Source organism: Cavia porcellus, unplaced genomic scaffold (genome assembly GCF_034190915.1).
Source record: "Cavia porcellus strain 051 isolate PalLab524CR breed Dunkin Hartley unplaced genomic scaffold, mCavPor4.1 scaffold_17, whole genome shotgun sequence".
NCBI classification, from domain to species: domain Eukaryota; kingdom Metazoa; phylum Chordata; class Mammalia; order Rodentia; family Caviidae; genus Cavia; species Cavia porcellus.
In genome coordinates, this window is record NW_026947500.1 from 50,475,629 (window position 1) to 50,619,807 (window position 144,179).

Sequence of the window (144,179 nt, forward strand, 5' to 3'; positions counted from 1 at the left end):
CACCTCAATAGGGGACCAGAGAGGGGAACCCAGGAGGAGCACAAGACAGGCACAAAAGCCACCTAGAAAGAGTCCTCCCTTGAGAAACTTGCACTCATCAATCTTCAGAGATTTCTCAGCTCAGGACAATCCCAATGGAGAGTCTTAAACTGAGATTTAACCTTTCCAAAAGGACAGATGCTACATTAAACATGGTGGAAAAGATGAAGAAATTGATTTAAGAATCTGCAATCACATGGTATGAACACCACCCAGGAAAATCTCATATTCTGGGGCTGGGGATTTAGCTCAGCGGCATAAGCGCCTGCCTTGCAAGCAGGCAGTCGTGAGTTTGATCTCTGGTACCGATAAAAACGAAAAAGACAAAAAAAAAAAAAAAAGAAAGAAAGAAAAAGAAAATCTCATATTCCCTGTGATTATATTTGTATCCTTTTCTTAGACATCCTATTTCCTCTAAAGTTTCATCTTTCCTTGAAAAATTAATTAATGATAATTTTCCAGCCTTTTCAGTTGGGTATTAAGTAAGGGTGACTGAATTAGAAGTCAGAAACTTAGATTCTAATTTCACCTCATTAACTTTGTACCCTAAAATTAACCTGGCCAGGTTACTTCCAAATTATATACCATAATCTTCACATCTTAAAAATGGGTGTAGTGCATAATATTATTTTTCTATGCATCATAGTGTGATTGTAACAATCAAATGAAGTGAAGCAAGTGGAATGGTTTCATTAGTGGGAAACACCCACTTCAATTCTGATTATTAATTACTGTCCTTACTACTACTATTATTATAAGGGTTTGTTCCATCTTAGACCCACCAAAAACAGGAAAAGAATAGAGAAGAGACACACAAACTACAGGTTGGAAACACACTCCATCATTTTAATGAGGACTTTAGCAACCACTTTAACAATGACAAGGGCACTTTTCCCCAGATGAGACGCTTATGAGTCACAATTGAGAAAATGATTTCTTCTGTTGCAACAAAGAACACCCACGAGTCACTTCAACTGGTCTAAATCCCCAAGGACCAGTGACTAGAACTTAGCCTAAATAAGGAGTAGGAAACCAAAGTTGTGCCTACCAAACTTGCCCGAGGGCCTGACTGGACCACGCCTAGCATTTCAATCCAGGGAGCTGAGGGCATGAGGTGAATTCCAGCATGCTTGTGTTGGCTCTGTGAAAGATTTGGACCATCACTTGCAGTGGTTAGGACCCCACCCAGCATCCTAGACCACCGGAAGAGACAAGGGAGGTCCCTTGGGCCTGACTGGACCATGCTCAGTGACCTCCATCCAGTCTCAGGTGCTGAAGGCACATGAGGTGATTTCCAACATGCCCAGGGGAAGCTTTGGAACATCACTCAAAACCCAGAAATATAGGAAAATGACAAAACAAAAGAACAAAAAGTAATATTAAACATCCAGCCCATCCCAAGAAAGCCTAGGAGCCATGTACACAGGAAATATAAGCCATACACCTGAAATGATATCAACTGATATAAAAAAACAACTCTGGAAAGCTATAAAAGAACTCAAGTCAAAAATAATCTCCCAAGTAAAAGAAGAAATAATAAATGTAATGAGAGATATGCTGAACACATCTAAAAAAGACATAGTTAAAAAATTAGAGGAACAATGCAAAAAGATGGAATCCCTGAATGAACAATATAAGAAACAAACAGAATGCAAGAAGCAGATTCAAAGAGACATACAGGAAGTCAAAAATTCTGTTGAAAGTTGGCAAAACCACCTCAACAAAAGTGAAGATAGAATTTCAGACCTCGAAGACAAGATTGCAGCTAGTGAACAGGAAAGGAAAGATCTTTTAAAAATAACAAGGAATCAGGAAATAACAGTTCAACAGCTGCAAGATGATGCAAAGAAAAATAACATAAGATTGATAGAGATAAATGAAAAAGAAGGGGGCAACACAAATGATATCAAGAGGCTATTTACAGAAGTAATACCTGAAAATTTACCAAACATAAGAATGGAGACTGACATATGGATCAGTGAAGTATATAGAATTCCAAATAGCCATAACCAAAATAAAACTACACCCAGACATATAATAATCCAAGAAATCCAACATAAGAACAGAATATTAAAAACTGTTGGAGACAAAGATGGTGTACTGGTAAGTAGCAGCTCCCTGAGAGAGACAACTCAGATGCCAGAATAAAACATTCTGGAGAGATCTGGACAGAGGGAGATGAATCCTACCAACCCAGGAAGAAACTAAAGGGAAAAGATTCAAGCACACAGTCCTGGGGCTACCATTAGAGCAGCTAAGATTAGTGGCCACAGAGTTCTCACCAGAGCTGCCCTAACTCATGCTGCCGTGACTCGCCATAGCTGCCCATTCTCGCTCTGCTGCAACCCACCAGATATGCGGTCACACTGAAGTTGGAGGTTGGTGAGCCCAAAGGAGAACAGAGCCAATGTGGAGACCTGCATTAACCTGTGGTGAGTGCAGGGCATAAGACCTCTCACAGGACACCCAACTGGATGACATGTTGGATGGGCAGGAACAAAGAATAGCAGTGACTTCAGTCAGTTGCCCCCTTCCCACAGATTGGTGGGATCTATTTGACCTGGGGCACACCCCTGGCTGGGACCCAATAAGTTGTCCCAAACCAATTCCATACGCATGGCACTAATTCAGTGACGGCCCCCCACAAGTTGACTGGCCTGGACGGGAGGGGCTAGCATATGTCAACCCTGCTTACAACTCAGTGACTAACAGCAAACTGAAGAGGGCAGAAATCCCTAGCCAGGACGCTTCAGAAGAACCATAACCAACAAGGAATGGGGCTGGGACCTCCACTATATACCTGTATAGAAGAAACCAAAAACATGACAAGAGAAAGTAATAAGAAAAAGTCCTCAGCCCCCAACTTTGAGACTATTGATCCAGGAGAGATAAATACAAAAGAGATTGAGGGCAGCAAACATGCAATATCAGACACAGCATCAGTGGACATAAAGTGGACCTCATAGATGAGCTCAAAAGTGAAATATTAATTCAAGTAAAGCAGGATATAAGTAGATTAATAAAAGAAATGGTAGAAATGGAGAGAAAGCACCTCTCAGAAGAATGGAGGAGCACAAAAAATTAGAGAAATATTTGATGAAGAATATAAAGAAAATCTAGAATACATGAAGCAAACTCAAAGAGATTACCAGGAAATTAAAAACTCCATTGAAATCTAAAAAAACTGATTGAAAGTAACCAAGGATAGACTATCAAAACTTGAAGGCAGGTTTGCAATGTGTGATCATGAAAGGAAAGATCTCTTAAAAATAATGAGGAAACAAGCAGTAACAATAGAAAGGCTAGAAGACGACAAGAGGACCCATAACTTAAGAATAAAGAATGTGAATTGAGAAGCAGGGGTTTTAAAAAAGGAAATTCAAAGGCTATTCACAGAAATAATTAAGGAAAACCTCCCAAGTATAGGAAAAGGAAATGATATTCAGATGCATGAGGCATACGAAAGTCCAGCCAATTACAACAAAACAAAGCTACACCCAGACACATATTAATCAAGATCCCAGAAATTCAGTATAAGAACAGAGTATTAAAAGGCATCAGAGAAAAGAAACAGATCACCTATAAAGGAAAGCCCATCAAAATCATGACAGACTTCTCAACACAGACCATCAAATCAAGAAGAGCTTGGAGCAAAGTATTCCAAGCCCTGAAAGAAAATAACTTCCAACCCAGATTGATGTGCTCTGAAAAACTGTCTCTAGAAATTAATGGAGAAACAAGATGCTTCCAAGACAAAGAGTTACTTGGAGAATTCACAACCACCAGTCCAACCCTACAGAGAATACTGAAGGACATTCTAAAGAGAAAAGTACCAGGATTTCAGGAACAGTGGCAGAGAGGCCTCAATGAATGGAGCATCAAATGGAATGAAGGAGAAAATCAGACAACTAACGGCAGAAAAATAGCATAGCAGAAATGAGGCAGAGAAGGTTGGCTATAATCTCTAACATAGATGGCCTTGATACACTAAAAAAAGAAAAACAAGAAACACATACAGAGTAAATCAGGAGGTATGGTTCACTGAGATGCTCTGTACAGGAAATATAATTAACCTGACAAAGGATTAATGGACCTAAAATCAAATATGAGAAAAACAATGCTCTCTGTGACAGGGAACCAGAGAGAAATAGGGGCAACTATTTCTCACCTGCAACCAATACCTGCAGATAGTTTGAAAAGAAAGGATACTTATGTACAATAGAGAACTACTTAGCTATAAAGAAGGAAAACTTTGAGGCTTTTATAGATAAAGAAATACAACTTGAGATCAAGTCCAGGAGTGAGAAGGTTTGGAACCACTTAGGTAAATAACAGATTGCTCCCTCAATCTAAAAACTGAGGAGTTGGTAGGACCCAAATGTGCAGTGCACCTGTAGGAGTGAAAAGGGAGAAATAGTCCAAGAAAAGAAGGCAGAGGATTTGTTAATAGTGTACCAGGACTTAAAACCCACATTACTCACACTGCTCTCTTTGGATGGATTATATTCTGTTCCAGTTTGTCTATTTGTACTAGATTTGAGGACACGGACTGCTATCCTGAAAATAGCAGGATATGGTAAAGTAACATCATTAATTTTCTATTAACTTAATCTGAAGCCCTATATAACTTACACTGTTTTAGCATGACTGATCTTAGTTGAATCTGGTTTGTTAGATAGCTGTTTTATATCATCAGATTTTATTCAAATCTGTTATGACTGATAATATCATGTCTGAAAGTATAGGCAACCACACTGAAGATGACAAGATTCACTAGGATACCTACTCTGGTATGATTATTACCTGCTTTTGAAGTTTTACACTGTCTACAATGTTTGGGTTGTATTAATATTGTTGTGTACTGATATATTCAATTATACTATGCCTGATGATATGGAAAATTCTATTGAAGATAAAATAGACAATACAGTAACCATTGTAGATCACCTTGTACTATGGTTTTATATGACTTTTTCATTTCATGTTTTTATAGGAATTTGTTTTGTTTTGTCCTGCTTTGTTTTGTTTTTCCCTCTAATACAGAGGATAGAAATACATGTATAGACTCATGTACACATAGAACCTATAAACAGTTTATTATAACTGATCATATAACTCATGATGAAATGAAGAAAAGGACTTTGAAGAAAAGAAGACACTCCAGTACCCAGTGCTGATTCCATAGTGTCATGATGTGAAATCCAGCAGTACTATTATTCTTTGTTCACAGTGACTTTAGCTTATTTTGTTTTGTTCAATTTCAACATATATGAAGGTATGGACAGATATTTTGAAGAGAATTAAACACACTATGACAGCCATTGTTGACTTCCCTATTATCTGATCTTAAAGTCCTAAAATGCCTGCCTCATCTTGTTCAGAGCAGTTCTAAACTATGTTGCTTCATGTGAATTCTCTGTATGTGAAGATATGGACAACAATTTGGAAGAAAACAAAAGACAATATGATAAACAATGAAGACCTCTGATTGTCTTGCTTTGAAATTTATGTATCTTACATTGCTTTCTTATGTTCTGTTTTACTGTGTTTAATTTTACCATCTTTAAAATAAATTTTTTAAAAAGCTTTTAAAAAGACAGATCTCCTATAAAGGAAAGGCTATCAGAATCACAGCAGACTTCTCAACACAAAAAATGAAGTCAAGAAAAAAATGGAGTGAAATATTTCATATCCTAAAGGAAAATGTCTTCAAATCCAGACTGATTTGAAGTACCAAGACTGAATCCAGTACCCTGCAAAACTGCCCTTCAAAATGGATAGAGAAGTAAGACACTTCCACGACAAAGAACAGAGGAAGAACTTCATGATCAGCAAACCAAACCTGCAAAGAACACTGAAAGACATTCTAGATAGACATAAGAAAAAATCACTAAAGAAGGCAGACAATTAAACAGAGTGGAAAGGGAAAGAAGCAACAGCACAAAGATAACATGTCAATGATAAACCAGTATGACCATAAATCTAATGGTCTCAATTCACCAATTAAAAGAAACAAATTGGCAGAATGGATCAAGAAACAACATCCAACTATATGCTATATTCAGGAAACCCATCTAAACTACCTAATGCTACACCTCAAACATCTAGAAAAAGAAGAGAAAGTCAAGCCCAAAGCCAAAAGAAGAGAGGAAACTATAAAAATCAGAGCAGAAATCAATTCAATAGAGACTAAGAAAACAACCCAAAGGATCAATGAATCAGAATTGGTTCTTGGAAAGAATAAATAAAATTGATAAGCCCCTAGCCAATCTTACTAAAAAAGGAAAGAAAAATCTCAAATTCATGCAATAAGAAATGAAAAGGATGAAATCACTGCAGAGTCTGTGGAAATAAAGATCATCAGCACTTATGTCAAAACCCTCTACTCTAATAAGTTTGATAACACATAAGTAATGAAAAGATTCCTAGAAACATATGAAATACCAAAGCTGGGTCAAGAAGATGTAAAACTGCTGAATAACTCAATTTCTATTAATGAAATTGAAAATGTAATTAAATCTTTATCAATAAAGAAAAGCCCAAACCCAGACAGATTCACTGCAGAATTCTATAAGAAATACAAAGAAGACTTAATGCCAACACTCCTCAAACTCTTTAATGAAATTGAAAGGGAAGCAATCCTTCCTAAATCATTCCTAGAAGCAAATATTACTCTAGTATCAAAACCTGAAAAGGACCCAACTGAAAAAGAGAACTACAGACAAATCTCCCTAATGAACACAGATGCAAAAATCCTCAATAAAATATTGGCAAATAGGATGTAGCAAATCATCAAGATCATACATCATGAATAAGTGGGATTCATCCCAGGAATGCAGGGATGGTTCAACATAAGTAAATCAATAAATGTAATCCACCATATCAATAGAGCCAAAAGTAAGAATCACATGATCATTTCTATCTCTGCAGAAAAAGCTTTTGATAAGATCCAACACTTATTCATGATAACAAAAAACCTTACAGAAAATTGGAATAGATGGTCCTTACCTCAATATGATGAAAGCCATCTATGACAAACTAACAGCCAGCATCATATTAAATGGTCCAGAACTGAAAGCTTTTACATTAAAATCAGGCACAAGACAAGGATGTCCATCATCACCACTCCTATTCAACATAGTATTGGAAATTCTAGCCAGAGCAATTAGACAAGAGAGAGAAATAAAAGGAGTAAGGATAGGAAAGAATAGTCAAATTATCATTCTTTGCAGATGACATGATACTCTACATAGAAGACCCCAAAACTCCATTGAAAGACTCCTAGATATTATAAGTAAATAAATAAATTCAATAATGTAGCGAGATACACAGTCAATTCTCAAAAACCAATAGCATTCCTACACACTAATAACAAAATCACTGAGAGAGAAATAAGAGAAGTCACACTCTTCACAATAGTATCCCCCCAAAAATGAAATACATAGGAATTAATCTCATGAAAGAAGTAAAAGATCTATTCAGGGAAGATTATAATACCCTGAAAAAATAAATCAAACAGGACCTCAGAAAATGGAAAGACATCCTTGTTCATGGATGAGAAGAATAAATATTGTGAAAATGCATTCTCCAAAAATTGTTATACAGATTCAATGTAATTCAAATGAAAATATCACTACCATATCTCATAGATCTAGAGAAAAATTCCTAACATTCATCTGGAACCAGAAAGACCTAAAATAGCAAAGGCAATTCTAAGCAACAAAGGCAAGGCAGGAGGCATCACAATCTCTGACTTGAAGTTATGCTACAAAGCAACTGTAGTAAAATCAACATGGTACTGGGACCAAAACAGAGCCTAAGATCAATGGAATAGATTAGAAGATACAACCACAACTACAAACACACTGAACCACCTTATCTTTGATAAAGGGGTCAAACATGTTCACTGGAAGAACATGTTTGTTCACACATATTCACTGGAAGAACATCTTTTTAATAAATAGTGCTGGAAAAACTGGCTCTTCATATCCTGAAAACCAAAACTAGATCCATGCCTAACACCATGTTTTAAACTAAAGTCTAAATGGATCAAGGATCTGAATATTAAAACAGAAACACTAAATCTGCTGGAAGAAAAAGTAGGTAAAAATCTTGAAGACATTGGAATAGGTAGAGAATTCATGAAAAAGAATCAAACCACACAGGAAATACTTTCCAGAATCAATAACTGGGGTCATGTCTTATTAAAGAGTTTCTGCATGTCAAAAGAAATCTCCAGCATAATGAAAAGAAAACCCACAAATTGGGAAAAAATCTTAGTGAAAGGTCCCTCAGCTAAAGGACTTCTATCTAAAACATATAAAGAGTTTAAGAAAAAATCAGGCCCTGAAATTCAAAGATCCAATCCAAAAATGGGCATCTGAGATGAATACACAGTTCTCAGATGAAGAAATACAAATGGAAAATAAATACATGAAAAAATGTTCATCATCGTTAGTCATTAGAGAAATGCAAATTAAAACCACACTGAGATTCTATCTCACCCCAGAAAGAATGGCCAGGATCAAGAAAACTACCAACAACAAATGCTGGAGAGGCTGTGGGGAAAAGGAACTCTCCTGCACTGTTGGTGGGAGTGCAGACTGGTGCAACCACTGTGGAGGTTAGTCTGTAGATTCCTCAAAAAGCTGGGATTGGAAGTTCCAATTGACCCAGCTATTCCACTTCTGGGCATATTCTCAGAAGAACATGCACATGTTTATAGCAGCACAATTTGTAATAGCAAGATATTGGAAACAACCTATATGCCCTTCAACTGAGGAATGGATAAAAAAAAGATGTGGTATTTTTATACAATGGAGTACTACTCTGCTATAAAGAATGATCACATTGAGACATTTATAAATAAATGGATGTAACTTGAGACCATACTCATAAGTGAAGTAAATCAAACTCACAAGTATAAATAGCATATAGTCTCCCTAGTGTAAGAAATGGCAAGAGTACATAAGATTTTATGGTAATCATGGTTCCCCCATTACATTGCTTTGAAGTCTTATAATATTTTCATTCATTAGTTGGAATGGTTTTATTGTTTTGTTTGATTTTATTATGTGTTATTGTATAAACAGCTATTTTGAAGAAAACAAGAGATTATGGAAGCCTTGCTGATTTAATATCATCTTGCTTTGAAGTCTTACTATGCTTTTGTTCTTGTATTTCCATTGGTTGTATCATTTTGTGTCTTATTGGATTTTAATATGTGTGATAGTATAAACAAATTTTATACAGAAAATGAGATATTATAGTAGCCATTTTTCATTTTCTCTTATTTGGTTCTGAATGCCCTGTAGTACTTTCATTCTCTTGAATGGTTTTATACTATTTTGTTATGTTTGATATTATTGTATGTGAAGATATGCTCAACTATTTCAAAGAAAAGAGACATTATGGCAGCTACTGTTACATTTGATTGTCTTGTTGTGAAGTGTTGTGTTGCTTACATTGTTCCGTCCTGATTTGCTTTGTTTTTCCTTTGTTTTATTCTCTTTAAAATAAAAAAAACTTACATTTAACCAGATGAGCATGCAATTATTTTATTGTAAGACATCTTACCACCTGTGAGTACTGCACATTTGCTGCTAGGTAGATATATCAGCTTTCCTGTTGCTGACACTACACCAGATACCCATAACAAGAAAGAAAGATTTAATTTGGCTCATTTTTCTAGGAGACTCAGTCTATCCTCAGATGGCTCCAAAGCAAGAATAGCATGGCAGAAGGGTGTTAGGGAGCAAAGCTACTTAGTTTGTGGCAGTCAGGGAGCAGAGTAGAACAGTCTCAAAAAGGAAAGGGCCCAAGCCCAGGCACAGACCCCAAGGCCATGCCTCCATGTCCCAGCCCAACACATCTAGAAGAGTGCTCCTCCCATCTCTGCGGTGGGTTCCAAAGCCAACCACATGGAAATTCCAACCTCCATACCAGATGTTTAGCAATCACCTTCTGTCTTACACAATCCAGAAGGCCAGAACGTATAGGAGTTTGGACATAAATTCTGAGAACAGGAAAGCACTTCAGTACTTTCTCTATTACAACAGTGTTTAGGAAAGGTTTTAATAAGCAACACTGAAAGAATTTTTAGTGAACACCTGTGTGGCCATCACTCCATTTCAACATCAACTTTTTGGTAAACATTTTCCCATATGCATTCATCTATGCACCTCTCAGTCTGCCCATTAATTCATTTTATTTTTTAGGCACTTGTAAGTAAATTTCCAGGTTTTTTTTTTTTTAAATAAAGCTCAAGTTGTGTAGACAATAGAATGTGTCAACATGTATTTCTCCTCTTCAATAATGAACTGGTGAAAATTGCTCGGTAGATTTATCTCTAGGGAAATACATCTTACTGAACTTTTCTGCAGAATTGACTGGTGCTGAGTAAACCTTCGTGCACACACCTATGTCTGTCTTCCTTTTTTGTGTTTAGTCATATTCATTTGCATTCGTTGTTCCTTCACTTAGCAATACATGTCCAGCACCTAACATGAGTCAGGTATTGGGCCAGCTGATGTGAGCAAGAGAGACAGAAAGGGTCTAGGAATTTCCTTACAGAAGAAAAGCTATGAAACTACAGAAAGTGTCAGATGGTTGCATATAAAATAAGTGAACAGAGTACGGTGGGAGTTCTGGGTAGCAGGGGACTGGATTAATGTAAGAGGTTAGTGAAAAGCTGATTCTGAAAAAAACACTGAAAGGATCCTTCCATCAGATCCGGACAAGCAGGGTCACCAAGAACAAACAGAAAGGCCTGGAGGCAGGAACAAGCTTTTGTTCAAAGAGCAGAGTGGGAAATCTGTGAGACTAGAGTAGTATCATGCTAGATTCTTTCCTCAACTATGACTTAATCAGCATTTATTCATCAGTGCAGTTTCAACAGCAAATTCAAAACCATCTTATATAACTTGTTCAAACATAGTTTTCTCTGAAACTTCTCCCTGCAGTTAGCTGATGGGTTAATTATGTCTTTCTGGGCTTTTGTGCCCTTTGCTCCTCAGTGATCTCTGGCTACCTCAACACTAGGCTCAAAACTCCAGAAGGGCAGGTATTCGATACACTGTCGTTCACCATTGCAACTCCAGTTCATTGTTAGGCATGCAGAGGGTGTTCCATCAGTGTTCTGATGAATAAGCAGATAGGTAGGGAAATGACAGACAAGTCTGGAAAGCAACATGAGCTGGCACTGAAGAAGAATATGAGGCAAGAAATATTACATAATATGCAAGAGGTATTAGGCAAAAAATATACAATTGATGTAGTAGATGGCATGAATCCACAGGGAGGAATGGGAAAGATTTCGCCGGGAGCTTCATCCAGGCAGAATCATCAGCAGGGAGTGCAAAACACTTTGGAGCTGAGGAGCTGAAATTGAGCTCTAGAATGACATGTCCTGCAGCAGGGAGACTGTGATGCAAGTATGAAATGCAAAGGGATAAAGAGGGACCCATGGGCACCAATACAAGGAACATGGTAAGAATTGAACACTAGAGGAAACTGCAAGAGAACCTGATGTTTGGGTTGTCTGTGGTTCTGTTCAACAAGCAGGGAAAAGTAGGAGATGGAGCACGAGTAAATGGTTGCTTTGAAGCATGTTAAGTTATGAGTGAAGATGTCTAGCAAGTAACTGGAGAAAATGTCCTCTGGAAACTGGAAGGTAAGTAGGGGCAAAAGTCACTGTGAGGCACACCCTTCAAATAAGTCACTAAGAAAAAAAGGTAGAGGAAGAGATTTGATTTGAAACAGAAGCTTGAGGACATTTTCACTGCAGAGGAGCAGGGAGAAAAGAGGTTAACATGGATAAAGAAGACTTGTGAGATCTAGCAGGAGAGGTAAATGTATGATTCCAAAGGTAAAGGAGGAGAAAGGTTAAAAGTGGCTAAAAAACAACAGAATGAAAAATACAGAATGAAGGCATCACAGGTCCATTTAGTTTCATGTCTGACTTTGGCTTGGAAAAGTTCAGCTGAGTTCGTACCAAGAAGCAAACATCCAGGCCACAGACTGTGGGCTGAACTCACTGCCGCCATACCCTAGAAGAACTGTCTGGCTCAGGTTTCTAAGTTTTCCATCATCTTTAAAATCGCAGAAGAGAATATTACGTTTGCATAACTCCAAACTGTTTTCCTGAAATGACACAAAGATTTTTTTAAAAAAACTGTAACCCTTAGATTAAAGGTAAGGTAAGTAGCATGAGATCCTCATTCTGTGAGATAACTGAGCGGGGAACATACCCTGCCTCACTTATCCTAGCTAAACTGAAAGAGAGGAGAATGGGTGTCTCTGCACACCGACAGTCCCAGCACACCGACGGGGAATTTCTACTTTACACATTATCTAGAACGTCCCTGTCTGAATTTCACTGATAACTCTACAAGCATTCAGGACTCCATCTGTATCTGTTGTTGAAATACTGCTACCATCTGAGTTGGTAAACAGCCACTATCCTAAGTCTCACAAGCCCCTCTCCAGAAAAACTTTCCCTTCTGTAGGGAAAAACTTTCCCTTCTGCCCTCTTTGCCCCCATGAGAGGGCCCCAGCTAGGGTGAGTGATAATTTCCCATTCCTTTAAGGTCCTGATCAAAGCACAGCTTGTTTACAAATGTTCTGTCCATAATCAAAAGTACTCTCTAGGTCTTGGGGGATTTGAGTTTTGCCATTTGAAAATGACCCACAAAACTTCCTAATTACGGGCCACAACCAAACCTGCAAAATGTCAAAACATAGCAAGAAAAACAATAAATAATTTTGTGTCATCCAGAAACACTTGGAAAACTGGTAATTGCTGACCAAAATTCAGCCTTGTGTTTGCAGAAATAAACAAATGAACAGGAAAGCCTAAATTAGTGGAGTTTTTCAAGTCTATATGAGTTCCTCTTCTCAGATGATTAAGAAGTGTTTTTACAGAAGTGATCTGGGCCTCATCTTTGGAACAAACCTATACATTGACTCGAACCACGAGAAAATCCAGGTCCCAACACGTGCTTTATGGAGAAGATCTTGCTCTAAGAGACAAGAAAATGGGGCTCCACTTGAGCCTCTGGGGAGGTTATAGACATGAGATGAGGGGACCAGAGACCCACACGTGGATATCTTAGCAGCTACCCTGGTCAATGCTCTGAGCTCACTGCCTGACTGTGAGCGTGCCCTTCAAAGGACACCTCTTCTGTTCATCTGATGAATGGAATACATGCACGATTTTGAGTTTCAAAACTATGGTGTATGTGAAAGGGTCAGACTGCTGCCTGGCTCCTGCATCTCCTTCCTCCTAACTTCTGTGTTTGCTGTCCTCCTCTTCCCTCATCAGCATTACTGAACCTGAGATTGAGTCTGCCTATGTCACCTTAGGTACTTGCACAAGGAGCTCCTTTTCTCGTCCTGATGGCACTTACATCTCAGAGAAATTACCCAACCTAGGTTTCCTTGTTTATCCTCTGTTACACACAATAGAATGCAAATTCGTAAGACTCTGATCTACAAGTTCCTGTTTTCTATTTATATTCCACGCACTTTGCCTACTTGCTAATTATGTCTGTTGCACTACATAAAAAGAAAAGACCGTTGACCTAGCATGGAATATTCTGAGCCACGTGTGGTTCCGCCCTGCTCTGCACTACTTCAGAAGCTGGGCAGAAGGATTACCTGAGCCCAGAAGTTTAAGACAAGTGTGAGATAAACCTGAGTAATGTAGTAAGATGTCACCTCAAGTACATATAGGAGCGTTTAATGTAGAATCACGACACTTTGTTTTTCCTAAAGAATATTGAAAATTTCTCCATTCAGGGCCTTATCAAATTGAAATACTTCCTAGCACTGGTGATGCAGTTCTAAAACTTTGGATTCAAGATGATGTACTTGAATTCTAGCTCCAACACTTAGCATGACCATGGCCAAACCTCAGATTCTTTATCTGTAAAGGGCAGGCACCAGTATAATTGCACAGCAGGGTTCTGTGCCAATTGGAAGGACATCACATATGAATCTGTTCAGCCTACTGTTTCAGAAAGGCAAGCCCTTTAGGAACACTCTTGACATGATTGATGTTGGTTTTGTTGTCCCAGTAGCAATACAAGAGGTGGATTTTTCCATTAGAAACCTTGCGGTTCATGCCCATTCATTCTATGAAGGCTTGAATATATCCCAGGCCCAAACACCTGCAACACAAAAAAATGAATGTATGTTTGCCTTCAAGTACATTATAGCCAAGGAAAACAAGTGACATGTTTTCAATTAGCACGTGGGACCAGGGAGGGATACAGCTGCCTCTTGACCGAGGATAGAAAAGAGAGAGAGATCTATGTCACTAGGGGTGAAGGAGTCACAGGCCCATTTTCCTTAACCAGGAGGTGAGTCTGAATGATCCAAGAGGAAGGAGAGTGGCTGGAGAGCAGGAGGAAGCAGGAGGAAGAGGGTGCTGCAGGAAAGGATGTGGTCTGCACAGAGGCAGCAGTGATGAAACTGGAATAGCTCATTGTCAGGAAACATGCGTCCTCGGTCCTAACCAGGAGTTTAAACACTGCTGAACAAAGAGCTGGGGAGTCGTGGGAGGGATTTTGTCAGGAAAGGTGTGCACCCCCACGTCTGCATTTAGGAATGGTCAGACCTGCGTAAGCAGAAGGCTGGCTAGGAGGTATCCTGGAATCCTGAGCCGAAATAGCTAGGGCCCTAGCTGTGGAGATGGAAGATAGAGAGCAAAGCAAAGACAGAAGGAAGAACTGGGTTTCAGAGAAGAATTTGGGGACCACTTCCAGAGTGTCCGGTGGGAGGGAGCTGTAACTGTAACACTGAGAACTTTCATTTCCCTTTACACATGCTCTAAAACTCCATGAAATAGTGACTGTGAACACACATCACATTTTAACACACTCACACCATATCATACCCTGCAGCCTTTGAAGAGGGGAAATTGTGTGATGAAAGGAACTAGGAAGTAGATTTTGGGAGACAGAGGGAATGGAGAAGGGAACCGGGGAAGGAAGAGGAAAGAGGGGAGTAAAAATTATGTTTAAACTGCAGTCTGTAAATTTGCAATAGTATTGTGTCAAAATATGTAATTCCTTGATTAAAAATACATTATTGCTCAAAATAAAGAAAAGAAAGAAAATTCTGTCATTTGTAACAGCATGGATGAATCTAAAGGATATTAGGCTAAATGAAATAAACCAGACAATGTAAACTATATAATCTCACTTATAAGTGAAATCCAAAAAACTCCAACTGAGGAGTACTGAGTAGAACAATGGTTACCTGAAGATGGTGACAAATGAGGAAAAGGGAGGTGCTGGTCAAAAGTACAAAGTTTAACAAGTTTAACAAAAATTCTAGTTATCTATAACACCCCATGGTGACCAGAGTCAATTACAATTAATTGTATATTCTAAACCCTTAAAAGAATAGATTCAAATAGTTTATCATAAAAGATACAAGTATATGAGGCAACAAGATGTTAAAAACTCTAGTTTAATTATTCCACAATGTAGGCATGCAACTAATACTTTATTGTACTCTCAAAAAATATATTCAATCAGTATTTGTCAACTTCAGAAATAAAATAAATGGGTGGCTCATGATTCATCGAAATAAATTGAAGATAAAGATGCATGAAGGAGGGAGAAAAGAGGAAAAAAGAAAGGAGGGGGGAGGGAAGGAGGGAGGAGAGGGAGAGGAGGGGGGAGGGTTTGAGGAAGAGATGGGGGGAGAGAGGGAAGAGGTTGTCTACAGCGGGATAACAGTCACAAATGGAGCAAGCAGTGCCTAACGGCAGTAACATATGAATAAATTTTCCAGCAGAGATTAGCACATGACCACTGCTTTCCCATCTCAGAGCTGAAGCCTCAGATTCTCAGGGGAAGTGGGCACGGATCCCTCAGGCCCAGCCACAGGCCCCTGAGGGGAGGGACCTGGACCAGACCCTGGAGGCAGTCAGCCTGCAGCCGTTTTGGGGACAGAGTCCGGGGTTCTTCAGTGCGAGGGGGAGCACAGGGAACCCCACTGCCAGCCTCAGCCGCCTGCCCTGGCTGCAGCGCAGGGAGAGGGGGTGAGGGACAGGGCCGGCGCGGCTCCCCCTGGTCTGCTAGGGATTCAGCTCGCTGCTGGTGACAGGATGGATACGCAGGGAGCGGGGAGGGCTGCTGAGAAAAGACACAAGCAAATGACCACCAGCTCACTGACCTGCCAGCGTTGCACGCATTTTTAAGTGGATGCAAATATCCTGGCCCTCCTCTAATTTTTGTCTTTATTTTTATGTTTGTTTGTTTATTTATTTATTTATTTATTTAGTTATTTAGTTATTTAGTTATTTTTGCGGGGAGGAGTGTGTATTTGGGTATTTTTGCTTTTTACTTTGTATTTTGAAGTAGTTCACGTTCATGGTAGATTCCAAAGGCGGAGCAGAGAAGTCCTGCGAACCCTTCCCTCGGTCCTTCCTCAGGGGTTCCATCTGGGACAACCGCACTGGGACCCCAACCCCAGGAACCTTAACGGGGGCCGGGCGTGTGCGCAGCTGCCTGCCGTTCTCCCCTGGTGTATCACCAGGTAGAATATTCAGCGTCACACACCGACTCTGGGCCTGCGCTTCTCTCCCAGGATCCCCTGTGGACAGACTGACCGACCTCCCCCACCGACCGCCTCCCTCCCGAGCCCGCAGTCCCTACACCGCGCCCCGCTCTGCAGTTTCGCCGCTTTCAATGTTGCCAAAATGATCACACCGCCCACGACCTTTAATTTGTTCTTATTTCTTAGCGCCACCGCACGGCAGACAGGCGTCACCGTTTAAACCTGCTCCTGAGGATTTGCTTTGTTTAGAGTTTGGGGCTGTCACAAGTGAAGCTATTATAAAAACACGTTTTGTTTGAGCATAAAGCTTGTGCAAACGTAATTGCTCAAGAGTTACTGGACCGGATGGGACTGGACAGTGATGGAATGTTGACATTTTAAAGAAACTATAAGCTGTTTCCGGAGTGACTGTACCATGTTACACTCATTAAAACCTAAGACCTGAAAGTCTCGTCTTGCCTTATCTTGAAATTTGCAAAGTTGTGTATTTTGCACTTTTTAGTATAAGGGCTGTTCAGAGTTAATTTTATGTAAGATACAAGCCTAGCTGAGTCCTTTTTTCTTGCAGAGTCACCAACTCTGATACCATTAGTTAGAATGTTTTGCACGCCTATGAAGCCAATTGTCCTTGCCTACCTATGCTCACTTCTGGGTCTTCTGCTGTGTTTCAGTTCGGGTCTCCCTCTCCTGTGGCACTGTGGATTGCTACACCTGCATGGTAAACTGCTGTCAGCAGTGGCATGGAAGTCTTGGTATGAAATGTAGTGGAATTCTTTTTCAGTATTTGCTTAGATATTCTAACAATATTTCATTTACATACAAATTTTACAATGACCTTGTCTGTGTCTAAAAAAGTCTTGCAACTATTGATAGGAACTATTTCATACCTGTATTTCTTTTTGTGGATGTTGAAATTTAATTATATCCAGCCTTACAATCCATAAATCTAATATGTTTATTTACTCAGAAATTTGATTTATTTCATCAGTGATTTATAATTCTTTTTTTTTTTTTGTACCAGGTATCGAACTCATAACCATGCACTTGCAAGGCAGATGCTTATGCCACTGAGCTAAATCCCTGGTAGTGATTTATAATTTTAACACGCCAATTCAGTACAGATTTTGTAAGATTTACATTTGAATATTTCATTGTTTTTTCATTGATAGGAGATGCTGCATTTTAAATTTTGCTCTTGAATTCAGTTGCTAGAATAAAAATAGAGCTATGAATAAAAATGTATAAAATGAATAAAAATAGAATGGTTAAAATATTTACTGCAGTAAAAGATGGATTGCCCTGAGTCTCAAAATATTCCCCTCATTTTGAGCTCGTCTGTCCCTGAAGCAGTTCTAGATGTCCTCTGCAATGAGTGTCTTCACTTTCATTACGTGGGTACACAGATGTCCTAAATCCCTTCAAAACACACAGCTTTCTGACTTTGGGGAAGGTTTGGAAGTGACATCACATCAGGTCCAGTGACCAAGGTGTCTGAGAACACACAGGCGTATTTTCACAGTCCTGCCTTTCTGTTGGATGGCACCAGGCAGCAGCATCCACCATGATTTTTATCATATCTCACAAAGACACTCAAGGAAGAGGACTCTGGACATGCTTCAGGAAGGGGGCGTGGTGGAATAACTGTGCTCAAACTAAAGGACGTATGTTAAGGGAGGACTAATGTCAGTGTGTCTTTTTACCATAATGAATGTTTTATTTCAACATTCATTTTTAAAGCGGTGCTCATAATATTGGTATCTTTATGCTCATCTTGAGTTGTCAACTTCACTGAACCCACTGATTGCTTTTAGATTTTGATAGCTCCCACTGGATGATCCATCATATCTTTTGCAAAGAATGAAAATTATACTTCTTTTTTGAAATGTGTCACTTAAATTCCATTTCTTCACTTATCCCACTCTCTTGTTTAGGTTTTTCTCTTTGCTGAGACAAAATACCTAACACTCCAAGTTAAAGAGGAAAGATTTATTTAGCTCACAGTTTGTAGACGTTTCAGTCCACAATCTGCTGGCTCCAAGGCAGGGCGGCATGGCTGAGGGGTAAGGACTGTGATGAACAAAATTGTGAAGCCATATTTGTCTTTTTCCTTAAGAAACAAGCATTCAGTAGCTAATCATTACACATGATTTTTGTAGATGTTTTTAAGTTGAAGAAGTTATTTCTATGGCAAGATTTCTGATATATTTCTTTCAATCATGAATAGGTATTGCATTTTATCAAATATCTTTCTTCAAAAATATATTGTTCTGTTATTTTTATTCTTTAGACCATATGTAGCATGTTTCAATTAGTGACTTTTGCATGCTGAACCAGACTTTTACCACTGCAGTAAACCCTTATTGATCATGGCATAGAATTATGTGTTTATATATCTAAGTTGTGTATGCTAATATATTAATATTTTGTACAATAATCTTTGCTTCTATATTCATGGCAGATTATAAGTAGTGAGTTTCTTTTCTGGAGTATCATTGTCTGGTACTGATGTCAGAATAATACTGGTTTCACAAAGATTCAAGGTGGATTGTATCCAATGTGTTTAATTCTTTGTAAATTTTGATGTATTTGCTAATGATCATTGAGTGTGAAATATATTTATATTTCACAATTCAATTTTTTCATTACTATATGGCTACTCAAATTATCCATTTCATAATAAGGTAGTCACAGTAATTCATACTTTTAAATGGATTTATGCTTTTCTCCTTGGTGGTCAAAACTGTACTAAGACTTGTGCTTCTCTTAATAGACTTTCACTTTACTGGGTGTGAAGTGACGCAGCCTGTTTTGGTCCCAGTTTCATAATTTGCATCTTCTTTGCATCTTTTATTTGTCACGCCCACTAAAACATTGTCAATTGTTTTGTTTCAAAACCAACTTATTTCTTTCAGTGTGATTTTCAAAGGTTTGCTCTGCTAAATGTCACTGATTTCTGCTCTTAGTTTTATTTCCTTTCCATCTCCTTGCATTAGGTTTACTTTTTCCCTAGTTTTATAAAGTAGGAGCTTAGATCATTGATTTTAGGCTTTTTCTGTTTTCCAGTGTAAGCAATCAGTGCTCTGATATTTTACTTGCATCAATAAATGTACAGTAATGCAGTTTGATTTTCGTCTAGTTAAATATTTTATTTCATTTGACACTTGCCCTTCTGCCCCTGTATTATTTAGAAATGATTTGCTTCTTTGCTCAGTTTTCTATTCATTTTTATATTAGCACATATGATTGATAATTTTTAATTACATTCATCTTGAGGAATGGTGCATACAGCATCTTGATCATTTGTGCTCTCCGTTCCCTCCACACTCTCTCATCTTCCTCCCTCCCCAGGTCCCCTCCCATCTCTGAGAGCCACCTGTCTGTTTCCTACCACCTCTTTTCCATTCTCCTTTTTATTTATGCCTGGGTTTCTCATGTGAGAGAAACCATGTGATATTTAACCTTCACTTATTTCACTTAACACTGTGGTCTCGAGGTGTGTTCATTTCCCTATAAGGGACTCAGATTTATCCTTCTTTATGGCACAGTTACATTCCTTTGAGTATAGATATCACATTTTCCTTATCTACAGGCAATTTCCGAGATGCACCTACTGTGATTGTGCTCCTATAAACACAGGTATGCACAAGTCTTTGTAATATGGCATCATTAGCTTTTGGGGGGCCATACCTAGAAGGGGAATAACTGGGTCAAATGGAATTTCTATTTTCAGTGTTTTGTAGCATCTCCACACTGACTTCCACAGTGCTTGTACCAGTCTAGCCTCCCCCAACAAGATAGAAGCGTTCTTCCCTCCCACCAGCTCCCTCGCCAGCATTTGCTGCTTCTTGAGTCTTTTATCTACAGCTTCATTTCAGTGTGTTTAGGAAATAGTCACCGTATGATTTCAATTACTGTAAACTCATACAGGATACAGTATATGCCAAAATATACCTCTTCGTTCTTGAAAAATGTGTGTTCTGCTCAGGCTGTATGGCCCACAGGTGTCCAGTGGATCCTGAGGGTTAATGACGCTGAGTTTCATCTTCTTTCCCATCACCCTTCTAGATGTTCTGCCATCAACTAAGAGAGCACTGAACCCTCTGCCCTGGATCTTGCCCAAAAGCATGAGAAGTGGTAAAGAAAGCTGAATTCTCTGACCAAAACTGTGCTCTTCATTTTTCCTGTCTTGAGTTACATCAGGTTTTTCTTCACTCACACTGCAGTTGTCTAGTTCAGTCCCCACACACTGAGGCATGGATGCTATTTCTTTGTGGAGCATTAAGCATTTTATCATCAAGCAGTGCTGCCTTCTGTTCCTGGCAGTTTTCTTTAACATGAAGTCTGCTTTTTCTGGACACTACACAGCCATCTTCTGACCTTTGGATTCATATTTGCACAGCATGTCTTTTTCTTCCTGATACTTTTGCCCTACAAATGGCATTAGATTCAAAGTGAATTTCTTGTTCACAGCATGTAAGAGCATAATACTTTTTTAAACTGCTCTGCAAGTTCTTTAATTAGCATTAAAGGAAGGCACCTTGAGGAAAGATGAAAGGACAAGGAACAGCAAAAACACAGAAAAATTCAATACACTTTTATCCTCCTCTTGAGTTTGCTGAACTCAAAAAATTCTACTACCCTACTGTGACTCAGTATATGTGGAAGGAATATTTAAGACAAATATGGAATCCTTAAGACAATGGGAGATAGTAAAGGAGAAAAAAAGAAGTAAGATTTCTTTACCACTTCAGTCCATGAAGTGCATCACCAACATTAATGAGTATGATATAAGCCATATGGCTGCCACAAAAACCTACGAACATGTGCAGATGCTGAAAGCACTGTAGATAAACCATTCTGGAATTCTAAAGAATCTCAAGTGACCCACAAAAAAGTAGGAAACAAAAAAGAAACAGGAAACAAAAAAAAAGACAAAACTTAACCTTTAGCATACTAGGACAACACAAAAGGTATAGTCTTCATCTTAAAATGATACAACCCAGAATTCCTAGAATAAACTTGAAAGTCAAACAATAAAATCTAGAAGTTTAAATAGTAAGATTACTTCCCGTCCCAAACCATACACACCTATCAATAGTCGTAACAAAAGCATTGTGTGTGCATCCTGTCTGAACTTGACTCATGAATAAATAGAAATAAAAATGAAATAGACTAAAAGGAAATTTGGTGGTTAAAAGGACTCATGATCTAAATAAACATTATTCTACAACTTGGTTTCTCATTTGACACTGCCACCTAACACCTTCTCATAAAGGCATATGTTTATCACACTCTTTTGCAGTGATCCATGATATAAAGATGCTGTGGCTTATTTAATCACACTTCCTTTTTAATTTTTATTTTAAAGAGATTAAGACAAAAGAGGACATAATAAAGCAGATCAGAACAGAACAATTTGAGCAACACAGTATTTCACCACAAGACAACCCAATATAACAGTAGCTACCATAATGTCTCTTTCCTTGAAATAGTTGAGGGTACCTTCACATACAATAGTATCAAACATAACAAAATAGTATAAAACCATTAAAGAGAATGAAAGTATTAGAGGGCATTCAGATACAAATAACAAAAAAGTGAATACTAGTTACTATATTATTTCATTGTCCATAAAAAATTTGTTTATACTACCATACACGATAAAATCCAATAAGATACTATGTGATAGAACCAATGGAAACAGAAGAACAAAAGTATGGTAGAACTTCAAAACAAGATGATATTAAATGAGTACTGGCTATTATAATGTCTTGTTTTCTTCAAAACAGTTGTTCATACCATCACAGATAATAAAATCAAACAGCCCAGGATAAAGCCATTCCAACTAATGACTGGAAACATTATAAGCCTTCAAAGCAATGTAATGGGGAATCATGATTACCACATACTTTTATGTATTCTCATCATTTCTTACACTAGGGAAACTAGTCTATATTTACACATTTGAGTTTGATTTATTTCACTTATGAGTATGGCCCCAAGCTGTGCCCATTTATTTATAAATATCACAATGTGATATTCTTTATAGCTGAGTAGTACTCCATTGTATAAAAATACCACAATTTTTTATCCAATCCTCAGTTGTTGGACACTTAGATTGTTTCCAAGATGTGGCTATTATGAATTGTGCTGCTATAAGCATGGGTGTACATATATCACTGTGGTATGATATTTTCAGTTCTTCTGGGAATATGCCTCGACACGGGATAGCTGGGTCAAATGGAACTTCCGATCCCAGCCTTTTGAGAAATTTCCAGATTGACCTCCACAGTGGTTACACCAGTCTACACTCCCACCAGCAGTGCAGTTCCTTTTTCCCCACAGCCTCTCCAGCATTTGTTGTTGGTAGTTTGCTTGATCCTGGCCATTCTTTCTGGAGTGAGATGGAATCTCAGTGTGGTTTTAATTTGCATTTCTCTAATGACTAATGATGATGAACATTTTTTCATGTATTTATTTTCCATTTGTATTTCTTCATCTGAGAAATGTGTAATCATCTCAGATGCCCATTTTTGGATTAAGTCTTTGAATTTCGGAGGTCTGATTTTTTAAAATTCTTTGTATGTTTTAGCTAGAAGTCCTTTGTCTGAGGGACAGTTCATTAAGATTTTTTTCCCAGTTTGTGGGTTTTCTTTTTATTGTGCTGGAGATTTCTTTTGACATGAAGAAACTTTTTAATAGACGTGATCCCAGTTATTACTTCTGGGAAGTATTTCCCTTATGGTTTGATTCCTGTTCATGAATTCTCTACTTACCTCTATGTCTTCAAGATTTTTACCCAGTTCATCTTCCTATAGATTTAGTGTTTCTGTTTTAATATTCAGATTTTTAATCCATTTGGATTTTAATTTAGTACATTGTGATAGACAAGGGACTAGTTTTAGTTTCCAGCTTATGGAGAGCCAATTTTTCCAACACCATTTATTAAAGAGACTGTAGTTCTTCCAGTGAATGTGTTTGGTGCCTTTATCAAAGATAAGGTGGTTGAGTATGTTGGTAGTTGTGGTTAGTTGTGGTTATATCTTCTAATCTATTCCACTGATCTTCAGATCTGTTTTGATTCCAGTACCATGTTGATTTTATTATAGCAGCTTTGTAGTATAACTTAAGTCAGGGATTGTAATGTCTCCTGCTTTGCCTTTGCTGCTTAGAATTGTCTTTGCTATTCTAGGTCTCGTCTGGCTCCAGATAAATTTTAGGAGTGATTTCTCTAGACCTGTGAGGTATGTTGGTGGCATTTTCATTAGGAATGCATTGAATCTGTGTAACAGTTTTGGAAGAAAGGTCATTATTCTTCCTATCCATGAACAAGGGATGTCTTTCCATTTTCTGAGATCTTCAATTTCTTTTTTCAGGGTATCATAATTCTCCCTGTACATCTTTCATGAGATTAATTCCTAAGTATTTCATTTTTTTGGATGCTAGTGTGAAGGGCATGGCTTCTCTTATTTCTCTCTCAGTGATTTTGTTGTTAGTGTATAGGAATGCTATTGATTTTTGAGTATTGATTTTGTATCCAGCTACATTGCTGAATTTATTTATTATATCTAGGAGATTTTCAATGAAGTTTTGGGAGTCTTCTATGTAGAAAATCATGTCATCTGTAAATAATGATAATTTTACTTCCTTTTTACCTACCTTTACTATTGTAAACACAAAAATTGAGTTCAGTCACCCAAGTATTATAATTCTCTTTCAAGTCTTTCTCACAATCCAAGAAGTTATATTTGTAATTCCATTAAGATGTTATTGTAATCCCAGCTGGTCAATTCCAATCTAGCATCACCAGTGCAATTCACAGTGAGAGTAAAAACACAAAGGCGTGTGTAGTCCAAGTTAAGGGCAGTTAATGGGTCCTAAATCCATTTCCCGTGAGGACATGTGGACAAAGGCCTCGATCCTAGGCCTCTCCCAGCATTTATTCTCTTGTGTAGAAGGGGGGTTAGATCAGAGATGAGTGACAGTCAGGATGTCATGGAGATTACTGAGTAACTTGAGCTGGCTGGTCAGGTGCAAGAATGGGATCTCTGTAATTTGCAGAGACAAAGATATGCAGAAGGATCAATTTACGTAACCTAATTAAGGTAGCAATGGAACTGTTTTGGGGGGGCTATTGCTTTGGTTTTTGATATGCAAACTCTTGTGCCCTGGGGAGTTATAGCCTCTTATCTTGAGGCTCCTACCCAGTTGACATCCCTTGAGCTATTTGCTCTGTGTCTTGCCAGCTCAATCCTGTAACTTGGAGAGCACCATGCAAGGAAACAGGACTGTCTGATGGCTGGACTTTGCACATTAACTCCTCGGCTAGCCTTATTTGCAATGCTTAGAGCCAATTAAAGAGAGAAGGAAGTATCCTAGCCAGCCTTTCACATATCGGTATAAGGAAATGAGTCCCCAAGTAATCAAAATCACAACACTTGTTTGGGATCAAAAGGGAGTCACTGGAGTTGTCTCTCACATCTGTGATGGCTATAGATTTCTGTACATTGGCACCTTGGCTAGCCTTGTCTGCCATGCTCAGAGTTAATTGAAGAGAAGAAAATACCCTAGCCACCTTTTCACATATCAGTATAAGTAAATGAGTCTCCAAATATTCAAAGTCATAGTAATTGTCTTGGATTCAAAGTGAGACACTGGAGTTGTCTCCCACACTTTACCCCTTTTATTTCTCCCTCTTTTCTAATTGCCCTGGCTAGTATTTCCAGTAACATACTGAATAGGAGCAATGATAAGGCACATCCTTGTCTTGTGCCTGATTTTAAGGTAAAGGCATTCAGTTTTTGGACTGTTACACAGATTCTGAATCTGTTATACAGATTTGAATTTGAATCTGTTATACAGATTTGAATTTGAATCTGTTATACAGATTCAATGTAATCCCAATGCAAATACCATCAACATACCTTACAGATCTAGAGAAATTACTCCTAAAATTCATCTGGATACTAGCTGTTGGTTTGTCATAGAGGACCTTTATCATATTGAGATAAAGACCATCTATTCCAATTTTCTGTAAGGTTCTTACCATGAATGAATGTTGGACCTTATCAAAAGCTTTTTCTGCATCTAGTTACATTTATTGATTTATGTATGTTGAACCATCCCTGCATGCCTGGGATGAATCCCACTTGGTTGTGGTGTATAATATTCTTGATGATTTGCTGCATCTTGTTTGCCAATATTTTATTAAGGATTTTTGCATCTGTGTTCATTAGGGAGATTGGTCTATAGTTCTCTTTTTTAGTTGAGTCTTTCTCAGGTTTTGGTACTAGAGTAATATTTCCTTCCAGGAATGACTTAGGAAGAATTGCTTCCCTTTCAATTTCATTAAAGAGTTTGAGGAGTGTCAGCATTGTCTTCTTTGTATTTCTTGTAGAATTCTGCAATGAATCCATCTGGGCCTGGGATCAGTTTTACATCTTCTTGACTCAGCTTTGGTACTTTACATGTTTCTAGGAATCTGTCCATTTCTTCTGCATTATCAAACCTATGAGAGTAAAGGCTTCTGAAATAGGTGTTGATGATTGTCTGTATTTCCACAGCGTCTGTAGTGATTTCACCTTTTTCATTCATTATTACATGATTTTGAGCTTTTTCTTTCTTTTTTTTAGTAAGGTTGGCTAGGGGCTTATCAATTTTATTTATTCTTTCAAAGAACCAACTTTTTGATTCGTTGATTCTTTGGATTGTTTTCTTAGTCTCCATTGCATTAATTTCTGCTCTGATTTTTACAAGTTTCTCCCTTCTTTTGGCTTTGGGCTTGACATGCTCTTCTTTTTCTAGATGTTTGAGGTGTAGCATCAGGTTATTTATTTGTATTCGTTCTGTTTTCCTGATATGGGGACTCAGTACAATAAATTTTCCTCTGAGGACTGCTTTCATTGCATCCTACAGATTCTGGTAAGTTGTAATTGTATTTTTGTTTGTTTGTAGGTATTGTTTAATTTCTTCTTTAATTTCCCCTGTGACCCACTGATTGCTCAAGAGTGTATTATTCAATTTCCATGTGTTTGTGCAGTTTTTGCAGTTTCTTTTTTCATTAATTTCTAGTTTAATGGTGCTATATGATTGGATAACATGTATGGAATAATTTCAATTGTTTTGCATTTACTTAAGCATGTTCTGTGGGCTAGTATGTGGTCTATTTAAGAGAACATTCCATGTACTGCTGAGAAGAATGTTATTGGTTGGAATGTTTTGCAGGGTACATCAGTCTAGGTTGGAAATCATTTTCCTTTAGGATCTGAGATACTTCACCCCATGCTCTTCTTGACTTCATTGTTTGTGTTGAAAAGTCTGCTGTGATTCTGATAGGTTGTGCTTTATAGATGATCTGTCTCTTCTAACAGCTTTTAATATTCTGTTCTTATGTTGGATTTCTGGGATGTGATCTTTATATGTCTGGGTGTAGTTTTTGTTTTGGTTATAGCTATTTGGGGTTCTATATACTTCACTAATCCATATGTCAGTTCCCATTCTCATGTTTGGGAAATTTTCAGCTATTACTTCTCTAAATATCCTCTTGATATCATTTATGTTTCCCCTTTATTTTTCATTTATACCTATCAATCTTATACTGTTTTTCTTTACATCATCTTCCAGTTGCTATTTCCTGATTCCTTGTTATTTTTAAAAGAACTTTCCTTTCCCGTTCACTAGCTGCAATCTTATCTTTGAGTTCTGAAATTCTCTCTTCACTTTCATTGAGGTGGTTTTAACAACTTTCAATGGAATTTTTGATTTCCTGTATATCTCTTTGAATCTGCTTCATGTATTCTATTTGTTTCTTATATTGTTCATCCAGGGATTCTATCTTTTTGTTTTGTTCCTCTAATTTTTTTTAACTGTGTCTTCTTTAGATGTGTTCAGCATCTCTTTCATTACTTTTATCTTTTCTTCTTTTACCTAGGAGTTTATTTCTAGTTTGAATTCCTTTAAAGCTTCCTGGAGTTGCTTATTTCAGTTGCTATTTTTTCAGGTATTTCAGGTGTATGGCATATATTTTCTTCTATGTGCATACCTTCTAGGCTTTCTTGGGATGGGCTGGATGTTTGAGATTGCATTTTGATCTTTCATTTTGTCATTTTCCTATATTTCTGTGTTTCAAGTGTTGCTCTAAGGCTTTCCCTGGGCATGTTGGAAATCGTCTCCTATGCCCTCGGCTCCTGATACTGAATGGAGGTTTCTGAGTGTGGTCCAGTCAGGCCCACAGGACCTCCCATGCCACCTCCAGTGTTCCACGATGCTGAGCGGGCACCTAACCACTGTGGATGATGGTCCAAAGCTCTCCCCAGGCAAGGACCGATGCACTGAACTCACTTCACATGCTCTCAACTTCCCTGATAAAGAAGGTTGCTTGGTGTAATCTAGTCTGGCTGCAAATCCTCCCAAGGCTAGTCTACTATGGCTGGAAGCTAGGTGGATCCTTGACCACTGGGAGCAATGATCTTAAACTCTCCTAGGGCTTGGGATGATATGCAGGAACTCACCCCCTCCAGCAGCCCAGTTCCCTAGATTGAAAGAAGGCCTCTGGGCATGGCCCAGGCAGGCCTGAAACCTGCAGAGCCCAGTCTAGTGTGGCTGGAAGCTGGGTAGGTCCTTGACCACTGGGAGTGATAATCTTAAATTCTCTCGGGACTGGGGATGGTGAGCAGGAACTCACCCTTGCCAGTATCTCAGTTCCCTCCTCTTAATCACACTTCTAAGCTTTTGTTTCTAGAATATGGTTTCCCTGCACATAATGAACTTACTATGTCCTGTGACCCCACAGAAGCAAAGCAGGAGTCACGTCTTTTGTTTTTATGAGCTCATAGGGGAAAAATTCTGACCCTGGGGTAACTGACTTCTTTTCACTACCCAAAGATGAGTAAATATGAAGCTTCAAATGTGCTGGGACTATGTCTATAGTACGTATATTTCAAATATTCTGGTAGTGGGCCATTTCCTTTGTAGCATTCCTTTAGTTAGGAAATATCCCTGTCAAACATGACACCAAACAATCCATAGTGGACTGCTCCATGCTTGGTGCACAGATTGTGTCTGTGAGGAGGCAGAAGCTTGTTCTTACTTCTTGGGACACCTCTGTAATATCACTTTATTTGAAATCAGAATGGTTAAAGTTGATAGGGTAAATGTCAAGATTCAGTTTACATGGGCCCTAGTTTCCTCTGAAAAGTACTTTTTTCCCTCAAGGTGGAATCACATTACCTACACATGGATCATGGTACCATGACCACACACATGCATGTATGGTTGGAAGCATGTCTTACCCAGAAAAAAAGACATATAGGTTGATGGACATCAAATTATTTTCTGAAAGAACCAGGACCCACAGTACCTACTCCAAATTAAGCACATTTAGCAGTAATAGGAAAATACAGTTAAGTGTAAAGACACTAAATTGGAGAGCTTGAGGACTGATCCTATATGCAAACATTATGTACATATGATGGCAGATGTATTCCTGACTGGCTGTAAGGAAATCAACTCAGAAAGAGAAAAATCAAAGGTGTCTGTGATTTACAGTAAGCTATCATTATATATAAATCAAAGTGTTGCCACATGAGTTTCGTAAAGGTAGGCAATGATTAAAAGGAAAAACTGCAACCTTCTCTTTCTGTTCCATCTACAGTGGTACCCTGGTCAGGAACTTAACTTGCTCCATGATTCTGGGGAAGATGGCTACACCGGCATTTGTGGGGGAAAGATGGCCCAGGTTGTGTTCCTCACCTGACACCTGAGGAGGAACCATTCCAGGTATCTACATTCTCAAGAAATCTTTCTTGCTCTTAATACTTGTCTATTTCAATAGGTGAAGTTAGGGGAATTATTAAAATGATAAGTGGCTGTAGAAAGTATATAATGTGTATAGGATGTTGTAAAGGTGGAAAATCACATGAGAACAGTGTCTCACGCAAACTAGATAACTCTATACTATTAAGGAAAAGTACACGGTCTCTGCATTTTGGAAGCATGAATTAAAGTTATTTTTCTTCTGTGAAATGGTCTTCACTTCATAAAGCACTCACAAGTTTAAAACACTATTTATATGGTGGATTCCTGCCTAGAAACACTATTTGAAAAGCAGTGAACCGATTTGGTCATGAGCATCAAACGCAAAACAGGGACACTCAAAGTAACAATGTATAATTTCAAGAAGTCACAAATATTTCTTTATGTCTTGACCATTATTTGTTTCTTTCTCTCCAGACTCTTGATAGCCATGAGATAAAGATATGGCACTGAAGTGACTGAATTCTATCTTCTGGGACTTGGAATGCAGCACCAGTTCAGTGTGTTCTTTTTGCTGTATTTCTTATGAATTATATGACATCTGTGGTGGTTAATACTGGGATGAACCTGCTTGTCAGACACCCATGTACTTCATCCTGCAGTCTCTGGCTTTGCTTGACATCTTCTACTCATCTGCTATCACTCCTAAGATGCTGTAGTACTTTTAGTAGAAAAATAAATAACATTTGAGGGCTGTCTACTGTAATTATTGGTATATGAAATATTTGCAACCAACAGTGTTTCCTTCTTTGATCAAGCTATTACAATGGATCATTATGCAGCCATCCATAAGTCACTTTGCTGTCCTGTAATCATATCCTGAATGGTCTTCATCTAGTTAGTAGCTGACTCATATCTTGTAGGATCAATAACTGCTTCTGCACACACAGGATTTACAGTTTCCCTGACCTTCTGTAGATCCAATATCAACCATTTTTCCCATGATGTTCGTCCAGTGGTCAGCCTTTCATGCGCCAACACTGACATTAGTATCATGATAATTTTGGGTTTTAGACACTTTAATTACATTCACTGTGCTGATGATTTTTTTCTCCTTCATGTACAAACTGCCGGCCACTCTTCTGCTGTGAATAAGAAGAAGGCCTTCTCCACCTGTGCCTCCCACCACACAGCTGTCACCATCTTCTATGGGACCCTCTCCTTCATGTACTGTCAGCCTTCTTCTGAGCACTCCCAGGAGGACATGAAAGTGGCTTCTCTGTATTTTGTGCCATCATCATTCCCATGTTGAACCCTCTGATCTACAGCTTGAGAAACAAGGAGGTCAAAGAAACCATAAAAGTGACAGGGGTAAGTTCTTTCAATTGGACCCACTTCACATCTTAGCATTGTGCAAACAGGGAAGCAAAGAATCTTCACTCTCTACCACTGCAAGGTGGGTTTTTACGAGTCAGTGGTTTTCAGCTGATGTCCAATCAAGAGCTGACTCTTCCTGCCTTAGACAGATATATGAAAAAGACTCGATTTGAGTCTCTGTTAGGAGATTCATCACTGCATTCCTATCATCTGCTAATTTTCAGGAGTCATTTGAGAACTTGTTAATATCACTTTTGAATAAGTGACCAAAGTAGATGTGACACAGAAGCAAGAATGTGTCTCCTAACTAGGAAAATACGCCAACTCTTTCCAGTACAACAAGCTGATTTTATGTCTGTCCATAAGTCATAAAAACTTCCTGCCCCAGGATCTATTTATGAACAGTACCATGATGATTTCAGACTTCAGTCAGAATTGGAAATCAGTCTTGAGCAAACATGGCCAAGTTTATAAAAGTATGTGTTTAGAATAACTTTAAGAGGTGAAGCTGATACCATGCATCAGACAGTTTAGACAGAAACTGGAGAGAACAGAATAGCAACACAGATGAAAAGACAAAGAATTTGCCTCCCTCTCATCTGTGTGCTCATCATTATAGCAAATACAGTGATTTACTCTGCACTGTTCACACACATTCTTTCCTGAGAGAACTCTGATTTTATGATGAAGGTAAGGTGGCTGGAACTAGAACACTCACTTCCCAGACTCTGACATAGTGATGTTTGCATATGCCTTAGTTTTGATTGGGAGACAAGGTACTGAATAAAGGTTATGTAGTCGTGGGTGTTTAATGAATGACCTGGTCTTTGCCTTCACTTGCCAGGAAGTTATCTCTCAGTTGATGGAATGCATTGCCTAATGAGTGTCTGTGTTTATCTTGAGGTGTTGACAGTGGGCAGTCCAAAAAATAGATTTAGGATGTGAGTGTGAGAACATGTCAAATCAGTTTCAAACTGCAGAGGAACTGAAACCTCATGCTATTGTCTGATTTCCCAGGAGTGGTTTGTATATTAAGATAAGGCACACTGGATAGTATGTGAACAACTAAATCCTTGACTCTGAAGCCTAAAGTGCAAATTCTCACCAAAGTATCATTTAGAGACCTTATGAAGTACTTTTTTTTTTTTTTTTTTTTTTTTTTTTGGTGGGTGGGAGGCTTTATTTCACTGTGACAGGCTGGACCGGGCAACAGGCAAGTGGGAGGGTGGGTGCTGGGGAATCTTGGGGGGCCACCCCTAGGCTGGAAAGAGGAGAAACTGAGGACTGACCCTGGGGACAGGGTGGGGGTGAGGAGATGGTCTAGAGGAGTGGGGTCTATGAAGTACATTTGTAGTATGATTTTTTTCTGAAGCAAAATTCCTCTCAAGCTGTGAACATCTGAAACCAAGTAATGTGTTTCCCTTGGACAGTGGGCAGCAGGCATGGGGAAGACATTACCACTGCAACGAGGAGAACAGGAGCTAAGAAATGGATGAGGGTTGTCCCGAATCACCCACAGGTGCACCCTGTGCAACCTAAGGCCCAGGAGCCATCCACATTGCCTCCTTAGCTCTGCCCGCCAGCCTCCCTGGGGTAGAAGTCTCATCTTCCAAATGGAGGAGCAATCTTGCCATTCATATTTCCACTAGGATTTTATTCCTAGTGTGTTAAATTAAGTACCAGGATAAAAAATTTTCTTTGTGTCTCCTTTTTTCCCTAATTTGCATGTGGATCACTTTTCAGTGTCTATTCACAGAAATGCAGTTTTTTTTTTCCTAGCATGCACCTCAAAATTGATCCAGCCTCTCTCTAACCAATATATGGATCCAATAAAGCTTTCATAGTTTTAGATATTTGGAACATCAGCACTTTGCTCTTAGTAAAAATGTCTATCTTAGTTAAGTTTGGGCTGCTGTAACAAATTACTACAGACCGGATGACGTAACACAAGGGAAATTCACTCCTCACAGTCGAGGGCTGGAGGTCTGAGATCCGAGGAGCAGCATGACCGGGTTCTGGTGACAGAGTCCAGTGCTGGGCGGCAGGCTGAGAACTTCTCATCTCGGCTTCACACAGCAGACCTAAGCCAGGAAAGCGAGTCTATCATGAAGCTGACAGGGACTCAAACCCTGCTCCTGACAGCTTCAATTTTTATCATCTTGTCTAATCCAAGAATGTCCCAAAGGCACCTAATTGCAGCACATTGGGATTTAGGATTTCTACAGATAGAGAACAACAGAGACATAGATGCACTCCACCCAAAACACCAGAGCTCTGTAAGTTATGTCAGTAAATAATGGTTTCCGAGGGTTCTTAGGGAGAACCCCAAATTAGTAACCCGTCTCTAAGAAGAGCGGCTCTTGGGCCCCTGACATTTGTATGGCACCAGCGATGGCAGCATCTCTGTGGAAACTGTTCCTCCACACCGTGCACTTTTAACTTGTCCAGGGCGGCCACCCCATGCAGCAAGCAGAGGAAAGACAGAGACCTGAGGTGGCACAGGAGGACAGCCAGGGAGGGCCAGTCACATTGATGGCTGGTCTGCCTTTGGAAATGGGAGCATCACTCCACAGGGCACTCTAGAGAATTCTGCAGAATATCGCTCAGAGCTGCTCCTCTGTGGGACAAGCCTTGTAATGCTTACTGGACCCCACCCCAGTGGTCTGAGCTTCCCCAACATCACTGCCCTCCTCAAACATCTTTGCTAACTCTCAAGAGCAATCCTCCCTGGCTTTATGGGTATTCACGGGCAGAGAACAAAAACTGCTAGCAGAACAGACAGAAGTGTTCTCAAAAGGCACTGAAAATGAGGACCAGGATGTGAGCAAGATGGAGAGTTCAGTGGTTCCGTGTACACAGGTCTCACCAATGACATCTAAGGACAAGCTGGCTGATTGTGTTGGGGGAAGCTTTCATTTTCCTCCTCAGTTTCCTTCTTGGCTTCCAGGTCCTTTCGTTCCTTCTTTGAAATGAAGTGTGATGTGTAGGGCAAGAGTAGCCTTGGTGCGTTGTGACCTAACAGGCACCTAAGAAAGAGTAAGAGACGAAGCCAGTCACTGCAGTGCTGGTCTGACTCCTACTCTACTGCTGCGAAGGGGAACTGAAGCCAAAACCTAAGTCGGGTTTTCTCCTGCTCACAGCTGAATGCAGTCCTAACCAGCACACTAGTCACGCAGCAAGGAAGGTTGAATTCCCACTCAAGGCTTTGGCCACAGCTCCCCTTCATTCAGCTACAAGTCAATAAAAATCCAGGGACTCACAAATCAGCTTTGTCTATAAAGAGAACGTAAATGAAAGCTCTAATGCTAGAAGTGCAGCTGAATGAAACTCAATACATCTCATTTGACAGGGAGTTAACAAATAATCTCACGTTATAAATGCAACTGAAATAAAGGCCTTCTCTGCAGTTGATCTTAAAACACATTCATTTTTAGAAAAACAAGGAATAACTTAATAATAAATTTCTAAATATACAAACAAAGGTCAATGTAATATTACAAAACATAATTTGCTACAGTAGGGAACAGGCCCCCTTAAATTTATATCAGGTTTAGATTCTTTTTCACAGAAAGCTGTATTTTTTAACCAACTAAAGTAGCACAGAGATTTAACTGCACCTAAGCACAGGTTTTTGGAGATTTGAAATGTCCTCAACTTGATGATGACAACAAAATGATTGATCAAAAACTTATTTGAAAAATAATTGCCCTCTGTAGAAATAGCAGTGAATTTACTTTTTTAGATTGTCCTCTCCAGAGAGCTTGAATTTTGTTCATTCAAATATCACAAGTGATCAATGCTTTTTGCAGTCCCAGAAGCCTCTGTTCCTCGGGGGTTGGGGTTACATGATCTCCTTGGCCTCCCGATAAACTCCCTGAAGGAGTTTATCAATCAACCAATCAACCCGCACTATCAGCAGAAAGAAAACCTCAGCACCACTGCAGTGTAAGGAAAGTAAGCAGAGCCATTCCGGCATCCACTGTGTCCCCAGCAGTGAGTGCAGGAGGCAGCAGAGCAGAAGGAGAGAGACACAGCACGGTGAGCTCCCCAAGCCCAGGAGGACTCAGCTCCCCCCTGGTGATGGGATGGAAATGTGTGAGCAGGGAGGGTGGCCAGGAAAGAGAGTGAAGGAGCCAGGGAGTGGATGTAATGGATCGACCCGCTTACCCAGGGTTCCATCAGTACTGTGAGCGTCTGGTGGAGCCTTTGTGTCTGTGGCTGTGGGCCCTGGGGACTCATTCAACGCCTGTCCCTGTGCTGGAAGCTGACACATATTCACACGCTGACCCTTGTATATCTGTAGGCTCTGAGTTTTCCTCTTTAATTTTATGTTTTATTTTGAAATATCACAGATTCACAGGAAGCTTGAGGAACTCTTTACCCTGTTTCCTCTCAGAGGTAACATCTGACAACAATACTCTGGAGCCCAAAACAGGGTATTTAGACTGGTAGCATGTGTGTGTGGCTCTGTGCCATTTTCTCACGTCAGCTCCTGTAATCAGCATAGTCATCAGGTCCAGGGCACAGATCCCTGCAGCTGTCTCTCACAGTGCCCCTGGGGAGCCAGCCAGCCTGTCACTGCCCACTCTGTGCCCTGAAGTCACAAAGCTTTTCTCCAGCAACGCGATGTCCCCACTTTGGGTTGTCATAAAAGTGAAATTATGTAATATGTGAAGTTTGTAAATTCCTTTTTCTTTCTTACTCAGTGCCATTCAAATTCATCCATGTTACTGCATTTTCAACAATTTGTTCTTCATTATTTCTCACTAACATTTTACAGTGCACATATCCTGTGTTTGTTTAAGAAGTGCTACGTCTGGGACATGTTACCTATTTGTGTGAGGCCTTTACAAGAGAAAGAGTTATTAAAAGTTATTATATGCTTTGGTGTAGGCATAAGTTTTGGTGAGGCAAATAGAACTGTCTAAGAGGACAAAGATTGGCCTGAAAGGAAGTATGTGTATAGATTTTAAGAAAATATTAAACTATTCTGCACAGGCAGCCCATTCAGGACCCATCTATCTCAGGAGCTATTCCTATTCTTTATTCTCTTTCTTCAATAAGTTTTCTTACTCTTAAAATAAAATAAAATGTTTTCATAGAGTGTTGTCACATTTTACATTCCCACCAGCAATGTCTGAAAGATACAAATCCTACATTACCAGACCTTTCCTGGTTTTGTTTTGTTTTGTTTTGCTTTGTTTTGCTTTGCTTTGCTTTGTTGTTTGGTTTGTTTAGTGTTTTTAATTTGGGGACAGAATCTGGTTCAATTACCTGAGCTTGGACCCAATTTGTAATCCTCCTACCTCAGCCTCCCAGAGTACCGGGGTTACAGGAGGGTGCCATCATGCCCAACTTGGAAAATGTTGTATGTCACTCTGTAACATTGTTTTCATCCTTAGCAAGGTCAGTAACAAGTCAAAGGTTTTAATTTTTTATAACATTTGATTGATTGATTGATTGATTGATGTCTATTCTCCTTTTGGTTTTATGTCCAATTCTTCAATAAGCCTTAGGATCTAAAAACTCTGTAGGAAGTTACCTTCTGAAAGTTTCATGGTTTTATATTTTGCATTTAACTATGCAATGAGCAATGGATCAATGACCTTAGGGAACATTAAGTGTAAAGATTTAAGAAGAGAGTTTAAGAGTTTATACGCCATGAATAATCATTAAAGAATGTACCTTGACTGCATATCTAACCAGCAAAAGGTGTCTAAAACTCAGAGGAAAGCAAAGATGCTTAAGGTTTACAATAAGTGGGCCAGGAATTTAGCTCAGTGGCATAAGTGTCTGTCTGGCAAGCATGAGGTCATGAGTTCGATCCCCAGTACCAAAAGAAAGGTTTATAATAAGCTATCGTTACATACAAATCAAACTGGTACTATGTGATTTTTCCTTAAACTACACCATCACTGAAGGAAAATTCAACTTCCTTCCATGGAGATTCAAAGCCTGTGATTAGCTGAAGGATGGTCAGATCAGTTTGTAAGGGACTCTCTCAGTGGCAAAGTGGATGTTAGTGCAAACATGCATGAAGCCATTAAACATGTACTCCGTGATCATAGCCACAAAGATTCTCCTACTGCAAATATTTCTAAATTAAAGGCCATGGTCCACTTGATAAAAATTATAAATGCCTAATGAAAAATGGCAGGCTGATGAAAAAGAATACAATCACATTTTAATACTGCCTCATGAAAATGCATGTATAATTATTTGATATGCGCAAAGTACATTAATCAATGGACTGAGAATCCCAAATTGAAAGTTGGTTTTCTCCATTGTAAAATGAATCCATTCATTTCTAACAGTCACTGATTATGTGATAATTTCTTTGCCAGAAAATGACGGGAAATGGTTAGAAAATGCAAATCCTGCGTGAGTATTTACTGGGAAAGTCCAAATCTAATACAATGACCTGAATCATTACAACGTGTAGTACTGAAGAAATTCCAGCAAGTTCATTGATTTTCTTGATCCTTCTTACCATCCCGTCCAGACATTTGGTAGTCATGACCCAAAAGAATGGCACTGAGGTGACTGAATTCTATCTTCTGGGATTTGGTGGCCAACAGCAGTTTTGGTCCGCCTCTTCTTGGTATTTTTTGTGGTCTACATGACGTCCATGGTGGGAAACACTGGGATGATTCTGCTCATCCAGACGGATTCCAGGTTGCACACACTCATGCACTTCTTGCAACACCTGGCCTTTGTTGACATCTGCTACACATCTGCTATCACTCCCAAGATGCTCCAGAACTTCATAGCAGAAGACAAATCCATATCATTCAGAGGATGTGTAATCCAGTTGTTGGTGTATGCAACATTTGCAACCAGTGACTGCTACCTCCTGGCAGCGATGGCAATGGACCATTACATAGCCGTCTGCAAGCCACTTTGCTATCTCATAATCATGTCCTGAGCAGTCTGCACCCAACTGGTAGCTGGCTCATGTCTCACGGGTTCAATAAATGCCTCTGTCCACACAGGTTTTACATTTCCCTGTCCTTCTGTAAGTCCAACGCCATTAACCACTTTTTCTTTTTCCTCCCAATTCCTGCCCTTTCTGGCTCTAGCATTGACATCAACATCATTGTACTTGTTATTTTGTGGGGTTCAACTTAACATTCACTGTGTCAGTCGTGATCTCCTACATCCGCATCTTGGTCACCATCCTAAGGATGTCTTCTGCTGTGGGGAAAAAGAACACCTTTTCCACCCAGTGCCTTCCACCTCACAGCTGTCACCATATTCTATGGGACCCTCTCCTACATGTACTTACAGCCTCCATCTGGGCATTCGCAGGAGCACATGAAAGTGGTCTCCGTATTCTACAGCATCATCATTCCCATGCTGAACCCTCTGATCTACATCTTGAGAAACAAGGAGGTCAAAGAAGCTGTGAAAATGACAGTGAAGAAGTTCTGCATATTGAGGCTGAGTTGTTAGAATTCAGCGCATCAGAGTGCCACAGTGGATACATGTTACCACATTTAGTGATCTCAGTTTGAAGGCATTCAGTATTCAAATCAGGACTACCCTTTCAATGCACAAAATCTTAGAATATGCAAGCCACTCTGAGATTTCTCCTGAGTCTCATGTTTCCCGGAATGCAGATTTTGCAACAAAGAGTCCTAATCGAGATCACTAAAAATATAATGAAGCATGCATGAACTTAAAAAATTACTATTGCAAATATTTTTAAAACATATTTTAATTGTTGGAAAAATACACATTACATATAACTATCGTTAAACATTCATTTCCTTGTTTTCAATGTTTTTTAAATGTTTCTTAAATTGTTTATAATGATTTTCATTTAAATTCTATTTAAACTGTGTAATAATTTAAATTGTAAAATGAATATAAATGAATAAATTGCTTTTAAAAGATCATCTTACACCTCGAGTTTTTCTCTTCCCAAATTCCCACATTGGATACTCTTGCTACCACTCACAAACACTCATGTCAGGCAGTGGCAGCACACGGCTGAACAGAAGAGAAGAAAAACATCAGAGAAACTCAGAGAAAATTGACTAAAGACATAGGAATCAGGGAAGGATTTATGCCTGACACAAAAAAATCAATTTGAAAGAAGATACTTGCAGTTCAAACAAAGTGTACACTCAGGTGGTCAAACAGGGGACAAGGGGACGTGGCCCACAGGTCCCCATGTTTGCCCACTCCAGGAGTACCAGTCCTGAGAATGTCCCAGATGGCCAAAGGGAATCCAGGAGCCCCTCCTCACAGCATCCTTTCTCCAATCACCCAGCATGCTGCAGCCCCATCCTATCCTCACAGGCTCCCTCCCTCCCCATCAAATTCAGGCTTGCAGAGAACACAGGAGCCATGCTCGTTGTGTCTTGATCCTGCAGTATTGGGCCCTGGATACACCAGGGTCAAGGAAGATGGCTCCAGTTAGCCCCACACCAACCTAGCACCTTTGTTTGCTCCTGCTTAAGTTTGTATTGACGCCCCAGGATCCCCTGAGCTCCACTATGGAGGAGCAACAACTGACAGTCAGCTTGCAACACCGAGCTGAACTGAACCAGTGTGCTTCTGGGTGTGGAGGGACCTCCTGGGGACTGTTGTCAGCAACGTGAAAAGGAGGATTGGAGAGGAAGAAGTAGTGTTGTTAGATCTCCTGTTGCCCTGGGTTCTCCTGAAGCAGTTTGCTGAGCTTCTTTCCTGATATGAACTCAGTTGTTCTTATCATCAGAGGAGCTCAGGACCTGGCTGTTGCTGAGAATGGCTGTTGTATTTTTCAGGGGAGTCTTGGTCCTTACTTTGAGCATTGCTTCCTGGCTCCGGTGCAGAGCCCTCAACCACTGGCACATGGCCTTCATCCCGCTGGCACAGACTTTCTTCTTCCACCACTGCCCTCTGGGCCTTCTCAGCACAGATCCATGAAACAGACTTACAGGAGTCCTCGTGGTGAGCTCTGGGCCTCCAATTGGACTTGTGGGGGCACCGTCATGGGTGCTAGGTCTTCAGCTGGACTCATGCAGGACACTGCCATGGATCCAGGCCCTCAGCTGGATTTTCGGGTCACCAGTGTATGGACAGATTTCCTGAATTTTTTCTTATATAACTCTGGGTGACTATTATAAAATAATACTATAAATTGTTTTTGGTTAAACTGTTCTCCTTGCAAACTGTGACTACAACACATGCTCAGGGCTCACTGAAACCCATCACCCCCTAGACAAGCTGGAGATGACCTCTAATGCCCGGCAGCAGCCTTGGAGGGCACGGGTCCTCACAGAGGGCTCCAGTCCCATGTGAGCTCCTATTTGTGGCAATGGGTTTATTGGAGTCCTGACTCAGCACCAGAGTCCACAAGTCTATCCCAGGGACCCCAGTGGCTCAATCACACGTGTCACTGTGGTCCCCGAGGAGAGTCCTCTGCCTGGTTTGTAGCAAACGTTAAAGTTTTGTCCAGTGTCCCTGAATCCCATGAGACAGTACCCAACATCCCGTGTCCTCCTCAGGCCTGCAAGTATGCCCCCACCTCAACCCCAGGAACACCTGTCTCCAAGAGCCTTCATGCGGAGTTTACAGCTGGTCCCACAGACCGTGGAATAGTCTATAGGAGGAATTCTGACCAGCAGCCTCAGGAGCTTCAGCCCCACACTTTTCCTGGACCCATATCCCAACTCAAACAGTTGCCACAAACAGGGGTGTACACCGGGGACTCCATAAACAGAGAAGTCCTCAGAACAAGCCCTCAGGCTAAGGAGGGGCAAAGAAAAATGTGATTTGTGGGATCAAGACCACAGTCTGGAAATAAGTAGGAATGTTTTTTCTTCTCTCTTCTTTGATACAGTTTCTTTCTTCTCTTCTATTGGTATCTTTTGTAGTTTTAGGGGTTTTTTCATAGAATTTGAAATTTTATCACATATTTTCTTATTCTACCTCTTGAACTTTACTTTGTTCTACTTCTGTAAATAAGTTCTCTCTCTGTCTCTCTCTCTGTCCCTCAGTCTCTCCTCTTTCTTTCTCTTTCTCTCTTTCTCTGTCTCTCAGTCTCTTTTCTCTCTCTCTCTCTCTCTCTCTCTCTCTCTCTCTCATCTTTTTTGTTATCTTTTAAATTGTTTTCTCAGTTTTTTTATTTTTTCTATCTAGTTTAATCTCTATCCCCTATTAGGTATCCTATCTCTAGCTTTTGTTCTGTTATTATTATCTAGTACTGCTAATTTTATTTTACTCCTTAATAGGATCGTTTACATCAGTCTTGCTACCTTTTTCCCCATTTTCTGTTGCTTAATTTTTAATCTGATTTTCTGTTTGCCTTTATGCTTTCCTGCCCATACCTTATCCTTACTTGTACAGCCACTTACCCTTATGAGCCTGGAGATAACTAACTACATCTCACTATGTTTGAAGACTGCTGTGAATGAGGTAAAATTACCCTGCTGTGTAGATACTCTCTATATGTCAGTGCCTGCTTCATTTTAGAATTTGTGCTAGAACTATAGATCTAATCCTTGCAGTTAAAAGTGGTACAGTGTTAGCTACTGTGGTTTGCCATTACCCAGTTTATATTTGGTTCTATTGTCATTGCTGAATTTACTTTTTTACCAAAGGTGAAATACTTGTTACTATCAAAAGGTTTTTCTCTGCACAGCAAGATTTAGATTCCCTGGGTGTCATAAACAATACCCCCATCCATTATAATGACCTAGCTGTGGGTCAAATAGACTGAAAACGTCCCTCCCTAATAAATTAAAACAGGTTGGCTCCTGGGACAGACCCAAAGTCAGTAGCTGGCTACCCCGGAGGACAGCTCTGAAAAGTAGTCATGACCCAAAGGCTAACAATGTAGACTCCCACTACAAGCAATGTGTAAACCTCAGCACAGAAAAATAAAAGTCAAACACAGGGGACAGAAGGGGAAAGAAATCCAGAGTCATATACCCAAAATATCTCAATGATAGCAGTGGAAGTAACAAAACAGATTAATAAGATGCTAGGTCAATTCAAAGTAGAGATAATTAAAGAGTTAATGACCTAATAAAATACATGACTAGGGAGTCCTGATAAAATATTAATAAAAAAGACAGAGGAGCTAAATAAAGACATGTACACTGTGAGTGCCTAACATAGAAAATAACTGGAGTCATAAAAAATCTCAAACATAAATGCAAGAGGTTAAAAACTGAAAGTACATGGCTTATGCAACCGATGAGAGAAGACAGTAACAGACAGGGCTGATTTTGATGATCAGCTAATAAAATATACTTTAAAAGTAGCTGAGATCATGAAAAAATAGATCCAGATTAAAGGAGAAACACAGGCTTACATGATAGTTATTGAAGTAAAAAAATGCTTATAGTGTTTAATATTTGATAAGACGTTGCAAGTCTAAAGCCTAAAGTCTGAACACCTAGTTAGAGGATAACAATACACAATCTAGAAACTATGGGGGATCTCCTTCTGAAGGTGGTGGCCATTGTTAATTCCCTATCATCTTGTTTTAAAGTGCTGTATCATTTTCATTGTTTTGTTTGGCTTTATTCTGTTTTGTTTTGTTTGATTTTATATCTGATGGCATGGGCAGCTATTTCAAAGTTAACAAGATATAGTAGCTGTTTGTTTTTACTATTTTTTTTTTTTGTACCAGGGATCGAACTCACAACCTCACACTTGCTAGGCAGGTGCTTACGCCTCTGAATCCACAGCCTCAGTTTTGATTTCCTACTATCTTGTTTTGAAATTCTGTTCACTTTCATTGTTTTGTTTTCACTGGTTATATTCTGTTCTGTTTTGTTTGATTTTATTTTGCCTGGCAGCTATTTTATTTTGTTGAGCAGTTATTATGAAGATAACAAGAGGCATTAAGGTAGCCATTGTTGACTTTCTATTACCTGGTTTTGAAATTCTGTATCACTTCCAATGTTTTGTTTTGAATGGCTATATTCTGTCTTATTTTGCTTGGTTTTAGTCTCTTAAAATTTAAAAAAAAATTAAAAGCAAGAAAAAGAAAAAACAGATCCAGGGTTGCTAGATAATGTGAAGAAAACTACCTTAAGATTAGAGCTGCATGTGAATTTAGGTTAGAAATAGAGTTCTTTTTACAGAAACTGTGCTTTTGACCAATTAGAGAGACAGGTTTAAGTATACCTAACTACAGATTTTCAGAGATAAAAAATGTGTTCAACCTAATGGATGACAAGAAAAAAGAGCTGGTTGTCAAACAACAAGTGACATTAAATACCTTTATTCCCTCTAAAAATTACAGGAATATTTATTAAAATTGTCCTCTTTGGAGAAGGTAAACTTTCATTATCCAAAGATCACCATAACCACTATTCTTAATTCTGCCTAAGCCCCAGGAGGCACAAATGCACAGGGAAAGTAGAAATTGATCCCTTAAGCCCCAGCTATAAGCTCCCTGACAGGGGAAGCACAGAGAGGCCCTGAGAGCAATCAGCCCACAGCAGGTACAGAAAGAGAATTTAGACACCACTGCAGGGTAGGCGAGCAGAGTCCACTGCGTCCCCTAGTGACGAATGTAGGAGGCAGCAGAGCAGAAGGAGAGAGACAGCGCAGTGAGCTCCCCAAGCCCAGGAGGACTCAGCTCCCTTCTGTTGATGGGATGGAAATGCGTGAGCAAGGAGAGTGAAGGAGCCAGGGAGTGGATGTGATAGATCGACCCGCTCACCCAGGGTTCCATCAGTATTGCGAGCCTCTGGAGGAGCCTTTGTGTGTGTGTGGCTGTGGTCACTGGGGACTCATTCAATGCCTGTCCCTGTGCTGGGAGCTGACACATATTCACTCGCTGACCCTCACATCACCTCAGAGTAGGCTCTGATTTCTCCTCTTACTTTTTACTTGACGTCTTATATTGAAACATTCAGCTACTCACAGGAGGTTCCAAGCATGGAGCAGGAGATCCCATAAGCCTTTGAGGACACCACTGTCCCTCAGTGGGGATATCTGACCAGAAAACTCTGGATCCCAAATCTGTACCGTGAGTGAGGAGAATCTGTGTCTTTCTCTTATGTCAGCTTCTGGACCAGCGTAGTCATCAGGATGCACATGGCACCTTCCAGGGCAGAGATCCTGGCAGCTGGCTCTCACACTCTCCCAGATAAGCCAGCCAGCCTGCAACCTACCACTCTGAACCCTGAGGTCACAAAGCTTTCCTCCAGCTCTGCTATTTTTCCGTTTGAGTAACATTGTGAAAGTAGCCTTTGCAAATTGCTTTTCTTTTTCCTCAGTGCTATTGAGATTCATTTACATTTTTGCTTTTATCAAATAATCTGCTCTTCACTTTTAAGTACTATTTCCCAGTGTAGTTGTAACATAATTTGTTTCAGAAATAAGTTTTATAGAACATTTTAGTTGTTTATAGTTTGATGCTATTACAAGTGTTACAAAAATTGGTTGAAATTGTTTTGTGGAAACAGAATTGTCTAAGAGTACAAGGACTGGGGAGAGTACTAGTCTATGTGTAGATTTTTCAGAAAGTACCAAACTATTTTCCAGAGAGATTGCACGATTTTTCATTCCCACTAGCATGCATGAGAGACCCAGTAGCTCTGTAGCTCTGCAATCCTTTGGCAATGTCTGAATTTTATTTTATTAAGTATAATGTGTCTGTGTACTCCTGTGACATCAGGTGCAATATAGGCATACTGCATTTTTTATAACATATGCTTCTCAAATGATCTTAGACAATGCTTCATATGTTCATTTCCAATAGTACATCTTTCTTTGGTAAGATACCTTTTAACAATTTTTTATACAATTTAATTCAATTTTTAGTTAGAAAGTTCCTTTCATACTCTAGATGTTATTCCCTTTCAGATGTATGCTTTTATTATTTTCATAATAAAAACTGAACACAGATATTTCACAAGGTGATATACTCTATCTTTAATTCTTATTAGTGATTTTGAGAGGAAATCTTGCTAAGATGCCAAACTGCCCAAAAGAGGCACAAACATGCAGCCCCCTGCCTTGACCTCCCATAATCCTGGGATTTTAAGTGTGTGCCACAGTGCTGGCCTGGAAAATATTCTGCCCCTTTCTGTACTGTGCTTTTTCATTCTTACAGCCAGGTACTTCACAAAACAAAGACTTAAACTTTTATTATATCCAATTTATATATGCATTTTTTTATTTATTGCTATTTGGCTTTTGGTGTCATGTCTCAGAATTCCCTTCTAACTTCTAAGAAGTAAAAAGCTTGTCACCTGTTGCCTTCTGAAAGGTTGACAGTTCCCATTGAACTATACGGTGTATTTTGAGCATATTTTTATATGAGGTGTAACATTTACATGAGTTCAACATTTTATTATAGATAGTCAAGTTCTCAAGCATTATTTATTTAAAGACTTATTCTTGAGAACTCCTAGATCCAGACATGGTGGGACTCAGGCAGCTTAGTCACCCACCCTTTTGTGACGTGGGCCTGGAGAAGAACCATTACCGCTGAGCCTACTGCCACGCAGGCTGAAAATCAAGCAGCCTTTCCCCACCCGTCCCAGCCCCATAACTACTGGGGATAGACATCTCAGCATCTCTGCAGAGGATGACCATATGCAGTATAGCAAATATGGGGGATTTCCTTCTATCTTCTGTTTGAAGGCATAGGTTATTTTCACTGTTTTGTTTTGTTATGTTTCTTTTGCTCTATTCAGTATTCTCAATTGGTTTTATAATGTTCTATTTTTGGTTTGATTTTGCTATACCTTATTGACTGGACAACTATTGTGAAGCTAAGGAGATGTACCATAGTACCTATTACTACCATCCCAGTATCCTGCTGTGAAACCCTGTACCAGTTTCACTGCATTGTCTCGACTGACTTTGTTCTGTCTTATGCTGTTGCATTTTTACTATTTTCAAAATAAAATTTAAAAACAAGACTTACTCTTGACATGGTGAATGATGTTTATATCTGTGCCAAATACCAGGGGCCAGTCCTGTGTGGATCCATTTCAGGCCTTGTTCTGCTTTGCCTGTGTGTCTTTCCCTCCACTAGTAATACAGTTTAGATTAGCACAGGGACAAAGTAGATAGCAAGTCGAAATACTCATCCCACTGTATTTTTTTACAGAATTGGTTTAAATATTCCAACAGCTTTTTTCTCTTCTGTAACTTTTAGAATAGCCTCGTCTATATCTAGAAAGATGCATTACAAGTATTATTTAAATGGTGTTACATATGTATACAAATTCAGGAAGGATTGGGAAAAACATGCACTCTGCCCACGTTCAATGTTCTGCAAACACAAATTCACCCTATTGGTTGATGGCACTGCATTCTAGATCATCACTGGGGGTTCAGGCTAGATATTTTATCATTGCAGAAGAATACTGAATTTTCCAATGAAAATATTGGATTTCCTTTTCCAAATTCAATTTTACCTGCCTTTGTGCTTTATATTCAGAGCCCTCTAATTTAGGATTACACGTTTAATATTACTATTTCTGCCTAGCTATTTAACAGTCACTTTTTTTATGTCCCTGGTAAAGTCTTCCTTTGCCAAACATAACACCCTTGCTCTCCAGTCCATTTTATTATAATAATATAAACACATTTCAGCTTTCTAATTAATGTTTACATAGTATGTTCTTTCCTTCATTTACTTTTGAATCTGCAATTGTCTTGACATTTGAAGTCAATTTCATTTTTGTGGCATAAAATACCATAAGGTTTCTCAGTCTCCTCTGTCAAGACCTTTCACCTATCTGGTGAACATGCTAAGAACATGAGTAAAGAAAAAGGAACATAGCAAGTGCAAAATTAGAGGTCATTCCAATGCATATATTTTCTCCTCCTGAGTTTGCTGGATTGTGTTTGACCACTGAAGGGAAAATGTTCACACTCTCTGTTGTGGTTCCTAATGTCTATAGAAGAAATATTTTAGACAATTATATTACAAGCTGGAAACAGAAGAAGCACTTTTTCATACCACTTTAATAGGAAAAATGCAACAAAATGTGCCTACGATGCTAGAGCAGCCATTAAAAAGCAACAGAATGATATATAATGAAATCACTCTTAATACACAAAACTGAGAACTTTAAGAAGTTGAACAAATGTAGAAAAGCAGAAATATAGAAAGGGAAAACCAAAGAGAAGGAGCAAACAGAAAATAGGTAAGGTAGAGTTAAGCCTCAGCGTACTGATGACAATGAAACAGGAAAATGACCGTTTGCAAGTATGTAAGCATCTTCATTGTTAAAGGGGGGAGGGTCCTAAGGGAAACTCAAAAAACAAATTTTATAGATCTCAAAACACTGCTCCTTTCCCTGCAAGGAAAATCTGAGAATGGTTACTAAAGAAATAGGTGGGCATCATTTCTCAACTTTACCCACAGTTGAGTGCAGGAATGAGGAGAGAGGCACCCAGTGTGAAAGCAGAGGACGTAATTGCTCAAGAGCACACACAGAATGTCATTCTACAAATTACTCTGTCTTTGGAAATATGACCAGGCACCCAGCTTGAAGAGTAGACATCTCCCCCATTCATTTTGGACTGAGCATAATGTGTTATAATGAGAATCCATTGCAATTTCCTTAAACCTGTTTCCAGTCAGTGTTTTTAGGGACTGGTTGCAGGGCCCACAGTGACCTTCCAAGGCATTTTTATATGCAGAAGGAGGGTGAGGAAGAAGGGGTTCATTTAGATGTGTGCTTTAGCTGCCAGGACCGATATCCGAGGTCAGGGCCCCTACTACTGCCCTAATAGAATCACAGGCAGTAGCTTCAGAGGCTCAGGATTAAGTATATAGAAGCATTTTTTAAATACTCTGATTTGGGGCCATTTTCTTCACAATAGTCAGTGAATCTGGAAGCATTTTCATCTCATGGGAAACCCAATGACGTGTGTGTTGAGTCTGCTTCTTGGTGCCTTAATTTCCTTTAGAAATAAGTGTCCTCCGTGGGGTAACTTAAGTAACAGAACAAGATGTTCTTGTCTTTCCTGCCAATTCAGATAGGGCAGAGAATCTAGAGTTGGTACCAGCTCCTTTGTCAGGTAGAGCCAGAGCCTGTAGCTGCTTCTTACCAGGCTCAGCCATCACCCCTCCCCACAGCTCCCTATGACCCTCTCACACCGTGCCTGCTTCCCTCGGCCTTCAGAGGAGTCCCCAGTGCACATCTAAGTGCTCCCCGTGCACGGTCAGTGTTTATATTTCTAGGTTGTGATGCATGAGCAGTCACTCACCAATACTCTCACCAGGAAAACTTGTGCTGTGACTGTATCCTCCTCCTCTGTGTATGCCTTTGTGGATAGGGGAGCAGGCATTAAACACAGGAGCTACATAAACTGACATCTGCACACTTTTTAATTTTGTTTCTTTGTCTTTATTTCTGCTTTTCTGAGAAAGTTTTGCTGAGTCACTAAGAAGCCCAAATAAACTCAAAATCCCAATCTTGCAGACTGAGCCTCCCACAGTGCTGGGATTGCAGGCACTTGTCTCTGTACCCTAAAAAGTACTTCACTATGTTGATGTTAATGATGAAAATGCTAGTGAATCTCACACAAGTGGAACAATGGCGATTCACTGTTACACGAAATCTAGTGCAGGAATTGTGCAGTGGGGGAGTCTTGCTGTAGACGAGATGCGTTGCCCAGTTGTTGATGGTTTGGGCAACTCTTTTAGGAGGAAATGCCATGTGATAATGGCAATGCCGTTAGGAATAAGTTAGAGGTCTTGAGCCAAGCATTATGGTCCCAGGTGTGGATCTGTCCAGAGAGCAAGTGTGGCCTCTTCTTGTCCTCCTGCCTCCCTCAATGGGACAGAGCTATGAGGAAGCTCTCACTGAGGCTTCGTAGATCTCCTGGCTTCCAGAACTCGAAGCCAAACACACTTCCATTTTACCAATAACAATTACACTTTTAGGGTTTTATTACTCCCACACACATAAAGACACACACATAAAGACACAGCCAAAGGACCTCTCTCCTATGGGAGTTTACCATGACATTCTCTGTTCCGTCTCCCATGAGCATGCCTGCCAACTGAATGAATTCTGTGAAAAGGAGGGTCACTTACCCGGGGGTGTTCCCCGCACTCACCCACTATGAGTCTCGGTTCCTTGAAGCTTGTTTTAACTTGGAACTGTGCAGTAGGAAAGAAATAGACCCGCCTGGCTGTGAATTCTGGTCCCGTCACTCCTGAGAGATGAAGGACAAACTCTCTTCAGTTTCAGTTTCTCTCCTGTAAAGTGGGGATCACAGAATCACATCAAAAGCAATGGTGTCCTTTGCAGACTTGTGTGCAGGATAAACGTCTGTAAATAAGCTTAACTAAATCACAGCAGAGTCATAGTGTGGGTCAACACACAGCCCCAAAGACCTGAGTCGGCCCTGTGCCGTAGCGGAAAGATACCCATGTCCTATTGTACAAGAATGAAGGCATGCTGCACATTCAGGGTCTGTCCACCCTTCATATATTTCATTCACTGTCACTATTTTGCAATTTTTTTCTTCATGCTGGAAAAGTTCAGGAAGTGATGCTACATCTGTACTGTTCTCTTTAGGCCTGGAGGTGGAGAGAGGGCAATCATTAACCGTACACACTTCTGCAGCCTTTTCATTTTAAAATATCCCTAACTGGGCACCACTCCTCCCTCAGAAACTGGCCCGCTGTCCCACTCGGCAGAGCACCCGGGTCTAAGTGAACTTTTGTCTTCCCAATGCTCCTTGCCTACCAGAAAGTTCCTTTTATGTCCTGTGTGACTTTCAGGCATCTGTGGGCTGTAAGAGGATTGAGACAGGGAAAAGGGACACTGTCTTCTTGACCCCTTGGTCTTTCTGTACTCTGGCACATGTGTGTGGTTGGGCAGTTGCCCCAGGGACAGCTGAAGGACCCTGGCTGAGGTGATGCCACTGGGACCGAAGGGCTCCAGGCTGTGACACCACTGTGACCTGTTGGGCACTGCTGAAGAGCTCACCTGGGACCTGTGGAAAGCCTCGCTCCCTGTTTGCTGAAGCCGGGCCCTGGTTGGGGCTCCCCTGTGCTGGGAGCTGGAGGCAGAAGGTGAAGGACCGTGGCCCATGACAGTGCCCTGGGATAAGGGGCTACCATTTCTCCCCTAGGGATCCCTCTTGCTCTCCAGGCACAGTGCAGCTCATCCAAGGCCCAGCTGTGTGTACTGCGAGGGCAACCCTGCACCCCCAGTTGTTGCTGATCCTTGACTTTGGCCTCTGTCATCTGAACTTCTTGATCAGAAGACTCATGTGTGACCAGCCTGTCTCTCCAGGACTGTGTCAGTCACTCTCTCCCTCCCTCCAGATCTGATCAAAAGGACATCAAAACACCAGGCAAAGGGGCTTCAGGGTGAGATGAGATTTTCAGAGTCTCTTGTCTTAAGGATGCTCTGAATTAGGGCTCCCCTGAAGGAGTCTGAGGTCTGCAACCTACAGGATACTTTCTGGGCTTGCATGGGTTTCTCCGGCAGGACCCATGGGCGGTTCTGACTTGCCCTTCAAGTGCATTTTAAAAACTGGTCTAAATATAACACTTGAGCTCTCAAAACACCCAATTTTCCTGAGTTTAGGCTACTTAGTCACACCCTAAACTACAACACTGCCCTACAGTTACAGAAAGATGTTACAAGGTTAAATTTTTTGGGGGGAGCTCACATAAATTTCTTTTAAATTTGTTTTTGCCTTTACAGGGTTCTGGCTTTGTTATAGTTTTGATGAAAATCTGGTTATTTGGTATTCAAGAATTACCAAACTCACAAAAACATTAGGAGGGAAAAAACTGCTAAGCTAAAGGTAAACATCAAACTTACAAACAAAACACTTAAAATGCGGTAACCCAAATATAATAGAATTTAGGTTAGAATGTGTGTTTCTGTGTGTTGACTTGGGGTTTACATGGTTTAAAAACAAGTTAGTTTAAATTGACCATAAAAATTACTAATACTTATATTAGCCAATCAAGAAAGTATTTTTGTTTGTTAAAAATTTAAGATGCTGTGTTCATTGCCTCACACGGTGTGTGTGTGTGTGTGTGTGTGTGTGTGTGTGTGTGTGTGTGTGTAACAGGATCTCACTGTGTAGCCCAAATTGGTCTCAAACTCATGGTGATCCATGACAATGCCCACACAGACTGGATGTGGGTACTTGCAGTCCTCCAGGAGAATGATGTGGCCCACATGAATGACGAGAACCAGCAGACAAGCTATAAAGATGGCAACTGTTTTGTCCACCACGGATGGTTCCTGCAGGCTGGTCCTGTAGCTTGCAATCCTAACAGGCACACAGGAACAGTGCACACCCCCAGCCCCCAAAGGAGCTATAAATGGTGCAGGTGGGCAGTGTCACCTGCAGCCTCTCTCTCTCCCCCAGATGCACTGGGGCCGGGGGTAAGGGCCAGCATTACAGGTGCTTTCAAAAGTAACCAACGTGTGAATGTTTCAGGTTGCTTTCTCCTTAAGACTGATCAGAGCTCCTGTTCTAATATGCAGTCCTATATAAAAGGGAGGCCTTTCCCCAGCTGAAGAAGCAGCTGAGCGCCCCAGCCTGCCTCAGCTTCCTCCTGATGGGTGGCCCTGGAAGCCCCTGTCTACCACCCCAGTGAGTGTTACTTTAAAAAAATTATTGTTACATCTAATTAAATTGGGTGTAAGTCAAAATCAGTGAGTTTTCCATGTCTCAAACAATAAAGTCTTCTAAAGGCTTTAAAATATTCTTAATTAAACTTACAAAAACAAGACCAAAACCAAAATCCTCGTTTCATCAAGAGGATTTTGTATGTGTTCTGTTACAAGGCTCTTGATTACTTAACTGAATTTTAAGAGTTAGTTTATAACTAGTTAAATAAATAATTATTAATCTTAGGTTATATATCTGAGACTAAAGAAATACAGGATAAAATATGCAGTGAATTGGAGCTTTATCTAATATTTAAAAACTTAGGGTTAATAGCATGTAAGTTTAAAACATGAAATAGTCAATAATTCTTTTTTATACTACATTACATCGAGGCCTTACATATAAAAAATGCATTTCTGGTGTCTCTGTTCTTTGTACTTAATATAATTCAGTTCTGCCGTTTAAAACGATCTATATCTATTGGCTTTGACTATACAAATGTTTCTTATTAAATAAGTATGATACACGGATAAATGCTTGTGGTGCTCTTGCTCTTTTTATTTTACATATTTTGTGTAGAGCATTGCAGCTGTGATCAGTGAGTACTGTACAAGAGCATGACTTCTGACAGACAAACTATATGTAGGTCACCACCATTAAAGTCCCCTGATATCCAGAAATATTAGAATAGTTAACGTTCAGACCCACTGTTGGGCTGGGGACCAAGTTCAGTGGCACAGAGCCTGCCCTGCAAGGGTGAGGTCATGAGTTCAATTCCTGGTTCCACAAAACAAACAGACAGACAGACAGACAGACAAAAGGAGTAATCACACAGCCAATATTTTGGCCCTTGCCTTCCATCTTTACCAGGACCCAGAGCATGAAGGGACCCTTCTATAAGATCCCGTGAATCTCATGAGACACTCAGCCTCCGAGGAGGGGGATGGTTGGGCTCCAGAGGACAGGAGTCCACCAATGCACATTCTGCACAAAGAAGAGTGGCTAAAGGGCAGCCTGTTTCCCTTGCTTCGCAAAAGGCCACGTGGTCCAAGCAAGACTGTGACCCATCCTGGCAGATGACAGGATGCGCGGAGGGCGAATCTACAGGAGCTTATGGCTCCTCACACAGTGTGAAAGTGTTACAGGCAGCTGAGTTAGTTGGAAATATCATAGGCAGTCAGACAGGACTGGGCCCTGGAAGGAGCCAGTGCAGAAGCCCAGATACCTTGTAACTGTGGGGGAGAAAGACAACTCGGCTGAGGGTCAGCCACAAGACAAAAGGCAAAACAAATGCAACCAAACCCAGAGTGTAAACATCACGGATTGGTATTCTAACTATATGGATAACCTGGAGGAAGCCAGGAGTCACCATCCCTTACCCCTATAGGAAGAGACTGCTCTTCAAGCGTGCCCACTTGCTACATGACTCGCTTCCCTATTTGCTCCAGATTTAATCCACTTTGCCTGAGCAATTACACTTGTAATCTTATTGCTTGACATAGTTCTGTCCCACCTCATGCCTGCCTGCCTTGCGAGTTCCCATGTTTCCCCACCTTGTTGCTACCTCACCTTTGGTTTCGCTCCATTAAAATCCCTAGAAAAGACAAAGTCTTTGGCAACCGACTCTGGATCCCTTCTGTCTCTCTCTCAGATAGAAGCTTTCTTTCTCTCAGTAAACATATTCTGTTCTTAACCTCTGTTGTTTCTAAAATTCATTCTTTGATTTTAGAGAGCACGAATTTGTACCATACGTAGAGCAAGTTGGGAGTTCCATTCCTCTATATCGAAAGCAACCCCTGAGCAAACAGATGCTTCACTGACCTTCACAGATCTGTGAAGTCTGAGTTTAATTCACATGGGTCGTATTTCGACTTGGTCTCAATCATCTAGCAAGGAAGTACTATAACCAAAAAAGTAATGTCATTAATAATGACACAAACTGAGCAGAACTAGAGACAAAAAGGGGATTCAAACACCACAACAGTTGTTACCTGTGATGTCTTAGCCTTCAGTCATAAAAAACCTAAACTCCCATCCAACTCACTCGTGTAAATGTGTCCTTCGGTCTCTTGTGCTGTATATTGTTATTATTTTATTTTGAGGTGTATTAAGGTATCCCTCAAGGAGAATTTTGACTTCTTATATATAGGTTTGTCTAGAGGCTAAAAATGCCAATATAAAATATTTTAGCTACTAAACTTTGTGTTATTCGTTTCAGAGTTTATATGTTTATGTTTCCTGTAGTCAACCATTACATGAATCCTTGAATCGGCAAAATAGAAGTCAATTCTCAGATTCTAAACCTAAAAACAAGATAATGGTTGGATGGCCACAGGGACATAGTTTTTTATTCAGTGTAGTCTTTGGGTATACAGTAAAAATCAGATTTCTCAGACACACAAAGGGAGAGGTCTATATGTTTTGAAATTTAACTTGTTGTTTTAGGGATTAAAACCTCAAAACAAAAAGAGTTACATATTAAAGATAATTCAATGTTATTCTACTTCTAATTTTTGGTCCATTTTTACTTGACATAATTATAAAATTTGTATCCTTGCGAGTTTTATACTGCTGTACACTAGCAAAAAGAACTTTGTTATATTTGTATTATACTAAAATACCTGTAATGTGGCCCTACTGTTTTGTATGCAGTTTTCCCCCCCTCTGGGTGACCTAATTGATATGTTAATCAATGCTCTCCTCTGTAAGAATTGTGAATCCCTGGGAACCTAACCTAATTGATATGTTAACCATTGTTGTCTTCTACAAATAACAGATGTGGTGCTAAAATAAGTTGACAAAGAATTGTTAATTACTGCTACACTACTCTATCTCTGCTAAGGAAAACAAAGGTTTTCCTAATTTCCTTAGCACATTTACTGATCCACACCCATAACCCCTTACTTTGTAAACTGTGATATGTACTTAAAGCCTGCAAGCTTTGACGAGGACACACAGAATTGCGACTTCAATTGTACTGTGTCGCTGGGTCCAGGATAAAATAAATCAGCGCTGCTTTTTAAAATATGTGTTTGCCTCATTTTTGAACTCGAGTTTGGGGGCTCGTTTGTGGATTACAAGATATACCTCCTAGTAAATATAATGCTCAGCTGTGCTATTATTAAAACAAAATGCCACCTATATATTTCAGATAACTCAGATGATCTTTCTTCAGCCTTCAATGATTTACAATGATTGTTTGTAATGATTTGTTCCTAGTGGGTGTCACAATGCTAATTAGAGTTTGTTGCCCAATTTAGATCTCAGTCCTCAGCCTGAGGAAATAGGCCACCCATCCCTGCCACCCAGCTAACTCAGAAAGTCCCCACACAAAGTTCCCGCTCAGTCTGCAGTTATTGATATGATTGGGTGATTTGAGTTCACTGAGGGGCTAAGGGGAAGAATGCAGTGGCTGCCCCTTGGGAGCAAAGGGTTAAAACTTTTAGAGGAACTCAGGTTAAAGATCCCACACTCAGCAGGCAGACAGAGGCAGCAGCCAACCTTCTGATGTGAGGCCCACACATTCCTGCCCCAGGGTCCTGACCTGTCTTATCTAAAAGATAGATAGGTACAACCTCCTTATCCACTGTCTACCCCTCTCTATGGATGATTATCCATGGATTCCTTATCTAAGGCTAAAGGCCTGAGGCTGCTTTCACCCCCAAACTTACGAAAATCTCAAAGGCTCAGCAGTGTGATTCCTCTCCTGGAACTCATTGGCTGCCCTTCCTTGGCAGAGCATCCTGTTAAATAAACTCTTGTCTTCTCCAAAGTAAAATAAAATGGCCGTAATTGTATTAAAAAGGAAGAGATAATTAGAGTCACCTCTGCAGGCCTGGGAACTTGTGCACAGGGCCAGTGTTGGTGGGACTCAGCCGTGGGTCACACACAGAGCAGACCCTCCACAGAGGGTATTCAGGGTTCCTTTTGCCTTCAGTCATCTGCTCCTCACACCCTTCCTGGGCAGCTTCCAGCCCAGTCCAGTTTCCTCACTGCATTGCTGAGGTCACCAGGGAGGAAGTGATGCCTCTTGGCGGGGGCTTCTATTTTTGGCTCTGAGCCCTTGTCCCCCACAACCTGAGCAGGACACAGGGAGGGAGCGCTGACTTGGAGATGGCACTTGCTTTGCTGTCCTGCTTCCTGGGCTGTCTGCAGGTTGTTGCTCTGCAGCTGATGCAGGGTGACTCCCTCTAAGGCCTTGCTCTGTGGCTCTGCCCTGGGATTTTATAGCTGGGCCCGGGGGATCCATGCTGGCCTCTCAGAGAATCTGTGGAGATGATGCTCATGATGCTTGCTGTTATTATCTTACTGAATAAATTAAGCTTCTTAAAGACTATGGTAACAGTTATCTTATTGTGATTTTATTTCTTTAATTTTACTTTTTTATTTCTTTGTTTTACTTCTTTATACCAGTTTTGGTTACAGTTCTTTCGTTTTTGTTTGTGAGTCAGGTTAAGCATCTTTTCACAAAGCTATGAACTTGTATTTATGTCTAGATATAATAGCCTTGTCACCATAATTGTGAAACTACAGTTTGTTTTGTGAGACATACACACATGTGACACAAATTCAAAGATCATGTGGCCCTTAGTATGACTTTTTTTGAACATAAAGCATCTCACTATCCATGGCTTATTTATTAAGAAGTACTTATTTGATTCCTTTTTCTTTTTTTCCTAGAAATTTTCATGCAGAATTTTAAAAATCAACTTCTTGTGAAGAGAAAGTTTGCTCTGAAACGTGAGAACACTTCACGTTAAAATCCATGGAAAAAGACAATTTTAGTTATGTTTGTTTATGAAACTGTTACAATTAAGCCTCTAAGTAGATCAGCCTGAGGGGGAAGCTAAGTTAATGTCTTAATACTTTTATTACTGGCAACTATATGAAGGATTTCTCTTGTCAATGACTTACGAATTGACACATTCTCTCTGGCATGAACAATGTGTAGGGCAGGAATATAACCAACTGTTGGCAGGGGAAAACTCAGCTTTCTTCGGTTGAAACTCAGAGCATTATCTTCCTATGACAATAACACGTCATGAGTCAAGGGCAGCACTTTTGGCTTAGTCTTTCATATATGTTGATCCCACCATAGACAAGTAAGTCTATCATTGTTCACATTTTATTTCCAAGCAGCAAAGTAAGGCCATGGAGGAAAGGAGAACAATCATATGCATCTTTATTGAAGAAAGGAAAGGTTATCTACAAATCTCTACACTTGTTGGCATAAATAGAGACTTTCTTCCAAGTCCCAGAAGTCTTCTCCTCAGATATTTCTTGGGCTGTTGCACAGAGCTGGAGAAATCTCTGTCTTGAACCACATCTGCTCAGTTCCTGGATCTCAGTGTACCTATGACAGAGTTTGTCCCTGCCAAAACTGACCCATCTTTTCTGGTATCCATGTTAGTCACTTTCTCTTTGCTGAGACAAAATGCAATTTAAAGAAGAGGGATGACTACTTTCAAAAAGAGAACAGTTCTCACAGAATTGACGTCATTGCAAACACTATCCAAAGTGCGAGTGGTCCTCATGACTACCCTTCTTTTAGACTAACTGGTCACAAATGTTTGACTCTCCTATGATTACCCTCAGGTTTTCTAACATTGCAATATCTGGAAGAACTCTGGTGTATATGATCAAATGTTGAAATCCTGCTGTTAAGGATTAAAAACTGGTGGTCAACTTAACACCAGCTGAATTAAATTGCTATGTTGCTAAGTGTAGATGGCCAATCTGAGGAAAGGTGCCAGCATAAAAGGACACATGGAAAGGAAGAGTGGCATTGTGGGTTTTCTTAAGTGTTGTTGTTTGGAGCTGTTGGTTCTTCTGGAGGACCTTGTGAAGTTCTTCTCTGATATGAACTCAGCCTTTATCATCAGAGGAGCTCGGGACCTTGTTGCTATGAATGGCTGTGGTTCACTTTGGGGGAGCTCTGGTCCTTAAATTGAGCATCACCTCCTGATTCCCGAGGGGAAGATTTGTGCTGTTCAATTTTCAGAAAAAGCTTGTCATGCTGGCTTTCTGCTGTGTACTTGACAGTTTTCTTTGTCAGAGGAGCCCAGGACCTCACTGTTGCTGAGGATGGCTTAGGTACTATTCAGGGTAGCCCTGGTCCTTATCTTGAGCATTGCTTCTTGGCTCCAGTGCAGATTCTTCCACCTACTGGCATAGACCCTTCATCCCGCTGGCACAGACTTTCTAGCTTCCACTGCTGACAATTGGACCTTTCTAGTGCAGATCTGTAAAACAGATTTGCATGAGTCACTGTCGTGGGCTCTGGGCCTCCTGTTGGATTTGTGGGAGGCACTGTCATGGGCTTTAGGTTTCCAGTTGTACTCATGCAGCACATTGCTATGGCATTCAGGCCTTCTGATGGATTTTCTAGGTCTTTAGCGTTGTGGACAGATTTCCTGCTCTTTCTTGTATTTAACTCTGGGTGGGCCATCATAAAATAATGTTATAAATTCTGTGTTATAAATTCCTGTAATTGTTCTCCTTGCAACTCCTGACCATGACACCTACAGTACTCCAGTGTGATAGTATTAATAGGAAGAATAGTTGGGAGGTAATAAAAATTAGATAAGGTCCTAAAGGTGGAGCCCTAATGAGTGACTTTTGTCCTATTGAGTGTGTGAAAAGAGACCTTGCTCCCTTTGTGCTCTCTGTCACTCCAAGATTGAGTGACAAGTTAGCAGCAGACAACTTGGAAGAAAGCCTTCCACAGAGGGCTAGGTGTGTGGCCAGTGACCAATTGGTAAGAACAGCAGTACGGAAGTGGAGCTGGGTTGACTCAGCCTTCTTAGCAAAAGACAGGGATCTGGAAGGGACCACAGCAGCAGAAGCACCACCAGCTCAGAGCAAGCGAAGTGCACAGAAGGGAAAAGTGGAAGGAGGACTTCTGAGACACCTCAGACTTGTACTGTGGAACTGTTCTGGTAAGATGTGTCATTCATCACGGTGTGTGAAGGCGACACAGCCATCATCAGAGCTACAGCTCAGACTACAGCTTGAGAATTTATGGGTCCCCAGTGGGGGGCAGCATTTCCTCCACCTCAGTCCCACTGTTCCACCAGTGCCTGCCAGAACCTTCAGCGAGGCTGCCTGGATGCACCTGGCTGTAAGCCAGTCCCAGAGGAAGACTGGATGGGCCCTGCTCAGCTGTGTGTTTGTGATGTTTCATTCATGCGGGTCAGAAACGGAAAACTTTGCTCCTAACTGTTCCAGGAAACAGTGTGGATTAATCCAGAACTTAGGATCTTACAGCCTTCACTTTCTTAACTTTCTGACTTTCCGGGGACTCTTTGGAGTAGGGTGACTCTGTCTGTTTTATATGCCTCCTCCCTCATATACAAGTCCATAGCATATTTGTTTTCAGACTCGGAGCTGGACAGGAATTCTGCCTCATAATAAATTAAAATGTGACCCTCATCTTTGTCTTATCTACTTAATATTGACCTAAGACTTTGGACTTCAGACCTCAGGGTTGATGGCAGAATACATTAAGAATGAGATTGTTGACATGGAGTGAATGTGTTTTGAACACAAGAGGAATATGAAACTTGGGGGACTGGGTTGGACTATCAGGGATTGAATATTTGTGCCTTCCTAAAGCTTTTATGTTGGAATCTTGACTGCTTGGGAAAGGAAGTCATGAAGGTGCAGCCCTTTGAGAGGGGTGAGACAGTTCTCTGTGCCATTTTTCTATAATGAGACATCAGTGGTGTGTACCCAGGAGGAATGTGCTCCCCTATATCCATGCCAGTATTCTGATTTTGGACTTATAGCTCCTTGAACTGTAAGGAAGAGATTTTCGTTATTTGTAAACTATCTCACCAGTAGTATTTTATTATGGGAGGTAATCTAAGTAAGACATCAAGAAACCACCAGACATCCATGCACATTACACTGCAGTACAAGGATTTAAATAAGAATCTGCCAAAGGGGGAGAGGCTTAGTGCAAAGACTAGAGGATCCCAAACTGGAAGTCCCACTGCCCTCAGGACTGCGTTACCTTTGGATCCATGAGGACAGTAAAGCTGGGTGGTGTCAAGCCAGGAAACTCAGCTTAGCCTTGGTGTCCAGAGTTTCAAGAGGGCTTGAATACGCGTTGACCACATCACTGATTGTAGACAGACATTATCTTCAGACAAAGTTGTTTTGGATTTTGAAATTGCAGCAGAATGTGTGACAAAATCCCATGACAAATCATACTTTTAGACCGTCTGACAACCAGCACCTCAGGTAGAGGCAGACAATCCTACTAGGCAAGGTCTTCCACTGGTGGTCTCATGGTAGCTCAGGGCAAAGGCTAGAACTTTTGTCAGGAAAGCTTAATTCTTTGGTACACTCTCTCTGTCAGCTGGAGTAAGGAACACCCCAATGAATTGGATCAGCATAGTCCTGGGTGTGTCCTAGGGAATTCACTGCAGACAGAAGACCCATCCTGGTTAGACTTGTTGCCTAAATGGTACATCAGGGAAATGAACAAGGAGGGCTGCTTCTGCGTGTTTGCCGGAGTTCCAGTCCTCACCTTGATCTTGGGTGTCATCTCCTGGCTTCTGGTGCAGACCCTTCAGCCTCCTGATGGACTCACATGGGACAGTATGGTTAGCTCTGAGCCTTAGACTGGGTCCTTCAGCCCCACTGCACAGACAGCCCTTCCGCACTCTCCCACTCCAGACTCTGCGGGCGCCCATTGCAAGACAATCTTGTAAATATTTATACATTTGTATATCTTGCTTTAAATTGGTGTCTCTAGTGAGCCCTAACTGGTGCTCCCCCAAATATAAGACCCCAATTATAGGACCGTTATTCAAGACCATATCTCAGGAATTGACTGGAGAACAGAATATATATATATATATATATGAAAGGACTTACAGGATTACAGCATCAAAAGTAGGATAGTTTAAAATAGTCGTCTGTATGCTGGGAAGCCAGAGAGTCCAGTGTATCCTCAGTGGACATCCCACGGGGTCAAGCGACTACTTCAGGAGCTTCTGGGTGGCTGTGACTACTTTAAGTAAAGTAGTGGCCTGTGCATCATTAAGATGTGAAGTACAGTCTGTGTACTGAAACTTTTTGGCTAAGAGTTCTTTTCTTGATGCAAAGGGCTCCAGTCTGTCCCTTACTCTAATTCTCATTTAGTTCTTATAGATTAGTGTTGTTGGTTTCCACTGAAATTATTGGTGCTCCAGTTTAACACAAACAAGAACCTATAAGATTTAAGAAGCTTCTGTTTCTAAATTATTGTCTTTAAGGGAGAAATAGAAAGCACTTTAGAGTTTCTTTTTCTAGGAAAGAAAAAATGGAAAGAATAAAGAGTGTAATTAATGACAAGCATTTTCAGGTGTCAGGAAAGAACAAATATGGCACAGCTGTGTAGAGATTTTTCTGAGGCACAAGATGGTTTTTTTAAAGCCATTGTTTTATTTTAAGTTCAGGTTTGTGCAATAATTTGAATACAAATTACAAAAGATGTCACTGTGCACAATTTAGAGAAACTGTTCAAAAGAAAGGACAAGAAAGTGCATTTTCATGTTGATAATATGCAAGTAGATTTTCTATGCATTGTGAGCAAATTAAAAAATATTGGACACATTTATATTATTTTATAAATACTATATTATAAATACTGTATTATCTATATTATTTATAATACTATTTACTTATTATAAATATTTTATAAGCTGCTTAACATTTATAAATATTTTACAATCTTCTTGATATTTTTTAACCATCTCCATGTGGAGCGTTCTATATATTTTCAAATTGTATTCCAGGGAAAATGAGTCTCTGGAGATATCTTAAAATATTGTTTATATTCCAACAATTTAGCTAGTGACTTTGGGGTAATAATCTGAAAATTGAATGCTGGCATTTTTAGAATAATTAAATTGTGTTAGTGCATCTCCACTGAATTCTTGATGTTGAATTTTAGCAATTTTGATGTAATCAAAAGAACTTTTGGGCTATCATTTTCACAGATTCTTTGACCTCCTTGTTTCTCAAGCTGTAGATCAGAGGGTTCAACATGGGAATGACAGTGCCATAGAATACAGAGGCCACTTTCATGTCCTCCTGGGAATGCTCAGAAGGAGGCTGTAAGTACATGTAGGAGAGGGTCCCGTAGAAGATGGTGACAGCTGTGAGGTGGGAGGCACAGGTGGAGAAGGCCTTCTTCCTCCCTGAAGCAGAAGACATCCTTAGGATGGCAGCCAGGATGTAGATGTAGGAGAAGGTCACGACTGACACAGTAAATGTCAAGTTGAACCCCACAAAGATAACAAGTGCAATAATGTTGATGTCAATGCTGGAACAAGAAAGAGCAAGAATTGGGGGAACATCACAGAAAAAGTGATTGATGATGTTGGACTTACAGAAGGACAGGGAAAATGTAAAGCCTGTGTGCACAGAGGCATTTAGTGATCCCATGAGGTATGAGCCAGCTACTAGCAGAATGCAAACTGTTTGGGACATGATTATGGGATAGCGAAGTGGTTTGCAGATGGCTGTGTAGCGGTCCACTGCCATCGCTGCCAGGAGGTAGCAGTCGCTGGTCGCAAATGTCGCATACACCAATAACTGGATTACACACCCTCGGAATGATATGGATTTGTCTTCTGCCATGAAGTTCTGGAGCATCTTGGGAGTGATAGCAGATGTGTAGCAGATGTCAACAAAGGCCAGGTGTTGCAAGAAGAAGTACATGGGTGTGTGCAACCTGGAATCCGTGTTGATGAGCAGGATCATCGCAGTGTTACCCAACATGGATGTCACATAGATCACAAGAAATACCAAGAAGAGGATGGAGTGGAACTTCTCTTGGTCTCTAAATCCCAGCAGATAGAATTCAGTCACCTCAGTGCCATTTCCTTGTGTCATGGCTACCAAAAGTCTGGACAGGATGGAGAGAAGGACCAGGAAAAGAAGGACAATCTTCTGGAATTCCTCAAATGAAAGGTCCTTACCTTTCACATCACTGTTTTTGACTTTGACTTGCCTAAAAGACACAAAGGGTTTATTATTTTTGATAATACATTAGAGTTTTCAAATAAATTTGTCCTCTTTTTTGAACATGTTTTTTTAATATGTAACTTAACATATTACATCTTCTTAACAAACATGTTTTGAACATGTTTGAACAAGTTTTTTGAATATGTAACTTAAATGATTTTTTATTTCACAATGCTAAAAATTCCTCATAATATTGTGATACTTTGTTATGTTTTGGGCACACCAAAAAAAGTTCAAATAAATCCCAAAATGGAACCTCTGAGTTTTACAGTGCAGTAACTTGAATTAATAAGTTCTGATTTTATAAGAAATACTGAGGAGTCTGGATTAAAATTCAAGTGAGGATCTAAATTGATATTATTACCCCAACGTTAAACAGATTTATCGTATGTTGAGTATATATGGTTGAATAACTACTGAGTTCTACGTACGTGGTGGACGCTAGCTCTCTATCCAAAGAGCTGCTAGCAAAGATTGTTTTCCCATTTAGTGAGCAGCCTTTTCATTCTTGTTTCCTTCACTGTGCAGAAGCTTCTTAATTCAATGTGACCCCACATATTGATTCTCATGTTATTTCTCATGTGATTGGAGGCCTATTCATGAACTCTTTTCCTGCACCTGTGGCTTCACATATTTCCCTTGTGGTATCTTCCAACAGTTTCAAAACTTCTAGTTTTACACTAAGGTCTTTGGGGCTGGGGATTTAGCTCAGCGGCATAAGCACCTGCCTTGCAAGTGTGTGGTTGTGAGTTCAATCCCTGATACCTATAAGAAAAGAAAAAGACAAAAAATAAAACAAAGCAAAAAAAAAAAAAAAAACCCCCATACACCAAGGTCTTTGATCCATTTTGCTTTGACTTAATACAGAATGCGAGATAAGGATCTAGTTTTCTATTTTGAATGTGAATATCCAATTTTCCCACTAGCATCTGTTAAGAGCCTCTTTTCTCCAGCATGGATTTCTGGTCGCTATGTTAAAAACCAAAGAGCTGTAGGTACATAGAGTTGTATTTGTGTTTTTGTTCTATTTCACTGGACCAGGAAAAGAAGGACAATCTTCTGGAATTCCTCAAATGAAAGGTCCTTACCTTTCACATCACTGTTTTTGACTTTGACTTCCCTAAAGACACAAAGGGGTTTATTATTTTTGATAATACATTAGAGTTTTCAAATAAAATTGTCCTCTTTTTTGAGCATATATAACTTAAATGATTTTTTTATTTTACAATGCTAAAAATTCCTGATAATATTGTGATACTTTAATTATGCTTTGGTACACCAAAAAAAGTTCAAATAAATCCCAAAATGGAACCTCTGAGTTTTACAGTGCAGTAACTTGAATTAATAAGTTCTGATTTTATAAGAAATACTGTGGAGTCTGGATTAAAATTCAAGTGAGGATCTAAATTGATATTATTACCCCAACGTTAAACAGATTTATCGAATGTTGAGTATATATGGTTGAATAACTACTGAGTTCTACGTACGTGGTGGACGCTAGCTCTCTATCCAAAGAGCTGCTAGCAAAGATTGTTTTCCCATTTAGTGAATAGCCTTTTCATTCTTGTTTCCTTCACTGTACAGAAGCTTCTTTATGGGCCAATATCGTGTTAGTTTTCTTACTATGACTTTTTAGATAATTTGAAATGTTATTTTTATGCCTCCAGAATTATTTTTTTTCATTCAGAATTGCTATAGACATTCTTTTTTAAAAAATATGATTCCAGTGAATCTTATGATTGCTATTTCTAGCTCTGTGGAGAATGTTGTTGGTATTTTACTAAGAATTGCATTGAACCTGTAGGCTGCTTTCAGTAATACGGCCACTGAGAAAGACGGTCTTTCTGTTCTCTAGTGTCTTCTCTGACTTCCTCAGAATTCTGTAATTTTCATTATAGAGGCCTTTCACTTCCTTGGTTAGATTGATGCCTAGATATTTTAACTTTTTAAAGCTATTGTGAGTGAAATTGTTTTCCTGATGTCTTTCTTAGTGGGTTCGTTACTGGTAGACCAACTGCTTTTGATTTTTGCACGTTTATATTATTTTCTTGATAAGGAGCTACCACATAAATAGTGCACATAAACCATAGACTTATTTGTAATAAAACATGTCACCAAAAAACCCAAAAAAACCAGTATCTGGGGCTGTGGATTTAGCTCAGCATCATAAGCGCCTGTCTTGCAAGCAGGCAGTCGTGAGTTCGATCCCTGGTACCGATAAAAAAAAAAAAAACAGTATGTAAAACATGTCACAGACCAACACTTTTAATGCATGACTCTAAAAATATAAACTACTGCATTTTTCCTGTATACTAAACAATAACTGCACTTGTATGAGTTAACATTCAAATACAAGTTGGTATTTTTCAGTAGTCGCCTATTTTTGTTATCTATTTGTTAATTTATACTTTAATTATAGATCAAGATCTTCAACTTAATATTAGAGCAAGAAGAATTTTCTGAGTTATACTTACGTTGTACACATTTGAGGGAAATAAGCTTGCATTTTTCCATAGGAAATGCTTATGAACTAGCTTAAAAAATTCTGTGGTTTATCATTAACATATAATGCCAGCTTATTTTAAATCATCAATGTCTTTATTTTTCTGAATCATGATACTTTTTTCAAACCTTGACTTCCACTTTATTTTAAAACTAAAATGAATAAAAACGTTGATAGGGAATTTCAAAACAAAATATTAGGAGGTTAATGATGATTAATACATTGCATACAGTTATCTTCAAAGTAGTTATTCAGATTGCAAGATATAGGCATGAAAAACATGATCAAACAATGAAAGTACCAACTGTTCCTTTTGATGAATTAACAGAGATTTGTAGTCTAATTATCTTTGTTTGTATAGATATATTAATTTATATATTATCTTTTTAATTTCTTTCTTGATATTTCTTACCTGGATAGCTAAGATACACTGATGGATAATTGTTCTTATCAGTCCTAAAATTCTCTGGTTTTGTGTCTTTCTTCCTAAATATCTTTCTGCGCTCCTCAGCATTGCTCGCTGTGGATGATGAACGCTATGGACTCTTGATGTGGAAGAAACGCGCTCCCTGCAGAAGCATGTACTACACATCTGTTCCTCTGTGCACCTCACCTCCGCCATCCTCGAGGAGCTCATGACCCCACGCTCCATCCCACGGAGCAGCGGCTAAGGTAACGAGAGCTTCACCAAGGCCTGAGCCAGTCCTGCTGGCCCCTTGCCCTCTGCATTGAGCATACGGCCTCCTACTCCCTTCTTCATTATCAGTTTGCTGGATTTGGGCATCCAGGGAGGCTTTCCGAGTCAAGTGTTAGGGTTGCCAGATACATGCAGAACGCGAAGTTAAAGTCTGAATCTCAGATGAGAATTTTCAGCATGAATGTTGCCTACATGTTCTATGGGAAATACGAACAGTGAAGACTCACTTGCTGTTTATCCGAAATTCTAATGTAGCGGGGCATCCTGGGATTCCTTGGTGAAGTCACAGGGCCTGAGTTGTGCTGCTTATTGCGGTCCACACAGCTGGATTCCGATGGCCCTGCAGAGCAGGGTCACTGTCTCAGCCCATTTTGTGTTGCTGCAGCATGGTACTAGTCTTGGCAATTCACAGACAGAAGCCTATGGCCTCTGAAGGCTGGGAATGCAAGACGGAGGGCTGAGCCACTGCATGGATGAGGGGCTTCTTTCTGCCTCCTCCTTTGGAAGAGGGAAGAACTGTGCGAGGAGAGCTCAGCTTGCTTTCATGACAAACCAACTCTCAAGACAAATAACCTTGTCTCACTGTCACGGCAAGCACAGTCTTGAGGTGTCTGCCTCTTCGGATGTCAGACCTCCCAAAGCTGTTGCTATTGCACCAAGATTAAGGGTCCAACAGGGGCACTTTGGGGAGCACATTCCATCCTCGGCAGTCCCCTTGCCAATCACAAGCTTCACCAGCTGCTCCTGTGAACTGAGAATCTATAGTGTTGTCTGTCACTGAGACTCAGGATTTTATTTCCGTAAAATTAGTGTCATTTTAAACAATGACCAGTCATGCAATGCTACAACTTTTTTTAAAGGCATAAGTGGAGGATGATTTAAGAGCAGTACAAGATATAAAAGCAGTACAAGACTGAACCCGCAGTAGGGGAAAGTTGGAGTCCACTACACTTCACTGCAGTTCTCTAAAAGCCAATGTACGCACTGGGAAAAGGAGGAAGGCAGGATTAAAAGAACATGGGTTGGTTAAGACCCATCTAAAGAAGCCATCAAAGCCACCTTGGTGTATCAGTGTGAACATAAAAATATTGAGCTCACTTTTCACCTAAAGAATAGAGAAGAGCAAAAGGCCACTGGGAAGAAGCAGAAGCTTCAAGAGAAAGGTCGCATCTTAGAAAACTCACCCAATCCCTGAGCATGCACTCGCGTATTATATATGTAAGTATGCACAAGTATATCTCATTGTTACTTTCACAGAGGGTAAAAGGGACAGAAATTATTGAAACACACTCGAGAGAGTTAAAATGGGCTGTCATCTTTATTTAGAATTCTGTATGTAATATGGTCATGTTTGGCTAGCATGCTTCACAGAGTTCATGCATCTCACACACATACATGGTCACATAATGGAAGAAGTTGTCCTTGGAGGAACAGAACAGGTCCTCAGCACGTCTGCCAAGTGGCCTTAATTTTTAGGTCTTAGAAGTGAGCACAGCTGCGCCTTCCCAGAGAAGGTCAGGAATAACTGTTGTGCTCTGCCAGTGCACTATGGGAGATCAGCAGACCTAGCCGGGTGTTGATGCCGGCTCCTCTGATCCTTGCTAACTTCTCAAGGAACAAGCCGTGAGAGAAGACTTTAGTAATGGAGCAGGACATGCAGAACGTGACGGTCCCTGAACTATTCCAGGAGAGTTGCGGAGAAAGGAGTGTGCTCAATCTCTTTCCTCAGGTGAGTGAGGTGGAAGACATGGAAAGGAGTCCTTCTGGCGAATTGATCTTTATTACATCAATTTACTCTAATAGTTTGAATTCAAATAAAACTATATACCACGTGGGAAACCTCTTCTTCAAGTCCGGAAGCCCCCTCTGCTGTCTCAACAGTATCTGTGTCCTAAGGGTCTGTGGTCACAGCATGAATATTTATCTCCTTGTTAAATGGATGCTATCAAGGAAATGGTTCATTACCAAACTGGTTTTATTCAGGTAAATACCCACTTTCCTTGGTCCTCCAGCTTCACCTTATTCTCCTGTGGTGCCGGGTTGGAATTCCTCTCCTGCCAGTTCACAGAGAGGAGCAATGCGAGCCTTTCCTCCTCACTGTCTTCTCAGTGAGATGCATGTCACCAAGCCTGTGAGAAGCTTGTTATGGGCCCTGAGCATGCGTTTATGGAAACAGAACTTTGGAAGTGTGTTTAAATAAATCACAGTAGATGCATGTTGTGGATCAAGGCACAGTCCTAAAGAATGACATGAAAGGGAAAGCGCCCATGTCACATTGTCAAAGGAGAAGGCAAGTCCTAGAATGCTATTCAGACTGTGGGGCCTCTGGGCAGTGAAAGGCTTTCTCTCCATGACACTCTATTACTTTCGTTCTCTTTGTTCATTCATCAATAAAGAGTAGGAAAGATACACATCTAGCTCCTTAGCTATTACACCTTGATGTATTTTGGGACACGATCTTTTAACTTATAGGCTTTGTTCATGAATTTTACTTTTACACTTAGAGTTCATGACTCTTACTGTTTTAAAAGTGAAGACTCTTTACCTTTTATGTTGTCACTGATATGGAGAAACTTTGTTTTGCTTGTCCTTTCTCTTTTTATCTGCTTTTCTCCTCCTGTTTCTCTCTGAACCATTTGAGCATTTTTTAAAATTCTGTTTTGATTTATCTACAATAGTTCAGTGTATTTTGTATCATTATTTTAGCAGTTGTATACGTATTATAGGCATATAATTGCTTTTTGTATTTTAGCTGAAGTGGTATAAAACCCTTACTTTTTTATTACTTTCTATCTTGCAGTTTTAATATAACCGTCTTAAACATTTCCTCTGTGTATCCTGATGAGCACTTCAAAGAGTGTTAAACGTTTTCCTTCAACATTCAAATGTAATATAACACCTTGAGGGAATGAAGGTGTTATTGAATTTATCTGTGTTTTCTTGTGTCTGTGTTGCTTTATCTTTCCTGTGTTCCAGGACATCTTAATCCAAGTAGGAGAAAGAGTTTGATAGAGAAAAAACCAGTATTTTTTGTGGTGTGCAAGAAAATCACTGAAATATAATGATACTTTGTAGGTCAAATTAAAAGGAAGGAAAACATACCATCTAAATATTAATCTTAATAGTGAAAGAATTTCTCTATTAATATTACATAAGTAGACTGCATAGTGAAGAAAATTATTAGGCAAAGAGAATAATATTGTAAAATGTCAAAAGGGTTAATTCACCAAGTATAAAAATAGCCATAAATGTGAGAGCACCAGAAGAATAGAGAAAATAAAGCAAAAACTATTAAAAATGAAGATAACAAAAGGCAATTTATGATTTTAGTGGAGAACTCTGTATTCTTCTTTCAGTTATTAATAGAATATCAAGGCAGAATATAAGCCAAAATATACATCTCAGCACCATCAACCAATGGGGTCTGCATGATGCTTAGAAAACACTGGCTCCAGCTGAGCACGGGCAACATGATGTCAGGTAGAGCAGATCGCACAGCATAAAGATTCAGCTTCAACTTAGAATGAGAGAGTGACTCAAATCAGACAATGCCTGGCTCATGAACACAATGAAATCAGCTAGGGATCGATCACAGGGACACTGGAAACTCTGCAGACTGGCAGAAGAACAGCTCATTTCTGAGTAGTCCCTGGGCCAGTAAGGAAGGCCAAAGGGAAGCGAAAGGCATGTTGAACTGAATACAAAGGAAACGCACAGTGAAAAACTCCTGCCCCGCGATGGGAAGCATAGTGCATGGCAGCAAATGCTTCTGTTAGATAAAAATCCCTTTCAGATAAATCTTTCTCCATAAGCATACGATCTTGAGATTTTCTACATATTTTAAATATGGTGCATTATATTCATTCCTGTTTATATTCTGAATAAGCTTTTCATCAGTGCAGTGAATGAACCCTTCTTAGCTATGCTAAGTAAATTTCTGTGTTTCCAAAATATATACTCTACTGTTTTATAAAAAAGATCTTCATTGTGCAGTTGCATGTGATATAGGTTTCTTTTTCCATGATACCTGCATCTAGTTTTGTCTAAGATGCTGTCCTCAAGACAAGGAATAAAGTATACCTAAAACAAGCAGAAGAAATGCAAAATGAAGCTAGCAGTAGAAATTAATGGACTCCATCAGGGGAAAAACATAGAAAAAAATCAATGAAACTATTATTAGCTGGTTTTGAAAATATCAATAAAATTCACAAATTTCTAGTATGTCCAACAATGGAAAGTACAAATTATGAAGCCGAGAATAAAGAAATCACTTCATACCCAGCCAGCACTGAAAGACTGATGATGGAATTCTGTGAGCAATTCACACATAACTTTAGTGACTTGAAAGAAAACCCTACAGTTTTGTGAAAAGTGAAAAAAAAGTGCTTCAAATAACTAAATGTTGAAATTATTAAAATAGACATCTACTCAAGAAGCAAATTGCATCCATACATTTAAAACTTCCTCTCAAAAATTATAGGCAAATTCACTAAAACTTAAGGACAAATTAAACATTATTTGGAAAGAACATTTTTCAACTTATTCTATGACTTGAGTAACACTGACAACAAGATTAGATGCAGACAGTGCGGGAAAGGAAAGCTACTGCCCAATATCACACTCAATTGTACAAGTAAGATTTTTTTTTTTACAAAATAGTAGAGTATATATTTTGGATAAACACAGAAATTTATTTATCATAGCCAAGAAGAGTTCACTGCAGTGGTGAAAAACTTACTCAGAACATGAATGGTAATGAATGTGATGTAATATATGTAAAATACAAAGAAAAAATCTCAATATTATATGTTTACAGAAAGAGGGATTTAATAAAATTCAGTACTGGCTTATGGTTTTAAGAAAAAGCTCAAAAAACTATGAATAGTAGATAATGTCTCAAGTTGATGAAGAACATCCACAGAAACTCTCTGTGAAGCCTAGAAATGGAATGCTTGTGTCCCCAGATCAAGAAGAGGGGAAATACCCCTAACCTCCACTGTTTGTCACTGTTTTGGTAGACACAGTCAGTGAGTGAAACAGTGGAAGAAAAATATTAAAAACCACATAATTCAGAAAGGGAAAAAAACAAGTCATTAATGGCCAAGGTTGTGATGGTTTATGGGGAAGACCCAAGAAATCTACCCACATCACCTAGAGCTAGTAGTGACTTCAGCAAAGCAGGGTGCAGGATGATTACCAAGAAAGCTAGAATTACTTATGCAGATGTTATACCAGAAGCACATGAGATAGATCATTGAGCAAGTGGTTGAGTAGCTGGAGCACTGGCTCCTTCACTCTCTTTCCCAGGCAACCCTCCGTTCTCACTGCATTCCCATGGCATCACTGGAGGGGAGCTGGGGTCTCACTGGCCTGGGGAGCCTCATGCTGGCTGCGTCTCTCACCTGTTCTGCTGCTTCCTGTACTCAGTGCCATGAGACCCCGAAGCCAGGAGTGGGACTCTCACTTACACCGCAGGGGTCTCCAGGTTGCTTTCTGCAGCTGCTGTGGGCTGATTGCTTTCCAAGTCTCTCTGTGCTTCCCCCATTGGGGAGTTTTATAACTGGGGCCTAAGGGATCCGTGACTCCCCACCCCAGAGACCCAGGCTCTTGGGGCTTAGACAGAACTGCAGAAAATAATGATCATTGTGATGTTTGAATGAAAAAGATTCAAGCTCTTTAGAGAGAATAATTTAAAAAATTACTTCTCTTTCTATAGAAGGCACTTATTTTTCATGTAATTTTTTGTTTAATCATTACCTTTTTTTGTCATGAATCATGTTGAACAACTTTTTATTATCATAGAACCTGTGGCAAATAAAGCTTTTGTCATTGTAATCAATAAAGTAAAAGGCTTCCTATAAAGTAAATCTAAAAGTAACCTAAATTTTAGGGCATATTGTCTACTTTGGTATTAACATATTTTACAACATTATATCAACCCTAGTTTATAGATTGAAAATTTATTCTTACGTTCTTCCTTCTTTTTTTAAAGACAAAAACAAAACAAAACAAAACAAGCAGTAAAAGGGTACAAGTAATACAGAATTTCAAGAAAAAAATTCAGTAAGAAATGACTAGTTAATAGATTACATATTGTCATCTTAGAAACAGTTGTCCAAATTACAAAATTAAAGCATACAAAGTGGACATTCATACAGTGAGATGGCAGACAGTTCTGTTCAATGATGCAACAAAAACTCAGTAATATGGTTTTGTATCCTACACACTTAAATATACATGCAGTTATATCCTTTAGACCACTTTCTTTTCCTCTCTTTTTTTCAATAACAATTACACTTTTAGGGTTTTATTACTCCCACAGTTCTTAAAACTTTTTTTAAAGAGAAGAAGAAAAAAACCCAAATGTGACAAAGCAAAACAGAGTCAGTTAGAAGAAGGATGGACATAGTACATGATGCAAAAACAGAATACCAGGTGATCAACAATGGTTACCATTATACCTCTTGCTATATTAAAAAGAATTGCCTATATCATCAGGTATAGTAGAATTGAACAAAACAGTACAGAACAAGACCAATAAAACCTATATTGGAGACCTAACAGGACTTCAAAAGAAGATAATAGTCAAACCATAATGGGCATCATAGTAAATCTTATTGCCTTCAAAGTGGTTACCCTCAAACTTGTTACTATCAAACAAAACAGAATATAGTAAAATCAGTCAGAACAACATGGGGAGAGCAAAACAGGGGTTTAACTCAGGTTAATAGGAAAACAAAAAAGTTACTATAATATATCCTGCTATTTTTAATTTAGTTTTCCTTTAATTAAAAAAATAAAAAATAAATTAAAAGAAAAAAAGGGGGAGATTAAGATAAAAGAGGACATAGTAACAGAACAACACAAGTCAGAACCGAACAATTTAAGCATCATTGTGTTTCACCACCAGATAACCTGACACAATAGTAGTCTCCATAGTGTCTCTTTCCTTCAATTATTTGAATATAACTTCGTATACTATAGCATCAAACATATCAAGACCATGTGAAGCCATTCAAGAGAATGAAAGAATTACAGGGTATTTAGAACCAGCTAATGAAAACAACAACAGTTTCTATATTATCTCTTTCCCTATAAAAAATTTTGTTTATACTATCGCATATAGTAAAATATAATAAGATACAATGTTTTAAAACCAATGGAAACAAACAACAGCTTGATGAGACTTCAAAACAAGATGATATCAAATAGGGAGAGAAAAAAAATGGCGGCTTGCTAGGGGATCAGGCGGAGAGTGTCTCCGGAGAAATCATGTTAGAAGCTAGAATATGACAACATGGAGAGGGCCAGACAAATGGATAACAATTCTTATTAACCAAGACAGTGCAGCTGGAGGATTTAAAGTCATGCTGAGACTGTAAAGGCTGATAACGGGAGGCTGCAAATCCCGCGCCTCTAAATCCACAAACTGACCCATGGACCCAACAGGAAAAGCTGTGTTGGCTTTTGGTGACTGCTGGAAACTGAGACCTGGGACCCCGAGAAGCAGCCAGGACTGCCCCGCTGCACCAGAGGAGATCATGAAAGGCTCTGGAGCTCCAAAGCCAAATGCTGTGCAGATTTCTGACCCTTCTGCGCTGTGCTGGGAGCGCGGGAAAGGTGGGCGGCGTGGTGTGCAATGGACCCAGGAGGAGGACCTGCACCGAACCCTGGTGAGTACTGGGGACCCCACAGCTGCTGGGGTTGGCCAGAGAACATCTTGGAACTGGGCAGTGCCCGCCACCATAGGGACATCAATAACACAGAGTCTGGTGGCAGACATCTTAGAGTTGGGCAGAACCTACAGCTCGGTGACATCACCAAGTCCCCCCCCCCGTAGGGAGGTCTGGTGGAAGACATCTTGAAATTGGGCAGAGCCTGAGTACGTGCTGGCTTCAGCATCATACAGAGAACTAGTGGGAGACATCTTGGATTTGGGCAGATCTGCTGTTCTGGTGCTCCTGTCAGAGAGAGGTCTGGAAGAGAACAGCTGGGATTTGGGCAGAACCCTGTGCCATAGTAACATTAGTCAGCTGCTTCTGGTACAAAGAGAACTGGCAGGAGCTACTTGGGGCTAAACCAAACCTCTGCTTGGGGCCCAATAAGCAGATACAAAATAGTCACAACTCAGTGACATCCAGAAAGTACAGCCTAATTTATGGATTGACTGGCACAGAGGCTGGAGACTAGGCTGTACTGCCCCTGCATCCCAGCCTACCCCAGATAACAGCAAATTGGGGAGGACAGCAAAAACTCAAGTCAGCATGCTTCTGAAAGGCCCTAAGCAATTCGGAGAGGGCCAGAGATCCCCGGGACACTCCAGTCTGAAAGAAACCAGAAACATGACAAGAGATAAAAATTTAAAAAAATCTCCAGCTGCCCAACATGAGAAAATAATCCCAGGAGAAGTAAACACTGAAGAGAACAAGCACAGTAACCATCCATTGCTCGACACAGCATCAGCCAAAATTAAAAAATACCTTTATGATCTCATAGGTGAATTTAAAGCTATACTCCTGATCCAAGTGAGGCAAGATATAAAGAGATTAATTAAAGAAATTACAAGCTCCACCCAAGAGAACACAGATGGAAGAACTGAGGAAATCAGAAAAGAAAGAGAAACTTCTGAAGAAGAATTTAAACATAACTTAGAATACATGAAACAGATCCAAAGAGAATACCAGGAAACTAAAAACTCCATTGAACACTGGCAAAATGCCTTTAGTATAGACTACAATGCTGTCAAAGTTAAGTTTTTATAAAAATAGGTGATACTATGTTTAACTATAATAAGTCAGTGTTGTGGACAAATCTATTGAAAATAACAAGAGAAAACATAGTAACTACGGAAGATCATCTATATTGTGGTCTTATATGTCTTATCCATTGCATGTTTTTCTAGGAAATTGTTTTGCTGTCTTGCTATGACTTGGTTTTCCCTATAATACACAGAGGATAGATATATATGTAGAAATTCACACATGGGTTTTTTTTTAAATTATTTACGGGAACAGATTATATAATGCAAGATGTAATGAACAGATACTCTGAGGAAGAGATGCTAAGAAACCCGAGGCTAATTTTGTAGCATTATGATATAAATTCTAGCAATACTATTGTTCGCTGATTAGAATGACATTGGACTGGTTTCTTGAGTTCAATTTCAGCATATGTAGAGATGGGGACAGCTATCACAAAGAGAATGAGAGATGCGATGGTAGTTATTATTGTCTTCCCTAACTTGGAACTTGAGGACCTAAAAAGCCTTCATCATCCTGTAATTATTTGATTAGTTCTATAATATACAAGAAGTATATAAAGTGGGTGAAGATGGGGACAACTATTTGTAAGAAACTAGAGACAGTTAGATAGACAGTGAAGATCTCCAGTGGACTTGCTTTGAAATCTGTATTTCTTTAAATTGTTTTTTCAAATGTTTTGTTCTGTTTTGATATGTTTAATCTTACCCTCTTTGAGATGTAAAACAAATGTGTAGGACTGATAACCATATTACTGAGCTTTTGTTCGATCATAGAGCAGAATGGTTTATAGTGTCACTTTTTGAATGTCATTCTAAATACTTTAATTCTATAACCTGAACAGCTATTTCTAAGATGACAATGTGTAACTTATCAACCAACAATTTCTTACCGTTTGTTTTTCTGTAATTTTGTATTATTTCTACCCTTTTTTTATCTCCATGTATTTTTTGTTTCCTTTTCTTTAAATAAAAAAAAGATGATATCAAATTGGCACTAGCTATTATGATGTCTTGTTTTCTTCAAAATAGCTATTCGTACTATCACAGATAATAAAATCGAACAACCAGATTAAAACCATTTCAATTAATGAGTGAAAACATTATATGGCTTCAAACCAATATGATAGGGAAGCACGATTACCACATACTTTTATGTATTCTTATCATTTCTTATACTAGGGAAACTATTCGGTATTTATACATGTGAGTTTGGTTTATTTCACTTGTGAGTATGGTCTCAAGCTGCGTCCATTTATTTTTAAATATCTCAATGTGATCATTCTTTATAGCTGAGTAGTACTCCATTGTATAAAAATACCACAACTTTTTATCCATTCCTCAGTTGATGGACATTTATGTTGTTTCCAAATCTGGCGATTACAAATTGTGCAGCTATAAACATGGGTGCATGCATATTACTTTGGTATGATGCTTTCAGTTCTTCTGGGAATATGCCTAAAAGTGGAATAGTGGGGTCAAATGGGGCTTCCAATCCCAGCTTTCTGAGAAATCTCCAGACTGACCTCCACAATGGTTGCACCAGTCTACACTCCCACCAGCAGTGCAGGAGAGTTCCTTTTTCCCTACAGCCTCTCCAGCATTTGTTGTTGGTGGTTTTCTTGATCCTTGCGCCATTCTTTCAGGAGTGAGATGGAATCTCAGTGTGGTTTTAATTTGCATTTCTCTAATGACTAATGATGATGAACATTTTTTCATGTATTTATTTGCCATTTGTATTTCTTCATCTGAGAAGTGTGTATTCATCTCAGATGCCCATTTTTGGATTGGATCTTTCAATTTTGAGGGTCTGATTTTTTTTTTTTTTTAGTTCTTTATATGTTTTAGACAGAAGTCTTTTTTTCTAAGGGACAGTTTGCTAAGATGTTTTCCCAGTTTGTGGGTTTTCTTTCACTATAGTGGAGACTTCTTTTGACATGCAGAAACTTTTTGATAAGATGTGATCCCAGTTATTGATTCTGGGAAATATTTTCCGTGCAGTTTGAGTCCTGTTCATGAATTCTCTACCTACCCCTATGTCTTCAGTGTTTTTAACCCAATTTATCTTCCAATAGATTTAGTGTTTCTGTTTTAATATTCAGATCTTTAATCCATTTGGATTTTAATTTAGTACATGGTGATAGGCTTGGGTCTAGTTTTAGTTTTCGGCATATGGAGAGCCAGTCTTTCCAACACCATTTCACCATTTCTTGATCTAGCATTGACATTATGCTACTTCTTATCCTTGTGGAATTTAACTTGAAGTTCACTATGTTGGTCATGGTCTTTTACTACATCTACATCCTGGCCGCCATCCTAAGGATGTCTTCTGCTGTGGGGAGGAAGAAGGCCTTCTCCACCTGCGCCTCCCACCTCACAGCTGTCACCATCTTCTACGGGACCCTCTCCTACATGTACTTACAGCCTCCTTCTGAGCACTCCCAGGAGGACATGAAAGTGGCCTCTGTATTCTATAGCACTGTCATTCCCTTGTTGAACCCTCTGATCTACAGTTTGAGAAACAAAGAGGCCAAAGAAGCTGTGAAAATGGCAGTGAAGAAGTTCTTCACACTGTATGTGAACAAATAAATTTCAGCACATCAGTGACACAGCACAGACGTATCATCACAATTGAATTATCCTAAATTTGCAGACATTCCTATCAAAATCAAGGCTACCCTTTCCATACAAAAATCTTAGATTGTGGGAAATATTCGAAGACTCCTCCTGAGATTCATGTTTCCTGGCACCAGATTTAAAAACATATCTTCCACAAGTTGTGGAGAAGTCTTTATGAAGTTTGTATGCAAAGAATTATGTGTGAACTTTAATATATTATTTGGAATACTTTTCAGTCACAATTTAATTGTTAGAAAAAACATAACTGAGTAAAACAGTCCTTAACATTTCATTTCCTTATTTCTTGTCCTTTAAAGAGGCTCCTTAGATTGTCTAAAATGCAGCTTTCCTATAAATTTTGTTTCCAATTACAGTGGAAATACAAGGACGAAGTCAATGAATTGCTTTCACTCTACAGCCTTTCCTTCACCTAATATCTCTATTGTCATTATATTCCCTGCCATTCAATAGCACTTAATTCTTTTACCAGTTATTCTCAATATTCTCATTTCACCTTTTCTTGCCCACAAGCATAAAGTCCACAAATATCTTGTGTTACATTTCTAATGAGAATAGCCTACAAACAGGTAGTTCTGAAAACTGATGAGTGGACATTTGCACACAGAAGGCACAGTGACCACAGCTGAAACAATAACGTTATACTGCCACAGTGCAACAGGGATTTGAGTGGACGCCAAGAGTGACCTTAGCACAATAGCTTTACACACAGTTGCACTTCACCTCACAACAGAGCAGACCATGAAGAAAAGTGTGCGGGGCAGTGCCCTTGGCTCAGCATACAGTGGTTACTGGTGCTCAGAGAACATTGTTTTTTCCTGACATCTGACTAGGAGAGGATTCTTCCTGCCGTAAATGTCTAGATGAGCACACTCATGGGAGCACTTGCATCTATCAGTTTATTATGTACTCTTTAAAACTTTGAATAAGTTAACAAAGTGTGCACACAGCAGTCTTGAGAGTGACTCTCCAGTGAGACAACTGATCAGCTACAATGCCGTCCAGCAAACTGTATCCATGGTCGCCATCCTTAGTGTAGGTTTCATCGTCAGTGCCTGGTGGTGACACAGAAGAGTGATGCTCACTTGCTGCACATGTGTGACATCAACATTTCCAACATGATACCCACTCTCTTTCCTGCCTGTTTCTCCTCTTCTCCACAAACCTATCTTCCAGGTCTTGGTCATCATTCTTTTATCCTGTTCATTCATGCATTTATATTTTAGGTTTCTAGTATAAGACAAAACATGCTGTATTTACCTTTATGGGTCTATTTTATTGCACTTAGCATTATTATATTGAGTTCCATTTTTCTTAATAGGATATGATTTCATTTTCTTTATAGATTAAGAATGTTCCCCTGTACATACATACATTCCCTGTATGCCTCCATCTTTTACCACAAAAGCCAGTTGTTTTCTCAGCTTAGGTATTGTGAATTGCACTATTATAAATACAGATCGCAGTTTTCCTGAGATGAATCATATTTATGATTTCTTCCATCTTTTGGGGTCTCCATTGCACCTTTAACTTCACCCACACAGCTGACACACTGCCTTCTCAGAGGCACATTGCCTCGCTTCCCAGGCCTTCTGAAATCTGGGTGAAAGCCTTCCAAACCCTACTCTTGGTGCCAAATTCATTCTTGGCTACTTTTCTCTCCTTGCTGAGATGAAATCCCAGATGCACAGAGTTAAGGACGGAAAGGTTTCTTTAGCTGACAGTTTGTGGGCGTTTCAGTCTGTAATCAGCTGGCTCCAAGGAAGGGTGGCAAGGAAGAGGGGCAACAGCTCACAATGGCATCAAAAACAACAGCAAAATTGAAGAGAGCAAAACCCTTTCCTCTCATATTGTAAACAGGATACCACTCTGGGCCAGGCATAGCATTCACATCATCTCTCTGCCCCCTCTGGAACATACATGGGATGTTTACAAAGTTAGGCCAAGATCCACTGCTGAGTCACTTCTTTAAACTTCTAAACTTGAGTTGACACAATGAATCAATCATAACAGTCACTGTAGTATGATAAATGTTAATTCTTTATGCAATATACCCAATGTGATATAGCTGGAGAGAAATGAAATTTCTCTTTAATTTTTTGAGGAATAGCCCCACTTACTTCCATTCTGGGGGTACCAGTTTGCATTCTCAGCAATGATGGAATACATATACCAGTTCCAGGGAGCCAAACCTCACACATGGTATTTATGTCTTTGATAGTAGCCATCCTACTTGGAGTAAGCTGCAAAAGTTAGCACACATAGCACTCTACTGCTTAATACTGTGCAGGTGATTCATTAAAATCTTTTAAATCATTTATTTTCATCACATACTATACAGTGGTAGGTACTTACTGAAATGGGTTGTTTCTCAGCTGACACTGTGATTACAATAGGGCATATTCTGCAATATACGTATTCCCATGTTGAATCTCTGTACACACAACAGAGGTATTACTGTATAACTTGTATCTGTTGACTATCAGGGATTTACTGCATACTTAATCATCTAGTTTGCTAACAAGACACAGAAACTATGGATGCATCTATTAACTGGAATGTGCACTGCTACAGTCTAGGAGAGCAAAATATTCTATTTTCCTAGCAGCTCATATTGGTAAAGCTTGCTACTTATAGACATCATGATGAAGGCATCAATCATCAATCAATATTAGAAGTCAATCATAAGATGGCTAATTGTATTTGGAATGCATGTTAGACAAAATGAAAGAACAAAATTCAATCTTAAACATCTAGCCCATCCCAAGAAAGCCTAGGAGCCATGTACCCAGAAAATATAAGCCATACACCTGGATATCAACTGGTATAAAGAAACAACTCTGGGAAGCTATAAATGAACTCAATTCAAAAATAATCTCCCGGGTAAAAGAAGAAATAATAAATGTAATGAAATAAATGCTGAACGCATCTAAAGCTGACACACTTCAAAATTAGAGGAACAATACAAAAAGATGGAAACACTGAATGAACATTATAAGAAACAAACAGAATGCATAAAGAGATATGCAGGAATCAAAAATCACATTGAATATTATCAAAACAGCCTCAGTGAAAGTAAAGACAGACTTTCAGATTTCAAAGACCAAACTGAAGCTGGTGAACAGGAAAGGAAAGATCTTTTAAAAATAACAAAGAATCAGGAAATAAAAATTCAACAACTGCAAGATAATGCAAAGAAAATCAACATAAGATTGATACTAATAAATGAAAAAGAAGGGGATAACACAAATGATATCAAGAGGCTATTTATAGAAGTAATAGCTGAAAATTTCCCAAACATGAGAATGGAAACTGACATACAGATCAGTGAAGCATATAGAACTCTAAATAATCACAGACAAAATAAAACTATACCCACACATATAATAATCACCAGCCTAAAATCCAACATAAGAACAGAATATTAAAAGCTGCTAGAGAGAAGAGACAGATCACTTATAAAGGAAAGCCTGTCAGGATCACAGCAAACTTCTCAACACAAACAATGAAGTCAAAAAGAGCATGAAGTGAAGTATTTCAGATCCTAAAGGAAAATGATTTCCAATCCAGACTGACATACCCTGAAAAACTGTCCTTCAAAATGGATGGAGAAATAAGATGCTTCCACGACACAGAACAGGTAAAGAATTTTGTGATCACCAAACCAAATCTGCAGAGAATACTGAAAGACATTCTAGACAGACATAAGCAGTAAGCAAGGCAGACAATTAAACAGAGTGGAAAGGTAAAGATGCAACAGCACAAAGATAACATGTCAAAAGTAAACCAACATATATCAGTTAATCCATCAATGTAAATGGCCTCAATTCACCCATTAAAAGAAACAGACTGGCAAAATGGATCAAAAAACAACATCCAATCATATGTTGTGTATAGGAAACCTATGTAACCCAAAAGGAAACTCATAGATGGAAAGTCAAAGGATGGAAAAAAATATTCCATGCAACAGGATCTCAAATAAAGCAGAGGTAGCTATTCTGTTTGCAGACAATGTGAACTTCAAACTAAGAATGATCCTAAGAGATAAAGAAGGTCACTACATACTAATTAGGGGAAAACTTAAAGAGGAAGTGATAACAACCTTAAATATCCATGCACCAAATTCAGGTGCACCCAGCTATACAAAAAAATATTAACAGAAATGAAAACTCAAATAAGCAATAAAACAATTATAACAAGAGACCTTAACACACCATTGACACAAAGGGACAGATCAATTAGACAGAAAATCAACAAAATAACAGAACTGAATCACACCAGTGAACAAATGAACTTCATAGATATATACAGGGTGTTCCACCCAACATCAGAATATGAATTCTTTTCAGCAGTACATGGAATGTTCTCTAAAATAGACCGTATACTAGCCCACAGAACATGCTTAAGTAAATGCAAAACAATTGAAATAATCGCATGCATGTTATCCAATCATAGTGCCATTAAACTAGAAATTAGTGACAAAAGAAACTATAAAAACTGCACAAACACATGGAAATTGAATAATACACTCTTGAGCAATCAGTGGGTCACAGGGAAAATTAAAGAAGAAATTAAACAATATTTACAGGCAAATGAAAATACAAATACATCTTACCGGAACCTGTGGGACACCATGAAAGCAGCCCTCAGAGGAAAATTTATTGCAGTAAACTGCTACATCAAGAAAACAGAACAAACACAGATAAACAACCTGATACTACACCTCAAACATCTAGAAAAATAAGAACAAGTCCAAAGTCAAAAGAAGGCGGGAAATTATAAAGGTCAGAGCCAAAATCAATGCAATAGAGACTAAAAAATCAATACAAAGAATCAATGAATCAAAAAGTTGGTTCTTTGAAAGAATAAATAAAGTTGACAGGCCTCTGGCCAACATTATTTTAAAAAGGAAAAAAAAACCCCAAGTTCATGCAATAAGGAATGAAAAGGGTGAAATCACTACAGATTCTACGGAAATACAGTAGATCATCAATACCTATTTTGAAAACCTCTGCTCTCATAGACTTGATAACATGAAAGAAATGGACAGATTCCTAGAAACATATGAATTATTAAAGCTGGGTCAAGAAGATGTAAAACTGCTGAATAATCCAATTTCAATTAATGAAATTAATAATATAATTAAATCTCTACCAACAAAGAAAAGTCCAGGTCCAGATGAATTCACTGTGGAATTCTAGCCTGAAATTTTAAAATTTTATTTAAAGAAATACTAAACAAACCAGAAAATGGGTAGAAATAATACATACGTTCAGAGAAAAAATAAACAGTAAGAAATCACTAGTTAATGTTTACATACTGTCCTTTTACAAATAGTTGTTCAAGATACAAAAGTGGAACATATAAAGTGGGAATTCAAACAGTGAGACTGCAAATGGTTCTGTTCAACTATCCAACAAAAACTTAGTAATATGATTGTTAATCCTATACATTTAAACATTCATGCAGTTATCCATATCTTCATTTATGTTGGAATTAAACAAACTAAAGCAGGCTAAAGTCATTCTGAGCAAAGAATAGTATTTCTGGATTTCACATCATGACACTCCCGGATCAGCACTGAGTACTGTAGTGTCTTTTTTAATTTAATTTAAAGAAAGACTAAACAAAGCAGAAAACAGGTACAAATGATACACACTTTCGAAGAAAAAATTAACAGTAAGAAATCACTAGTTGATGATTATATATTTTCTTCTTACAAATAGTTATTCAAGATACTAAAGTGGAGCATATAAAGTGGGGATTCAAACAGTGAGATTCCAACCAGTTCTGTTCAACTATCCAACAAAAACTTAGAAATATGGTTATCAATCCTATACACTTAAACATACATGCAGTTATCCATATCGTCAATTATGTTGAGATTGAACAAACCCAAGCAGGCTAATATCACTCTAAACAAAGAATAATACTATTGCTAGTTTTCACATTATGACACTCCAGGATCAGCACTGGATATTTTAGTGTCTCTTTTTCTTCAAAGTATCTGTTCATTTCATCTTGCGTCATAAGATCAGTTCTCATAAAGTGTTTATAGATTCTACACATGCATGAGCCTTAACATGTATTTCTATCCTTTCTATATTTGAGGGAGAAACAAAACAAAGCAAGACAAAACAAAAAATATTCCTATAAACACATGAAATGAAAAATACATATAAGATCGTTGTACAAGGAGTTCTACCATAGTTCCTGTGTTGTTATCTTCAAAAGAACTGGCTATATCATCAGACATAGTATAATTGAATATATCAGTACATAACAGTATTAATAAAAACACAACTTTGTATGTACTATAAAACTTCAAAAGCAGGCAGTTATCAAACCAGAATATGTTTCATAGAGTCTTGTCATCTTCAGTGTAGTTGCTTATACTCTCAGACTTGATACTATCAATCATATCAGTATTGAATAAACTCTGTCAATACCAAACACCAATCAAACAAGCCAGATTTAACTAAGGTCAGTCATGATAAAACAGTATAAGTCATTCAGGGCTCCAGATTAAGATAGTAGGAAATTAACATTGATTACTGTGCTATATCCTGATCTTTTGGGGATAGCTGTCTGTGCCCTCAAATCTAATGCAATTAGACAAACTGGGATAGAATAAAATCTATCAAAAAAAAGAATAAAATCTGAACAGAGGGTGTGAGTAATGTGGGTTTTAAATCCTGATACACTATTAATATCTTCTGCTATCTTTTTTAAGACTCCCTCCCCTTTTACTTCCCCAGGGTACACTGTGCACTTTTGGGTCTCACCAAGACCCTTGGTTTTAAATCAGGGGAGGGGTAGGCAACCTGCTATTTACCTAAGTGGTTCCAAACCTTCTTTCTCCTGGACTTGATCTCTAATTGTATTCCTTTACCTATTAAAGCCTGTATTTCCAACCACAAATACTAGTCTAGTTGCCCCTCTCACTCTCTGGTTCTCTGTCACATAGATCACTGTTTTCTCACATTTGATTTTCAGTCCCTGTACTCTTTTTCATGTTAATTATGTTTCCTACAAATAGTATGGTGGACCCGCCTCCTAATGTACTCCACGTGTGGTTTTTTTTTTTAAATTTAGTGTATCAAGGCCATCTATATTCGAGATTATAAACCACCTTCTCTGCTTCATTTCTGTTATGCTCTTTTTTTAACCATCAGTTGTCTGCTCATTTTCTTCATTTCTGCTCCATTCATTGAGGCTTCTCTGCCACTCTTCTTGGAATCCTAGTACTTTTCTCTCTCTCCTAGAATGCTCTGCAGTATTCTCTGTAGAGTTGGATTGGTGGTTGCGAATTTCCCAAGTTCCTCTTTGTCTTGAAAGCATCTTGTTTTCCATTCATTTCTAGAGACAGTTTAACAGGGTATATCAACCTGGGGTGGAAGTTATTTTCTTTCAGGGATTGGAATATTTCTCTCCAGGCTCTTCTTGACTTGATGGTTAGTGTTGAGAAGTCTGCCATTATTCTGATGGGCCTTCCTTTATGTGTTATCTGTTTCTTGTCTGACAGTTTTTAATATTTTGTTCTTATATTGAATTTCTGGGATCTTGATTATTATATGCCTGGGTATAGTTCTGTCTTGGTTGTAGGTGGCTGGAGTTCTGTATGCCTCATACATCAGAATATCATTTCCTTTTCCTATGTTTGGGAAATTTTCCTCGATTATTTCTGTGAATAGCCTTTGTATTTCCTTCATTTGTACCCCTACTTCTTCATTCACATTCTTTATTCTCAAGTTATAGATCCTCTTGTCCTCTTCTAGCCTTTGTATTGTTACTGATTGTTTCCTTGTTATTTTTTAAAAGTTTTTCCTTTCATAATCCCACACTGCAAACCTGTCCTCCAGTTTGGATAATCTATCCTTAGTTTCTTTCAAGCAGATTTGCCATCTTTCCATAGAATTTTTAATTTCCTGGTAATCTCTTTGAATCTGCTTCATGTATTCTATATTTTCTTTATATTCTTCATCAAATAGTTCTCTCCTTTGTTTGAGTTCCTCCCTTCTGTCTGTGTCTGCTTGAGAAGTGCTTAGCATCTCTTCTATTAATCTTCTTATATCTTGCTTTACTTGGCTAAATATTTCCCTTTTCAACTCATCTATGAGGTCCTGAAGATATCTGTTCATGTCCACTGGTGCCATGTTTGATACTGCATGTTTGCTGTTCTCATTCCCCTTTGTATTTACCTGTCCTGGATCAATGTTTTCAGGCTTGGGACCTGGGGACTTTTTGTTGTTGCTTCCTTTTCCCATCTTTTTTGTTTATTCCAGGAGGCCCCAGTTTCTTTATTTGTTGGTTACAATTCTTCTGAAGCACACTGGCTAGGTGACCCTTCCCACTGCAGTGTGCTAATGAGTTGCAGACAGTGGCAGCATATGCTGGCCCCTCCCCTCCAGATCAGCCAAGATGCTGAGACCTGCACTGTGTAACTATGCACCACCTCCCCCTCCAAGTCAGTCAAACTTCTGAGGCTTCACTGCGTTAGTGTGCACCATCGCCATAGGGAATTGATTTTGGATAACCTATTGGGTCTCAGCCAGGTTGCATGACCCAGGCCTACCGCACTCCACCAATCCCACTCAGGAAGGGAACAACTGACTGAAGTCACTGCTACCCCTTGTACTTGCCAGTCCTGCTCAGTCCCAGAAAGTCATCTGCTGGAGGCCCCCTTTCTGTGAAATGGCTCCACTCCCACCACTCACCACAGGTCAATGTAGGCTCCCTGCTAGCTCAGCTCTCCATTCAGCTGGCCAACTCTTGACCTCTGGGTCACTGCACCTTCAGTGAGTTGAATCAGCGGGACCTCAGATGGCTCGGCAAGTCACCCACTGCGGCAGGAGCACTGAACCTTTACTTGTTCCAATAATAGCACCAAGACTGTATGTGATTGGTTCTTCTCACCTTAGTTTCTTCTTGGGATAAGAGAATTCATCTCCCTCTATTCAGGGATCCCCAGACTGTATTATGTTGAATTCTAAGTTGACTATCTCAGGGAGCCTCTGTAGCCAGCTGTTATCTATCCACCACCTTTGCTCTGCCCCTCACTGTGGAATTTTACAAGAAATTCAAAGGTTTAATGTCAGCACTCCTCAGACTCTTCAATGAAATTGAAAGGGAAACAATTCTTCCTAACTCATTCCTGGAAGCAAACATTACCCTAATACCAAAACCAGAGAAAGACCCAACCAAAAAAGAGAACTACAGGCCAATCTCCCTAATGAACATAGATGCAAAAATTCTCAATAAAAATTTGGCAAACACAATGCAGCAAATCATCAAGAAGATTATACACCATGATCAAGTGGGATTCATCCCAGGAATGCAGGGATGGTTCAACAAATGCAAGTCAATAAATGTAATCTACCATATCAATAGTGCCAAAAATAAAAACCACATGATCATATCTATAGATGTAGAAAAAGCTTTTGATAAGGTCCGACTTGATAAAAACCTTACAGAGAATTGGAATAGTCTTTAGCTCAATATGATAAAAGCCATCTATAACAAACCCACAGCCAGTATCATATTAAACAGCCAAAACTGAAAGCCTTTACCCTAAAATCAGGAACAAGACCAGGATGTCCATTATCACCACTCCTATTCAATGTAGTACTGGAAATACTAGCCACAGCAATTAGACAAGAGAGAGAAATAAAAGGAGTAAGGATAAGAAAAGAAGAAGTTAAATATCATTCTTAGCAGATAACACGATACTCTACATAGAAGACCCCCAAAACTCCATTGAAAGACTCCTAGGTATAATAAATAAATTCATTAATGTAGCTGAATACAAAGTCAACACTCAAAAATTAATAGCATTCCTATACACTAACAAAAAAACCACTGAGAGAGAAAAAGAGAAGCCACACCCTTCACAATAACATCCAACAAATGAAATACTTATAACGAGTCTGTGTACAAGGCCTCCTTAAACTTGATTGAGAAGTACTTCTCAGTAGAGGAAGAAGAAGATCAAACTGTTGTGCCAGAAACTACCTCTGAAGGCTATACTTTCCACGTTCAGGACGGGGCTCCTGGTTCCTTTAACTTCTAGATGTACAGCTGAGGGGGGCATCAGTCTTTGTCGTGTACTGTGTTCGGTATAAGTTTGTCTGTTTCTCTTACAAACTCTTTCTTTTCAATGTGGTTTGTCATTGTAGCACTTTTTACAACGAAACTATACTTGAACAGTTCCAAACTGTACATACTGTATGAAGCTTATCCTCTTAAGGGGTTTCTTATTTCTATATGGAACTTCATATTTTGCAGTGCCCTGTAAATAAAGATTAAATTCCACCCTTTGCTTTACAAAAAAAAAAAAAAAAAAAGAATTAATCTAACAAAAGAAGCAAAAGATCCATTCAGGGAAAATTAAAATACCCTGAAAAAAGAGATCAAAGTGGACCTCAGAAAATGGAAAGACATCACTTTTCATAGATAGGAAGAATAAATATTGTGAAAATGGCATTCTCCAAATATTGTTATACAGATTCAACACAATCCCAATTAAAATACCACTAGCATACCTCATAGATCTAGAGAAAAATTCCTAACATTCATCTGGAACCAGAAAGATCTAGAATAGCAAAGGCAATTCTAAGCAACTAAGGCAAGGCAGAAGGCATCACAATCCCTGACTTGAAGTTACACTGCAAAGCTAATAAAATCAACATGGTACTGGAATAAAAACAAATCTAAAGATCAATGGAATAGATTAGAACATACTACTACAGCTACAAACACACTTAGCCACCTTATTATAAAGGGGCCAAACATGATCACTGGAAGAAAGATAGTCTCTTTAATAAATGGTGCTGTAAAACTTGGCTCTTCATATGCCAAAAACTAAAACTAGACCCATGCCTATCACCATATACTAAAGTCTAATTGGATCAAAGATCTAAATATTAAAACAAAAACACTAAATCTGTTAGAAGACAAAGTAGGTAAAAATCTTGAAGACATAGGGATAGGTAGAGAATTCACGAACAGGAATCAAACCACATGAGAAATACTTCCCAGAATCAATAACTGGGATTGTGTCTTAATAAAGAGTTTTTGCATGTCAGAAAAGTCTCCAGTATAGTGAAAAGAAAACCCACAAACTGGGAAAAGATCTTAGTGAAAAGTCCCTCAGACAAAAGACTTCTGTCCAGAACATATAAAGAACTTTTTTAAAAATCATATCCACAAAATTCAAAGACCCATTCCAAAAATGTGCATCTGAGATGAATACACAGTTCTCAGATGAAGAAATACAAATGGCAAATAAATACATGAAAATATGTTCAGCATCATTGGTCATTAGGGAAATGCAAATTAAAATAACACTGAGACTCTATCTCACTCCAGAAAGAATGCCCAGGATCAAGAAAAGTACCAACAACAAATACTGGAAAGGCTGCAGGGAAAAAGGAACTCTCTTGCACTGTTGGTGGGAGTGTAGACTGGTGCAACCACTGTGGAGGTCAGTCTGGAGATTCCTCAAAAACCTGGGATTGGAAGTCCCATTTGACCCAGCTATCCTACTTCTGGGCATATTCCCTGAAGAACTTAAAACATCATACCACAGTGATATATGTGCACCCATGTTAATAGCAGCACAACTTGTAATAGCCAGATCTTGGAAACAACCAACTACCAACTGAGGAATGGATAAAAAAAAAGTTGTGATATTTTTATACAATGGAGTACTACTCAGCTATAAATAGTGATCACATTGCAATATTTATAAGTAAATGGATGCAACTTGAGACCATACTCATAAGTGAAATAAATCAAACTCACATGTGTAAATACCATATAGTCTCCCTAGTGTAAGAAATGGTAAGAGTACATAAGATACAAAAAACTCAATAATTACAGTGAAAGGATAAGAATCTGCTTAAAGGGGAAAAAATGTCTAAAATTATATAAACACCCTTAGCATAGCTAAGATGATTGCACTACAAACTTTACAAGTTCTTGGAACAAAATAGTTAACATTCATAGGACTGGAACAACTGTGCATATTATTGTATAGTGATCTGAGGAACTCTTGAAGATCATTATATAAAATAACAACCCTAGTTATGCTCGTACCGTCTTGTTTTGAAGGCCTATATGGTCAGTGTTCTGGGCTCCTCGCTATTGTTCTTTATATGTCTTTTTTGTTTTGTGTTTTTATAGGAATTTGTTTTGTTTTGTCTTGGTTTGTTTTGTTTTTCCCTCTAATACAAAAAGGATAGGTACACATGTAGAGACTCATGCATGTGTAGAACTTCTAAAAAGTTTATGAGAATCCATAATATAATGCATGATGAGATGAGCATCTACTTTGAAGAAAAAGAGACACTAAGGTACCCAGTGCTGATTCTGTAGCGTTATGATGTGAAATCCAGCAATACTATTATCCTTTGTTCAGAGTAGTTTCAATTCATTTTGTTTTGTTTAATTTCAACCCCACAGGGGTCTCTAGAGAATTCTGCAGAATGTCACTCAGAGCTGCTGCCCTATGGATGGGACTGAGGATGCTTACGGACCGCCTGCCCCAGTGATCAGAGCTTCCCTGACATCACTGCCCTCCTCACACATCTCTGCTGACTGAGGAGCAATCCTCCCTGGCTTCAAGAGTATTCCCTGACAAAGAACAAGAAAGGGATGCAGAGGAGAAGAACCTCTAGCAGGACAGACAGAAGTGACCCCAAGAGGCACTGGAAATGAGGACCAGGATGTGAGCAAGACAGAGAACTCAGTGATTCCATGTACACCAGTCTCACCAGTGACGTCTAAGGACAAGCTGGCTGCTGGATTAAGAGATGACTTTTGCTCTGCTCCCCAGTTTACATGTGATTCCTCTTGTAGCCTCCCAGTCCTTTCTTTCCTTCTTTGAAATGCAGAGTGATGTCTGAGAGCCACAGCAGACATCACTCACTTGTACTGTGAGGCCAGCAGCACAAAAGAAAGACTAAGCCAAGCACCAGAGCACCCTGCTGCTCTAAAAGAAAAAGGAATCCTTACATTTAAGTCAAATGTAAATAGACTTTTCTTTCACCAGCTATTGAGTGCAACCCTAACCCAGAGGCTAGCCTTGAGATGAAGAAGGCTGAATTTCAATTCATGAGTTTCTGGTGACAGCTCCTTCACTGGACTGCCAGCCAATCAGAAAACTCGACCCAGACATCAAACCTCCTTTATGAATAACAGTTCAATTAAAGTCTTAAACTAATCTCAATGCCTCTTATTTCAACAAGGGTTGCCTGAAATAATATAAGGTCACAAATATAACTGGAATAAATATTGGGTAGAGTTCATCTGTAAAATGCATACATGTTGAGAAAAAGGAGAGAATTAAGTATATTTTTCAAAATATGAAGAAAGATCAAGGGAATATTACAAAATGCATTCACACCACAGCATGAATTTGCAACTGCAGGTACACTATGACCTTAAGATTGGATTAGATTTAGATTTCGTTCTACAGAAAACTTTGCCAATTATAGTGACTAAGAAGACAAAACTGTACCTACACATGAATATTTAAAGATACAAAATTTGCTCAGCCTGATTTAGGACAAAAATGAACAAACAGTAGTTAATCAAAAAGCTTCATAAAAAATAATTCCCTTGTAGAAATAACAGTAATATTTTTAATTGTCCTCCCTGGAGAGCTTGACTTTTCTTCAGTCAAACATCCCAAGAGATTCTCCACTTAGCCAAATTCTATCTAAGCCCCAGCGGGGTTAGTCGAGATCCTTTAGGTCCCAACTATAAGCTCCCTGACAGGGGAAGCACACAGAGACCCCAAGAGCAATCCACCTGCAGCAGCTGTAGAAAGAGAACCTGGACACCACTGCGGTGTAAGTAAGTAGAGTCCATTTCCCAGCATCCACTGCATCTCCTGGTGTAAGTGCAGGAGGCAGCAGAGCAGAAGGAGAAAGACAGAGCACAGTGATCTCCCCAAGCCAGGAGGACTCAGCTCCCCTCTGGTGATGGGATGGAAATGCGTGAGAAGGGAGGGTGGCCAGGAAAGAGAGTGAAGGAGCCAGTGAGTGGATGTAATGGATCGACCTGCTCAGCCAGAGTTCTGTCAGTACTGCGAGCCTCTGGTGGAGACTTTGTGTCTGTGGCTGTGGCCACTGGGGACTCACTCAATGCCTGTCCCTGTGCTGAAATCTTACACCTATTCACTCAGTGACCCTCATCTCTTTCTAAGCTCTGTATTTTCCTCTTAATTTGTATTTGATATTTTAGTTTGAAATATCAGTGATTCACAGGAGATTTCACACATAAAACAGAGAAAACCCTGAAGAACTCTTCACACAGTTGTTCCTCAGAGGTTACATCTAAAATAATAAAACCAATGCCCAAACCAGGACTTTTAGACTGGTACTGTGAGAGGTGGGAGCATAGTAATCAAGGCATAGATGCCCATGCAGAGCCCACGCAGATGTCTCTCACATTACCCCTTACAAGCCAGCAAGCCCGCCACCTTCACTTTATCGTCTGCATTCATTTATTTGTTCCCCATTTGGAAATTCTTTTTTTCTTATTCATTCAAGATTCATTTATGTTGTTGCATTTACTAACAATTTGTTTCTCATTATTTCTGAGTACTATATTACAGAGTAGAGGTACTACACTTATTGAACAATTGTTGTGTTCTTTATTGAACAATTGCTGTGTTCTAGAACATAAGTATTTATACTTTGGTGCTGTTTCAAGTGAAAGTGTTACACAAATTAGGTACTCATTTTGGGCTTGCCCTAAATTTTGTGCAAAAATAATTCTGTAAGAGTATAAGGACTGAGTTATATGGTAGTACATGCATAAATTTTAAGAAACTACCCAACCATTTTCCATAGTAACTGTCATTTTACATTCCCTTCAGGAACCCATGACATATCTACTAGTTCTATATCACTGCTGCTTTTTGTGTTTTTTATTTTGATAAAGAATCTTGCTATGTTCCTAATTTGCCAGGGCTAAGCTTAAATTTGAAATCCTCCTACCTCAACCACTTAGAGTACTGGAATTAAAGAGCGTGTCTCCACGCCTGACTTCAAGAATGTTTTACGCCATCAACAAAATATGCTTTTTCATCTGTGACTAGGTCTTGGCAGATCAAAGGTTTTAATGTTTACAAGGAGAGAGAAGAGAGAGAGAGAGAAAGAGAGAGAGAGAGAGAGAGAGAGAGAAAGATAAAGTGCTTATCTCCTTTGCTTTTAGGATAATGACTAAGAATTCCTCACCCAATCCAAAGTTTCATAATACATTACCTTCTGGCAGTTTCATGACTTTATATTTCACATTTACCTATGCAATGAACAGAGACAATGTGAAAGGCAATATTTAAGGATTATATTATATTAATACTCATTAATGAATGAATCTTCACTCTATATCTAACCAGGAACAGGTTACTGAAACTCAGAGAGAAGTAAAGACATCTACAGTTTCAACAAACCACATGCAAATCAAATTGGTACTATGTGGTTCTTCTGGAAGCTATGCCATGACTGAAAGAAAACACAACTTCATGGAAATTGTAAGCATTTGGCATATTCAGCAGGCGTCTGAACTGTAAACAGACAGTCTGGGAAACAGAATCACTCAGGTAGGAGTGCCAAAAAGGATTTTATTACAGCCATATGAAGCCATTAAACATGAATAGGTAAAATTATTCCCCAGAAGATTGTCTCAGTCCAACTATTTCTAGGTTAAAGAACATGAACCAGATTTACATGATAAAAGTTAAGAAAAAGGTAGGCGGCTGGGAACATATAAAATCATAAACTAATAATTAATCATGCAAATATAGTCTGGATAATTAATTTTATTGCAGTGGGAAAATGCATTAATTTATGCTCTTTGAATAATACATTAAAACCTAGTTTTCTTCAATGAAAAATGGATTCATTCATCCATTCACTAAATATGCTGTGGCTTCTTTTCAAGAAAATAGGGAAAAACAATTGGAAAGTAAAAATCCCACATGAATATTTACCAGGAAAGTCCAAGTCAAAAATAATGCTGTGAAATGTAAGAACCAGCACTGTTCAATAAAGCCCAAAAATTTAGTTTATATTATTGGTCCTTTTCTGTTGGGAGCCTGCTATGTTATTCATGAGAGCATATTCATAAGATGGCACCCGCCTGCCGCCTCCGCTGCTCCCCCGCCCATCGTGTGCCCAAGATGGCACACACATCCTGCTTCCTGGTTCTTGCTCGGCTTACTGTCCCCGCCATATATGGTAATGATTGATTGCTTCCTTGTTGCTGCCCAATCGCCTGTCCCCACGTGTAATCCCATGATTGGATAACATTAGCTATATAAGCCCAAGTATAGGAAGTGCCCGACGCACAACACGGAAGAAGCCGTCGAGGACGGACATGTATTGAGGTTGCTGCCCAGTCAATAAAGGTGCTTGCAGAGGCTGAGTGTTCGTGTGCTCCATTCCGCGGGACGGAAGCGGCTCCGGACAATTTTCTCCATCCTGTCCAGACTTTGGTAGCCATGACACAAGGAAATGGCACCGAAGTGACCGAATTCTATCTGCTGGGATTTAATGACCAAGAGAAGTTCCAGTCCATCCTCTTCTTGGTATTTCTTGTGATCTACATGACATCCATAGTGGGTAACTCTGGGATGATCCTGCTCATCCACACAGATTCCAGGTTGCACACACCCATGTACTTCTTCTTGCAACACCTGGCCTTTGTTGACATCTGCTACACATCTGCTATCACTCCCAAGATGCTCCAGAACTTCATGGCAGAAGACAAATCCATATCATTTGGAGAATGTGTTCTGCAATTTCTGATCTATGGGACGTTTGTCGTCAGCGACTGCTACCTCCTGGCTGCTGTGGCAGTGGACCGTTATGTAGCCATCTGTAAGCCACTTCGCTATCCCATAATCATGTCCCGATCAGTATGCATCCAACTAGTCGCTGGTTCATATTTCATAGGTACATTAAATGCCTCTGTCCACACAGGCTTTACCTTTTCTCTGTCCTTCTGTAAGTCCAACATCATCAATCACTTTTTCTGTGATGGTCCCCCAATTCTTGCCCTCTCATGTTCAAATATTGACATCAATGTCATGTTAATGTTTATCTGTGTGGGATTTAACCTGACATTCACTGTGTCAGTCGTGATCTTCTCCTACATCCGCATCCTGGCCACCATCCTAAAGATGTCTTCTGCTGCAGGGAGGAAGAAAACCTTCTCCACCTGTGCCTCCCACCTCACAGCTGTCACTATCTTCTACGGGACCCTCTCCTACATGTATTTTCAGCCTCCTTCTGAACACTCCCAGGAGGACATGAAAGTGGCCTCTGTATTCTATGGCACTGTCATTCCCATGCTGAACCCTCTGATCTACAGCTTGAGAAACAAGGAGGTCAAAGAAGCTGTGAAAGTGATAGTAAACAAGGTTCTTTGTATAGAATCTAAATTTTTAAAATTCAGCACATCAGAGCACACAGTGGACATGTGTTATGACAGTTAATTGTTCTAAAATTGAAAACATTCAGCTTGCAAATCAGGGCTATCCTTTTGGTACATAAAATCTTAGGCTTTGGGGAAGTATTCTAAGACCTCTCCTGAGATACATTTTCCTAGAAAACAGATTTAGCAACATATCATACATAACTCATGGAGTAAACCTAATGGAGGTTATTTAAAATATAAAGAAGCATGCATCAGTTCCCACAGGCAGTCAGCATGAGTGGAGAAAGCCTATAGGTCTGCCTCCACCAGCTGGCCCCCGCCATCAGAAGGCTCCTTCCCGTGAGCAGCCAGTGTAGCTGTACAAGTCTAGAGAAGCCTGCCCCTCTACAGCCTGCTGCCTCCCTATAAATCTGGGGTCAGAGGATGCCAGGTGCCTGTCTCATTCCCCTACACTGCGGAGGGGCAGCCAGAATGGGAAGTGCCTGGGACCCCACAAGCAGCTTGTTGGGAGAAACCCAAGAGATTGTCATGATGAAGGAACAAAAGGCATTCTCAGACCTCCAGCCCACACAGAACAAGTCTGAGAGATACACTCTTGGAATAAATTGGAAGTCACACACCTGAAATCTCTGAGAGGATAGCAACTGAAGTGAAGAAACAACCTAATGAGGTTGTAAGAGCAGTCGAATTGGAAATAATGTCCCAGGTAAAAAAAGAAATCAGAAACTTACTGAAAGAATTGTTCAACAGGTCTAAAGAAGATATGGACAAAAAAGAGGAGCATAGGAAAATGATGGAAACCTTGAATGAATTTATAAAGGAATCACAATGCATGAAACAGACTCAAAGCGAGATCCAAAAAATTAAAAATTCAATTGAAAGCTATCAAAACTTCTTGGAAGAGACTGAAGATAGACTTGCAGACCTTGAACACAAGATTGCAGCCAGCAACTGTGAAAGGAAAGATCTTTTTAAAATAATGAGGAACCAGGAAATAACAATTCAACAGCTTCAAGATGATGCAAAATAGCATAACCTAAGAGTGATAGGTAACAGTGAAGAAGCAGGAGTCAACCCAAGTGAGATTAAAAGGCTGATTTTGAAGTCTTGTAATGCTTCCATCCTTTTGAGTGGTTTTATACTATTTTGCTATGTTTGATGTATGAAGGTATGGCCAACTATTATGAAGAAAACAAGAGACATTACGGTAACCACTGTTGATTTCCTGCTGTCTTGTTGTGAAGTTCTGTGTTGCCTACATTGTTCTGTTCTGATTTGCTTTGTTCTGTTTTGTTTTGTGTTGTTTTATTCTCTTTAAAATTAAAAAAGAAGCGTGCTTCAACTATACAAATGTGTTTTCAAATATTTTTCAAATGTGTTTTAGTTTATAAAACATAAATCCATACTTGTATATAGCCACCATAAAAATTTATTTCCTTATTTTCTTTTTTATATAACTTCCTTAAATTGCCTAAAATGAGCTACTTTGTTAATTCTATTTAAATTATTACAGTCATCTTATTTTAAAATGTTAACTGCTTTAAAATCATCTTATGACTCAAATTAACCTTTTACCCGATATTGCCCTTATTGATACATTTTCTACCACTTGAAAACACTTATTTCTATAGTTAATTACTACCTTTATTTTTTTTTTCATCTTTTCTTGCCAAGGAAAGGAAACTCCACAAATATTTTCTATTTGTATCTCCAACAGAGACATTCAAGATATAGATGCACCTAAAATCTAATCAGTGGACATTCATTTACAACATCCACACCAATCATTCTAATAAATACAAAATTATGCTATAGATATTCAATAGGAGACCAAATGAAGCCAAGACTCCTTGGAGACAAGAAACAAATATTTTTTAAATTAGTTAAGTAAATTTTAGACACAATGCCCCTTGGTTTCTAAATAACTTTGTATGTTTAATTTAAAGAAAGACATTCTTTTAGGTAAGTGTGAAAAATATGAAAATCAACACACTGATACACTACTACTATTTATCTTTCAGACCTAGAGACCTCATTTATATTTTACCCATTGTTCTAATATAAAATAAATAAGTTCAAGATTACAGATTCATTCAATTGTCATATTTCTTTAGCTCTTCTTTTTTTCTGGAATAGCTCTTGAACAGATCATGACACTGACATTTTGTTCAGTGCAATGAGTGTGTAGCATGTTCTCTTTGGTTTGTCAGATGGTTCCTCAGGAGAACAGTCAGGATGTTGAACAGCAGAGAAGGGAGTGGCATGCCTTTGCCAGTGTTGTATCAGAATTGTATTTTGCTTGTTGTAATGGTTGACACGTTGTGTCAATTTGAGAGGTTTGGAAGCTTAACTAAGTGACTCAAGAGCTTTACACCCCAGGGAGTAGAGGACTCACCCTAGGGCAGGTAGCCTGCTTATAATACAAGAAAGGAAAGAGTCTTGTTCCTGTTGCTTTTGCTGTCTTTTGCCACCTTGAGCTATTGTCCTCACCAAACCACCCTGCTTTGGAGTCAGCTGCTTATGATCAAAACTGTGGACACAAACTTTGATCTAATAAAACCTTCCCTTAACTTTGGGTGTTGGATATTTTTCATGGTGATGAAAGACAAGTAAACAAAATACTTGTGCAACACACACACACACATACCACAGAAACTGAGAATTGCAGGGAGCTACTATTTACAAAACATGAATTTCACTAAAGGAATCCAACCATGAATCTAGAGACAGGGAATCTCTAGATTTCCACCGCTTAGAAATCCATTTCAAAGAGGAGAAGAGGAGATAAAAACAAATGTTACAGTTAGCTATAAAATCGTATTTTACAAACCACATTAAAATATGAAGTGGTCAAATAAAACTACAACTATAAATAAAAATAGTAAAAAAAAGAAAAAGCATTAAGCTTATATTTCAAGAGATGAAAAGCTGATTTGAAATTAGAAGAAACTGATATTGTTTTAATTACAATTTAAACATAAAATAACTATGCATAATTATATGTAATTATATATTATATAAATTAACTGATAGTTAAATAAAACTATAAATATAATTATAAATTATATAAATTATGAAAATAATATAAATACTTCAATAGTTACCAAGAAATCTCAATCACTAAGCAAAAAATCAATAAATAGGCATTTTATTTATCATTTACTGTTTTAGCAAGAAAAGTAGTGCTTTGGAGTACAGTATGTAAAAAGAATGAGGAAAATACTGAACTCCACAGTATGAGAATAAATTAGGGAAGCTGATAGGATGAGTCATTTATCTAAGAACCTATTGATTACCAAGTTAGCCCACAAGATATTTAAGAACACGTGCCACGTGAGGGGAAAAATAAGTAGTTAAAACACAATCTTCTTGCACCAAAGCATCTATCCATGGATCTAAAAGTGTGCTGTGGATTACACCACACCAAAGGGAAGCCTGAGGGGGAAAGGACAGCTTCCACACAATTTTTATGAAGCAAATTAACACAAGCAGCTTCAACACTGGCCCGGTGTCACACAAGTATCAATGTGAACCTAGGAAGTAAAACTGCCACCACAGATGAAACAGGAGCATATCGAAAAGAACAGTGCAGCCCAAACAAGTTCAGTCTTACCACAGGAACACAGGAAAGTCCAGTATTAGGAAAATCTCATGAAGTGGTGTCTCCAGGAGATACCTACACTCCTGCATCTGTGCAGCGTGACTCCCATTAACCAGGACATTGCGAACATGAAATGCCCATCAATGAATGAAAAGATGAAAAAGACGTGGCGTACACACAAAACATATCTTCCATATGGAAGGCTGTTCAGGCTCCTCAAGAAGTGCATCTGATAGCTTGTGACAGTGCATAACAGACCCAGAGACCATAATGCCAGGTGAAATGAGCCAGGCACCACGAGGCAAACACGGCATGCTCTCGGCTATGTGTATGATTGGAAACGGTCAAACTGGTGGAATCCACGGACAGTGGGTTTGTCAGACCTGTGGGACTGGGAAATGGGGAGATGACAGTTGAGTGTTACTGAGTTGTGGTTAAACAAGATAAGTAAATGATTCAATAAAGGTACTAAGAGCTGTGTAAGTGCCTGCCTGGCAAGTGCGAGGTTGTGAATTTGATCCCTGGTACCAAAAAAAAATTTTTAATTAAAAAAATAAAGGTACTAAGAGGAAGCCTTGAAAGGTGATAAGTACATTCATTGCCTTGACAGTGACAGTGATTCCATGGATGTTTGCTTGTTCCTTGATGCATCGAGTTATATATAAGTCTAAACAACTTTCCACATGTCAAACTTGCTTCAAAGAAATAAGTTCATAAAGTAATGAAGCTGCAGTACAATTGTTTGATCTTAAACGTAAAGAGATAAGAAGACCACTACAACAGACATGAAAGCCCAGAAGGCTGTCCAAATATATAGGAAGGCTTATAATGTGATCACTCTGACAGTGCAGCCTAAGCACAGATGAATTATGCAAACAGCATTATTCGAGGGATAGTAACAGTGGGAGTTTAGTACACACGATGCAAACATAGATTCAAAATGCCTCAATGATTTGATTTTAAAATGAACTTTAAATACAATAAAATTTAAAATGCAACTTTTTTCTTTTTTGGTAGCTGGCATTGAACTCATGACCTTGTACTTGCCAGGCAGATTATGCCACCTAGCTAAATCCCCAACCCCTGAGCTAAATCCCCAGCCCGCAACTTTATTTTTAAACATGTAGAATGAATGTCTTTATAAATATGAGCAAAGTAAATTTGCTACATTAAAATCAAAGTATTCTTCTGTGTGACAAAAAAGGTGAAATGAGATAATAGTAGGAAGTAGATACTTGTAATTCTTCTAAAGAAGAGTACTTAACTAAAATATCAACTTAAAAGCAGAATATTTTTTAAGAGGATAATATGTACATGACACAAGGCACAGAGAATAAAATAATAATATATCCCAGAAACATGTAAAGATAATTCAACCTCACTGACATAAGAAAAAGACAAGCAAGGCCTAAATGTGCTGTTTCTCAGATGTAAACTTGATGCCACTGTCGTGACATAAAGTGTCTAACATTTGTGAGAACAGTCACTAGATTTTCAAAATACAAAATACAAAATGCAAAATAAGCTGATAGCACCTGTCCCAGGAGGGTAGGGGCTGGTCAGTGTCATGGTAACCACAGACACCCCAGAAGCAGAACTTTCTCTCCAAAACACTTTCACAACCTGCAGATATTGTTAACAGAAATATTTAATTAGCATTGCCTCTATTGGTATAAGGTTGATAATTGTATAAACACCCACCAAGGCAGGGTGGGGAGACTAATTCAGCACATTCAAGGTTGCATTTGCTCCATAAGATGTAAGATCTATCCATACTGATCTACACGGGTCACCCACAAATGCAAAGTCAAAAAAGTAAACAGCCATGCAATATGAGTGGTACACTCTCATTTATGGCAGGGATGGAATAAAGAATGCAAAGATTAGGGTATTTTCAAGCTCAGCACGAGACTTCTTCTAGAAGAGACACAGCAGCAGGGAGCAGCGCTTATTTCCAAGGAGGACAAACTAGAGACTGGGAATCAGTGGACAGGCAGAGATGTGGTTTTCCTCTCTGCATTTTTATACTTCTAATGGACAGTATTTCAATGCATTTTTATTTATCAAAAACGGAAGGATAAGGGCTAGGGATTTAGCTCAGTGGTGTAAGCGCCTGCCAGGCAAGTGCAAAGTCTTGAGTTCGATTCCCAGTACCAAAAAAAAAAAAAAACTAAACTAAAAATGGTAGGAAGGAAGGAAGGGAGGGAGAGAGGGAGAGAGAGGAAGGAAGGAGAGGAGAGAAGCCCAGAGGGAGAAAAGGATAAGAAAAGAATGAAATTGATAAGCAGCTCTCAAAACTCAAGCAAATGATCTCTAAGTAAAAGAAAAATAAATCACATCCCCTCTGGAAAGCTTAATATTTTTTTCAGCAGAGAATAACAAACGAGCTCTGTTTCTTGGTCCTGTCTCAGCCTGGGGATTCTCGGGTTCTTGAGGGAGCCAGCGTGGGTCCTTGGCCCCAGCTATAAGCTCCCTGATGGGGAGAAGCTGCTCAGAGAGACCTCCACACACTCAGGCTGGTCTGCTGCCAAAAGGGAACCTGCAGAATCCCCGAGTAACATAAAACAAGCTTGTCTGGGTGAAGCTTGGGCAGCAGGCAGGGAGCAGAGGTGGGACCCAGTGTCCAGCCATGGCCAGAAGGAGTCCACTGCCCTCATCACAGGGGATGGCGTGGAAAGGCAGTGAGGGGTGAGGCTTGGCCAGGAAAGAAGCTGAAGAAACAAGGTAGTGAATGAAAAGAAAATAATTCAGTGCATCAGCTAACTCTTGATCACTCATCAATGCCTTCTGCCTTCCGTGTAGTGTCTGCCTGTGAGTTAGGACCATTCTGGAAGCACTTGTGCAATGCCTGCTCGGTGCTAGGAACTTCAACTAAATTCTCTTGCTTGGCCTGCTCGCCCTTCAAAGCAGGCTTTATTTTTCCCCTGTATTTTTATTCTATTGTGTATTTTGAAGTCCTGTAGAGTCATAGGAAGTTACAAAGATAATGCAAAGGGTTCCTGGGGATCTTTCACCCAGTTTCCCCGGACAATTGCATCCCTTGGAATTGCACTGTGACACCAGCACCCGGCTGCTGACACTGGCACTGAGTGTGTGACTCCAGGTCCTTTGCCCACACAGGTGCCTTCCAGGAACCACCACAATCATGAAGATGCTGCCTGTTTCTCCCCAAGACTTGTTATGGACAGACAGAGCCTCCCTGCCTACCACCTGTCACCCCCTGAGAGTCACTCACTGCTCTCCATCTGTTAAACTTTGCCATTTTGGTAAATGTATCCGAATGATCACTCAGTACATGACCTTTGGAAATCAGCCTTTTCCTGACCCCACCCAGTGCCACTGAGATCCATACAGCTGTTGCTGGAACTCGTTCCCTTTTCTTCCTAAGCATAGTTTCATCTGCAGATGCACGGCAATTTGTTTAACCAATAAACTGACACAGAGCATTTACTTGTGTTCAGTTTGGTGCTACATAAATATCTATTCACACCTTGGTGTGGGCACAAATTTGTCCAGCAGCCAAAAACTAGGCTATGTAATACAAATTTAGAGTTTTAAGAAATTAAGCTATTTTCCTGAGTGCACCAATTTATTATTTAGAGATGAGGTCTCTCTTTTGCCCATTGAAGGAGTTTTTACTGCCCTGTTTTTGTTCTTGGTCTCCATTTTGAGTTTGTTGCATTCAGGGGATGTGTACTGTATCATTTCAAATATTTTAAGTGGATCATGAACTTTGATGTTGCAGGAGATAGGTTATCTCATTACATATTTTTGCGGACTTGAAAAATATGTTCTCTGCTTGTGTTAGAGTGTTCCGTAAATATCACGTAAATCCTCCTGGTTGCCGATGTTTGGTTCTTTATGTAGGCGGATTTTCTGTCTACTTGTTCTGTCAATGACTAAGAGGTGATGGCTGTGTTCTCTAAAAACAATTTTGGATCATACCTCACTTTTACCAGTTTTTTCCTTCATTTTTATTATGGTTCTCCAGCTTGCTGCTCACATGTTTAGGCCTAATACTGCTACTTCATTTTAGGAGACTCATTAGTAAATCTCCTCTTATACTTCGCGAAAATAATAGTTATAGATAGTGACATGGGGGATTTTGTTGCGTGAGGTTGTTGGAGATGGAATTTCCGCTTCCCAGCAGTAACCTGCCCTTCTCTCCAGGTGACAGGTGGCTTTCTTCCATGTCCAAACTGATGAGGCAAGTGAGCACTGACACCTTAGGCACACTACTGGTTTACCATGTATCATAGGTGCTCCTTAGGGGGTCCCCACTGTGGGGAGCCTTAGAGGCTGGAAATTGACCACCCAGGCAGGGCTGGACACAGCTATCATCAGAACAAAGGGTGCCTGGAGGAAGTTCCATAAAGCAGCTGCTCCAGCCCAGAGAACAATTAGCTCCAAGACAATCCAAACACTGAGTTACTAGGAAACAGGCTGTCCTAAGATAGTAAGTTGCTAAAATGTCCCTGCAGTGAGGGGCCAGTTCCTACCTTCCCATCAGGAGAATAGGGCTCCACCTGACCCCAGATTTGGCTCTTCCTTATTTCTCTCAACCTCTTTGTAGTCCCTCACCCCCAAGAACCTCAAGAGTATCTGCAGGTCACAGCACTCCACCAGGCCTCCTCCTCCTGGCACTCCCTGCAGTGCACCTGCCTGGGCTGTTCCTGAGGGTTTCAGGACACTCCAGTATTAATAAGGCTGAGACTAAGCTTGCTCTGTTACTGATTCTGTTCTTGGTCATTTTGAATCTGATGCAATAGTGACCAATCTCCAACCATCATTTTAGGAAGAACTCTGTAATGTTATCATATTTTTATTTATTTAAGCCTTTTAGTTAAAAAATCTTTGTCACAGTATGACAAAAATAGCAGTTGCTTAAAATAAGATTAAGTACTATAAAGAGAACAATCTCTAACTCTTGGTCAGGTATAACAGTAGAAATTCTCAATCACATAAAATTCAAGGGAGGAGGGCACTGATGGCAGGAGGACTGCTGTGGGTGACATACATCCCCCCAAATCCACCTGCGTAAATATCCTCCCCCAGGCACTGGTGCTGGGGGTGAGAGACCTATCAGGCTCTGTTTTCATGGCTGAAATTCTGTTAGTGTGAGAAGTGATTCATCTCAGTGCTGTTTGTCATGAAAGCAGGTATGACCCTTTTGTCCCTCAGTGTCTTGTTCCCTCCCACTCTTGCCCGCACAGGTGTAGCCACTGTCAGGAGAATTACTCGCTTTGTGCCATTTATGCTGCCAAAGCAACACAGAGAAGGTTAAGGAAAGCACTCAGTCCCCAAAGTCATTCAGGAACTCAACCTGAAAGGAAGAGGAATAAGCAGCAGAGAAATGCTCCATGCTTCAAAGATGAAAACTGGATGCCCAGATAAATTTGATTTGCAGATAAGCAGAAAACAATTGCTTATTTTAGTATGTCCCATGCACACTGTAGGCCACATTTAAAAAATGTGTTGTAGGGTCTGAAATTCAGGTTTTTAACTGTTTGTCTTGTATTGTACCTAGCAACCGAAACACATGACTGTCAATATGTGAAGTCAATATTGAACTAACAGCTAGGCAAGGAAGGGAATGGAAAGCTGTAGGGTTCCGGTTTGCATGGGAAGGGGCTGACTCAGGTCTCAGCAGAGCCCAAGTTCTTTGGCCTGCTCTCCTCTGGACAGAACAGATGGCCACACACAAGCATGTCGGTTTGGAAGCTTGTCTCACTCTGTCCCCAGAAAAGACTCATGCATTGGTGAGTGATGAGCCATGGTCTACCAGAGCGAGAGTCTATGATTCTCCAGAAGGAGCAGTGCTTGGAGAGTTTGAGAGTTTATGTTGCATGAAAAATACTGTGCAAAAGTACTCATCAGATGCATACCTAACTAAATACAGGGCAACCCCACTCAGACAAAAACTCAAAGATATTTGTGAGTTATATAAGCTGTTGTTATATATGAATCAAAGTGCTGACATGATTTTCATTAAGCTATGTAACAACTAGAAGGCAAAGCAAAGCCATGGGAAATATAAGCAAAGCTCTTTCAGATACATTTATATGAAATGAGAAGAGTATCTCATATGTGAACTGAACTCCTACAATAAGAGTTAAGAAAATCTGATGGTGCAAAGTCTCCAGGAAGCCACAAAATGTGTTGGACATGAACAAAATCCAGAAAGCTCTTAGGGCTCCAACTAATTTTATTGTTTTCAAGAGCCTGAACACTTTTTCCAATGATTGGAAAGGCAAACTGCTAAAATATACCGTATCTGAAAAGGTAAAAAAAATTCTATCTGAATATTATCTTACACAGATATACATGTACACACACTATAAAGGAGAGTACGTTATTTTTAATGTATTGTTTATACAGTAGCTTCTTAAAACAATGGAGAAAAAGATTTTGGAAAGCAACAAATCCACTTGTGAGTCCTCAAGAACAACAAAATCAAACCAGTGACAGGCAGTGTAAGAATCATTTAACATCAAGAAATCAAAAAGACAAATTTTCTTTCTTTTCCTTATCTTTGCAGGATTTGTAATCATGGGATATGGAAATGGGACTGAAGTAACTGATTTCTATCTCCTGGGATTTGGTGGCCAACAGAAGTTCCCATCAGTCCTCATCTTGGAATTTCTTGTGATCTATGTGACATCCATGGTGGGTACACTGGAGTGATCCTGCTCATAAACACAGATTCCAGACTTCAGACACCCACATACTTCTTGCAACACCTGGCCTTTGCTGACATCTGTTATACATCTGCTGTCACTCCCAAGATGCTCCAGAACTTCATGGCAGAAGACAAATCCATATCATTCAGAAGATGTGTAATCCAATTATTGGTGTATATGACGTTTGCTACCTCCTGGCAGCGAGGCAGTGAGCCACTACATAGTCATCTGTAAACCACTGCACTACCATTTCATCATGTCCCAAACAGTTTGCATCCTACTAGTAGTTGGCTCATACCTCATGGGATCACTAAATGCCTCTGTGCACACAGGTTTACATTTTCCCTGTCCTTCTGTAAGTCCAACATCAACCACTTTTTCTGTGATATCCCTCCAGTTATCAACCTTTTGTGCTCCAACATGGACTTCAATTTCATGCAAATTTTGGGGTTTGTGGGATTTAACTTGACATTCACTGTATCAGTCATGACCTTCTCCTACATCCGCATCCTGGCCGCCATCCTAAGAATGTCTTCTGCTGTGGGGAGGAAGAAGACCTTTTCCACTTGTGCCTCACAATTGTAACCATCTTCTACGGGACCCTCTCCTACATGTACTTACAGCCTCCTTCTGAGCAGTCACAGGACCATATGAAAGTGGCCTCCATATTCTATGCCATCATATGCCATCTATGCCATCCATATTCTATGCCATGTTGAACCCTCTGATCTATAGCTTGAGAAACAAGGAGGTCCAAAGAAGCTGTGAAAGTAGCAGGGAAAAAGTTCTTTAAATTGGGTCAAAATTGGATAGAGATGTGTTGCCACTGTTCAGTAATTCTAAAGTGGAAATCGTTCAGCTCTTAAATCACTATTTCCCCTATCAAAATATATGTGTGGTGTGAGAAATATTTGAAAAGCTCTCCTGAAACTTTTTTCCCCTAGAATATCTTTTGAGGTCATACCTTACACTGTTCATGGAGAAGCCTTTATGCAGACTATTTAAAATGTTAAGGTGTATATCCAAACCTTACCAACGTTACTTCAAATTTGTCTCAAGTATACTTTTAATGGGTAGCAAAATAGTACTTGTACATTATCGAAATGAAAATTGAACTTGGATAAGATATTGTGCCTATGTCTTTACTCTGAATAAATACTGCCAAGATAACAATATGCAATGTGTTAATTATTGTTAACTCTTACTAACCTGTCCTGAAAATCTGTTCCATTGCTATTTTTTTCTTTTTTTCTCTTTAAAATAAAATAGTGAACTCTGTGAGACACAGAATGAGCCACTCTGGCTCTGCACCCTGCCCTCTAGGCACAGCGGGCAAAGGACCCAAAATCAGGAGCAACTTTGCCATGCATACGTCTATCAATGCCCTGTTCATGGTGTCTGCACATAATCTCCAAGGATAAGGAACTTTCTCTGTCTCTCTCCCTCTGCCTTCCTATTAATCTCTTTTTAAAAGTTCATTTACAAAACTATAGGCTTTTCTTCCAAATATGCCTCAAAATTCCTCCCCCACCCCACCTCTTGCACAGGTCCATGGAGGCTTTCATAGATAGTTCTAGATATTTGGAACATCAGCCCTTTGCTCTTAGTAAAAATGCCTATCTTAGTTAAGTTTGGGCTGCTGTAACAAATTACTACAGACCGGATGACGTAGCACAAGGGAAATTCACTCCTCACAGTCCAGGACTGGAGGTCTGAGATCCGAGGAAGCAGCGTGACCGGGCTCTGGTGACAGAGTCCAGCGCTGGCCGCAGGCTGAGAGCTTCTCATCTGGGCTTCACACAGTGGACCTAAGCCAGGAAAGCAAGTCTATCACGGCGCTGACAGGGACCCAATCCCTGCTCCTGATTGCTTCACTTTTACAGCCTCATCTAATGCTTCAGACAGCCCAAAGGCACGCAGTCTTCTGATAGCCACCCATCTGTAGTTAGAATTTCCACATATGGGCTGAGGAAGGAGCGGCATGCAGATGTCAGACCGTGACCCCAGAGTTCTTGGACATTCCCTGGTGAATAATCCAGTGCGCAGAGATTGTGGGGAACTCAGCTCAGCAGCCACCGCGTGGGCGGGAAGGGTGACGAGCACGCCCCCTGGACTTGGGGGCGGTGTGTGAAGGAGCCTCCCGATTACACGCTGGTGTAAATGTGGAAACCGAGCTCGGTTCCTGCAGAAACAGTGATGAGCTCTGCAGGGCGTCCCTCCGAGCTCCTCCTCGGTGGAGAAGAGGTCAGCACAGCGTCTCTGCCCTCCCTATCTCCCTTTGCTTGCTTTGAAAGTTGTGTGGTACCCCTGGCCTTGGTTTGCACTATGGACACCAACAAGGAGAGGCAGTGACCAATCCCAGGAGAGCTGCCCTTAATTCCCACGTTACTGTCCACAAGGAAAAATAAATCCCCTTGTTTAGACCAAGTTGGATTTTCTTCTACCAATAACTGAACACAAGCCTAGCTGGGAAACTAGCCATGCTGTAAGGAATACTGAATTTCAATCCACTAGGCTTTCGGCAATACAGCTCACTCAACTGCTAACAAACCATTCACAAGTCAAGCCTTCTCTATGCATAAAAATGAAATTAAAGGCTTAACCTTGCCATATTTACAGCCAAACAAAACTCAGTGTCTCTTACTTCACCTGAAATATTTAGATATTTTAAATATGACTGGGGTAAGTGTTGTCTTTGCGTGCAACCAAGTTTAAATGCAGAAGTTTTTAGAAAAAAGAAGGAAGCTGGCAGACCACCCTCTCTCACCTGAAGACCACACCGCAGCTGCCTGCCGGGAAGAGTGAGCTGGGCGGAGCCACGGGACCCTGTTGGAACAGGGTCTTGCTGACCACCCTCTCTCATCTGGAGAGCACACGGCAGCTGCCCCACCTGAAGGAGGGAACTGGCCAAGCTGCGGGAAACTGCTCAGACCTTGCCTGACCTTCTTTCAGCCTGGAGAGCAGCAGCACTACTGCCACCGCCTGAAGGAGGGAGCTGCCCTGCTGAGGAGGTTTGAGGCCTACCTAGGCCATAGGATAAAGGTATCAGCCTGGGGAGCCTTGCCATCCAAGGAGCTGGATGGTTGCACAACATCCAATCCCTGGGAGAGTATGAGACCCTTGCTTTAGGGAGTTAGGGGTCTGCTGGGCTTGCAGCCACACTAGATTGGGTTTAGCAGGATTTGGGATTGCCTGGAACACACCAGGTGGCAATCTTTCCCTCAGGGAAGCTTTGCTGCCACAGAGGGGAGCTGTGTAGCTTGAGGAGGCTTTAGGTCTACCTGAGAGGAGCCTGGCAACCTTCTCTTAATCCAGGGGCTTTGCTGCCCAAGGAGGGAGCTATACTACCAGAGGAGTCCCAAGAGTCCAAGACATAAGACACAATTTCAAACATGCCCAGGGAAGCTTGGAACAGCACTAGAAGCTTGGAAATATAGGAAAATGACACAACGAAAGACCAAAATGCAATCTCAAACATCCAGCCCATCCCAAGAAAGCCTAGGAGCCATGTACATAAAAGAAAATACATGTCATATACCTGAAATACCTGAAATAATAGTAACTGAAATAAAGAAGCAACTCCAGGAAGCTTTAAAGGAATTCAAACTAGAAATAATCTCTCAGGTAAAAGAAGAAATGATAAAAGAAATGAAGGAGATGCTGAACATACCTAAAGAAGACACAGTTACAAAATTGGAGGAACTAAACAAAAAGATAGAATTCCTGGATGAACAGTATAAGAAACAAACAATATATAGAGCAGATGCAAAGAGATATACAGGTAATCAAAAATTCCATTGAAAGTTGGAAAAACCACCTCAATGAATGTGAAGATAGAATTTCAGACCTCTAAGACAACATTGCAGCCAGTGAACAGGAAAGGAAAGATCTTTTAAAAATAACAAGAAATCAGGAAATAACAATTCAACAACTGCAAGGTGATGCAAAGAAAAACAACATAAGGTTGGTAGGGATAAACAAAAAAGAAGGGGACAACATAAAGGATGTTCAGAGGATATTTAGAGAAGCAATAGCTGAAAATTTCCCAAACATGAGATTGGAAACTGATATTAAGATCAATGAAGCATATAGAATTCCAAATAGCCATAACCAAAATAAAACTACACCCAGACATATAATAATCACCATCCCAGAAATCAAACAAAAGAATAGAATATTAAAAGCTGTCAGAGAAAAAGACAGATCACCTATTAAGGAAAACCTATCAGAATCACTGTCCCAACCTGTGGGGAAGTCCATGGAGACCCTAGAGGGGGAGTGAGGATGAAAAGGAACAAGAGACACAAAGAGTGGAGACAAGATGAAGAAGTCCAATCAAGTCTCATTTATTCACGGAAGGAGTAACAAATATATAGGGTATGGAGGAGGAGGGATCTGGGTTCTGAGACGTTAGGAGGTAACTTAGCAACAGTGGCAGGACTGATGGTTATAGGTCAATTCAAATTTCCGGGGTGCTGGCTCATAAGGCAGGCTGATTAACATAATATAAAGTAGTACTGCCAACAAATGTTAAGGTGGTACAGCCCACATATGTTAAGGTGGTACGGCCCACAGGTGTTAAGGTTGTATGGCCTGCAGATATAAGGTGATAGCCAATTAGAAGGCTTCCCACAAATCACAGCAAACTTCTCAGAACAAACAATAAAGTCAAGAAAAGCATGGAGTGAAGTATTTCAGATCCTAAAGGAAAATGATTTCCAACCTAGACTGATGTACCCTGCAAAACTGTCCTTCAAAATCAATGGAGAAATAAGATACTTCCATGACAAAGAACAGCTGAAGAACTTCATGATCACCAAGCCAACCCTGCAAAGAATACTGAAACACAGTTTAGATATATTTAGGAAAAAAACACTTAAAAAAGCAGACAATTAAACAGAACAGAAAGATAAAGATGCAACAGCAGAAAGATAACATGTCAACAATAAACCAATGTATAACAGTTATAACCATTAATGTAAATGGCCTCAATGCACCAATTAAAAGAAACAGACTGGGAGAATGGATCAAGAAACAAAATCCAACCATATGTTGTCTACAAGAAACCCATCTAACCCAAAAGGATACTCACAGACTGAAAGTCAAAGGATGGAAAACAATACTTCTTGCAACAGGAACCCAAAAAAAGTGGGGGTAGCTATTCTGTTTGCAGAAAATGTGAACTTCAAACCAATAATGATCAGAAGGGATAAAGAAGGTCACTACACACTGGTTAGGGGAAAACTTCAAGAGGAAGAGACAACTATCTTAAATATATATGCACCAAATTCCAGAGCACCCAGTTATATAAAACAAGTATTAACAGAAATGAAAAATAGAAGTATCAGTAACACAATTGTAACAGGAGACCTTAACACACTATTGACACCAAGGGACAGATCAATCAAACAGAAAATCAACAAAGAAATAACAGAACTAAATCATACCTGTGAACAAATGAACTTGATAGACATATACAGAGTATTCCACACCACAAGAACAGAATACATATTCTTCTCAGCAGTACATGGGTCATTCTCTGAAATAGACCATATATAAACTCACAGAACATATTTAAATACATGCAAAAGAGTTGAAATCATCCCTTGCATGCTATCGGATCATAGTGCTATGAAATTAGAAATTAATGATAAAAGATATTGCAAAAATCCCACAAACACACGGAAACTGAATAACACACTCTTGAGTAATCAGTGGGTCACAGAGGAAATTAAAGAAGAAATTAAACAATACCTAGAAACAAATGAAAACACAAATACAACTTACCGGAATATGTGGGGTGCAATGAAAGCTATCCTCAGAGGAAAATTAATTGCACTGAGTTCCCACGTCAGGAAAACAGAATGAATACAAATAAATAACTTGATGTTACAAGTCAAACATCTAGAAAAAGAAGAGGTCAAGCCCAAAGCCAAAAAAAAGAGAGGAAATCATAAAAATCAGAGCAGAAATCAGTGCAATAGAGACTAATAAAACGACCCAAAAAATCAATGAATCAAAGAGTTAGTTATTTGAAAGAATAAATAAAATCGATAAGCCCCTAGCAAACCTTATTAAAAAAAGGAAGAAAAAACTCAAATTCATGCAATAAGGAATGAAAAAGATGAAATTACTACAGACCCTATAGAAATGCAGAAGATCATCAACACCTATTTCGAAAACTTCTACTCTCAAAAGTTTGATAACACAGAGGAAATAGACAGATTCCTAGAAGCATATGAAGTATCAAAGCTGGGTCAAGTAGATGTAAAACTGCTGAATAACCCAATTTCTATTAATGAAATTGAAAATGTAATTAAGTTCTTACCTACAAAGAACAGCCCAGGCCCAGAGAGATTCACTGCAGAATTCTACAAGAAATACAAAGAAGACCTAATGCCAACATTCCTCAAACTCTTCAATGAAATTGAAAGGGAATCAATCCTTCCTAAATCATTCTTAGAAGCAAATATTACTCTAGTACCAAAACCTGAGAAAGACCCAACTGAAAAAGAGAACTACAGACCAATCTCCCTAATGAGCACAGATGCAAAAATCCTCAATAAAATATTGGCAAACAGGATGCAGCAAATCATCAAGAAGATCATACATCATGAACAAGTGGGATTCATCCCAGGCCTGCAAGGATGGTTCAACATACGTAAATCAATAAATGTAATCCACCATATCAATAGAGCCAAAAGTAATAATCACATGATCATTTCTATATATTCAGAAAAAGCTTTTGATAAAGTCCAACATTCATTTATGATAAGAACCTTGCAGAAAATTGGAATAGATGGTCTTTACCTCAATATAATAAAGGCCATCTATGACAAACCAACAGCCAGTATCATACTAAATGGCTAAAAATTGAAAGCCTTTACTTTAAAATCAGGCACAAGACAACGATGTCCTCCTATTTAATATAGTACTGAAAATATTAGCCAGAGCATTTAGACAAGAGAGAGAAATAAAAGGCGTAAAGATAGGAAAAGAAGTTAAATTATCATTATTTGCAGGTGACATGATACTTTACATAGAAGACCCCCAAAACTCTATTGAAAGACTCCTAGATATAATAAATAAATTCAGCAATGTGGCTGGATACAAAATCAATACTCAAAAATCAATAGCATTCCTATACACTAACAACAAAATCACAGAGAGAGACATAAGAGAAGCCACACCCTTCACACTAGCAACCAAAAAAAATGAAATATTTAGGAATTACTCTCACGAAAGAAGTGAAAGACCTATAAAGGGAAAATTATAATACACTGAAAAATGAAACTGAAGGTGATCTCAGAAAATGGAAAGACATCCCTTGCTCATGGATAAGAAGAATGAATATTGTGAAAATGGACATTTTCCCAAAACTGTTATACAGATTCAATGCAATCCCAATGAAAATACCATCAACATATCTCATAGATCTCAAGAAATCACTCCTAAAATTCATCTGGAGCAAGAAAAGACCTACAATAGCAAGGACAGTTCTAAGCAGCAAAGGCAAGGCAGGAGGCATCACAATCCCTGACTTGACATTATACTACGAAGCAACCGCAGTAAAATCAACATGGCACTGGAAGCAAAACAGAGCCAAAGATCAGTGGAATAGATTAGAAGATACAACCACAACTACAAACACACTCAACCACCTTATCTTTGATAAAGGGGCCAAACATGTGCCCTGGAAGAACGGCAGTCTCTTTAATAAATAGTGCTGGAAAAACTGGCTCTTCATATGCTGAAAACCAAAACTAGATCCATGCCTAACACCATGTTCTAAACTAAAGTCTAAATGGATCAAAGATCTAAATATTAAAACAGAAACACTAAATCTGTTGGAAGATAAAGTAGGTAAAAATCTTTAAGACATTGGAGTAGGTAGAGAATTCATGAACAAGAATCAAACCACACAGGAAATACTTTCCAGAATCAATAACTGGGGTCGTGTCTTATTAAAGAGTTTTTGCATGTCAAAAGAAATCTCCAGCATAATGAAAAGAAAACCCACAAATTGGGAAAAACAATCTTAGTGAAAGGTCCCTCAGACAAAGGACTTCTGTCTAAAACATACAAAGAATTTTTTAAAAATCAAACCCCTAAAATTCAAAGACCCAATCCAAAAATGGGCATCTGAGATGAATACACAATTCTCAGATGAAGAAATACAAATGGAAAATTAATACATGAAAAAATGTTCATCATCATTAGTAATTAGAGAAATGCAAATTAAAACCACACTGAGATATCATCTCACTCCTGAAAGAATAGCCAGGATCAAGAAAACCAACAACAACAAATGCTGGAGAGGCTGTGGGGAAAAAGGAACTCTCTTGCACTGCTGGTGGGAGTGTTGACCGGTGCAACCATTCTGGAGGTCAGTCTGGAGATTTCTCAGAAAGCTGGGATTGGAAGCCCCATATGACCCAGCTATTCCACTTCTAGGCATACTCCCAGAAGAACTGAAAGCATCATACCACAGTGATATATATGCACCCTTGTTTATAAAGCAGCCCAATTTGTAATTGCCAGATTTTGGAAACAACGTAAGTGTCCATCAACTGAGGAATGGATAAAAAGTTGTGGTATTTTTATACAATGGAGTACTACTCAGCTCTAAAGAATGATCACATTGAGATATTTATAAATAAATGGACGCAGCTTGAGACCATACTCATAAGTGAAATAAATCAAATTCACATGTATAAATACCGAATAGTTTCTCTAGTGTAAGAAATGATAAGAATACATAAAAGTATGTGGTAATCATGATTCCCTATCATATTGATTTGAAGCCATATAATGTGTTCACTCATTAATTGGAATGGTTTTAATCTGGTTGTTCGATTTTATTGTCTGTGATAGTATGAATAGCTATTTTGCATAAAACAAGACATCATAAAAGCTAGTGCTGATTTAATATCATCCTGTTTTGAAGTCCCATCAAGCTGTTGTTTGTCTGTTTCCATTGGTTTTAACATGTTGTATCTTATTATATTTTACTATATGCAATAGTATAAACAAAAAGTTTTATAGGCAAAGAGATAATATAGAAACCGTTGTTCATTTTCAGTTAGCTGGTTCTAAATAACCTGTAATTCTTTCATTCTCTTGAATGGCTTCACACAGTCTTGATATGTTTGATTCTATAGTATACGAAGTTATACTCTAATTCAAGGAAAGAGACACTATGGTGACTACTATTATGTCAGGTTATCTGGTGGTGAAACACAATGAAGCTTAAATTGTTCAGTTCTGACCTGTGTTGTTCTGTTACTATGTCCTCTTTTATCTCAATCTCCCCCTTTTTTTCCCTTTTAATTTATTTTTTCTTATTTTTTTAATTAAAGGAAAACTAAATTAAAAATATCAGGATATATTATAGTAACTTTTTTGTTTTCCTATTAATCTGATTTGAACCCCTGTATTGCTCTTCCCATGTTGTTCTGACTGATTTTACTATATTCTGTTTTGTTTGATAGTAACAAGTTCGAGGGTATATGCAACCACTTTGAACGCAATAAGGTTTACTATGATGCCCATTATGGTTTGACTATTATCTTCTTTTGAAGTCCTGTAAGGTCTCCAGTGTAGGTTTTATTGGTCTTGTTCTGTACTGTTTTGTTCAATTCTATTATACCTGATGATATAGGCAACTGTTTTTAATATAGCAAGAGGCATAATGGTAACCATTGTTGATCACCTGGTATTCTGTTTTTGCATCATGTACTATGTCCATCCTTCTGTTCTGATTCTGTTTTGCTTTATCACATTTGGGTTTTTTTTTTCTTTTTCTCTTTAAAAAAAATTATAAGAACTATGGGAGTAATAAAACCCTAAAAGTGTAATTGTTATTGTAAAAAAGAGAGGAAAAGAAAGTGATCTAAAGGATATAACTGCATGTATATTTAAGTGTGTAGGATACAAAACCGTATTACTGAGTTTTTGTTGCATCATTGAACAGAACTGTCTGCAATCTCACTGTATGAATGTCCACTTTGTGTGCTTTAATTTTGTAATTTGGACAACTGTTTCTAAGATGACAATATGTAATCTATTACTCCTGCACCCTGCTTTGTTTTGTTTTGTTTTGTTTTGTTTTGTTTTGTTTTTCTCTTTTAAAAAAAAGGGAGAATGTAAGAATAAATTTTCAATCTATAAACTAGGGTCGATATAATGTTGTAAAATATGTTAATACCGAAGTAGACAATATGCCCTAAAATTTAGGTTACTTTTAGATTTATTTTATAGGAAGCCTTTTACTTTATTGATTACAATGACAAAGAGCTTTATTCACCACAGTTTCTATGATAATAAAAAATTGTTTAACGTGATTCGTGACCAAAAAAGTAATAGTTAAACAAAAAATTACACGAAAAATAAGGGCCCTCTGTAGAGAGAGAAGTAATTTTTTAAATTATTCTCTCTAAAGAGCTTGAATGTTTTTCATTCAAATATCACAATGATCATTATTTTCTGCAGTTCTGTCTAAGCCCCAAGAGCCTGAGTCTCCGGAGTGGGGAGTCACAGATCCCTTAGGCCCCAGTTATAAAACTCCCCAATGGGGGAAGCACAGAGAGACTTGGAAAGCAATCAGCCCACAGCAGCTGCAGAAAGCAACCTGGAGACCCCTGCGGTGTAAGTGAGAGCCCCACTCCTGGCTTCGGGGTCTCATGGCACTGAGTACAGGAAGCAGCAGAACAGGTGAGAGACGCAGCCAGCATGAGGCTCCCCAGGCCAGTGAGACCCCAGCTCCCCTCCAGTGATGCCATGGGAATGCGGTGAGAACGGAGGGTTGCCTGGGAAAGAGAGTGAAGGAGCCAGGGCCCCAGTGACTCACCTGCTTGCTCGATGATCTATCTCATGTGCTTCTGGTATAACATCTGCATGCATAATTCTAGCTTTCTTGGTAATCATCCTGCACCCTGCTTTGCTGAAGTCACTACTAGCTCTAGGTGATGTGTGTAGATTTCTTGGATCTTCCCCATAAACCATCACAACCTTGGCAATTAATGACTTGTTTTTTTTTTCCCTTTCTGAATTATGTGGCTTTTAATACTTTTCTTCCGCTGTTTCACTCACTGACTGTTTCTACTAGAACAGTGACAAACAGTGGAGGTTAGGGGTATTTCCCCTTTTCTTGATCTGGGGACACAAGCATTCCATTTCTAGGCTTCACAGAGAGTTTCTGTGGATGTTCTTCATCAACCTGAGACATGATCTTCTATTCATAGTTTTCTGAGCTTTTTCTTAAAACCATAAGCCAGTACTGAATTTTATTAAATCCCTCCTTCTGTAAACGTATAATATTGAGATTTTTTCTTTCTATTTTACATATATTACATCACATTCATTACCATTCATGTTCTGAGTAAGTTTTTCACCACTGCAGTGAACTCTTCTTGGCTATGATAAATAAATTTCTATGTGTATCCAAAATATATACTCTACTATTTTGTAAAAAAAATCTTACTTGTACAATTGAGTGTGATATTGGGCAGTAGCTTTCCTTTCTCGCACTGTCTGCATCGAATCTTGTTGTCAGAGTGTTACTCAAGTCATAGAATAAGTTGAAAAATGTTCTTTCCAAATAATGTTTAATTCGTCCTTAAGTTTTGGTGAATTTGCCAATAATTTTTGAGAGGCAGTTTTAAATGTATGGATGCAATTTGCTTCTTGAGTAGATGCCTATTTTAATAATTTCAACATTTAGTTATTTGAAGCACTTTTTTTTCACTTTTCACAAAACTGTAGGGTTTTCTTTCAAGTCACTAAAGTTATGCGTGAATTGCTTATAGAATTCTATCATCAGTCTTTCAGTGCTGGCTGGGTATGAAGTGGTTTGTATATTCCTGGCTTCATAATTTGTACTTTCCATTGTTGGACATACTAGAAATTTGTGAATTTTATTGATATTTTCAAAACCAGCTAATAATAGTTTCATTGATTTTTTCTATGTTTTTCCCCTGATGAAGTCCATTAATTTCTACTGCTAGCTTCATTTTGCATTTCTTCTGCTTGTTTTAGGTATACTTTATTCCTTGTCTTGAGGACAGCATCTTAGACAAAACTAGATGCAGGTATCATGGAAAAAGAAACCTATATCACATGCAATTGCACAAGGAAGATCTTTTTTACAAAACAGTAGAGTATATATTTTGGAAACACAGAAATTTACTTAGCATAGCTAAGAAGGGTTCATTCACTGCACTGATGAAAAGCTTATTCAGAATATACACAGGAATGAATATAATGCACCATATTTAAAATATATAGAAAATCTCAAGATCGTATGCTTATGGAGAAAGATTTATCTGAAAGGGATTTTTATCTAACAGAAGCATTTGCTGCCATGCACTATGCTTCCCATCGCGGGGCAGGAGTTTTTCACTGTACGTTTCCTTTGTATTCAGTTCAACATGCCTTTCGCTTCCCTTTGGCCTTCCTTACTGGTCCAGGGACTACTCAGAAATAAGCTGCTCTTCTGCCAGTCTGCAGAGTTTCCAGTCTCCCTGTGATCGATCCCTAGCTGATTTCATTGTGTTCATGAGCCAGGCATTGTCTGATTTGAGTCACTCTCTCATTCTAAGTTGATGCTGAATCTTTATGCTGTGGGATCTGCTCTACCTGACACCATGTTGCCCGTGCTCAGTTGGAGCCAGTGTTTTCTAAGCATCATGCAGACCCCATTGGTTGATGGTGCTGAGATGTATATTTTGCTTATATTCTGTCTTGATATTCTATTAATAACTGAAAGAAGAATATAGAGTTCTCCACTAAAATCATAAATTGCCTTTTGTTATCTTCATTTTTAATAGTTTTTGCTTTATTTTCTCTATTCTTCTGGTGCTCTCACATTTATGGCTATTTTTATACTTGGTGAATTAACCCTTTTGACATTTTACAATATTATTCTCTTTGCCTAATAATTTTCTTCACTATGCAGTCTACTTATGTAATATTAATAGAGAAATTCTTTCACTATTAAGATTAATATTTAGATGGTATGTTTTCCTTCCTTTTAATTTGATATACAAAGTATCATTATACTTCAGTGATTTTCTTGCACACCATAAAAAATACTGGTTTTTTTCTATCAAACTCTTTCTCCTACTTGATTAAGATGTCCTGGAACACAGGAAAGATAAAGCAACAGAGCCACAAAAAAACACAGATAAATTCAATAACACCTTCATTCCCTCAAGGTGTTATATTACATTTGAATGCTGAAGGGAAACGTTTAACACTCTTTGAAGTGCTCATCAGGATACACAGAGGAAATGTTTAAGACAGTTATATTAAAACTGCAAGATAGAAAGTAATAAAAACTAAGAGTTTTATACACTTCATCAGATAAAATACAAAAAGTAATTATATGCCTATAATACATATAGCAACTGCTAAAATAATGATACAAATATACACTGAACTATTGTAGATAAATCAAAACAGAATTCTAAAAAATGCTCAAATGGTTCAGAGAGAAACAAGAGGAGAAAAGTAGACAAAAAGAGAAAGGACAAGCAAAACAAAGTTTCTCCATATCAGTGACAACATAAAAGGTAAAGAGTCTTCACTTTTAAAACAGTAAGAGTCATGAACTCTAAGTGTAAAAGTAAAATTCATGAACAAAGCCTATAAGTTAAAAGATCGTGTCCCAAAATACATCAAGGTGTAATAGCTAAGGAGCTAGATGTGTATCTTTCCTACTCTTTATTGATGAATGAACAAAGAGAACGAAAGTAATAGAGTGTCATGGAGAGAAAGCCTTTCACTGCCCAGAGGCCCCACAGTCTGAATAGCATTCTAGGACTTGCCTTCTCCTTTGACAATGTGACATGGGCGCTTTCCCTTTCATGTCATTCTTTAGGACTGTGCCTTGATCCACAACATGCATCTACTGTGATTTATTTAAACACACTTCCAAAGTTCTGTTTCCATAAACACATGCTCAGGGCCCATAACGAGCTTCTCACAGGCTTGGTGACATGCATCTCACTGAGAAGACAGTGAGGAGGAAAGGCTCGCATTGCTCCTCTCTGTGAACTGGCAGGAGAGGAATTCCAACCCGGGGCCACAGGAGAATAAGGTGAAGCTCCCGGAGGACCAAGGAAAGTGTGTATTTACCTGAATCAATCCAGTCTGGTAATGAACCATTTCTTTGATAGCATCCATTTAACAAGGAGATAAATATTCATGCTGTGACCACAGACCCTCAGGACACAGATACTGTTGAGATAGCAGAGGGGGCTTCCGCACTTGAAGAAGAGGTTTCCCACGTGGTATATAGTTTTATTTGAATTCAAACTATTAGAGTAAATTGATGTAATAAAGATCAATTCGCCAGAAGGACTCCTTTCCATGTCTTCCACCTCACTCACCTGAGGAAAGAGATTGTGCACACTCCTTTCTCTGCAACTCTCCTGGAATAGTACAGGGACCGTCACGTTCTGCATGTCCTGCTCCATTACTAAAGTCATCTCTCACGGCTTGTTCCTTGAGAAGTTAGCAAGGATCAGAGGAGCCGGCATCAACACCCGGCTGGGTCTGCTGATCTCCCATAGGGCACTGGCAGAGCACAACAGTTATTCCTGACCTTCTCTGGGAAGGCGCAGCTGTGCTCACTGCTAAGACCTAAAAATGAAGAGCCACTTGGCAGACGTGCTGAGGACCTGTTCTGTTCCTCCAAGCACAACTTCTTCCATTATGTGACCATGTATGTGTGTGAGATGCATGAATTCTGTGAAGCATGCTAACCACACATGACTACATTACATACAGAATTCTAAATAAAGATAACAGCCAATTTTAACTCTCTCGAATGTGTTTCAATAATTTCTGTCCCTTTTACCCTCTGTGAAAGTAACAATGAGATATCCTCATGCATACTTACATATATCATACGTGAGTGCATGCTCAGGGAACGGGTGAGTTTTCTAAGATGCGACCTTTCTCTTGAAGCTTCTGCTTCTTCCCAGTGGCCTTTTACTCTTCTCTGTTCTTTAGGTGATAAGTGAGCTCAATATTTTTATGTTCATATACTGATACAACAAGGTGGCTTTGATGGCTTCTTTAGATGGGTCTTAACCAACCCATGTTCTTTTACTCCTGCCTTCCTCCTTTTCCCACTGTGTACTTTGGCTTTTAGAGAACTGCAGTGTAAGCGTAGTGGACTCCAGGTTTCCCCTACGGCGGGTTCAGTCTTGTACTGCTTTTGTACTGCTTTTATATCTTGTACTGCTCTTAAATCATCCTCCACTTATGCCTTTAAAAAAAGTTGTACCTTGCATGACTGGTCATTGTTTAAAATGACACTAATTTTACGGAAATAAAATCCTGAGTCTCAGTGACAGACAACACTATAGATTCTCAGTTCACAGGAGCAGCTGGTGAAGCTTGTGATTGGCAAAGGGATTGCCGAGGATGGAATGCGCTCCCTAAAGTGCCCCTGTTGGACCCTTAATCTTGGTGCAATAGCAACAGCTTTGGGAGGTCTGACATCCGAAGAGGCAGACACCTCAAGACTGTGCTTGCCGTGACAGTGAGACAAGGTTATTTGTCTTGAGAGGTGGCTTGTCATGAAAGCAAGTGGAGCTCTCCTCGAACAGTTCTTCTCTCTTCCAAAGGAGGAGGCAAAAAGAAGCCCCTCATCCATGCAGTGGCTCAGCCCTCCGTCTTGCATTCCCAGCCTTCAGAGGCCATAGGCTTCTGTCTGTGAATTGTCAAGACTAGTACCATGCTGCAGCAACACAAAATGGGCTGAGACAGTGACCCTGCTCTGCAGGACCATCGGAATCCAGCTGTGTGGACCGCAACAAGCAGCACAACTCAGGCCCTGTGACTTCACCAAGGAATCCCAGGACGCCCGGCTACATTAGAATTTTGGATAAACAGCAAGTGAGTCTTCAGTGTTCGCATTTTCCATAGAACATGTAGGCAAGATTCATGCTGAAAATTCTCATCTGAGATTCAGACTTTAACTTCGCGTTCTGCATGTAACTGGCAACCCTAACACTCGACTCGGAAAGCCTCCCTGGATGCCCAAATCCAGCAAACTGATAATGAAGAAGGGAGTAGGAGGCCTTATGACTCAATGCACAGGGCAAGGGGCCAGCAGGACTGGCTCAGGCCTTGGTGAAGCTCTCGTTACCTTAGCCGCTGCTCCATGGGATGGAGCGTGGGGTCATGAGCTCCTCGAGGATGGCGGTGGTGAGGTTCACAGAGGAACAGATGTGTAGTACATGCTTCTGCAGGGAGCGCGTTTCTTCCACAGCAAGAGTCCATAGTGTTCATCATCCACAGCGAGCAATGCTGAGGAGCGCAGAAAGATATTTAGGAAGAAAGACACAAAACCAGAGAATTTTAGGACTGATAAGAACAATTATCCATCAGTGTATCTTAGCTATCCAGGTAAGAAATATCAAGAAAGAAATTAAAAAGATAATATATAAATTAATATATATATACAAACAAAGATAATTAGACTACAAATCTCTGTTAATTTATCAAAAGGAACAGTTGGGGCCGCGCCTGGCCGTCGGTGTGCGGAGGAGGAGCTGCGCGGATCCGGAGCCGCCTGCAGAGGCCCCTTCCTTTGTCTGGAGGAGGAGGGGTCCCGGGTTCCTGAGGCACCTCGGCCTGAGCCCAGCCACTCATAGCCATCTGCGTGCAGAGGAGGAGGGGGGTAGATCCGGAGTGCCCGCAGGAGGCCCTTCCTTTGTCTGGAGGTTTGTGGATATCTCTGCAAGCAGGGAGGGATCACAGGCTCCTGAGGCACTGCAGTCTGTGGTGAGTACCCTAACCCGGCTGCGATCCAAGAGCTGTGGATCTACCAAGGGGCAGGTGGGCGCACAGTGTCCCTGAGGCCCAGCTTGTCTGGAACCGCGGAGTTCTGAACAAGCAGAGAAGGGCCATTGGTTCTACAGGCCCAATGGCCTGGGGTAGAGTGGTGCCAGAGTCTCAGTAGCTGCAAACATAGAAGGGGATTTTCAACAGATCCTGAGGAGGCTTTCAAATAACACTTGAAACACAGAAATATAGGAAAATGACAAAACGAAAGACCAAATTACAACCTCAAACCTCCAGCCCATCTCAGGAAACCCTAGGAGAAGTGTATTTAGAAGAAAATATATCCCATCCTCCTCATATATTAGACACAATAGCTACTGAAGTTGACAAGCAACTCCAGGAAGCTTTAAAGAAATTCAAACTCGAAATAATTTCCCAGATAAAAGAAGAAATGATAAAAGAAATGAAAGAGATTCTAAATATATCTAAAGAAAACACAGATAAAAAATTGGAGGAATTAAACAAAAAGATAGAATCCCTAGACGAGCAATATAAGAAACAAACAGAATACATAATGCAGATGCACAGAGATATACAGGAAATAAAAAACTCCACTGAAAGTTGTAAAAACCGCCTTAATGAAAGTGAAGATAGAATTTCAGACTTTGAAGACAGGATTGCAGCAAGTGAACAGGAAAGGAAAGATCTTTTAAAAATAACAAGGAATCAGGAAACAACAATTCAACAACTGCAAGATGATGCAAAGAAGAATAACATAAGAATGATAGGGATTAATGAAAAAGAAGGAGACAACATAAAGGATATCAAGAGGATATTTTGAGAAGCAATAGCTGAAAACTTCCCAAGCATGAGATCAGAAACTGACATCAGGATCAGTGAAGCATATAGAACTCCAAATAGTCATAACCAAAATAAAACTACACCCAGACATATAATAATCACCATCCCAGAAATCCAACACAAGAATAGATTATTAAAAGCTGTCAGAGAGAAAAGACAGATCACTTATAAAGGAAAACCTATCAGAATCACAGCAGACTTCTCATCACAAACAATAAAGTCAAGAAGAGCATGGAGTGAAGTATTCCAGATCCTAAAGCAAAATGATTTCCAACCTAGACTGATATATCCTGCAAAACTATCATTTAAAATAGATGGTGAAATACGATACTTCCATGACAAAGAACAGCTGAAGAACTTCATGAACACCAAACCAACCCTGCAAAAAATATTGAAAGACAGTTTAGATACACAAAGGAAAAAACCACTAAGCAAAGCAAATAATTAAACAGAACAGAAAGATAAAGATGCAACAGCAGAGAGATAAGAATCCTACAATTAAACAACATTTAACAGTAATAACCATTAATGTAAATGGTCTCAATGCACCAATCAAAAGAAACAGACTAGCAGAATGGATCAAGAAACAAAATCCAACCATATGCTGTTTACAGGAAACCCATCTAACCCAGAAGGATACTCACAGACTGAAAGTCAAAGGATGGAAAACAATTCTTCATGCAGCAGGAATCCAAAAAAAGGCAGGAGTAGCCATTCTGTTTGCAGACAACGTGAACTTTAAACCAACAATGACCATAAAGGACAAAGAAGGTCACTACATACTCGTAAGGGGAAAACTCCAAGAGGAAGAGATAACTATCTTAAATATATACGCACCAAACTCCAGAGCGCCCAGTTATATAAAACAATTATTAACAGAAATGAAAACTCAAATTATCAGTAACACAATTGTAACGGGAGACCTTAATACGCCATTGACACCAAGGGACAGATCGACCAGACAGAAAATGAGTAAAGAAATAACAGAACTGAATCATACCTGTGAACAAATGGGTTTGATAGACATATACAGAATGTTCCACCCAACAACATCAGAATACACATTCTTCTCAGCAGTACATGGATCATTTTCTAAAATAGACCATATATTAGCTCATAGAACATATTTAAACAAGTGCAAAAGAGCTGAAATCATCCCTTGCATGTTATCGGATCACAGCGCTCTGAAATTAGAAATTAATGATAAAAGATACTGCAAAAATCCCACAAACACATGGAAACTGAATAACACACTCTTGAGTAATCAGTGGGTCACAGAAGAAATTAAAGAAGAAATCAAACAATACCTAAAAGAAAATGAAAATGCAGATACAACTTACCGGAATCTGTGGGATACAATGAAAGCCGTTCTGAGAGGAAAATTTATTGCACTGAGTTCCCACATCAGGAAAACAGAATGAATACAAATAAATAACTTGATGCTACACCTCAAACAGCTAGAAAAGGAAGAGCAAGTCAAGCCCAAAGCCAAAAGAAGAGAGGAAATTATAAAAATCAGAGCAGAAATCAATGCAATAGAGACTAAGAAAACAATCCAAAGGATCAACAAATCAAAGAGTTGGTTCTTTGAAAGAATAAATAAAATCGATAAGCCCCTAGCCAACCTTATTAAAAAAAGGGAAGAAAAAGCTCAAATTCATGCAATAAGAAATGAAAAAGGAGAAGTCACTACAGACCCAATAGAAATACAGAAGATCATCAACACCTATTTTGAAAACCTCTACTCTCAAAAGTTTGATAACACAGAAGAAATAGACAGTTTCTTAGAAGCATATGAAGTGCCAAAGCTAGATCAAGAGGATGTAAAACTGTTGAATAACCCAATCTCGGTTACTGAAATTGAAAATGTAATTAAGTCCTTACCCACCAAGAAGAGCCCAGGCCCAGATGGATTCACTGCAGAATTCTACAAGAAATACAAAGAAGACCTAATGCCGACACTCCTCAAACTATTCAATGAAATTGAAAGGGAAGCAATCCTGCCTAAGTCATTCCTGGAAGCAAATATCACTCTAGTACCAAAACCTGAGAAAGACCCAACTAAAAAAGAGAACTATAGACCGATCTCCCTAATGAACACAGATGCAAAAATCCTCAATAAAATATTGGCAAATAGGATCCAGCAAATCATCAAGAAGATTATACACCATGACCAAGTGGGATTCATCCCAGGAATGCAAGGATGGTTCAATATACGCAAATCAATAAATGTAATTCACCATATTAATAAAGCCAAAAATAAGAATCACATGATCATTTCTATAGATGCAGAAAAAGCCTTCGATAAGGTCCAACATTTATTCATGATAAAAACTCTACAGAAAATTGGAATAGATGGTCTTTACCTCAATATAATAAAGGCCATTTATGACAAACCAACAGCCAGCATCATACTAAATGGCCAAAAATTGAAAGCCTTTACTTTAAAATCAGGCACAAGACAAGGATGTCCTTTATCACCACTCCTATTTAATATAGTACTGGAAGTACTAGCCAGAGCAATTAGGCAAGAAAGAGAAATAAAAGGGGTAAAGATAGGAAAAGAAGAAGTTAAGTTGTCATTGTTTGCAGATGACATGATACTCTACATAGAAGACCCCCTAAGCTCCATTGAAAGACTCTTAGATACAATAAATAAATTCAGGAATGTGGCTGGATACAAAATCAATACTCAGAAATCAATAGCATTCCTATACACAAACAACAAAACCACAGAGAGGGAAATAAGGGAAACTGGACTATTCACATTAGCAAGCAAAAAAATGAAATATTTAGGAATTACTCTTACGAAAGAAGTGAAAGACTTATACAGTGAAAACTATATTACACTGAAAAAGGAAATTGAAGATGATCTCAGAAAATGGAAAGACATCCCTTGCTCATGGATAGGAAGAACAAACATTGTGAAGATGGCCATTCTCCCAAAACTCTTATACAGATTCAATGCAATCCCAATAGAAATACCATCAACATACCTTATAGATCTAGAGAAATCACTCCTAAATTTCATCTGGAACCAGAAGAGACCTAGAATCACAAAAGCAATTCTAAGCAGCAAAGACAAAGCAGGAGGCATCACAATCCCTGACTTGAAATTACACTACAAAGCAACAGTAGTAAAATCAACATGGTATTGGAATCAAAACAGAGCTGAAGATCAATGGAATAGATTAGAAGATACAACCACAACTACAAACACACTCAACCACCTTATCTTCGATAAAGGAGCCAAGCAGGTTCACTGGAAGAACGACAGTCTCTTTAATAAATGGTGCTGGAAAAACTGGCTCTCCATTTGCCAAAAACTAAAGCTAGACCCATGTCTATCACCATGTACTAAATTAAAATCTAAATGGGTCAAAGATCTGAATATTAAAACAGAAACGCTAAATCTATTGGAAGACAAATTGGGTAGAAACCTTGGAGACATAGGAGTAGGTAGAGAATTCATGAATAGGACTCAAACTGCACGGGAAATACTTCCCAGAATCAATAACTGGGACCACTTCTTATTAAAAAGTTTTTGCATGTCAAAAGAAATCTCCAGCATAGTGAAAAGAAAACCCACAAACTGGGAAAAGATTTTAGTGAACTCTCTCTCAGACAAGGGACTCTTGTCTAAAACATATAAAGAATTAAAAAAACTCAGACCTTCAAAATTCAAAGATCCAATCCAAAAATGGGCATCTGAGATGAATACGCAATTCTCAGATGAAGAAATGCAAATGGCAAATAAATACATGAAAAAATGCTCATCATCATTGGTCATTAGAGAAATGCAAATTAAAACCACACTGAGATACCATCTCACTCCTGAAAGAATGGCCAGGATCAAGAAAACCAACAACAACAAATGCTGGAGAGGCTGTGGGGAAAAAGGAACTCTCCTGCACTGTTGGTGGGAGTGTAGACTGGTACAGCCTTTGTGGAGATCTGTCTGGAGGTTTCTCAAAAAGTTGGGATTGGAAATCCCATTTATTCCAGCTATTCCACTTCTAGGCATATTCCCAGAAGAACTGAAAGCATCATACCACAGGGATATATGTGCACCTATGTTTATAGCAGCACAATTTGTAATCGCCAGATCTTGGAAACAACCCAAGTGTCCATCAACTGAGGAATGGATAAAAAAGTTGTGGTATTTCTATACAATGGAGTATTATTCAGCTATAAAGAAGGATCGCATTGAGATATTTATCAATAAATGGGCGCAGCTTGAGACCATACTCATAAGTGAAATAAATCAATCTCGCATGTATGAAAACCGAATAGTTTCCCTAATGTAAGTAATGATTCAAATATATAAAAATATGTGATAATCATGATTCCCCATTATGTGGCCTTGAAGCCTTATAAAATTTTCACTTATTAATTAGAAAGGCTTTACTCTGGGCTTTTTGATATGGAAATATTTGAAGCTATAGTATATGAAGTTTTATCCAAATATTTTAAGGAAAAAGACAGACACTATGGTAACTACTATTCTTTAAAAAAAATTATTTAGCTATTTCTTATGTTTATTTTAATTAAGGGAAAAACTTAAAAAATTAGGATATATAGTAGTAACTCTTTTTGATCTCCTATTAACTTGTTTTGAAGTCCTGTAATACTCCCAAGATCTTGTTTTGACTGATTAGACTCTGTTCCATTCTGTGCGATAGTAGCAAGTTTGAAGGTATAGGCAACTAATTTGAAGGCAATAAGATTCACAAAGATGCCCATTCTGGTTTGACTATTGTCTCCTTTGGAAGTCCTGTAATGTTCACAATGCCTAAGTTTTATTGGTCTTGTTCTCCACTGTTTTGTCCGGCTTTATAATATCTAATGAGATGGACAATTCCTTTTAAGGAAACAAGAGACAATGTTGATAACCATTGTTGATGACCTTGTACTCTGTTCTACATCATGTGCTATGTCTATCCTTGGTTTGGACTTACAGCTTTGTTTTGCCATATTTGACTTTATTCTCTCCCCCCCAAGAGAGTAATGAGAACTGAGGAGTAATAAAATCCAAAATGTATAAATTTTGTTATAAAAAAGAGAGGGAGGGGAAAAAAAAAGAGCTCTAACGGATATAACAACAAGTGTGTTTAGGGATGTTAAATAGCTGACTATATTAATGTTTTTGGATCATTGAACACAGCTGTTTGCAGTCTCTCCGTTTGAATGTCTACTTTGTATTCTTTGATACTGTGATTTGAGCAACTATTTCCAAGATGATATTATGTAATCTATTAACAGGTGATTTCTTACTGTTATGTTTTTTTTTGTAGTTATGTATTATGTGTAACCTTACACTGCTTTGTTTTGTTTTGTGTTTTTCTCTTTTTCCTCTTAAATAAAAAAAAAGGAACAGTTGGTACTTTCATTGTTTGATCATGTTTTTCATGCCTATATCTTGCAATCTGAATAACTACTTTGAAGATAACTGTATGCAATGTATTAATCATCATTAACCTCCTAATATTTTGTTTTGAAATTCCCTATCAACGTTTTTATTCATTTTAGTTTTAAAATAAAGTGGAAGTCAAGGTTTGAAAAAAGTATCATGATTCAGAAAAATAAAGACATTGATGATTTAAAATAAGCTGGCATTATATGTTAATGATAAACCACAGAATTTTTTAAGCTAGTTCATAAGCACTTCCTTTGGAAAAATGCAAGCTTATTTCCCTCAAATGTGTACAACGTAAGTATAACTCAGAAAATTCTTCTTGCTCTAATATTAAGTTGAAGATCTTGATCTATAATTAAAGTATAAATTAACAAATAGATAACAAAAATAGGCGACTACTGAAAAATACCAACTTGTATTTGAATGTTAACTCATACAAGTGCAGTTATTGTTTAGTATACAGGAAAAAGGCAGTAGTTTATATTTTTAGAGTCATGCATTAAAAGTGTTGGTCTGTGACATGTTTTAGATACTGGGTTTTTTTTTGTTTTTTTTTTTTTTTATCGGTACCAGGGATCGAACTCACGACTGCCTGTTTGCAAGGCAGGCGCTTATGATGCTGAGCTAAATCCACAGCCCCAGATACTGGTTTTTTGGGTTTTTTGGTGACATGTTTTATTACAAATAAGTCTATGGTTTATGTGCACTATTTATGTGGTAGCTCCTTATCAAGAAAATAATATCAACATACAAAAATCAAAAGCAGTTGGTCTACCAGTAATGAACCCACTAAGAAAGACATCAGGAAAACAATTTCACTCACAATAGCTTTAAAAAGTTAAAATATCTAGGCATCAATCTAACCAAGGAAGTGAAAGGCCTCTATAATGAAAATTACAGAATTCTGAGGAAGTCAGAGAATACACTAGAGAACAGAAAGACCATCTTTCTCAGTGGCCGTATTACTGAAAGCAGCCTACAGGTTCAATGCAATTCTTAGTAAAATACCAACAACATTCTCCACAGAGCTAGAAATAGCAATCATAAGATTCATTGGAATCATATTTTTTAAAAAAGAATGTCTATAGCAATTCTGAATGAAAAAAAATAATTCTGGAAGCATAAAAATAACATTTCAAATTATCTAAAAAGCCATAGTAACAAAACTAACATGATATTGGCCCATAAAGAAGCTTCTGCACAGTGAAGGAAACAAGAATGAAAAGGCTGCTCACTAAATGGGAAAACAATCTTTGCTAGCAGCTCTTTGGATAGAGAGCTAGCGTCCACCACGTACGTAGAACTCAGTAGTTATTCAACCATATATACTCAACATACGATAAATCTGTTTAACACTGGGGTAATAATATCAATTTAGATCCTCACTTGAATTTTAATCCAGACTCCACAGTATTTCTTATAAAATCAGAACTTATTAATTCAAGTTACTGCACTGTAAAACTCAGAGGTTCCATTTTGGGATTTATTTGAACTTTTTTTGGTGTACCAAAGCATAATTAAAGTATCACAATATTAGGAATTTTTAGCATTGTAAAATAAAAAATCATTTAAGTTACATATGTTCAAAAAAGAGGACAAATTTATTTGAAAACTCTAATGTATTATCAAAAATAATAAACCCCTTTGTGTCTTTTAGGCAAGTCAAAGTCAAAAACAGCGATGTGAAAGGTAAGGACCTTTCATTTGAGGAATTCCAGAAGATTGTCCTTCTTTTCCTGGTCCTTCTCTCCATCCTGTCCAGACTTTTGGTAGCCATGACACAAAGAAATGGCACCGAGGTGACTGAATTCTATCTGCTGGGATTTAGAGACCAAGAGAAGTTCCACTCCATCCTCTTCTTGGTATTTCTTGTGATCTATGTGACATCCATGGTGGGTAACACTGGGATGATCCTGCTCATCAACACGGATTCCAGGTTACACACACCCATGTACTTCTTCTTGCAACACCTGGCCTTTGTTGACATCTGCTACACATCTGCTATCACTCCCAAGATGCTCCAGAACTTCATGGCAGAAGACAAATCCATATCATTCAGAGGGTGTGTAATCCAGTTATTGGTGTATGCAATATTTGTGACCAGCGACTGCTACCTCCTGGCAGCGATGGCAGTGGACCGCTACACAGCCATCTGCAAGCCACTTCACTATCCCATTATCATGTCCCAAACAGTTTGCATCCTGCTAGTAGCTGGCTCATACCTCATGGGATCACTAAATGCCTCTGTGCACACAGGCTTTACATTTTCCCTGTCCTTCTGTAAGTCCAACATCATCAATCACTTTTTCTGTGATGTTCCCCCAATTCTTGCTCTTTCTTGTTCCAGCATTGACATCAACATTATTATACTTGTTATCTTTGTGGGGTTCAACTTGACATTTACTGTGTCGGTCGTGACCTTCTCCTACATCTACATCCTGGCTGCCATCCTAAGGATGTCTTCTGCTGCGGGGAGGAAGAAGGCTTTCTCCACCTGTGCCTCCCACCTCACAGCTGTCACCATCTTCTACGGGACCCTCTCCTACATGTACTTACAGCCCCCTTCTGAACACTCCAAGGAGGACATGAAAGTGGCCTCTGTATTCTATGGCACTGTCATTCCCATGTTGAACCCTCTGATCTACAGCTTGAGAAACAAGGAGGTCAAAGAATCTGTGAAAATGATAGTCCAAAAGTTCTTTTGATTACATCAAAATTGCTAAAATTCAACATCAAGAATTCAGTGGAGATGCACTAACACAATTTAATTATTCTAAAAATGCCAGCATTCAATTTTCAGATTATTACCCCAAAGTCACTAGCTAAATTGTTGGAATATAAACCATATTCTAAGATATCTCCAGAGACACATTTTCCCTGGAATACAATTTGAAAATATATAGAACGCTCCTCATGGAGATGGTTAAAAAATATCAAGAAGATTGTAAAATATTTATAAATGTTAAGCAACTTATAAAATATTTATAATAAGTAAATAGTATTATAAATAATATAGATAATACAGAATTTATAATATAGTATTTATAAAATAATATAAATGTTTCCAATATTTTTTAATTTGCTCACAATGCGTAGAAAATCTACTTGCATATTATCAACATTAAAATGCACTTTCTTGTCCTTTCTTTTGAACAGTTTCTCTAAATTGTGCATAGTGACATCTTTGGTAATTTATATTCAAATTATTGCACAAACCTGAACTTAAAATAAAACAATGGCTTTAAAAAAACCATCTTGTGCCGCAAAAAAATCTTTACACAGCTGTGCCACATTTGTTTTCTTTCCTGACACGTGAAAATTCTTATTTGTCATTAATTACCCTCCTTATTCTTTCCATTTTTTCTTTCCTAGAAAAAGAAACTCTAAAATGCTTTCTATTTCTCCCTCAAAGACAATAATTTAGAAACAGAAGCTTCTTAAATCTTATAGGTTCTTGTTTGTGTTAAACTGGAGCACCAATAATTTCAGTGGAAACCAACAACACTAATCCATAAGAACTAAATGAGAATTAGAGTAAGGGACAGACTGGAGCCCTTTGCATCAAGAAAAGAACTCTTAGCCAAAAAGTTTCAGTACACAGACTGTACTTCACATCTTAATGATGCACAGGCCATGAAGTAAAGTAGTCACAGCCACCCAGAAGCTCCTGAAGTAGTCGCTGGACCCCGTGGTATGTCCACTGAGGATACCCTGGACTCTCTGGCTTCCCAGCATGCAGATGACTATTTTAAACTATCCTACTTTTGATGCTGTAATCCTGTAAGTCCTTTCATATATATATATATATATATATATATATATATATATATTCTGTTCTCCAGTCGATTCCTGAGATATGGTCTTGAATAAAGGTACTCTAATTGGTGTCTTATATTTGGGGGAGCACCAGTTAGGGCTCACTAGAGACACCAATTTAAAGCAAGATATACAAATGTATAAATATTTACAAGATTGTCTTGCAATGGGCGTCCGCAGAGTCTGGAGTGGGAGAGTGTGGAAGGACTGTGCAATGGGGCTGAAGGACCCAGTCTAAGGCTCAGAGCTTACCATACCATTCCATGTGAGTCCATCAGGAGGCTGAAGGGTCTGCACCAGAAGCCAGGAGATGACACCCAAGATCAGGGTGAGGAATGGAACTCCGGCAAACATGCAGAAGCAGCCCTCCTTGTTCATTTCCCTTTTGTACCATTCAGGCAACAAGTCTGCCCAGGATGGGTCTTCTGTCTGCAGTGAATTCCCTAGGACACACCCAGAATTATGCTGATCCAACTCATTGGGGTGTTCCTTACTCCAGCTGACAGAGAGAGTGTACCAAAGAATTAAGCTTTCCTGACAAAAGTTCTAGCCTTTGCCCTGAGCTACCATGAGACCACCAGTGGAAGACCTTGCCTAGTAGGATTGTCTGCCTCTACCTGAGGTGCTGGTTGTCAGACAGTCTAAAAGTATGATTTATGATGGGATTTTGTCACACGTTCTGCTGCAATTTCAAAATCCAAAACAACTTTGAATGAAGATAATGTCTGATCCTCCAGAAGCAGCTTGAATCTAAAAATCAGTGATGTGGTCAACACATACTCAAGCCCTCTTGAAACTCTGGACACCAAGGCCAAGCTTCCTGGCTTGCCACCACCCCCATTTACTGTCCTCATGGAGCCAAGGTTAATGCAGTCCTGAGGGCACTGGAACTTCCGGTTTGGGATCCTCTAGTCTTTGCACTAAGCCTCTCCCACTTCGGCAGATTCTCATTTAAATCCTTGTACTGCAGTGTAATGTGCATGGATGTTTGGTGGTTTCTTGATGTCTTACTTAGATTACCTCCCATAATAAAATACTACTGGTGAGATAGTTTACAAATAATGAAAATCTCTTCCTTACAGTTCAAGAAGCTAGAAGTCCAAAATCAGAATATTGGCATGGACATAGGGGAGCACATTCCTCCTGGGTACATACCACTGATGTCTCATTATAGAAAAATGGCACAGGGAACTGTCTCACCCCTCTCAAAGGGCTGCACCCTCATGACTTCCTTTCCCAAGCAGTCAAGATTCTAACATAAAAGCTTTAGGAAGGCACAAACAATCAATCCCTGATAGTCCAACCCAGTCTCCCAAGTTTCATATTCCTCTTGCATTCAAAACACATTCACTCCATGTCAACAATCTCAGTCTTAATGTATTCTGCCATCAACCCTGAGGTCTGAAGTCCAAAGTCTTAGGTCAATATTAAGTAGATAAGACAAAGATGAGGGTCACATTTTAATTTATTATGAGGCAGAATTCCTGTCCAGCTCTGAGTCTGAAAACAAACATGCTATGGGCTTGTATATGAGGGAGGAGGCATATAAAACAGACAGAGTCACCCTACTCCAAAGAGGAGAAATAGGAAATGGGAAAGAGATGATGGGTCCCCGGAAAGTCAGAAAGTTAAGAAATTGAAGGCTGTAAGATCCTAAATTCTGGATTAATCCACACTGTTTCCTGGAACCCTTAGGAGCAAAGTTTTCCGTTTCTCACCCGCATGAATGAAACATCACACGCACACAGCTGAGCAGGGCCCATCCAGTCTTCCTCTGGGACTAGCTTACAGCCAGGTGCATCCAGGCAGCCTCGCTGTGAAGGTTCTGGCAGGCACTGGTGGAACAGTGGGACTGAGGTGGAGGAAATGCTGCCCCCCACTGGGGACCCATAAATTCTCAGGCTGTAGTCCTAGCTGCAGCTCTGATGATGGCTGTGTCGCCTTCACACACCGTGATGAATGACACATCTTACCAGAACAGTCCCTCAGTACACGTCTGAAGAAGTCCTCCTTCTACTTTTCCCTTCTGTGCACTTTGCTTGCTCTGAGCTGGTGGTGCTTCTGCTGCTGTGGTCCTTTCCAGATCCCTGTCTTTTGCTAAGAAGGCTGAGTCAACCCAGCTCCACTTCCGTACTGCTGTTCTTACCAATTGGTCACTGGCCACACACCTAGCCCTCTGTGGAAGGCTTTCTTCCAAGTTGTCTGCTGCTAACTTGTTACTCAAACTTGGAGTGACAGAGAGCACAAAGGGAGCAAGGCCTCTTTTCACACACTCAACAGGACAAAAGTCACTCATTAGGGCTCCACCTTTAGGACCTTATCTGATTTTTATTACCTCCCAACTATTCTTCCTATTAATACTATCACACTGGAGTACTGTAGGTGTCATGGTCAGGAGGTGCAAGGAGAACAATTACAGGAATTTATAACACAGAATTTATAACATTATTTTATGATGGCCCATCCAGAGTTAAATACAAGAAAGAGCAGGAAATCTGTCCACAACGCTAAAGACCTAGAAAATCCATCAGAAGGCCTGAATCCCATAGCAATGTCCTGCATGAGTCCAACTGGAAACCTAAAGCCCATGACAGTGCCTCCCACAAGTCCAACTGGAGGCCCACAACAGTGACTCATGCAAATCTGTTTTTACAGTTCTGCACTAGAAAGGTCCAACTGTCAGCAGTGGAAGCTAGAAAGTCTGTGCCAGCGGGATGAAGGGTCTATGCCAGTAGGTGGAAGAATCTGCACTGGAGCAAGAAGCAATGCTCAAGATAAGGACCAGGGCTACGCTGAATAGTACCTAAGCCATCCTCAGCAACAGTGAGGTCCTGGGCTCCTCTGACAATGAAAACTGTCAAGTACACAACAGAAAGCCAGCATGACAAGCTTTTTCTGAAAATTGAACAGCACAAATCTTCCCCTCGGGAATCAGGAGGTGATGCTCAATTTAAGGACCAGAGCTCCCCCAAAGTGAACCACAGCCATTCATAGCAACAAGGTCCCGAGCTCCTCTGATGATAACGGCTGAGTTCATATCAGAGAAGAACTTCACAAGCTCCTCCAGGAGAACCAACAGCTCCAAACAACAACACTTAAGAAAACCCACAATGCCACTCTTCCTTTCCATGTGTCCTTTTATGCTGGCACCTTTCCTCAGATGGGCCATCTACACTCAGCAACATAGCAATTTAATTCAGCTGGTGTTAAGTTGAACACCAGTTTTTAATCCTTAACAGCAGGATTTCAACATTTGATCACATACACCAGAGTTCTTCCAGATATTGCAGTGTTAGAAAACCTGAGGGAAATCATAGGAGAGTCAAACATTTGTGACCAGTTAGCCTAAAAGAAGGGTAGTCATGAGGACCACTCGCACTTTGGATAGTGTTTGCAATCACGTCAATTCTGTGAGAAATGTTCTCTTTTTGAAAGTAGTCATCCCAAAGCAGAGAGTACTCACAAGAAGAATGAAATATGGATGGGGAAATGTAGGGATGAATTACTTCTCTGGGTTATACCTCATGAAACTGAACTCAGTCCTACAGCAGATGGAAGGAACTTGCAGAACATCCCTCAGGATTCTTCCTCTGTAGAACAAGATGCTAAGACTTTGGTTCATCTGCGTTTCTCTATCAGCTGAATTCGCCAGTCCCTCCACACAGGCTGACACCGATGAGCAATCTGCTATAGTCTAAGATATATTCCTGAGTCATGGAGTAGACAGAAGCTGCTGGGTTCAGATCAGGAATGTCTCCTCAAAGCCTCGCATGATCAGAGGATGGGGACTGGTCACTGGGGTGTTATCAGAGGAGTTCATTTCTCCAGTTCTTCCCTTCTCTCTCTACTTCCTGGCCACCATGATGCAAGTCTTCCTTTGCCCATCCCCTGCCACCATGCTCTTGGGTTGTCTAAGCCAGTTGACCATGGACTGAGACTTCTGAGACCACGAGCTAAAATAAACCTCTTCTCCTTGAAAATGCATTTTGTCTCAGCAAAGAGAAAATGACTAACATGGTTACTATAAAAGATGGGTCAGTTTTGGCGGGGACAAACTGTCATAGATTCACTGAGATCCAGGAATTGAGCAGATGTTGTTCCAGAAAGAGATTTCTCCAGCTCTGTGCAACAGCCCAAGAAATATCTGAGGAAAAGACTTCTGGGACTTGGAAGAAAGTCTCTATTTATGCCAACAAGTGTAGAGATTTGTAGATAACCTTTCCTTTCTTCAATAAAGATGCATATATGATTGTTCCCCTTTCTTCGGTGGCCTTACTTTCCTGCTTGGAAATAAAATGTGAACAATGATAGACTTACTTGTCTATGGTGGGATCAACATATATGAAAGACCAAGCCAAAAGTGCTGCCCTTGACTCATGATGTGTTGTTGTCATAGGAAGATAATGCTCTGAGTTTCAACCAAAGAAAGCTGAGTTTTCCCCTGCCAACAGTTGGTTATATTCCTACCCTACACATTTTTCATGCCAGAGAGAATGTTGTGTCAATTCATAAGTCATTGACAAGAGAAATCCTTCATATAGTTGCCAGTAGTAAAAATATTTAAGACATTAACTTAGCTTCTCCTTCAGGCTGATCTACTTAGAGGCTTAATTGTAACAGTTTCATAAACAAACATAACTAAAATTGTCTTTTTCCATGGATTTTTACGTGAAGTGTTCTCATGTTTCAGACCAAACTTTCTCTTCACAAGAAGTTGATTTTTAAAATTCTGCATGAAAATTTCTAGGAAAAAAAGAAAAAGGATTCAAATAAGTATTTCTTAATAAATAAGCCATGGATAATGAGATGCTTTATGTTCAAAAAAAGTCATACTAAGGGCCACATGATCTTTGAATTTGTGTCACATGTGTGTATGTCTCACAAAACAAACTGTAGTTTCACAATTATGGTGACAAGGCTATTATATCTAGACATAAATACAAGTTCATAGCTTTGTGAAAAGATGCTTAACCTGACTCACAAACAAAAACGAAAGAACTGTAACCAAAACTGGTATAAAGAAGTAAAACAAAGAAATAAAAAAGTAAAACAAAGAAATAAAATCACAATAAGGTAACTGTTACCACAGTCTTTAAGAAGCTTAATTTATTCAGTAAGATAATAACAGCAAGCATCATGAGCGTCATCTCCACAGATTCTCTGGGGGAGCAGCATGGATCCCCCGGGCCCAGCTAGAAAATCCCAGGGCAGAGCCACAGAGCAAGGCCTTAGAGGGAGTCACCCTGCACCAGCTGCAGAGCAACAACCTGCAGACAGCCCAGGAAGCAGGACAGCAAAGCAAGTGCCATCTCCACATCAGAGCTGTCTCCTTGTGTCCTGCTCTGGTCATGAAGGACAGGGGCTCAGACCCAAAAGCAGAAGCTACTCCCCGTTCCCCCCAAGAGGTGTCATATCCTCCCTGGTGACCTCAGCAATACAGTGAGGAAACTGGACTGGGCTGGGAGCTGCCCAGGAAGGGTGTGAGGAGCAGATGACTGAAGGCAGAAGGAACCCTGAATACCCTCTGTGGAGGGTCTGCTCTGTGTGTGACCCATGGCTGAGTCTCACCAACACTGGCCCTGTGCACAAGTTCCCAGGCCTGCAGAGGTGACTCTAATTATCTCTTCCTTTTTAATACAATTACGGCCATTTTATTTTACTTTGGAAAAGACAAGAGTTTATTTAACAGGATGCTCTGCCAAGGAAGGGCAGCCAATGAGTTGCAGGAGAGGAATCACACTGCTGAGCCTTTGAGGTTTTCATAAGTTTCGGGGTGAAAGCAGCCTCAGGCCTTTAGCCTTAGATAAGGAATCCATGGATAATCATCCATAGAGAGGGGTAGACAGTGGATAAGGAGGTTGCACCTATCTATCTTTTAGATAAGACAGGTCAGGACCCTGGGGCAGGAATGTGTGGGCCTCACATCAAAAGGTTGGCTGCTGCCTCTGTCTGCCTGCTGAGTGTGGGATCTTTTACCTGAGTTCCTCTAAAAGTTTTAACCTTTTGCTCCCAAGGGGCAGCCACTGCATTCTTCCCCTTGGCCCCTCAGTGAACTCAAATCACCCAATCATATCAATAACTGCAGACTGAGTGGGAACTTTGTGTGGGGACTTTCTGAGTTAGCTGAGTGGCAGGGATGGGTGGCCTATTTCCTCAGGCTGAGGACTGAGATCTAAATTGGGCAACAAACTCTAATTAGCATTGTGACACCCACTAGGAACAAATCATTACAAACCATCATTGTAAATCATTGAAGGCTGAAGAAAGATCATCTGAGTTATCTTTGAAATATATAGGTGGCATTTTGTTTTAATAATAGCACAGCTGAGCATTATATTTACTAGGAGGTATATCTTATAATCCACAAACGAGCCCCCAAACTCGAGTTCAAAAATGAGGCAAAGAAATATTTTAAAAAGCAGCGCTGATTTATTTTATCCTGGACCCAGCGACACAGTACAATTGAAGTCGCAAATCTGTGTGTCCTCATCAAAGCTTGCAGGCTTTAAGTACATATCACAGTTTACAAAGTAAGGGGTTATGGGTGTGGATCAGTAAATCTGCTAAGGAAATTAGGAAAACCTTTGTTTTCCTTAGCAGAGATAGAGTAGTCTAGCAGTAATTAACAATTCTTTGTCAACTTATTTTAGCACCACATCTGTTATTTGTAGAAGACAACAATGGTTAACATATCAATTAGGTTAGGTTCCCAGGGATTCACAATTCTTACAGAGGAGAGCATTGATTAACATATCAATTAGGTCACCCAGGGGCAGGGGGGGGGGGACTGCATACAGAACAGTAGGGCCACATTACAGGTATTTTGGTATAATACAAATATATAACAAAGTTCTTTTTGCTAGTGTACAGCAGTATAAAACTCGCAAGGATACAAATTTTATAATTATGTCAAATAAAAATGGACCAAAAATTAGAAGTAGAATAACGTTGAATTATCTTTAATATATAAATCTTTTTGTTTTGAGGTTTTAATCCCTAAAACAACAAGTTAAATTTCAAAACATATAGACCTCTCCCTTTGTGTGTCTGAGAAATCTGTATACCCAAAGACTACACTGAATAAAAAACTATGTCCCTGTGGCTATCCAACCATTATCTTGTTTTTAGGTTTAGAATCTGAGAATTGACTTCTATTTTGCAGATTCAAGGATTCATGTAATGGTTGACTACAGGCAACATAAACATATAAACTCTGAAATGAATAACACAAAGTTTAGTAGCTAAAATATTTTATATTGGCATTTTTAGCCTCTAGACAAACCTATATATAAGAAGCCAAAATTCTCCTTGAGGGATACCTTAATACACCTCAAAATAAAATAATAACAATATACAGCACAAGAGACCGAAGGACACATTTACACAAGTGAGTCGGATGGGAGTTTAGGTTTTTTATGACTGAAGGCTAAGACATCACAGGTAACAACTGTTGTGTTGTTTGAATCCCCTTTTTGTCTCTAGTTCTGCTCATTTTGTGTCATTATTAATGACATTACTTTTTTGGTTATAGTACTTCCCTGCTAGATGATTGAGACCAAGTCGAAGTACGACCCATGTGAATTAAACTCAGACTTCACAGATCTGTGAAGGTCAGTGAAGCATCTGTTTGCTCAGGGGTTGCTTTCGATATAGAGGAATGGAACTCCCAACTTACTCTACGTTTGGTACAAATTCGTGCTCTCTAAAATCGAAGAATGAATTTTAGAAACAACAGAGGTTAAGAACAGAATATGTTTACTGAGAGAAAGAAAGCTTCTATCTGAGAGAGAGACAGAAGGGATCCAGAGTCGGTTGCCAAAGACTTTGTCTTTTCTAGGGATTTTAATGGAGCGAAACCAAAGGTGAGGTAGCAACAAGGTGGGGAAACATGGGAACTCGCAAGGCAGGCAGACATGAGGTGGGACAGAACTATGTCAAGCAATAAGATTACAAGTGTAATTGCTCAGGCAAAATGGATTAAATCTGGAGCAAATAGGGAAGCGAGTCATGTAGCAAGTGGGCACGCTTGAAGAGCAGACTCTTCCTGTAGGGGTTAGGGATGGTGACTCCTGGCTTCCTCCAGGTTATCCATATAATTAGAATACCAATCCGTGATGTTTACACTCTGGGTTTGGTTGCATTTGTTTTGCCTTTTGTCTTGTGGCTGACCCTCAGCCGAGTTGTCTGTCTCCCCCACAGTTACAAGGTATCTGGGCTTCTGCACTGGCTCCTTCCAGGGCCCAGTCCTGTCTGACTGCCTATGATATTTCCAACTAACTCAGCTGCTTGTAACACTTTCACGCTGTGTGAGGAGCCAGGAGCTCCTGTGGATTCGCCCTCCACGCTTCCTGTCATCTGCCAGGATGGGTCACAGTCTTGCTTGGACCACATGGCCTTTTGGGAAGCAAGGGAAACAGGCTGCCCTTTAGCCACTCTTCTTTGTGCAGAATGTGCATTGGTGGACTCCTGTCCTCTGGAGCCCAACCATCCCCCTCCTCGGAGGCTGAGTGTCTCATGAGATTCACGGGATCTTATAGAAGGGTCCCTTCATGCTCTGGGTCCTGGATAAAGATGGAAGGCAAGGGCCAAAATATTGGCTGTGTGATTACTCCTTTTGTTTGTCTGTCTGTCTGTTTGTTTTGTGGAACCAGGAATTGAACTCATGACCTCACCCTTGCAGGGCAGGCTCTGTGCCACTGAACTTGGTCCCCAGCCCAACAGTGGGTCTGAACGTTAACTATTCTAATATTTCTGGATATCAGGGGACTTTAATGGTGGTGACCTACACATAGTTTGTCTGTCAGAAGTCGTGCTCTTGTACAGTACTCACAGATCACAGCTGCAATGCTCTACACAAAATATGTAAAATAAAAAGAGCAAGAGCACCACAAGTACTTATCCGTGTGTCATACTTATTTAATAAGAAATATTTGTATAGTCAAAGCCAATAGATATAGATCGTTTTAAATGGCAGAACTGAATTATATTAAGTACAAAGAACAGAGACACCAGAAATGCATTTTTTATGTGTAAGGCCTCGATGTAATGCAGTATAAAAAAGAATTATTGACTATTTCATGTTTTAAACTTACATGCTATTAACCCTAAGTTTTTAAATGTTAGATAAAGCTCCAATTCACTGCATATTTTATCCTGTATTTCTTTAGTCTCAGATATATAACCTAAGATTAACAATTATTTATTTAACTAGTTATAAACTAACTCTTAAAATTCAGTTAAGTAATCAAGAGCCTTGTAACAGAACACATACAAAATCCTCTTGATGAAACGAGGATTTTGGTTTTGGTCTTGTTTTTGTAAGTTTAATTAAGAATATTTTAAAGCCTTTAGAAGACTTTATTGTTTGAGACATGGAAAACTCACTGATTTTGACTTACACCCAACGTAATTAGATGTAACAATAATTTTTTAAAGTAACACTCACTGGGGTGGTAGACGGGGGCTTCCAGGGCCACCCATCAGGAGGAAGCTGAGGCAGGCTGGGGCGCACAGCTGCTTCTTCAGCCTGGAGTCAGAGCAGATCCTGGGGAAAGGCCTCCCTTTCATATAGGACTGCATATTTGAACAGGAGCTCTGATCAGTCTTAAGGAGAAAGCAACCTGAAACATTCACACGTTGGTTACTTTTGAAAGCACCTGTAATGCTGGCCCCTGCCTCCTGCCCCAGTGCATCTGGGGTAGAGAGAGAGGCTGCAGGTGACACTGCCCACCTGCACCATTTTACAGCTCCTTTGGGGGCTGGGGGTGTGCACTGCTCCTGTGTGCCTGTTAGGATTGCAAGCAACAGGACCAGCCTGCAGGAACCATCCGTGGTGGACAAAACAGTTGCCATCTTTATACCTCGTCTGCTGGTTCTCGTCATTCATGTGGGCCACATCATTCTCCTGGAGGACTGCAAGTACCCACATCCAATCTGTGTGGGCATTGTCAGGGATCACCATGAGTTTGAGACCAGCTTGGGCTACACAGTGAGATCCTGTTACACACACACACACACACACACACACACACACACACACACACCATGTGAGGCAATGAACACAGCATCTTAAATTTTTAACGAACAAAAATACTTTCCTGATTGGCTAATATAAATATTAGTAATTTTTATGGTCAATTTAAACTAACTTGTTTTTAAACCATGCGAACCCCAAGTCAACACACATTCTAACCTTATATTATATTTGGGTTACTACATTTTAAGTGTTGTTTGTAAGTTTGATGTTTACCTTTAGCTTAGCAGTTTTTTCCCTCTAATGTTTTTGTGAGTTTGGTAATTCTTGAATACTCAAATAACCAGATTTTCATCAAAACTATAACAAATCCAGAACCCTGTAAAGGCAAAAACAAATTAAAAAGAAATTTATGTGAGCTCCCCCCAAAAAATTTAAGCTTGTAACATTTTTGTGTAACTGTAGGGCAATGTTGTAGTTTAGGGTGTGACTAAGTAGCCTAAACTTAGGAAAACTGGGTGTTTTGAGAGCTCAAGTGTTATATTTAGACCAGTTTTTAAAATACACTTTAAGGGCAAGTCAGAACCGCCCATGGGTCCTGCCAGAGAAACCCATCCAAGCCCAGAAAGTATCCTGTAGGTTGCAGACCTCAGACTCCTTGAGGGGAGAGCATCCTGAAGACAAGAGACTCTGAAAATCTGATCTCACCCTGAAGCCCCTGGGCCTGGTGTTGTTGATGTTCTTTTGATCAGATCTGGAGGGAGGGAGAGAGTGACTGACACAGTCCTGGAGAGACAGGCTGGTCACACATGAGTCTTCTGATCAAGAAGTTCAGATGACAGAGGCCAAAGTCAAGGATCAGCGACAACTGGGAGTGCAGGGTGGGCCTCGCAGTACACACAGATGGGCCCTGGATGAACTGCACTGTGCCTGGAGAGCAAGAGGGATCCCCAGGGGAAAAACGGTGGCCCCTTATCCCAGTGCACTGTCATGGGCCACGGTCCTTCACCTTCTGCCTCCAGCTCCCAACAGAGGGGAGCCCCAACCAGGGCCCAGCACCTGCAAACAGGGAGCGGGGCTTTCCACAGGTCCCAGGTGAGTTCTTCAGTAGTGCCGGACAGGTCACAGTGGTGTCACAGCCTGGAGCCCTTCGGTCCCAGTGGCATCACCTCAGCCAGGGTCCTTCAGCTGTCCCTGGGGCAACTGCCCAACCACACACATGTGCCAGAGTACAGAAAGACCAAGGGGTCAAGAAGACAGTGTCCCTTTCCCCGTCTCAATCCTCGTACAGTCCACAGATGCCTGAAAGTCACACAGGACATAAAAGGAACTTTCTGGTAGGTAAGGAGCATTGGGAAGACAAAAGTTCACTTAGACCCGGGTGCTCTGCCGAGTGGGACAGCGGGCCAGTTTCCGAGGGAGGAGTGCTGCCCAGTTAGGGATATTTTAAAATGAAAAGGCTGCAGAAGTGTGTACGGTTAATGATTGCCCTCTCTCCACCTCCAGGCCTAAAGAGAACATTACAGATGTAGCATCACTTCCTGAACTTTTCCAGCATGAAGAAAAAAATTGCAAAATAGTGACAGTGAATGAAATATATGAAGGGTGGACAGACCCTGAATGTGCACCGAGCCTTCATTCTTGTACGATAGGACATGGGTATCTTTCCGCTATGGCAGAGGGCCGACTCAGGTCTTTGGGGCTGTGTGTTGACCCACACTATGACTCTGCTGTGATTTAGTTAAGCTTATTTACAGACGTTTATCCTGCACACAAGTCTGCAAAGGACACCATTGCTTTTGATGTGATTCTGTGATCCCCACTTTACAGGAGAGAAACTGAAACTGAAGAGAGTTTGTCCTTCATCTCTCAGGAGTGACGGGACCAGAATTCACAGCCAGGCGGGTCTATTTCTTTCCTACTGCACAGTTCCAAGTTAAAAGAAGCTTCAAGGAACCGAGACTCATAGTGGGTGAGTGCGGGGAACACCCCCGGGTAAGTGACCCTTCTTTTCACAGAATTCATTCAGTTGGCAGGCATGCTCATGGGAGACGGAACAGAGAATGTCATGGTAAACTCCCATAGGAGAGAGGTCCTTTGGCTGTGTCTTTATGTGTGTGTTTGTGTTCATGTGTGTGTATTGTATGTGTTCCTTGTCCACTTAACTTGAGAAAAGTGTCTGCTAGAGCATCATGTTGCCATACAGCATTTGATTTCAGAACATAATTTCTTGTTCCATCATTGCAATATAACACTATGCTATTACTTCTCCAGACAGACAGAGAGAACCTCATCAGCAGCGTCCTTCCTTTACCTAAGACTCTTTTGTAACTCATGCAGCTCTGCCCAGAGTTACTGATGTGGGGTAAACGAGGATTCCTTCAACTTTTTACTACTGTCTTGTCTTTCAGAGACTTATCCATGCAAATGTTGTGTCATCCGTTTACTGATTTTTCACTGGTTGTTTTACAAGTGAGATTCTTTTCTATGACAAATGACACTGCCATAAACATTGTCTGCATGTGTACATATAGTATACACATATCAAGAGCATGACACAATAATGAATATCCATTTGTGTGTGATCATTAATTTCTCTGGAATATGTATGTTATTGGGAAAACCTTGGGCCACAGAATCATATACCAAGTTATACTAATATTTCCA

At 39.4% G+C, this 144,179-nt stretch overlaps 3 protein-coding genes and 3 pseudogenes across 3 annotated transcripts; 5 read left to right on the forward strand and 1 right to left on the reverse strand.

Annotated features, from left to right (window-relative positions):
• The first annotated feature begins 11,689 nt into the window (after positions 1 to 11,689).
• Positions 11,690 to 37,123, forward strand: LOC134471107 (putative olfactory receptor 5AK3; annotated as a pseudogene).
• A 130-nt stretch (positions 37,124 to 37,253) lies between these two features.
• Positions 37,254 to 76,872, forward strand: LOC111755307 (putative olfactory receptor 5AK3; annotated as a pseudogene).
• LOC100717338 (putative olfactory receptor 5AK3) lies at positions 61,264 to 62,292 on the reverse strand. Its single transcript, XM_003464330.4, has one exon. It carries the CDS (start codon positions 62,191 to 62,193, stop codon positions 61,264 to 61,266), a length of 930 nt encoding a protein of 309 aa, XP_003464378.2. The 5' UTR covers positions 62,194 to 62,292.
• Positions 76,873 to 93,430: 16,558 nt separating the features above from the next.
• Positions 93,431 to 94,426, forward strand: LOC100717065 (putative olfactory receptor 5AK3). The gene has a single exon (XM_003464329.3). It carries the CDS (start codon positions 93,431 to 93,433, stop codon positions 94,424 to 94,426), a length of 996 nt encoding a protein of 331 aa, XP_003464377.2.
• Positions 94,427 to 104,518: 10,092 nt separating this feature from the next.
• On the forward strand, positions 104,519 to 105,515 carry LOC100716795 (olfactory receptor 5AK2-like; annotated as a pseudogene).
• A 23,983-nt stretch (positions 105,516 to 129,498) lies between these two features.
• LOC100716518 (olfactory receptor 5AK2-like) lies at positions 129,499 to 130,428 on the forward strand. Its single transcript, XM_003464328.3, has one exon. It carries the CDS (start codon positions 129,499 to 129,501, stop codon positions 130,426 to 130,428), a length of 930 nt encoding a protein of 309 aa, XP_003464376.2.
• The last annotated feature ends 13,751 nt before the right edge of the window (positions 130,429 to 144,179 follow it).

What these genes read in the sequence shown, in the direction of transcription:
- LOC100717338 (XM_003464330.4), bottom strand. Translation starts at nt 62,193, where the DNA reads ATGACACAAGGAAATGGCACTGAGGTGACTGAATTCTATCTGCTGGGA.
- LOC100717065 (XM_003464329.3), top strand. Translation starts at nt 93,431, where the DNA reads ATGACACAAGGAAATGGCACCGAAGTGACCGAATTCTATCTGCTGGGA.
- LOC100716518 (XM_003464328.3), top strand. Translation starts at nt 129,499, where the DNA reads ATGACACAAAGAAATGGCACCGAGGTGACTGAATTCTATCTGCTGGGA.